This window comes from Haliotis cracherodii, unplaced genomic scaffold (genome assembly GCF_022045235.1).
Source record: "Haliotis cracherodii isolate W230 unplaced genomic scaffold, xgHalCrac1.p SCAF_17, whole genome shotgun sequence".
Lineage (NCBI taxonomy): Eukaryota > Metazoa > Mollusca > Gastropoda > Lepetellida > Haliotidae > Haliotis > Haliotis cracherodii.
Window position 1 is genome coordinate 15,980,032 of NW_027266272.1, and position 144,179 is coordinate 16,124,210.

The 144,179-nt window shown below is 43.0% G+C and overlaps 4 protein-coding genes across 4 annotated transcripts; all 4 read right to left on the bottom strand.

The window, feature by feature from the left end:
* Positions 1-462: 462 nt before the first annotated feature.
* Positions 463-26,639, bottom strand: LOC139464639 (mucin-5AC-like). Its single transcript, XM_071246164.1, is given in 39 exon segments — positions 463-938; positions 1,629-1,680; positions 2,076-2,210; positions 2,387-2,470; positions 2,893-3,137; positions 3,522-3,576; positions 3,738-3,784; positions 3,942-4,157; positions 4,744-4,803; positions 5,111-5,233; positions 5,386-5,536; positions 5,713-5,808; positions 6,462-6,655; positions 7,051-7,341; positions 7,534-7,644; positions 7,987-8,137; positions 8,600-8,907; positions 9,279-9,410; positions 9,551-9,731; positions 10,220-10,383; positions 10,842-10,977; positions 11,423-11,748; positions 11,860-11,937; positions 12,980-14,854; positions 15,033-15,429; positions 15,820-16,055; positions 16,506-16,637; positions 16,913-17,239; positions 17,652-19,022; positions 19,199-19,417; positions 19,772-20,601; positions 21,119-21,269; positions 21,392-21,798; positions 22,010-22,145; positions 22,454-23,271; positions 23,529-23,676; positions 24,109-24,545; positions 24,675-26,126; positions 26,493-26,639. Coding segments are annotated over 39 exon segments (12,756 nt in total). The 5' UTR covers positions 26,630-26,639; the 3' UTR covers positions 463-591.
* A 139-nt stretch (positions 26,640-26,778) lies between these two features.
* On the bottom strand, positions 26,779-29,508 carry LOC139464640 (collagen alpha-1(III) chain-like). Its single transcript, XM_071246165.1, has 2 exons — positions 28,635-29,508; positions 26,779-28,496 (listed from the first exon to the last, which is right to left on the bottom strand). Exons 1-2 carry the CDS (start codon positions 29,506-29,508, stop codon positions 26,779-26,781), a joined length of 2,592 nt encoding a protein of 863 aa, XP_071102266.1.
* A 1,388-nt stretch (positions 29,509-30,896) lies between these two features.
* Positions 30,897-46,789, bottom strand: LOC139464641 (mucin-2-like). Its single transcript, XM_071246166.1, has 23 exons — positions 46,728-46,789; positions 45,895-45,917; positions 44,318-44,402; positions 43,983-44,104; positions 43,078-43,272; positions 42,560-42,601; positions 42,023-42,303; positions 41,372-41,639; positions 40,942-41,072; positions 40,415-40,565; positions 39,706-39,937; positions 39,017-39,362; positions 38,102-38,411; positions 37,754-37,924; positions 37,252-37,489; positions 36,497-36,817; positions 35,713-36,145; positions 34,697-35,090; positions 34,173-34,473; positions 32,970-33,415; positions 32,120-32,836; positions 30,939-31,973; positions 30,897-30,907 (listed from the first exon to the last, which is right to left on the bottom strand). The coding sequence occupies exons 1-23, from the start codon at positions 46,787-46,789 to the stop codon at positions 30,897-30,899; spliced, it is 6,315 nt and encodes a 2,104-aa protein (XP_071102267.1).
* Positions 46,790-59,845: 13,056 nt separating this feature from the next.
* On the bottom strand, positions 59,846-109,284 carry LOC139464918 (mucin-5AC-like). The gene is made up of 67 exons (XM_071246518.1): positions 109,139-109,284; positions 107,098-107,120; positions 105,343-105,427; positions 104,238-104,359; positions 103,880-103,975; positions 103,439-103,633; positions 103,120-103,161; positions 102,589-102,863; positions 101,944-102,211; positions 101,533-101,663; positions 101,008-101,158; positions 100,300-100,531; positions 99,589-99,934; positions 98,084-98,393; positions 97,736-97,906; positions 97,234-97,471; positions 96,430-96,750; positions 95,640-96,072; positions 94,949-95,342; positions 94,432-94,732; positions 93,229-93,674; positions 91,520-93,091; positions 90,126-91,373; positions 89,194-89,580; positions 87,838-89,046; positions 86,749-87,699; positions 86,462-86,612; positions 84,800-86,079; positions 84,281-84,700; positions 84,034-84,175; positions 83,468-83,904; positions 82,879-83,026; positions 81,809-82,626; positions 81,427-81,562; positions 80,830-81,236; positions 80,557-80,707; positions 79,208-80,037; positions 78,619-78,837; positions 76,510-78,381; positions 75,731-76,057; positions 75,330-75,461; positions 74,616-74,851; positions 73,829-74,225; positions 71,280-73,655; positions 71,064-71,141; positions 70,628-70,953; positions 70,030-70,165; positions 69,406-69,569; positions 68,821-69,001; positions 68,549-68,680; positions 67,868-68,175; positions 67,403-67,553; positions 66,890-67,000; positions 66,404-66,694; positions 65,704-65,897; positions 64,921-65,016; positions 64,582-64,732; positions 64,307-64,429; positions 63,942-64,001; positions 63,438-63,653; positions 63,234-63,280; positions 63,018-63,072; positions 62,391-62,635; positions 61,887-61,970; positions 61,581-61,715; positions 61,123-61,174; positions 59,846-60,555 (listed from the first exon to the last, which is right to left on the bottom strand). The coding sequence occupies exons 1-67, from the start codon at positions 109,198-109,200 to the stop codon at positions 60,209-60,211; spliced, it is 24,171 nt and encodes an 8,056-aa protein (XP_071102619.1). The 5' UTR covers positions 109,201-109,284; the 3' UTR covers positions 59,846-60,208.
* Positions 109,285-144,179: the final 34,895 nt, after the last annotated feature.

The window sequence follows — 144,179 nt, forward strand, 5'->3', positions numbered from 1 at the left end:
ATAAAAAATCGCTTCCCCTTTCCCGCGATTTGTGGAGCATTTATTAATTCATTCATATAACATTAAATAAGTTAAAGAACGCCCGTTCTTTTATATGACTATAGTTAATTTGTTAATCTGATTGATGGGTTTTGCAACACATGGCTTTCCAATTCTTTGGGGTTCATAAAACTTGTTTTGAATAGTATGGTTATCCTACGAAAGTACAATAAAGATTTTGTATATTAATATTGCTTTTATTGACTTCCTCACCATGATTTTGCAATAAATAAGTGTATAACATCTTGAAACTAAGTGCACATATCATTAGTAAGACATTCAATTATATTCATTGGTGAAAACATTAACAACTTAATGTGTCAACCTGTGTTGTTCAGGTAAACGGTTCAGAACATTGCACATTCCAGAAAATGTATAACATATATATGTACAGTTTCATTTTGATACGAAAACTTAAACATAAATCATTTTGAGCATTGTAATCACAGGTTCATGAATAAATAGTTTTTTCAATTTATGTCACGTTGTCACACGGGAATGGTAAGGATTGTACCTCACTTTCACAGGCCGGAAGCAGAAGTGGGTTTGAGATTATGCTCCATTTGAGCATGCGCTGCAGCCACATGTTTCCGGTACGTTGTAGGTCTTAGTGATCTTCCTGCCAGTACCGCAAACAAGCTGGACAGACTTGGCTACCGTCTTGGCTGGCTGGCAACATAGGCATTTGTTGTCGAAGCCGCGCATGAGTGAGGTGTAACTTGAAGTAGAGCCACAATATCCTGCACATTCCTTGAGTTCTGGGATTGGTTCCACGTTAGAGCAAACCTCACCCTTGTCATTGACCTTGAAGAAGCCAATGGATTGCTGGACTTGTCCGAACATCAGTCTGGGAGTGCAACTCTGGCATACCGAGTTGGAGGAGTTGGTTGGCACCATATCTGCAAATATATGAATCAAGTTTGTGATAGGAAGGAGACGTTTCAAACAATCGATAAGCTGCTTGCTGTATTTGTTGTTCAACGCTAAACTCAGCAATATTTCAGGTACATGATGGCGACCTAAATAATCAACACAAGACCAGACAAACCAGTGACTGATATAATGTCCATGGGAAGCAGACAATGGACTTTCGTAACCAAGATATGCTCGAATGTCTCGGAGATACCTGGTTAGATTTTCATGTCCGAGGACAGTTTTTAGATATATTCATACAACTCGACTCTGTAATGTATGTTCTGCCAGTAACACTTGGTCATGGGTTCGAATCCCAGATTTACTTCTTTCAAAATTAATTTTATGATGGTGTTGGTGACATGATATGACACAGTTGAATGTTGTTCAAGCAGATCTTATTGGAACCCATTCACTCACTGTGAGAGAACAAAGTGGTACAATCAAAAAATGCAAATCCTAAGGCTCTTCGAATCTTTTGTAATGATACCATACTAATTTTCTTTATTCTGTGACGTTATCACTGCAGGCTACCACTTGTGAGGATGTCACTTTAGTTCTTTTATGTGTGCTTCATTTAATTTCTCCACTTTCTTTGATTTGTCCTGGTTAATCATCCGGGTTTAATCAGTGCAAGGCCAAGCGCGTGAATGAAAAGGGAATACACAAGCACCCACCTGTAGGCACGCATCTGAGACAACATCCAGTCGAATCGTAGGCCTTTTCGCTCTGCAAACACAGAATACAAAGGACACGGATGAAATACATGGACTTCTACATCTATATATGTATCGAGACTAACTTGAGATCGTAGTGACGCTTGAATACGCGGCAAACGAGCAGATATTGCAATATTTGACCCAATTTCCCATGGCACCATGGATATATGGACATATCTAACAACATAGTGCTTATTTGACAAGGGGAGGTGGGGTAGCCTGCTTGTAAAAGTACTTGCTCGTCATATCGAACACCCGGGTTCGATTCCCACATGAGAACAGTGATGGAGTTGATGCTGTTGTCTATCGCCATAATATGTCTTGAACATTGCCGATGCATCTAAAACTTATAACTCACTGCTTTGGCAGTGCCACTTAATACATCCACTTAGTTCTTATACGTACTCCTGTGCACACGGGCAACTTGTCGATACTTTCACACTGTATTTGGGTCTGCTGGAGGATGAAGTCGCCCGTCATAATGTCCACTGTACACATCTTCTCGAAACACTTCATAGAAGATGGGATCTTCTCCCCTTGCTGTTAAATATAGTAATAAATATGGTAATTAGTTTTCATATATTCGATAGAACATTTTAACTGAAGTAACGTTCGAATATGAGATACATTTTACTGAAACGTTGACACTTAAGTATAAGATTCAAAAGTGTCCTGTTGATTATGTCGATGTATTTCTTTAAGTTGCCTTGACGTACTTTGTAAACTTTGCCGTTGTCAACGCAACCAGTCTTCATACATTCACCACAGCAGGTGCCGTCGGTGGTGCGTCTCTCCTCTCCCTGTGGATGTAAAGGGCGGTGTTAATGCATTGTCACAGTCTGTGTGTAACGACCTTGCGTAATAAGGCAACGACGGATTTGAATAAGCATTTGAATCTTGTATTATGCGTATGTTCAAGTAGGCTACAAGCAGGGCATATGTCCACATTGTACCACGTCATGGCTAACAAGCTATCAGGACACTGCAAACAGACTTATCAAAATCAAATGAAATCTTTAAACGGTGATATCATATTGACTCGATATATCGTTTAAACGGTTCAACGTCATTGTACTGGCCCAAAAAATTACCAACACAATGTCCTTAAATCGAAATCCTACTTTTCACGAAAATACGGACAATTCCATACGTTTTGACGGTCTCTATGACTCCGAGTAAACTTTCACTATAACCGATTGCAAGAACCTGTCAGGGCACTAACCAGTTTGCAAGCAGAACACTGTTGTTCATGGCATGTTGTTTCTGCAGTACCGCTGGTGGTGTTGACACACTGGCAGGTCTTGCACAGGCCATCCGCCCATTGCTGGCCAACAGTGTGGGTCACCTCGACTGGCTTGGGGCGGTCCACCTCCTTACCATTGGTCACAACCTTGGTCATTGAGTATCTGCAGACGGGAATGGTGACGGCCGTGGTCACCACGGGGAAGGGACTCGGAGTGCCGGCAACTGAGGGACAAGAATAATATTTGTAGTATATCCTGAACCTGCTGTTCAAGTACATCAATAGAACCACATAGGTTTGACGCCAGTATGTGAAAATACTTTTCATTTAATAAACAGGGGTGTAAGTATATTATTATCAAGAAAACTAATAATTGATATCATTGGAAATCCCCGAACGTGCAACCCTTTGTTTTTTTTCAAGTCTTAGCATTGAAGTTGTTTTCTCCAGCGAAATACGAAGCACAAACATCTTAATGTTATTAATAAACGATGCATTACAGTTGGGAACATATCCAGTATCAATAGTTGTTTTACTCTCGTTAAAAAATAATACAATAATAAGTATAAACATAATTCTTATTGCTAAGTATTATTAATTCTACCTACCACATGCCTTGGTTGTGCAGTTGCAGCCACCAAAGATGTCCACGACCTGGGATCCCTGAAACAAATCAGTGTCTTTACGTTAGCCATATACACCAGTACCAGGTGAGGTGTTGCATTTACAAGCGCTTATAGCTTTCAGTCGAAGCTTTGTTTTAAACGAAACATACAAAGCATTGTAGGCATTGGTCACAACTCTAAATGGTTGTTTGAACTTACGAAAGCACATGGTGGTTGTGCAGGAACTGGACACTTTGGTGGACACACTGAAACAGAAAAGAAATGACATCACAAACCCTCATCCTTCTTATACGATTGCAAATTACCGTTTTTATACCATTTGGAAATATAATGTGTCCCCGTTGAATTTCTTTTTCTAATTGACTTATCATTCGGAGAGTCCGTCAGGAACAGAAAACTCACCACAAGTGTACTCCGGGCAACACCTCTCGCCGCTGTCGACCATGGTGAGGACCTCAGGCTTCATGCAATCCTTGAAGATGGTTGGGCATTGACGTGGCTCGCAGACAACCAGATACTCCTCACAGCAACTATCTGGGCTCTTGATGACCTTGGCGACCTCACCCTGGTTCAGTGGAGGCTGAACAAGGGGAGAACACTTCACATCGACACAGGCAGCTGAAACAGCAGATTATGTGCCGTGTTTGATTGTGATACGTGAAGACGTTGGGGACAAAATCGTCTCTAGTGGTCATGGTATTGGTAATCATATGATAACCCGAGCAGAAACAGAAAAGAAAATAATCTCAAACCTTAAGCCAAAATAAGACAGTGCGATGACAGTTTGGATAACGAGGGAGATACACCTGGACAAAAAAAACACTTACTAAATAGTTCCGTTTTTTAAGAGTATTCTTTTGGAATCGTATCTGTTTCAAATTCAATGGCAACACACGTATATTATTGTTTACATAATAACATTTGAAATATAAATCGAAATGGGTAATAAAATGATATGCATTATAACTGTTTCAAGGTAATATCTATTTGACAACCCTTTCATAATCTTCCTGTGTTTCTTTCTATCATATGATATGACCATATGGAGTACTTATTGCCCATGAGTTATCGGTGGTATATTGGACATTTATTAACATGACGTGAATGTTGTATGTAGGTATGTCAAACTGATACATAGATCTGGACATAGGAAAGCAAAGTGCGTTACTTTTTTCTATGTGTATATACCAAACATCCGACTTACTTGGAGTAGGCACGTGTGGTGGTAGGTGGACGGTGGTGTTGGGCACAATGCCTGTTGTCACTGTAACATAATGGGTATTTATTTTACACCTTGCTGTCAGATACAGGAATTACTTAAACAGATATATTTGCTATATCAGCTACATGGTTATGATATCACATAGCTCACTGTCGTAGTCACATTTGTCTCAACGAAATAAACGTGGCTTCCAAGAAACTTTATTTTCTAATCAATGTATCAAAATATTTGAACAAGTTGCTTGAAAATGTGAAAAACGTTTGCTGCGGGCGTTTCTTTAAGTGGGGTTCTTTATGTGTACAAAAAATAAAGTTTTACCCACATACATATATAAAGTACGATTACTTACCAATCTTGACAGGTGGGGTGATAATGTCGTTAAAATGACTTGTTGTCAACTTTGGCGCAGCTGTTCCTGGCATTGTTGGTGACGGTGGTGGGGTGCTCGGCAGTGTGAAGATAGGGGTGGACACTAGAACATACAAGACACGTCAGTGAGTAATTCTTGCGGTAATTATTGTTGCTGGAGACACCAACAGGGGAAATTGATGAACATGTTTACCTCAATGTTGTTGTGAAATAACGAGGCAATGCAAAGCTCGAGATCATATTTGGATAACTTACTGCATCCAAACTCATCAGTGGTACAATCAACGACACCATCACATCTGGCAGAGTGAGGGATGCATTGGCCATTTCCACAACGGAAGTCTCCAGTTGCGCATGTCTCACACTCGCACTCGCATGTATCCTTATCCAAAACGGTTGAGAGACCCTGTGAGAAAAAGACGAAATATGTCAGTCATATATATTCAAATCGTGACATCATGGTTTATGGCTTTTTGGATTTATAGTCAGAAACAAGGCTATATATTGTTTTTTTCATTTACGTTTTGTGAAGTTACAATGAAAAATGCTTTATCTTTATAGTTCACAGTAACAGATACTGACCTCTTTGCAGGGTGAGCAGGTCTTGGGCAGACATTTGACCTCCCCATGGACACACTGGCAGGTGTCACAGTTGCTGTTTTGGGTGATTCGACCAGGCTGAATAGAGAAATGTATAATACATTAATAGCGGCCATAAAATGTCCGAATTCCCTGGACTTCCTGATCGGATGGCTTGTCCACATGACGAAAGAGGTTTACCGGCAGGCAGCTGACAAGGTAAGAATAACCTTTTTTGGCCTCCATGCCCTGCTACACATTCAAGCCCTACAGCCAGATATCCAGATAACAGTCATGTCAAATTATCGTCTATTACAATGTAAATCTGATACAATACAACAAGGTTATGCTCAATAATGCTTAACGCTGCAGTATTCCATCTATACCTCGAGGACTGTCAATATTCGAATATACAGGCCGGACACACTAGTTGCTGGATGCAAGGGCAACGATCCACGCCGTCAGGGTACGACAGTTTCATCTAGATCGCATATTGTGACCAACCAATCCAACGTGAAACACACAGAAAAGTTGTGATGCTGAATTTAAATTCCTAATGATTATCTATGTAAATGATTGATTTAATTAATTTAAGTATCCTAAGATGCTAACCGTGGATGGAGTGAGAATAACTACTTTGCTAAACTCTGGCCGTTTCAGTGAATCATCTTCTAACACGCAAAAAATCAAGTTTCATTCCGTTACTAACATTACAAAAAAACGCCTCAACGGAAGAAGTTAGGACTACTTACCAAAACAACTTGACCATCAACCATGCAGGGACACTCGGCCTTCTTGACACACTTGACTCCGTTGCAGTAGTAGCCATTGGAGCATCCTTCCTTGGGACACTGACTCAGGTCCATTCCTGTGTAGCAGGGGATGACGTTGATTGGGGGAGAAACGGATGGGCCGGCGGTGGGTGTGGCGGTAGGAATCTTAGACACTGGAAGAGATGGAATATAGTGAGTTGGGCTAACAATCTTTAATGATATTTTTGTTGTGTCACGATTCGTCTGCTTAATATGGAAGGACAGCCCGAAGTGAGGTAGGGCTTCGGTATTTAAGGCTCTGTGAACCAACCGGTATGGTGCCGACAAACCTAGGATCATAATTTGGCTAATCGAGAATTGAACCCACCATCATATTAATTAATATGTGCCTGAACAATAGGGAAGGAACAATAGTAGGTATATGGATAAGATAGGCCCCTTTCCGAGATATGTCAACAATGTCATTGTGAACTATGGTTACAAATCCATTTTTTTTATCAATCAGTAAATCAGGCTTATTGTCATTTGGCCTTCTGTCCCAATACACAGATAATGGGTCAATACTCACAGCATTCTGGGGTCTGTTTCAGACAGCCAAGTCTGACTTCATAATTAAAGCACATTGGTTCCTTCTGGTGAGCGTTGTTACAGATGAGACCTTCCCACAGATTACAGGTAACCTTCTGACCCGTCTCGCCGGAAGCGGTGTGGTCGGGTGTGGCGGTTCGGCACTCGATGCTCATTGGCTGCTGACATGTTAATGATGCCTTCTTCACCTCCTCGATTGGCTCGCGGTCGCCATTGGATGTAAGCGTCACGTGGCCAATATCGATCCATTTGTCCCAGGTAACACATCCGGCTAAAGAAAGATGACGATATTTAATAAGTGAGTGAGTAACGTTTTGTGGCGCTTTTAGCCATATTACAACTATACATTGGTGGCATCAAGACGTTGGCTGTACACATTTTGTTCATGACGAGAGTTCAACCCAAGTTTCTTTGGCATATCACACGAACGCTTTAACAACGAGGCTACCTCACCCATGCCTACCTGGAAGGAAGGGTGGGACTGTTTGGACTTGTGGAGGTACAGCGGTGGAAGAACTGCCCGGCAGGGGAGAGGCGGTTGGTTTGAGGGGGTTCACTGGTGTAGGCGACATGGCTAGTAAAATAAATTCATGGTTATAGGCAACTGAAGACAAAACTATTATGTTCGTGAAACACCCCTTGATCGAAGGTGAAAACAGCTGAAGGACCTTCTTTACATTCTTCTTCTATGTGTCTATTTGAACGCATATTTGACCAAATATTACAGTCCGATAATGATCAAACCAAGAGTCGTTTTGGAATGAACCTGTCATTCGACTCCACGACAAGCGGATGAAATCAGCTAAGGGACGCAACTCTGCACTCGAGGATGGTGGCAATTCACAACACTGGAGCACCAGTGCCTCCTCTACATAACAGAAGTGCTCGGCAGCACATACTTCTTTCCATCACTTACTTGGGTAGCTCTCGAAGCATCCATGGATCTCGAACCTCAGGGCGATCATGCCGCTCCATGTCTGAGGGCTAATCCTGATATAGCGGGCTCTGATTGGCGTCATGAAGGTGTTGGTCACGGGAGTCAGGTTGTCGAAGTTGCCGGAGAACATCTGTCAATGAAAAATAAACTGAGTATTTGTGTAGAATCCACACCACTTTTTTGCATTTTTAATAATTATTGTCTTTTTGAAGATTTGCTAGTTGTTGGCGACTGATATACATTTATAGTGATTAAGCTCTCATTATATATAATCTCAATGCTAGTTAAAAAAATAAAAGAAATACAATCGAAAATATGCTCTTTAATAGCGCATGGGCTGTTAAAATGGTTAACAATGAAATATCTTATTGTCCGATGGGAACAGTAAAATGAGTGGACTATTTCTTTTTTACTTGATGAAATACACCAATACATTGTTCGCGTAATCATATCCGTCATTTAATATCCACATATGACTTTCATAGTATTATATAAACATAACCATATTCTTGAAAGCTTAGGATGAAAACCTTACTGAATTATTGTAGCCTTATTCCACCACAAAGTAGTAACCTGGTCCCCATTTACGCACCATATCCTCTCCCTTGGTCTCTCTGTAGGCATTCCAGTTGGCACCGTCGTAGGAGTAGAACACCTTGTAGGAGGTCACGTAGCTGGGCGCCGTCGGGCGGCCCTGAGTGGTGACCCCGGTAATGATCCTGGGAGCAAGGAAGTCGACCTGGATGTACTGGTTCTTGTTCTCAGTGGCGGCCAACCAGGCACTGTTTCCTCCAAGACGTGCACTGATGGCGGAGTGAAGGCCGTCGCGGTAGGAGGAGGCGGAGATCATGTCGTTGCGGATGATGCCGTTTGCCATACCCATTTCTTCTCTGCATCCAGCTGCACATACGGAGAGAATGGGTTATAGGATGATGTCTTGTTATGTCTCGATGTGATGGTTTCAATCGGGATTGCGGGAAGGAGATACCACATTTGCGTTGTTGAAGGACAAAGTTGTGTGTTCATAATATTAGTGAGTTAGTGAGTGAGAGAGTTGGTCTTAACGCCGCTTGGAACTTTATTCCAGTTATATCAAGGTGGGTCAGCTTCAGGTGGGAGGAAATCCCGAAGTGATGCTGGTATTAGACGTTTACCACTTTGGTAAAACTCCCAATCATAGGTTTCCGGCGTGCCCAAGGACACAACTCACCTCAGACGACTGGACCACCCGTGGCCCCAATAAAATTAGTCAAGGTATAGAATTGACTTACCTGGTATGTTTGGTGTTGGGCTTGCTGTCAGTTGAACTCCCGGACTTGCTGTTGGGGTTCCACTTATGGCTTGACCTGGGCTTGCAGTTGGGAGGCCACTTCCGGTTTGACCTGGGCTAGCTGTTGGTACGCCTATGAATGGTAAGTGCTTCTTTTGTTTATCAGGTCACATATATAACACGTAATCGTAACATCTGAAACTCATATTGGCAATGGTGCTGTTTCATTTTTTAGAGAGAAGTATTTGTCACCACCGGTAAGGTGTAACTTACCGGAGCAGTCGCAGTGGTATCTGACTCTGTAATCACTGCAGGGGATGGGGGCGTTGTCTCCGTCTTTACAGACGAGACCCTTTTCAACTGTACACTGCACAATCTCTCCAGTACTGTAGGATGGAATCTCATCAACAGTCTCACATTCCACCTTGTCGACCTTACCACTGGGACAGAATTCCTGGAATACAAGGCAGCAAATACATTATACACCCTCCCAAATACATTATACACCCTCCCAAATACATTGTACACCCTCCCAAATACATTATACACCCTCACAAATACTTCATGTGTCCTCCTAAATACGTCATGCAGTCTCCCTGTTTCTAGGTTTGTCAGCACCATACCCGTGCTTGGGGATTTTGCCTCGGCCCCTTCCCAATCTAATATAAGAAGCTGACACGCCGTGATATAACTGAAACACTCTTCAAAGCAACGTTAAACTCAACCCACTCACCCACTGACTCATCAAGGACCTATTTCAAACACATCATGTACCCCTCTCATAAACCCCATTTAACCTCTCAATTGCGTCATGTACCCTGTCAAATACAAAATACCCAACCCCCTCAAATACACCATTTAATTTCTCAATTATGTCACGTGCTCTGTCAAATACACCAGGCGATACATTGGAATGGACTGACCAATATCGCCCATACTCACAGTGAGCTGCTGATCGGTCATGAACTCATGTTGTCCATCTGTGGCCCTGTTGGTGTTGACCCAGGCTGACCAGGTGCTTGTCACACAGGACTGTTGGGGCGCACCAGTAGGACTTACTGAAGGACCAGCAGAGGGCACCAGGGTAGGAAGTACTTCCTCGGGAGCTACAAGGAACAGGGTTCATAGCAACTGAGATTGCAGATGGTGTCTTTATGTCTTGCATACTCAGATATACAGTGTGTCACTACATATTGAGTGAAACAAGGCATGAGTGTCCCAATTGCTTTCCTTAGTCAACAAAGATCATTGGTTCGAAAATAAGTTTTATCCAGAATATATTCCTTGACATGTCAACACCATGCCCGTGCCCATGTAAACACACAAATACCCGCATTAACATCAGCTTTTCCTCCAATATTTAACATCAACGATAAGGTATGAATGAAACGATTTTCATAGTGATGCAAAATCCCAACTAACGATTACAGGCAAAAAATGCGATGGAATTGTATAATTTGAATAGTACGTTTCATTATTGTGCTTAACTCGTTTATTATATAAAGGAAGAATGCTTGTAACTACGCTGCTTTACTGCCATTATAAAGTACCCTATATAGCTTACCCCTGCAGCCAATGATGCTGAATCTGAGAGCGATTGCACCTTCCCATACAACTGGCTGGATTCTGATGTACCTAGCAACAATTGGTTTCAACACTGTTCTCACTGCACTGTCGCCATCAAAGTTTCCGTTGAAGATCTGGCGAGATAACCAATGAATTGATACACCTATGGGTACACATGCCACAAATATCTATATTATTAGCCACATGTCATACATATTGACATTACATTGTACAACTGTTCAATAAGAAAGGAAAAAAAGTCAAACATTTTTTTAAACATTAATGTCACACATATTGAAACAGATTTGCACAGAGTATTGTTTATGTTATCTTGATATTTTTCTTAATCAGACTGTGTTGTACATCAGTGCATGTAGAGTCGTTAATAACTTACGTGCCTTTTTGCATGATGTTTTAACGGAAACTCCTGTGGGTGCCAGAAATTGCAAAGGCAGCGTAAAGAGTTAACTAAACCAGTACACGCCAAATTCAATTCCCTTGGTGATTGCTCGTTGCAGGACACAAACGTGAGTTTTAAGATTATCTAGTAGCATACACACAGAGTCGTAAGAACAGTACCTTAGGAGAGCCAGCAGACTTTTCATAGTATTGGAAGGTCTTGCCATCGATAGAGTAAGCGATCATGAATGCCTTCACCCATTGGGATGATCCTTCCCGTCCTTTGGTGATAATAGCATTGATATATTCAGGGTGGTCAAATCTGGCCTCAATCCATTGTCCTTTGTCCATTATCTTGGGCATCCAAGCTCCGATGTTGACTTTATCGGAAACTGCATCAATATTAGATCTTTGTGGTCCTGCATACTCAGAGAGGCTGGAGGATGCGCTAAGATGATTGTCCGGAACTTCAAGCGCAGCAGTGTTGGTCATTGGATTAGGGCAGACTGAAGGAGAGAAACAGTTTTATTCAAAGTATGAAACACGTGCTGAGATGTGTGGCAGACATGAAAGATGAGTTATTTATACAATGCAGATATTTAAAAAAAAATACTTACTAAGCACAGGTGTTGTGGTTTGGCCAACAACTGCTGTTGTCTGCATGCCTGGGGCTACACTGGATGATGATCCAAACACTGGAAGATGTGGAAGCAATATGTAGCTTTAATACTGAGCCTAGAGTTTAGTGGGATAAAACTAAATCTCGATGAAAAGTAGACGTATAATCAATTATCATATAATGGGTAGGTTTCTCGGCAGGATAAAGCCAACAGACAAAAACGATATCCGTTGGGGTCATATGCGGATAGAGATGCAAATATCAAAGGTCAAGTAGGGACTACTTTCAGTGTTTATAAACAAACATGGCGTCGCACTTGTCATTTGGCGATCGAGTCAGAATCAACCATCGTGAATCTGGATAAACTACAGGGATAATTGATACAATTATTAAAAAAAAAAGTCTTATATACTGAAAGTCAGTGTCGAACTGCGACGTAACTAAGGCATTTTATAAGTTTGGGCAACTTTGGAGATATAAATTTCGAAACAATTTTGCGAGGGCACTAGGCCTAGCCAAGCGGGATCAGAAGCCATATCTGTGCTTGTAGACCTCTGCGGCTTGAAACCTTTTCCACAAATAAAAATAGTTGGGTTTAGGCGAAATATGTATGAATTGTTACCTTGTTTCGTTTTGGCGCTGTGTATACATCTGACTACACTTCTTAACGTTATGACAGAACAGGCCGACTGTGAACAATCACTGGCCGTGATGTCTCATAGACTAGGGTTAGAGTAGCTTCCCTTTGACAAAGGGCAGTTACTCTAGCGGACAGACCGATGGATTGTCGCGAAAGGCAATTAAAAACAACTGTTGTTTAGCGTATATGTTGCTTCGCCACTGTATAAGAAACAGATTTCAGTTTGAACTATATTGACTACTGTCACTGTCCGACTGACACATCACCTACCCTGTGACGTAATAAATATTAATGCGCGCATTCCAGGAAAACTCGCAATGTTTCGGTAATGTTTGTGAGTGAGGGGAAGCGATTTTCAAGCACAGAATTAAAGAATGACATTATATGATAAAGAGGTTATCACGCTTGTAACACACTCGCGTGATAACCTCTATTTATATACATAACACCATGAAGAAGAGACGGTGATTACTTATACCTGGACTGGCTGTTGGGAGACCACTCTGTCCTGCACTTGGACTGGCTGTTGGAACACCGCTCTTTCCTGTTACACCTGGACTGGCTGTTGGCTGACCACTCTGCCCTGCACTTGGACTGGCTGTTGGAACACCGCTCTGTCCTGTTACACCTGGACTAGCGGTTGGCTGACCACTCTGTCCTGCACTTGGACTGGCTGTTGGCTGACCACTTTCCCCTAAGCCTGGAGTAGCTGTTGGCTGACCACTCTGTCCTGCACTTGGACTGGCTGTTGGTTGACCGCTTTTTCGTGTTACACCTGGACTAGCTGTGGGAAGTCCACTCTGTCCTGCACTTGGACTGGCAGTTGGTTGACCGCTCTTTCCTGTAACACCTGGACTAGCTGTGGGAAGACCACTCTGTCCTGCACTTGGACTGGCTGTTGGAACACCACTCTTTCCTGTTCCACCTGGACTGGCTGTTGGCTGACCACTCTGCCCTGCACTTGGACTGGCTGTTGGAACACCGCTCTGTCCTGTTACACCTGGACTAGCGGTTGGCTGACCACTCTGTCCTGCACTTGGACTGGCTGTTGGCTGACCACTTTCCCCTAAGCCTGGAGTAGCTGTTGGCTGACCACTCTGTCCTGCACTTGGACTGGCTGTTGGTTGACCGCTTTTTCGTGTTACACCTGGACTAGCTGTGGGAAGACCACTCTGTCCTGCACTTGGACTGGCAGTTGGTTGACCGCTCTTTCCTGTAACACCTGGACTAGCTGTGGGAAGACCACTCTGTCCTACACTAGGACTGGCTGTTGGGAGGCCGCTCTTTGCTGCACTAGGGCTGACTGATGGTTGTCCAAGAATACTTGGTGTACCCGTGGGGAGACCTGTCTGTCCTACTACTGGGCTGGCAGTTGGAAGGCCACTCTGTCCTACGGTCGGACTGGCTGTTGGTACTTTAGAACAATCAACACCCTTTGGCTCACACAACACTCTTACTTCATAATCAAAACATGTGCCTCCTACCATCTGCTTATTGTTACTGCACATTAGACCGCTGTATTTCATATCGCATGTTACACCAACCTGGCCAGATTCCGAGACGGATTTATGTGTCTTGCTGTCTCTGCATTCTAAAGCTGTGATATCTTCAGTGTGGCAAAATTGGAACTGTTGTCTGAGATTAGCAAGCAATTCCATTTCACCAGTATTGTCAGGTGTGTTACTATTCATCCACTTTGTCCATCCACAGACAGTTGGCACCGCCGTTGGAAGACCAGTCTGTCCTATACCTGGGGTGATAGTGGGAAGACCGCTCTGTCCTGTGCTTGGACTGGCAGTTGGTTGACCGCTCGTTCCTGTAACACCTGGACCGGCTGTTGGAAAACCACTCTGTCCTGCACTTGGACTGGCTGTTGGTTGACCGCTCTTTCCTGTAACACCTGGGCTGGCTGTTGGTTGACCACTCTGTCCTGCACTTGGACTGGCTGTTGGTTGACCGCTCTTTCGTGTAACACCTGGGCTGGCTGTTGGTTGACCACTCTGTCCTGCACTTGGACTGGCTGTTGGTTGACCGCTCTTTCCTGTAACACCTGGACCGGCTGTTGGAAGACCACTCTGTCCTGCACTTGGACTGGCTGTTGGTTGACCGCTCTTTCCTGTAACACCTGGGCTGGCTGTTGGTTGACCACTCTGTCCTGCACTTGGACTGGCTGTTGGTTGACCACTCTTTCCTGTAACACCTGGACTGGCTGTTGGAAGACCACTCTGTCCTGCACTTGGACTGGCTGTTGGTTGGCCGGTTTGTCCACTTGGGGAGGCAGTTGGTTGACCCGATTGTCCGCTTGGGGAGGCAGTTGGGAGTCCTGATGGTCTAGTTGATGGAGATACGGTTGCTGAAATCACAAATTAATGTTATTAGGAGTCATAACGTCTTACTCATTTCATTATCTGTATGTTACCAATCAAGTATTCAACATGTATTAGAATACATAACCACGAACACCATTGACAATCATCAGAAAAATAAATTGGTCAAAAATGAAAAGTGATAACTGTCAAATATGGACTCACATGCACATGGACAATAGAAGCGGACCTCGTAGTCCCCACATTTGCCACTGTTCTCCCAGTTGTAGCAGGTGAAACCAGTTGTGAGGTCACAGGATACCTTCTGTCCAAACTCCATTGCTGTAGTCTTAGTGGATACTTCACGGCATTCAATGCTCAGTGGATGAGCACAGAAGAAGTTTGTGGTTCTCAGTTTCAGAATCGATTCTATATCACCATCGCCAGTTGTTGGCTTGTCAACGTTGATCCAGTTGGTCCAATGACATTCTGGTTGAATGGTTGGCTGAACAGACGGCCCTGCTGTAGGGACGCAGCTTTCATCCTTTGTGCAGGCTTCAGCATTGTTGAAGCAGTGGCACATTGAACACTCATCAAGTGGGTTCTTGTAGAACTCGAAGGGCTGAACAACAAATATACTTAGATGTTTTAAGTATGCATAGCGGTATTTTGGGAGCCACATGCTTCAATTGTTAATGAACTGGCCATTTGATATTCTTTTGTTGGTGTGGGGGCAAAGAGAGGCTGGGATTTTATCGAAATGAAAATTAGAACTAGTATTTTAGAAGCTTACATGTAATGTTGTTCTTAATTTGGCCTTATTTTACACATGACAAATTTTACAACGTGTCTTCATGAAGAATAACATCATAAATCTTTTTGTCTCTGTTTGGATAATGTTATGCTGTTTCGAGTCAAGACACTCTTCCTTACAACTGCCTCATTGACTTTTTTAAAGGTGACAAAAACGCACGATGACTCAAATCACGCATATCAGAGAATGGAATCCTACCTTAGCAATTGTACCATCTGGTTTCTTGCATGGGCAGAGCTCTGCCTTCAGACATTGGCCATTGTAATTGAGTCTCTCGCCATCAGCACATTTAGGAACGGTGATTGTCTCATCTTTGCAGCCTGGGACACATTGTTGAGGATTTGTGCCGTCACAGATATCCCCAGACACAGCGTTGCAGAGTTGGTCACACGTGTGAGCACAGGCATTCCACATCTCTCCAGGAGGACACACAGCTGGGAAGACAAATTATTCCACATTCAACTGAATACTCCCCTCCACTGTCATTCGAGCAGGATCAGAGTTCCGTAAAAGCATACTGGGGATTTGCATGGTGAATAAATTAATGGATATATGAAAAAGGGCCATCTGCCAAGTATCAGTAAGGACAATCTTCAGGTTGGGGATCATTCATGGATCATATAGGGTTATATTCCCAATACTGAAAGGTCACAGGTCCATTGGACAAATACCGTATTACAATTTATATGAGGAGATTACTATGATTACTTTCTAATTGACATGGCATGATAAATAAACATTGATGAGTCATGTAATATGCGATCTACAAACTATATTGCCTCCCCAAAGACTCTATGTAAATTATTTGCGACCATTTAAATGTAGGTTTACATAGGAGGCGATATTTTGCGCCCAGCAGCCGCTTCCTCTGTGAATCAACGTACCAGTCGTCGTTCTCTCCAGGGGAGCAACGGTCGTGGGTATGTATGAACTGCCTGTGACATGAGTTGACACGTGGACCACGCCTGTAGTGTGGATGTGGGGAGCACCTGTTGGACCTGCAGTTGGTATTGGACCTGGAGAACGGAACAGTTAATACTGAAAAATTGGATCATGATATCACAATAATATGCTTGCTTACAATACTAGCATGTGGGTTGGTGTGATTTTCGTCATAGGCGATCTAAGATTTAGACCCATAAAGAAACATATAACAGTTATAACAGAATATATAACGTCAAAGCCAGTGAATAACCAGTAAAAATTACATGAATGGGTCACTGAAAATCAGTGATGTGCAACTTGAGTTTTGGAAGAAATGAAGGAAATTTGACTCCTTGTGTATAAGTACCCTTGCATGTGTCTTCCCAACAGAGAACCCTAACTTCATAGTCGTAACACTTGGAAGACAGCTGCTCGTTGTTGTAGCAACGGAGACCATTGTCCACATCACAGGTGACTCTGCTCTGACCAGCCGCACTGGACATCGTGTTTGTGCCAGCAATTCTGCACTCGATCTGCTTCATGTTCTTGCAGACGCCATGCTTAGTCTTGATGGAGTCAATGGTTTCCATGTCACCATTGCCTGAGTCTGGAGTGTCAATGTTGATCCACGGAGACCAGTCACATCGGATAGCAAGCATCTTGTTGGGTGGTGTTAATGTCACCTGCGGAGTTCCTGGAAAGAAAATAATGGAATAAAGCTCATAGGCATTTAAATTGACATATAAATGTTGTTGCCAACTGTAATGAGCGAGTGAGTGAGTGAGTGAGTGAGTGAGTGTTTTGAGGAGATTTGAAATTGTATATTATGGCGTGTCAGCCTAATGTGAGAGGAAAAACACCGAACTGATGAATGCATCAGACGTTTACCACTTCGGTGAAACCCACGGGTATGGTGCTGACAAACATGGAAACAGAATCCAGTCGAATCGGATTAGAACCCACGATCATAGCTTTCTGGCGTGCCCAAGGGACACACCTCTGTACAGCGAATTGCAGCGTCTTAGACGACTGGAGCTCTCCCGTGCCCCACTGTCATATGTGTAATTAATATATGTTATTGTTAGATCACAATTCAGATTACTCACCACTACAGTCGCAGAAATAGCGGACCTTGTAGTCGGAGCATGGCACTGGGGCATTGTCTGCGTTGTTGCAAGTGAGGCCATTCTTCAGGTCGCAAGTTAAAAGTTCTCCAGAGCTGTAGGATGGGATATCGTTGGTATAACATTCAATCTTGGTAATCTGGCCTCCCTTACAGAATGAAGACAACTCATCAGGAGTCATGAATTCATGGTCTCCATTTCCTGACTCTGGCAAGTCTCTGTTCACCCAGTTGGAGAAATGACTTTGGGAACAAGATGTGACAGTGGGGACTGCTGTTGGTTGACGACTCAATCCGGCACTTGGACTGGCTGTTGGAGCACCGCTCTTTCCTGTAACGCCTGGGCTGGCTGTGGGAAGACCACTTTGTCCTGCACTTGGACTTGCTGTTGGAACACCGCTCTTTCCTGTAACACCGGGGCTGGCTGTTGGAAGACCACTCTGTTCTGCACTTGGACTGGCTGTTGGAACACCGCTCTTTCCTGTAACACCTGGACTGGCTGTGGGAAGACCACTCTGTCCTACTATGGGGCTGGCTGTTGGTGTACCTGCTGTACCTGTAGGGGGTGAAGCAGTTGGTGCACATTGGCAGTAGTACATGATCTTGTAGTCACTACATGGCATTGGGAAGTTGTCTTCATTTCTACAGATGACACCTTGGTTTTTGTCGCAGGTCATAATTTCACCACTACTGTAGGACGGGATATCATCAACAGTTTCACATTTGACTTCCGTAATTTTTCCTCCTGGACATAATTTGGTTAACTCATCAGATGTCATTGATTCATAATCGCCATCCCCAACATTTGGATTATCTCTGTTGATCCACGAAGACCACCTGCTGTTGGTACACTGATTTTCACTGGCAGTTGGTGTACCACTTCCTTCAATTCCGGGGCTGGCAGTTGGTGTACCACTTCCTCCAATTCCGGGACTGGCAGTTGGTGTACCACTTCCTCCAATTCCAGGGCTGGCAGTTGGTGTGCCACTTCCTCCGATTCCTGGAGCTCCGGTGGTTACTGGTGTCGTACAGTCACAGAAGTATCGGATCTTGTAATCACTGCAAGGCATTGGGAAATTATCAGCATTGTTGCAAGTGGATCCACCTGCCATTGTACACTGCATTACTTCACCGCTGCTGTAGTATTCGATACCATCGACTGTCATGCACTCAATCTTGGTGAGTGTTCCTCCAGAGCAGTATTGTTTCTGCAGCTCTGGCGTGATCTTCTCGTAGTCTCCTCCACCAACACCAGGTTTGTCCTGATTGATCCAAGAACTCCACTGACTAGTTGTACAGGTGGCCGCGGAAGGAACCTCTGTGCCAGATGTTGGAGGTTTGGCTGTTGGTGTACCTTAACAGAAGATGACATATAATCAACAGACTGCCTTACTTTACAATCGTTTTCATTGGTTAGGATCTATGCTGATTATATATCCATGTTATATCCCATAAAGATTTACAATCACATTTCAATGATTGAGTGATACAGAAATGAATATGAACAACTGGAAGAAACAGTTTCCTTACTCTCACACTTGCACTTGAATCTAAGTTTGTAGTCATGACACTTCATTGGTGTGTTGTCACTGTGCTTGCAGGATAGTCCAGTTTGAGCATCACATTTGACAATATCACCACTGAGATAGTAAGCCGTGTTGTCCGAAACTGTGTCACACTCGACCTCTCCTACAGAACCACCAGCGCAGTGTCTGTCAAGGTCTTCTTTCGTCACCTTTTCAGTCTCACCTGAAACAATTATATAATTCACATGAAAGAAGTAGCACCGCCTGGTGGTTAAAACATTGTCACACGGATTCGATAACAAACTTGTACAATTGATGAAGCACATTTCTTGTTTGCCTGGTGATGTGGTTGGAGTATATAAAAGCAATTTAAAACGCTCACACTCCTAAAGCAATTATAAGTAGCTCGTGATTCTTTTGGGACAATAGCTGGAAAATGTCAACTCTGTACCTAGCGAAGTAAGACTCGGTCAAATATCGATTATGTGAATACTAATGTTAAATACTGAATACCCCAAGGTCCATTGCATAGACTCTTTTGCCTCACGAATGACTGATATGAACAGTGTATACTCACCGACAGCATCAGGTTCGTGTCTGTTGATCCAGTCGGACCACTTGTTGTCACATGTCTTGGGGACAGCAGTGGGGATGCTAGGATTTGCTGATGGGGCTGCTGTGGGCTTGCTGCATTCATCACAGAAGACTCGAATTTCATAGTCGGAGCAAGTTTTGCCTCCTTTCTGGTCGGTGTTCATACAGACAAGGGATTTGGTGTCAAGGTTACACATGACTCCTGTTTCTCCAGTCTGGTCAAACGGTATTTTGGCAGCAGCTGTTCTGCATTCCATTTTCTTGACGTACTTGGTGTCACAGATCTTCACTACGGTCATCATGTCCCAGAACGACTCATACTCGCCGTTGGTATCTGGAGTGTTGGAGTTGACCCAGGGTGTCCAGTACATGCAGGAGGAGGTAGATGGGGCGGTCGTGAAAACAGGTCCGACTGTGGGACCAGCTGTTGGAATAGCTGTTGGAATAGCTGTTGGGACTGTCAGTCCAGTTGGTACGGATGGGGTGGGAGAAGGAAGCTGGCATCCGTAGACATTGAACCTCATTCCGATAGCTTCATGCCATTCTACTGGTCTGATTCTTATGAAACGTGCATTGATTTCAGCGAAGACGTTCATGAGTGGGGTGTTCCGATCAAAGTTACCCTCGAATACACGTGGAACTGTGTCTGTTGGAGCAGGGTAGATTGCGTTGAACGTACGCCCATCGTTGCTGTAGTAGACCTCGTACTTGGTCACCCAAGTTGCACCATCAGATCGTCCTTGAGTAGAAACCCCCGCTATTGCATAGCTTGCACCGAAGTCAACCTCGATCCATTGTTTTGTATCTGTGTATCTGCATTTACACAATCATAATATATCAGGCACATTCTGTTAGTTTTGATCTATCCAGGAGGGGCCTATGAAGTCGAGTCATTACATTAGTAGTATATATAGCATTATGCGTATACAAGGTTATATGGAATAACAGTTGCAGTTTAGACGTTGACAACTTTGCAGGACCTTTGGAAATGCAACACATGTATCATCCCATTTTGAATATGTACTGTTTATAAGTTGAAATGTTTGAACCGAACATAACAAAAATGACAGTGGGCAGTAAATTCAAAGTAATGCACATGCTGATACCGTTTGAGAAGCATGTCTAATTCATTTCTTTATTAGGGTGGTGGTAAAGCTTATCAGTCAAAGCATTCGCTTGTCACGATGAAGGAACGGGTTTGATTCCCCACATGGGTACAAGATGTGAAGCCCATTTCTGATGTAACCAGCCGTCATATTGTTGGAATATTCTAACAGCGACGACACAAAAACACACTCTCTCATTCTTTTATTTATGTTATTAGACTCACTTTGGAATCCATCCTCCCGAATAAGATCCATCCTTCTGAGTATAGGGCCGTGCGCGCTCGGCACCGGTGAACTCGTTGAGGGAGGAAGACGCTGTGAGTTGTCTGTCACCAATGAGACCGGGGTTTTGGATTCCCATGGGAACATCACATTCTGAAAACATAAACACCTTGCATGAAGATATCTGAACTAACTCTTATAACTGCCATAGATCGGAAATAAGAGACTTCAACATCAGTGATTTCCCATGATGTATATAACATGTCCTGACTTACTAAGGAAGGGTCCTGGCGTAGACTGTCCACTAGGAGGTGAGGCTGTTGGAACACCAGGAACAGGTGTTTGTGGCTTGGGCTCTGGTGGTGTGCATCCAAGGATATTGAATCGCATGGCAATGCCATCCTTTGACCACTCCACTGGAACGATGCGGACATACTGTGCAGTGATGTCACGGTTGAAGAGGTTCCTAATGGGTGTGCTTTTATCCATATTACCTTCAAAGATGGCTGGTGTTGACTCTCCAGGGATAGTTGTGTATGGGAAAAAGTCGTTGCCGTTAAATCCAAGGAAGACATTGTATTTCGTAACCCATTTAGGAGCTTCGGGACTACCTTGTGTCATCACTCCAGAGATAAGAGTTGGTTTCAGGAAATTCACTTGAAGCCATTGCTTTTCATTTGATCTAAAGAAAAGAGTTCTTGTTACAATAAACACACACGCTTACTTAATCACATGTTCTAATTACAAGTTGAAGTGGGTTCAATCTATGGTTGATTTATAGATAAAAACGAGGTAGAAACATCTGATAAAATTGACTCAATAATCTAAAAACAAACAAGAGTTATTACACATGGGATTACAGTATGCATAAAAGTATGTGCATCAATACTCACGATGGACTCCATGCTCCCTTGGTGTTGTATAAACGTCCTACTGATGCAGAATGTTTGGCATCAAGAGATGATGAAGATGTGAGCTGGCTGTTGCTGACAAAGTAGGAGTTTTCGATACCCATTGGGATGAGACACACTGAAAAGATTATTTGAATTTGTTCATCATAGAATGAAGAGGGGGTAAATATAAAACGTCAATGTCAAATAAGACTCATTCTCCCTTATCTGCCGAAACCGACTCCAAAAGGTGTTTGCAAAAAAGTGTAAGAGTCCTGTCCTACAGGTAACCCCCCACCACTCACACAAAGTAACCCAGATTTACACAGCAAGAGTTGCAGAGATGTAACTAAGAGTTACATTTAAACCACATTTATAAGAGGCTCTTAACTCTTTCTCCCTTCACAAATGGTAAGAAGATATGCAGGATACATTATAACAACCTACCTGATTGTGTCGTGACTTCAGGGACTGGGCTGGCTGTTGGCAAAAGACTCTGTTCAATGCCCGGGCTAGCTGTTGGCTGACTATTTTGCCCAGGAACTGGACTGGCTGTTGGGGCAAGGCACTCACAGAAGTAGCGGATCTTGTAGTCACTGCATGGTATGGGCATGTTGTCAGCATTATTGCAAGTTGACCCGGTTGTCAGTAAGCACTTCATGACTTCTCCACTGCTGAAATATTCAATATCATCTACTGTTTGACAGTCAATCTTTGTGAGTTTCCCACCAGAGCAGTACTGTTGTTGCTGTTCTGGTGTGATCTTCTCAAAGTCTCCTTTACCAGTATCAGGCGTGTCCTTGTTGATCCAGGGGGTCCAGTGGCTGGTTTTGCAGGATGCTGTGGGGGGACTTGCTGTTGGTACACCGCTCTGTCCACCGAGTGGTGGACTAGCTGTTGGAGTTCCTGGTCCAGCTGTCGTTGGTATTAATGGATTAGCTGGGGATGGATTGCAGCCGAGGATGTTGAACCTGAGGGATGTCACTCCATGAGACGTCACTGGAACAATACGGACGAAACGTGCAATGATATCTCTGTTGAAAAGGACAGGAACTGGAGTTTTGGAGTCAGAGTTGCCATTGAAAACCTTGGCGGGCTTGCCTCCAGTGCCAGTGTAGTCAGTGAAAGTTTTGCCATCGAAGCTGTATCTGACTGTGTAGGTCTCAACCCAACCGTTGTCCTTTCCAGATCCCTGGGTTATGACGCCAGAGATAGTTTTGGGCTCCAGAAAATCTACCTGAATCCAAGGTGTCTTATCTGTGGGTCTGTAACCAAAATTGTACACGCATGAATGTGGATTTTTAAATGAGTAAATTGTCTGAAAATACCTTCATACATACATCTGCTGGTGTGTACTGTTTTACAAACATAGTGTTACTTTACTTAAACAGCAATCCACATTTTAGGTAACGGTTATTAAAGTTTTCTACTCAAATCAACACCGTTATACATTGACTTGAAGGGACTGATTGTTTGTATCAATCCACTTCAGCAAATGATGGCACAGACAATGTTGACTTACGCTGGGACCCAGGATCCAGCAAATTCATCCGTTCCTTGGTTGATTCGTGCATAGATTGAACCATGTGCCTTGTCCTTCTCTGATGAAGCAGTCAACTCACTTTCACCAACAATCCTGTAGTTTTCCACTCCCATTGGAATAGTGCAGACTAGAAAACATCAATATTATTTTTCTATCGAAGGTGGAGGCAGAAATGATAAATACAATAATACTAATCTTCTAGGTTATGGTCGTTAGGAATACAATTCAATGCTTTTGTCAAATCTGGAGTTTGTCTTGCTACTGATATCTTTGCATTACTAATACTTCAAAAGTTCTCAAAAGTATTACTGCGGCATTCGACAACATTCATCCACACATTGACACCACATAGTTTATCACCCCTTTTACATATACATATCTTTTGAAAATGATTCTCTTGTATTAAGTATGGTTTTAGGAATAATCTGTTCTGGAGGTTAAATCATTTGTCATACGTCTCTGAAGATGTGCAGTCATATTTTTGATGTGATTACAATGCTGACGTTATATGAGTGATTTCTTGAAGTACAGATACTTAATTGGTGTGTGAGGCACTCACCGGGTTCCAGCGTTGACACCGGTGATGGCTCGGGCATGGTAACTCCAGTTGTCACAGTGAACTCAGGGGCAACTGTTGGCTTGGCCGTAGGAGTCGCTGTGGGTGTAATGCTTGGCTTGTAGCAGCCAAGCATGTTGAAACGCATTCCAATGCCAGCTGGGGACCAGGCGACGGGAGTGATCTTGATGTATTGAACAGTCACCTGCTGAGGGAAGATGTTCTTCATGATGGTGTTCCGGTCACTGTTGCCAGTAAAGATCATACTCTTCCCTGTCGCCGAGTCTTTAACAGGAATGAAGGTGAAGCCGTCAGTACTGTATGACACGATGAATTGTGTAACCCATTTGTCACTGATGGGGCTTCCTTGTGTCAAGATACCATTGATGACCTGTGGCTTCAGAAAATTCACCATTATCCACTGGTCACCGTTGTTGACTCTGTTCAAATGCAAATTGTTTGATATGAGAAATTCTCTCAAGCTTAAACTCTTCTCAGAGATTATGTCTGATAAAATCCAAGGATGATTATTAACTACAACTATGATATTTGATACAATATCTACTAACTTGGGTGACCATGCTCCAAATTCGTTGAAGAGACGTCCAGCAGGAGCAGTGAATCTGTTGCCACTAAATCCTGATGCTGTGATCTGAGTGTCCTTGACAGTTAATGCGTTGTCTATTCCCATTGGTTGACTGCACACGACACCTGTGAATGAAATGTATTTCAGTAACAAAACAAGTATATAGCACAAGATAATGACATATTTGACATTCATATGCTTTTACATATGAGTAGATATCAGATACTAACTGGACGACACTCCTGGTGGGACTGCAGTTGGGCTTCCAGAGACACCTGGTGGGACGGCAGTTGGGCTTCCAGAGACACCTGGTGGGACGGCAGTTGGGCTTCCAGAGACACCTGGTGGGACAGCAGTTGGGCTTCCAGAGATTCCAGTCTTGGGTGAAGCAGTTGGGCTTCCAGAGACACCTGGTGGGACAGCAGTTGGGCTTCCAGAGACACCTGGTGGGACGGCAGTTGGGCTTCCGGAGAATCCAGTCTTGGGTGAAGCAGTTGGGCTTCCAGAGACACCTGGTGGGACAGCAGTTAGGCTTCCAGAGACACCTGGTGGGATGGCAGTTGGGCTACCGGAGACACCTGGTGGGACGGCGGTTGGGCTTCCGGAGATTCCAGTCTTGGGTGAAGCAGTTGGGCTTCCAGAGACACCTGGTGGGATGGCAGTTGGGCTTCCGGAGATTCCAGTCTTGGGTGATGCAGTTGGGCTTCCAGAGACACCTGGTGGGACGGCAGTTGGGCTTCCAGAGACACCTGGTGGGATGGCAGTTGGGCTTCCAGAGACACCTGGTGGGACGGCAGTTGGGCTTCCAGAGATTCCAGTCTTGGGTGAAGGAGTTGGGTTTCCAGAGACACCTGGTGGGATGGCAGTTGGGCTTCCAGAGACACCTGGTGGGACGGCAGTTGGGCTACCAGAGACACCTGGTGGGACGGCAGTTGGGCTACCAGAGACCCCTGGTGGGACGGCAGTTGGGCTACCAGAGACCCCTGGTGGGACGGCAGTTGGGCTACCAGAGACACCTTGTGGAACCGCAGTTGGGCTACCAGAGACACCTGGTGGGACAGCAGTTGGACTTCCAGAGACACCTGGTGGGGCAATAGTGGCTGGTCCACTTGTGAGCCCTGAGCATGACAGAATATCAAAACGGAGAGCAATCATGCCATTCCATTCCTGGGGCTGGATTCTAACATATCTGGCAATTATTTCCCTGTCAAACAAACCTCTGACCTGAGTATTTCTGTCTGAATTGCCATTGAATACAACTGTGGCCGTTTCCCCACTCCTGGTGTAAGGAGTAAAGTCAATTCCATCTATACTGGTAAGGACAGTGTATTTTGTGACCCAGTGATCCATGGATGGTCGTCCCTGTGTTACCACTCCAGTGATGAACTCAGGATGTTTGAGGTCAACTTGTAACCATTGCTCTTTGTCGTTCATTCTGAAACAAAGGATGATAAAAATAAGACCCTTTCCTTGTGATCAAGCGATCAGCAACTGCCATAAATTCCATCATCACGTACGAAAATGTATGGCAATCGTTCGTTTGAAACGCCCTACCCCCGGAACAAGCTCAGCATTCACATTAGATCACAGAAACAGTTACGTCGTCCCTGCTCAACGTCGTCAAGACCAGCCTTGATGTTTGATAAACTGACATTTTTCACGGACTAAATATCTGTATGTATAAGACACATAGAGGTAAAGGAATATTAACGTCCGCGATAAGCAACCATAAAACTAAACGTAAACTATAACCATGAAGACTTGCCCACAATAATAAAACTATAGTTTCTTTGACATATACCTTGGCATCCATGCTCCTGCAAGGTTTCCTTCTTTGGCTGTATCCAAACGTCCCCTATCTGCCTCAAAACTGTAGTCGAAAGATGTTGAAGAAGAAAACTGGTCCCTTCCGAAAAGATCACGATTTCCAGTGCCCATTGGGATGTCACACACTGTAGAGAAACATTACATGGTATTTAACATTTTAAGAGGTTAAAAGTTTAAAAGTTAGTTTTGCAAAGCAACGAATTATGTTGACCAAATGCAAAGATGTTGATATTGAGTTATTCACTTTGCCAAATTTTACTCTAACCTTTCTTTGTGATGGTAATTGTGTTTTCAGAAGTAGTGTATATAGCTGTTGTCTTGGTAACAGGCAGATATGACGGGGAAGCTGTTGGGACCACAGTGTGTGGCTTGGCACTTGGGGAATTGTTGATAGCATGGTCTGGTCCAGGCGTTGGCTGACCACTGACTCCACCACTAGGAGATGCTGTAGGCAGACCACTCTGTCCTGCACTTGGACTGGCTGTTGGAACACCGCTCTTTCCTGTAACACCTGGACTAGCTGTGGGAAGACCACTCTGTCCTGCACTTGGGCTGGCTGTTGGTTGACCGCTCTTTCCTGTAACACCTGGTGGGCCGGCTGTTGGCTGACCACTTTCCCCTATACCTGGAGTAGCTGTTGGTTGACCAGTCTGTCCTGCACTTGGACTGGCTGTTGGTTGACCGCTTTTTCCTGTAACACCTGGTGGGCCGGCTGTTGGCTGACCACTTTCCCCTATACCTGGAGTAGCTGTTGGTTGACCAGTCTGCCCTGCGCTTGGACTGGCTGTTGGTTGACCGCTCTTTCCTGTAACACCTGGTGGGCCGGCTGTTGGCTGATCACTTTCCCCTATACCAGGAGTAGCTGTTGGTTGACCAGTCTGCCCTGCGCTTGGACTGGCTGTTGGTTGACCGCTCTTTCCTGTAATACCTGGTGGGCCGGCTGTTGGCTGACCACTTTCCCCTATACCTGGAGTAGCTGTTGGTTGACCACTCTGTCCTGCACTTGGACTGGCTGTTGGTTGATCGCTCTTTCCTGTAACACCTGGTGGGCCGGCTGTTGGATGACCACTTTCCCCTATACCAGGAGTAGCTGTTGGTTGACCAGTCTGTCCTGCGCTTGGACTGGCTGTTGGTTGACCGCTCTTTCCTGTAACACCTGGTGGGCCGGCTGTTGGCTTACCATTTTCCCCTATACCTGGAGTAGCTGTTGGTTGACCACTCTGTCCTGCACTTGGACTGGCTGTTGGTTGACCGCTCTTTCGTGTAACACCTGGTGGGCCGGCTGTTGGCTGACCACTTTCCCCTATACCAGGAGTAGCTGTTGGCTGACCACTCTGTCCTGCACTTGGACTGGCTGTTGGAACACCGCTCTTTCCAGTAACACCTGGACTAGCTGTTGGAAGACCACTCTGTCCTGCACTTGGGCTGGCTGTTGGTTGTCCGCTCTTTCCTGTCACACCTGGTGGGCCGGCTGTTGGCTGACCACTTTCCCCTATACCTGGAGTAGCTGTTGGTTGACCAGTCTGTCCTGCACTTGGGCTGGCTGTTGGTTGACCGTTCTTTCCTGTAACACCTGGTGGGCCGGCTGTTGGCTGACCACTTTCCCCTATACCAGGAGTAGCTGTTGGCTGACCACTCTGTCCTGCACTTGGACTGGCTGTTGGAACACCGCTCTTTCCAGTAACACCTGGACTAGCTGTTGGAAGACCACTCTGTCCTGCACTTGGGCTGGCTGTTGGTTGACTGCTCTTTCCTGTAACACCTGGTGGGCCGGCTGTTGGCTGACCACTCTCCCCTATACCTGGAGTAGCTGTTGGAAGACCACTCTGTCCTGCACTTGGACTGGCTGTTGGAACACCGCTCTTTCCTGTAACACCTGGTGGGCCGGCTGTTGGTTGACCACTTTGTCCTGGAAGTCCTGGGGAAGTAGTTGGAAGACCACTTGGAGCTGCGCTTGGGGCGGCAGTTGGTACAAGTGCTGCACAAGATACATATGTTAGATTAAGATATCACATATATCTGTCAAGTACATTCTCGAGAGATCTGTTGTTAATAAGAGACACGACTGAATGTAAGTACAGAGATATTTTCAATGTTGCAAACAACTGATGCTTACCACAGACTTGACAGAAGTATCTAATTTGGTAGTCTTGGCAGTTTAGCGGTGCATTTTCGGCGTTGAGACACGTGAATCCCTTCTTTAGATCACATTGTGTGACCTCTCCAGTGGAGAATGAATAGGCTTGTGTGCCAAGTCCGAAACATTGGATGTCGGTAATCTCTCCACCAGAGCAGAATGCAAATTTATTGTTCAAATCCTCGTGTGAAACATGCTCATGGTCCCCTCCACCTGTTGAAGGCTTGTCACGGTTGAACCACTGAGACCAATATGATGCACAAGTTGTTACTACTTGAGGTTGGGCAGTTGGCTTATAACTCTGTCCTGCACTTGGACTGGCCGTGGGAAGACCGCTGAATCCTGTTACACCTGGGCTGGCTGTTGGTTGACCACCCTGCCCTGCACTTGGACTGGCTGTTGGTTGACCGCTCTGTCCTGTAACACCTGGGCTGGCTGTTGGAAGACCACTCTGCCCTGCATTTGGACTGGCTGTGGGAAGACCGCTCATTTCTGTTACGCCTGGGCTGGCTGTTGGTTGACCACTCTTTCCAAGAACTGGACTGGCTGTTGGCTGACCACTTTGTCCTGGAAGTCCTGGACTAGACGTGGGCACACCACTCTGTCCGGCACTTGGGCTGGCTGTGGGAAGACCGCTCATTCCTGTGACACCTGGGCTGGCTGTTGGCTGACCACTCTGCCCTGCACTTGGACTAGCTGTGGGAAGACCGCTCTGCCCTGCACTTGGACTGGCGGTGGGAAGACCGCTCATTCCTGTTACACCTGGGCTGGCTGTTGGCTGACCACCTGGCCCTGTTGGTGGCTGTGCTGATGGGCTACCACTCTGTCCTGGTATAGGACTTGCAGTTGGCATTCCGCTATGGTCAATGCTTGGTGGAGCAGATGTAATCTGAACTACTGGGCTGACACTCGGTTTAGCTGATGGAATAAGAGATGGTGTCACTTCATTGGAGCCAGTGTATACAGCATATGTAGTGACCACGGGGTTGTAGGGTGTGGCTGAAACATTGAAACATACTCAGCATTACATTACGAGCATTAAGATAAACAACATTATCTTGACTTTCAAAGAAGATACGATGCTGAATAGGTTAATACCGGTTAACGAAAACGTTAACAGTATTTCACAAAACACAGATATCTTACATTGAGCACAGTCACAGAAGAATCGGACTGCATAATCCAGACACTGGCCATTGGACTGTTTGCTGTTGAAGCAGAGGAGACCAGCCTGTTTGTCACATGTTACCTGCTGCCCTGTCATTTCATGACCTATGTTGGTTCCAGCAACAACACACTCTATAGAGATGATATTGCTCTCGTCACAGAACTTGTTTGACTTTCTCAGCTTGTCAATGGTCTCCAGGTCTCCCCCATCTGAATCTCCAGGGCGTGCCTCATTCATCATGGATGTCCAGCCATGGTTGCAGACAATGGTCTCTGGCTGCCCACTGATTCCTGCTACTGGGGATACGGAGGGGCGTGCAGTTGGAGTAACCAAAGGCACTTCACCTGGAGTTGTCTCTTCTCCACCTGCAGATAGATATGTTAAGTGGGTAAGCCTATGTTGTTTTACGCCGTACTCAGCAACATTCCAGCTATATCTGGATCTGGCAAGTCATTCACATAAAGCATAAGCAACAATTCACGAAGTCAGCCAAGGTAAAGAGTGACTTGCAACAAGATGGCATTATAATCATCGATGTTCATAGCGTGTTAATAAATCACATGCCGAATTTATCAAATAAAGATGCACATCTACTTTGTTATAATGTAGTCACCATGTGTTTATATCTCTATGAATATTGTAAGCATTCATGAGAATTGATACATTATTCATATACATATATCATGATCAATAAAGATTATACTTACAGAAACAATAGAATCGAACTTCATAATCTGCACATTGTTGATTTTCTCCGTTGATACATTCAAGCCCGGTGCTATCACAGTTAACCTGCTGTCCAGTAGATCTATAGTCAGCTTTAGTTTCGGCAACTCTACATTCAGCTGAAAGAACCTTCATGCATGTTTTTGGATACCCCGCAATTCCATTGACAGTTTCAACGTCGCCATTGCCAACTGTAGGTTTATCAGAGTTGATCCATCCTGTCCACCCCTCTTTACAAATCTGCAGAGAGGCAGTTGGGGTGCCTCCTTGTATACCGGATGGACTGGCTGTGGGAAGACCATTCTGTCCTGCACTCGGGCTGGCTGTTGGTTGACCGCTCTTTCCTGTTACACCTGGACTAGCTGTTGGAAGACCACTCTGTCCTGCACTTGGACTGGCTGTTGGTTGGCCGCTCTTTCCTGTAAGACCTGGACTGGCTGTGGGAAGACCACTCTGTCCTGCACTTGGGCTGGCTGTTGGTTGACCGCTCTTTCCTGTAACACCTGGACTAGCTGTGGGAAGACCACTTTGTCCTGCACTTGGACTGGCTGTTGGTTGGCCGCTCTTTCCGCCTGTAACACCTGGACTGGCTGTTGGTTGACCACTCTTTCCTGTTACACCTGGACTAGCTGTAGGAAGACCACTCTGCCCTGCACTTGGGCTGGCTGTTGGTTGACCGCTCTTTCCGGTAACACCTGGACTAGCTGTGGGAAGACCACTTTGTCCTGCACTTGGGCTGGCTGTTGGTTGACCACTTTGTCCTGTAACACCTGGACTGACTGTTGGAAGACCACTGTGTCCTGCACTTGGGCTGGCTGTTGGTTGACTGCTCTTTCCGCCTGTAACACCTGGACTGGCTGTTGGAAGACCACTCTGTCCTGTAACACCTGGAATGGCTGTTGGCTGACCACTCTGTCCTGCACTTGGGCTGGCTGTGGGCTGACCACTTTGTCTTGGAAGACCTGGACTGGCAGTTGGGAAACCTGTTTCACTCTTAGGAGGTTCAGCGGTAGGTGTTCCCTCTGGGGCAACAGTGGACGGACAAGCATCTGTACAGTATACCCTCACTTCATAATCCAAACATTTCTTTCCATTAGGTTGCATGGAATCTACACATACAAGACCTCTGTTCAAGTTGCAGGAAACACCCATTCCTCCAGATTTTTCATATGATATTTCCTTTGGATTTTCAGATGTGGGTTTCACTCTACATTGTATGGCTACTGGCTGGGCACAGAATGGATATTTCAGGCGTAGGCTGCTCATTGTTTCAAAGTCACCATCAGTCCCTGGTTTCTTCTCAAAGGAATTCATCCACTGTGTCCACATACACGACGGAATCGACTCAAAAGGCTGTCCAGGTTTAGGAGTTGTATACCCTGGGGCAAGTGTTGGCTTAGCGGTTGGTACTGCAGTTGGATTTTCTGAAACAGGATTGAAACTTTGAGTTGCTTAAATAAGATTTGTGACGTGTAAATTTAACATTGTAACTACCTCAGTCCATTATATAAGATTAGGAACGATATCAATATATACGCTTTATCTAGATAATGGTTCAATTGACACTTACGGCCACATTCACAGAAAAGGCTGATTTCATAGTCATCACATATGCCTGCAGCTTGCTTGGTGTTAACACATGAGAAGCCCTGTTTGATGTTGCATTCTGTTCCTACATCAGCTGTCATGTGGTACATTTGGCCGCTAGTGGCACTCCTGCACTGTACACTGGATGGTTGAGAACAGAAGCTGTAGTAATATCTCAGTGCATCAAGGTCTTCATGATCACCCTCTCCTTCAAATTCAAAGCTGTGGCTGATGGTAGGTCGATCAATGTTCATCCAGGATGACCAGCCTTCAGTACAACTGTAAGGAGCTTTTGTCATTACACTGCTGGTGGGAAGACCGCTCTGCCCTACACTCGGACTCGCCGTTGGTTGACCACTCTGTCCTGCACTTGGACTTGCTGTTGGCTTACCACTTTGTCCCTGAAGGCCTGGGCTATACGTGGGGACACCACTCTGACCGGCACTTGGACTTGCAGTGGGAAGACTACTCTCGCCTGGGAGTCCTGGGGTAGCTGTTGGAAGACCGCTCGTTCTTGTTACACCTGGGCTGGCTGTTGGTTGACCACTCTGTCCTGCACTTGGACTTGCCGTTGGCAGACCACTCTGTCCTGGACGTCCTGGGCTAGACGTGGGTACACCACTCTGACCGGCGCTTGGACTGGCTGTTGGCAAACCACTTTGTCCAGGAAGTCCTGGACTGGCGGATGGCGCTGCTGAACCTGAAAATATTTTGGACTTATTACCTTCTAATCACAATTTAAAAACAGTTGCCCGCACATGTATATAAGAACGCTCATAGAAACGGCTAATTTACAAAAACCATTATCAGACAGCTTAGAAGTGATTACTTACAGTCACAGTAATATCGAACTTCAAAGTCGAGGCAGAGTCCGCTGGGCTGGTCTTTATGGTAGCATGTAAGTCCCTCTCGCAGATTGCATGTGACCTTCTGGCCAGACATTTCGGCTTTGGTGTTCTGGCCAACGACGCGACATTCAATGGCACTCATCATAGAATGGTCACAGAAGGAATATGACTTCCTAAGACCAGTGATTGTCTCAATGTCTCCGATATTGGCTGGTGTAGGCACAGAGGAACTCATCCAGGAGGTCCAACCAGTACTCAGACAGGCAGGGGGTATTGCAGTAGTTGCATAGGGTGTTGCGGTTTCGGAGGAAACTGTGTGTATAGTTGGGGAGACTGTTGGTTGAGCCGTAGGTATGGCAGAAGGGGTAGAGACAAATGGTGTACTTTCCGTGCAGTAACCCATTCTCTTCAGTTCCCCATTGGTACAAGTACTGTGGAATACAAACCAAACTGTTAGATGTCATTGTATACTAAATACATGTCTATAACTTAGTAATGTATGTGTATGCATGTGTGTGTGTGTATGCATGTGTAATCTTTCTTGAGTGTGATTGGCAGCTTTGAACAATACTTCCATTACACTACATCTTTTCAGCTTAATGAGAGGGGTACCTGAAGTGATGCAGGTATAATATGTTTTATCACTTTGCTGTAACATATCATGACAGGTATGGTGTTTAAATCGGGTTGAATCTAGGATTCTATCCACAAAACATTGTAGGATCATGGCACGCTTGGGACAAAACTTGTATCATTTAATTGCAACTCTTTAACAATCCCCAGTGTCCCCTTTAATTATAAGTAACCTGTAAACAGCGACTGCATAATTCAAAATAAGATGAGATCAGAAGCTGGGTATGAAACTTCCCTTTTAGTGTATTGGCTTTATGATGTCCATTAAAACCATTTCACATTCAGATTCAAAATAAATCATTAACGCTTTAAGAGCCTTGTATGTTTCCTATATAACTTAAAATATAACATAATTTATTAATATTCGTAAATGAGCTGTTGGTTACATTATTTTCCGATGATGTGTGGATTGTAGATATATAGCTCATGCTTTAAATGTCCTGTGGGCTTTAGGAACGCCGATTAAATGTGTATGTTTTCTGTCATCAGGCTCTTTCAGTTGTAGCGCTATCCTCGTAGTGTGTAAAAAACAGAGGAAGAGAACTGCTCGCTTACCAGATCTCACATTCAGATCTACAAATGGTCTCATCGGTGATCCTGTCTCCCTCTATATATGCTCTTCCGTTAAGGACACAGGCTGTGGTGTTACAGAAAGGCTCTGGGATGCACTTCATTGGTGAGACGTTATTGTCGTACACCTGTCCAGGGAGGCAAGCCTGGGCATCACAACCCTCGAAACACAGGTCCTGCTTGCAGTCCCGTGTCAGTTGGTCATACACAAGACGGTTGTCGCAAGTCTTCTTTGGGCAGGTAGAAATGCAGGGGTTGTAGGTGAAGCAGTCGGTGCATTCAATGGCTGGAAGAGGAGCAAAATGAAATATAGTGAATGAGTTTTATTGCAGCACTATTCCCACAATATCTCGGCGAGGGACAACATAAATGTTGTACACAGTTGAAACTTGGTTTTCACAGGTGACCAATATTCGTAATTACTGTAGCCCCCTGATGTCATGTCCCTGAATGACCTAAGCGGGTAGATGAGGTTTATTTTGCGGTAGAGATAACCATCAAATACATACCACAAAGTTCATTGCTCCTCCATCTGATGGGCACTCCTTTGACAGCGCATTCATGGGCATAAGCGGCAATGGCAGTACAGAGACATTCACAGTCGCCTCCTAGGTCACAAGCACAGGCATCAAATATGCATTTGTCCATGTAAGCCTGGTAGGCTACGACATGGTGACAGGGCTCAAACAGGTCAGACTGAATGATGCCACATTTCATCTGAGCCCACGGTTTGCGGTGAGGAGCTGCCTCACAAGTGTCAGTGATGACAGTTGAGGGTGCGCAGTAGTCATGGACCTTCCAGGAGTCACCAAAAGTTGTGGCCTTGACGGCGGGAGGACCTCCTTGGGGCATTTGGAAGTCATCCTTTTGATCTCCATTGAAGTTACCACATAGGCCAACAACCTGGCAAAATGAAACGAATTCGTGAGTTGGGTTATATATTGGATCAGGTGTATCACGGCTTGTCAGCTTAATGTAGAGGAAAGGTCATAGACGATTCCAATGAGTAAAACCAGGCACAGGTATGATGCCGACAAATTGAGAATGATAATCGGGGAAGATCTTGAATCATCGGATTCTTGAAGGATCATGGTCGAATTGCGATGCCTCGGACAACTTGGCACCCTGTGTCCCTAAATGTTATCTTAAACATGACGTTAGCTTACAATTGATAAAATACACATTTACATTTTGTGAGAGTAATACCATGGACTACGTTTGGTTAGAAGTTACATATTATTAAGTATTCTGAAATGTTATTCTGAAGAGTCCTGTCACTTTATACAAGTGATGCTGTCTAATATTATACAACTATGTCAGTGTTAAATCGAATATTGAACAGCACAGTGCATGATGCATCTAACAACAAGAATATGCCATGACCATGTGGATGTGTCCATATGGCCAACAAAGTTGATCAATATCAATAAGTATAACACATCAACGCATTCAATTGGTCTTAAAAGCCAAAATCAGTCAAACGCAGTGATGATACCAAGTGTTAGCAAAATAAATCTGCATTTACCTTATTCCTGTGTGGTGTGCTGAGCCTGATGTAAAGGGTTGTTCCTTTGTCCCACTGCATGGCGATTCCTAATGTGGTGTTAATGTAGATAAAGTTGCCAACGTCCTTGATGTCGAAAGGTGTCCCCGGCTCGGTCGTGACTGGTTTACCACGAACAAGATCAAGGCGGTAGAAATTAGCAGAGCCAGGCTCGCCCACAGAAAACTCTATTGCTTTGGTGCAAGTTACACCACTGGTGCCACAAGGGATGTTCTCAGTGGTGATCAGGAACTTGACGCCATTGGTATCTGTAGATTTGGCAAGGACATAGTCGCAGTTACCTTGGAACTCAAATGGCTTCCCGTCAAAGGTCCTGTAATGGGAGTCACCGTATGTGCTGCAGATGGCGGGACAGTCCTTCGTCTCACATTCCCACTTGCGACTCTTGCATGTACTGAGAACAGACAGCATAGTGCAAAAGCCTCAATATTTTTTCTTTAACATAAAGAACCGATTTATTTAAACAGCATCTGAAGTAGATATCCCATATTAAGAATACAAACATTATTTCATTCATACATGATTTCACATTAATGCCATTTGAATAATGTTCTCTTACATAAGAGTCTTGATTGGATGACAATATTGCTCAGTCTTCCCACCCAAAATTCCCAATGTTAATGGTAACATTCATTTATTGTTGGAACTCAATGTTCATTTGTACATTATAATGTTTTATTGAAGGCATTAGAAGCAAATATAATTAACTTATATAACAAATCTGATGATGGTGAAATGTACCAACCATTCATTACAGTCCATTACGATCTTATCGTCCTCGAAGTAAGCCTTCCCTCCATGGTGACATGGGCACTGGTGGGACTCCACGCATCGGTCACCCTCCTTTACAAACCCTGTTTTACATACACAGCCAGGCTCACAGTTGCTCGTGGTGCACGTGGGTGGGTCGTGCACGTTGTCGCATGTGACGGGGCATGCAGAGACGCAGGTTGTGTACTCTTTGTTCTCCTCACAGAGAGACTGGATAGGCTTTGTGGTGGGCAGGGGTGTGGATCCGTCTTTGCCGTGAAGGTTCTGACAGTGCCATTTGGCGCCAACGCATTCACTGTAAATAGCCATGTTTTATGTTAGAAGCAATAAACTTCGGGAAAGTCCATGTAGTTATGGCGAAGCCCCGAGTTTGATTCAGCACGTGTGTGCAAATTGTGATGCCAAGTTTCGGTGTCTCCGCCATGATCTTTGCTTGAATATTGTTAAAAGCGACATGAAACCTTACCCTCACTCGCCAATTGAGAAAAACGCAAAAAGTTAATTAAGTTAGAATTAAAATGTACAATTATATCCATCACCGTATATCATTCAGTTGGATATGCATAAATAAAGGTTAGACACACTGGTCTGTTGTATATATACAAAAAAAAAATCCTCTTTATGATAATTTGCTAATTCAGTACCACTGTGTGCCTGTTATAGAGGTGCAGGTTCCAGTTTACAGTGCCTGCACTCTTGATATTGGGTTAATGCGGAATGAATGTTTACCAGAGTTCGTCTCCCTTGATGGTGGTGTATCCAGCAGCATATTCCCTCTCGTCAAAAATGCAAGGACACTGTGTAATGCTGACACACTCGCCATCGTTGTTCAGTGACTCGCCTGCGGGACAGTTGCATCCTTCCACGCATCTCTCCTGACAGGCCTCGTTCTCGGCAATGTTTCGGCAGGTTCTGGCGCAGGGGCTGCCACAGACTTGATACTCCTGACCGCCGGTACACACCAGTGCTGGTGATTATTGAGCACAGATATTGAGTACTGGACCATTGGTGGTGTACATTGAAACATTGGTAGGGCACATTGCGACATTGCTTAAGAACATGGAAACATTATGAGTAAACATTGAGACATTGAGAGTAGACAATAAAACCCAAAATCGAAACACTGCAAATGAACGTTGGAATATTGACATATTCGACAAGGTGATTTCTGAGTCTGGATGGAATAAGGAGGAGGCTGGCAACAAAGGTGTTGTACTATGTCTCAACTCACCACACTCGGTAATTTCAGAACGCCAGTTGATCTTGATGCCCTTAGAAGCACAGGTGTCGGCGTATTCGCCGAAGTTGGGGCACATGCAGTCTTTGAGGTTATCGGTGCAAGCACATGTGTCATACAAACAATCCTCATAGAACTGGTCGACATCCACAACATCATGACATTCTGGAAGATGAACGAAACATATTGTATGAAGGCCACCGACCTGTCTGGCAATCACTTTAAAGGTGTTACCGAACATGTTCACCCTTAAATTTCACTGCCACACTGACCCTGAAAGTATGATATGAACCTTTGAAGATCATTGACAAACTGACTCTTGAATATCATTACTATACTGACCCTTGAAAGTGTCACTCTTAAGCTTCTGGCATTCAGTCACAGCCTTGGCTTTCCTCTGGGCGTTCAGGTCACAGGGGTGGGCCTGGGGGGTCGTAGGCATGTCACGACACGTGGCCTCAGTCTTCCAGCGGTTACCAAAGGCGTTGACATTGGTCTCTATGTCACCTTCCTTTGTGAGGAAGTCATTGTTCTGGTTGCCGTCAAAGTAGCCGCAGAGACCCTTGGTCTTCTTCATGAAGGATGGAGGGGCGGTGATGTAGGCACGAGTACGGCCGTCCCAGAGGATCTTGATGCCATTGTCCATCTCAGCCTAGAAATAAAGTTCTTTAGGGTTTCTCCAACTTGGATGGTTGTAATGCGTTTTCTCACTTATTTATCAGATTTACAAGCCTATGAGGTTGGTGTATCATAGAATTATTCGAATATCCTTATTAGGTGATATATTTCAGTTTAGATATGGATGTGATGGACACCCTTGTCAGAAACATGACAAATATCACTTGATTTATTTTGTCATCAGGTTTTCTGTAGCCTACGACTGACATTGTACAGTTCAAGAGCCTAGCCTAGTGGTAAAAACGTTCGCTCGTCACGCTGAAGGCCCAGGTTCGATTCCCAACATGGGTACAATGTGTGAATCCCATTTCTGATGTCCTTCGCCGTGATATTGATGGAATATTGCTAAAAGCGGCGTGAAACCATACTCACTCACTCCGGAGAAATTGAAAAAACGTTTCATGATGATCCCAATTAACTCAAGTGGCAGTGACTGAAATATTTATTATATGTTGGCATTGATTACCTCTTAAATTTGTGTTGGTAACTAATCAGTAATGCGCCCCAAAATTCCTCAAAACATTAAACAATCCACAGCGAAGTATCGTGCCAAAGATGAGACACCAATGTTAGACTCACCTGCATGAAGAGAGAAGAGACCATAAAGATCTTGATTCCCTCAGCCTTGTATGGAAGTTTGGTGATTTCCTTCCCATTCACAAAGAGCTGGTGGTTGTGGTCAAGCTTGATGTTCATTCCGTTGACATCAAGGGTGACAGATTTCGTGCATGATGCCTCGCCATGTCCACATTTAATGTTGTCAACGATGATGTCGAAGTTTGGGTCGTAGATGAGGTAGTAGCTGCAGGTACCCATGAAGTTGTAGCGGAAACCATCGAACGTCATGTAGTGAGGATCTCCAGTGGCGGAACAGGTAGCTTCACATTTCTTGGAAGTGCAGTTCCACTTGCCACCATAGCATGTGCTGAAGTAAACGATGAGGTGTGTGAGTTTGTTGTGAACACCGTTTTGAACAGTATACAGTGAAGGCATACAATGAATCAGTCCCTTTAAGTATAACCATCAAAAACCAATGAAAATAAATGTGGCGAGTTGGCATTTCAAACTAAGAAATCAGATAATGGTTTAGCTAACTATGCCTGTATGTGACGGTTGCATCCTAGGTATATGGTCTTATGGTGGAATAATCAAAATCATAAAAGAACTGTTCATAAATGACAAACGAGTGAGACCACTAAACCTCCTGGCTAGCAAATCAACTCGCATTCAATTTCATCATGTACACTTATTTGTGAGATGTACTGTACCATGTGTTGCAGTCCCTGGGGATGGTGGCTCCATGGTTGAACTCATGACCATTGCTCTCACAGGGGCAGGTGTCGGCAGGGATGCACTCGCCGTTGTGGAGGACGGTACTGTCGGGACAGAAGCAGCCGTCAACACATGCGTCTTCATTGCAGGTGGCACTGGTGTCCTGACACCTCTTCTGACAGGGGCTACCACATTCCTTGAACATCAGGTTTCGCTGACACACCACAGCTGTTTGCAGGAAAGACGCATATTTGGAAACAAAGTCTCAAACGTACTTGTGAACGTGAAGGCTGACTCTGTACCTCTGATATAATGCTGATTAATGTCAAAGAACTTTTTATCAATGTTGACCAGGGAAACTTGTTAGGACGTAAGCGAATCTGTAGCATTAACACGGTACAAATACCAAATTTCATATCAGCATTATTTATCGATTTACTTGCAACCGAATTTCATTCTCAACTTCCTTGGGATTTTACAAACTTATAGGACTTGACTAAGTTCACATTTCCATCTCATGCTACCCATTCGATGTTGGAAGAACAGAAGCATACACTGAACAAAGTAATTTCTGAGACACCACATACAACATGTGTTTAAGTGTGGGAGAGGACTGGAGCCCGACTTGTGTGCTGTACCCCGGACCACATGCCGCAACACAAAGTTAGAAGAGTTATCTCCCTTACACCATTATGCACTACTCACGGCATCTGTCTGGCTTTCTCCAGGAGAGTTTGACCTTCTTTGACATGCATTCCCTTGAGTAGGCCTCGAAGGTGTTGCACATGCAGCTGTTGGCGTCACCATTGCAGCAGTCGGTCTTGCAAGCCTCGATGTAGGGGTTCACATCCACAAGCTGAAGAACAAACATTTATATGAAAATAACAATTTGAGACGAAGTGATGCAGGCCTTAGGCGCTTACCAAGGTGCTGACTTACCCAGAAGAACACTCAGAGGGAATCCTAGTGAATCCTGGGACTACTAAACCACCCGTGACCCACAAAGAGATGGATTCTGGCTGAAATACGTGTACAAGTGTACTTAATGCATATCAATGGCGTGATAGACACTTCTCGCAGCATGGCCGCAATACTTGCACAAGTGCAACATATCTATGGAGAGATGGACAGCATCTGTGTATGGATAGTTCCCGCAGCATGGCTGCAATACTTGTTAAAGTGTACTCTATCTATCGAGGGATGGGCTGCATTTAAAGATGGACAATACTCACAGCATGGCAGGCAGCGAAGGAACCATCTGTCAGCAGCTGCTGGCAGATAGAGGATGCCTTGAGGGCCTTCTGGCTGTTTTGGGGGGTGTCCATCTTGCACACGCCATGTTGGGAGACGTCGGGACATGAGGCTGCAACACGAAGTAAAGGAGTGAGCGGGCTTGGTTCCACATTGAGTCACCATCTTGTTTTATTACTGTTTAAATACTTATACAAAATAACTTCAAACGTTTCAATTTCAATTTTATGTAGCTCTTCAACAGTGTATGATGAATATTTTGCCTTTCTGCTCAATATTTATAAAGATACACCAAAACCATCCTCTCGTAAAGGTTAACTGAGCAGCTTTGATGCATCTAACAAGAGTATCTGGCCAGCTTTAATGCATCTCGTAATGAGTATTTGGCCTATTTTGATGCATCTCACTTACATCCATCAAGAAGTTCCTTCTTCCAGCTTGTGGCGAAACTAGCAGCAGATGTGACAACTTTGCCGGCGTCTGTCTCGAAGTCGTTGTTGGGGTCACCGTCGTAACGGCCACACAGACCACACGTCTTGCCCTTCAGATCATCCGCTACCTGAACGAAGATGGACTCCTTCCCGTCCCATTTGACCTTGAAGCCAAGTCCACTTTTGATGGTGATATATGAGCCGACCAGTTCATACACAACGCCGTCATGTGCGCCGGGGACGTTCACCTGTCGAGATACATGCATCTATAATGACAGGTGCTACCGGTAGAACAGGATATGCTTATCCATTTCGCGAACACCTGGAGTCATCACTGATCCATTAAGTGGTCCAGTAGTATATTTTGCATCACAGTTTTGTTTTGAGTTTACAGATTTGCTCGGTGGATTCGCCTGACTGCCACTACACGTTGGGCTATCAATCGCCAAGGAGATTTGCCATAACTAGTAAATGCATAGCTTACCCAATCACCTAGGCGTTTACAATGACTATCAGTAGAACTGACTGTTTCAGTGACCACGAAGGTTTCTGTGATTTGTGATAGATTGAACTCCCCAAAAGCTGTACAAGAATGAACGTGTTTTACACAAGAGATACACAATACACTCACAGGGGCATCATTCCACGTGACCTCGGGTCCATCAGCACCTAGGCCTTGACGCAAGCTGATTTTCGTTGCACCCATATAGATGTCAAGTTCCCTCTTGCAGTGTTTTCCGACCGTGCAGTTCCCGTCGTTGATGACGTGGATGTCAAAGGTGTTGAAGGCACAGTCCTTAGCGAGGAGGTAGTGGCAGTTGCCCTGGAATGTGTACATCTTGTTGTCGAATGTCCTGTAGTGATCCTGGCCCCATGCAACGCAGGTGGCGTCACCGTTGATCTCGGGGTGGACTGTAACATGAAGTGAATAAGTGAATGCTTTTATACACCACAGTCAGCAATATCCCAAAAATATAATCCATCGCCGGATAACCCATTGACTAAAAGCATGGCCACCAATCCCGTTTAGTCTCCCCTAACGACAAGCGTACAATGTAAGCTCCTGGGGATCCGTTCTAGCCCGCAATTTGATCAAACTTGCCATTCAGATACATGACAGCAGCACCGAACCCTTCTTACTAACATTTAACTATCAGTGTGTACTTACTTAAGCTGCCAGTTGGCTGGACAGATGGGGCAACAACTTGTTCTGAAATGCAAACGCACATATTTCATTTGTTTGTGGGGCCGTCGGGTAGCCTAGTGGTTAAAGCGGTCGCTCGTCACGCCGAAGACCCGGGTTCGATTACCGACATGGGTACAATGTGTGAAGCCTGTTTCTGGTGTCCCCCGCCGTGATATTGCTCATACTCACTCATTCACTCATTTGTTTGTTTGTTAACTTTGTAAAGACGGCCTGTACATAATCGTGTCTGGATTCGATGATCCAGTGATTAATATTAAGAGCAATGATACATGCCGTCGGGGTACGTTGACACACAATGAACCCATTCACCAGACCTAGATGGGGCCCAATTCTAACCCTGTGATAACAGTGAGTTGGACTTAGCCCCACTACAGAGTATTGTATCCATGAATAAGTTTTTGATCGCTCTTTAGTTTAGCTCCAGCTGGCAATAACCACTCACTATCACATGTGCTCTACACTGCAACATCACTACCCACCCTGCACACAGTCTGGGATGCTCTCCTTCGGGGGACTCCATGTGCCATCAGCAGTGCACCTGTACTCGGCGGCAGGGGGCGTCTTGAACTTGAAGGTGGGTGCACATCCCACAGTGCAGACAGTAGCGGTACTGTCAGCCTTGCACTGGATGCTGCCGAACATGGGACCAGCGGGCTTCACGCAGAGACTAGCATCTGAAGGAACGCATTAGTCCGTCGACGTTAACTTAAAGGAGTTGTAAATAATTGTCTTTTCCTCTTTATAACTCTCGTCTGGCGTAAGACTAACAATTACTGATCTTCCAATGTAATTACTATAAACTGATACAATTTTACAATTGCTAAGTCTTCCCGTCCATCAGAACATTGTAGGGATATGCCTTATTATTATGTTGTATTTTTAGTTTAGAACAGATGAATGATAGATATAGTAACTTACGGTGTTGGCAGTGTGTTCCTCGCCATCCGTCTATGCATGCGCACTTATTAGGTTCCTTGCACGATCCACCGTTCAGACACCCCGGTGAGCACACAGCTGTAATGGAACCTTCACATGTAAACTGTTTCTTTTTTAGGCCACAACCAATTGATTTTTTGGGGCTGGAGATACATCTATTCAGAAAACTGATTTCTTTGTCATGGCAAAACCAATGTCAAAGAAAATCTTCACACTAAATCATTTCAGAATCAAGGCCGTCGGTATACGATGGACGTAGTCAAGTCACCGAGCCTGACCAGAAGATCCAATTGTGTCAGAGTTTACCACATAGGTTACTGGGATCAAAGCCTAACCCGTGTCTCCACTAGGCTGATCAGAATGAGCGTATGATCTACGGTTCTAACGTTTAATCAGTCTCTTTTCGACATTCTATCGATTATGGTTTTCTAAGGGCCATGATACTCACGCTGACACTCGGGGACATCCTTCCCGTCAAACCAGTTTCCGTCAAAGTTGTCACATGACCTTTCTACAGAAGCCTCGTTCGTCTTGAACTGGAATCCTGTGTTGCAGGTAGCAGTGCAGACACTGTGGAAATCAACACTGTGGTTTAGCATCGCTTTGAAGCCTCTTACCTAAAGCTTTTCGCCGAAACATCGTATCAAGCATAAACACTATTGGATAACTGGTTAGTTATTATCACCTGCTTCCGTCACTGGCTGAAAGTAATTAATAAACACATGCTTGTGATATAGTCGGAATCGTACAATCTACTTTTCTCAATCTAGGACCTCTACTTACAAGTCAAATCCATCGGGGCTGCTGGCACAGTTGATCTTTCCGTTATTGGGGGCAGGTATAGGTTGACAGGCAGAGTTACCTACCGCTGCAATAGACGAGAATGGAACATACAAAACAGTTACACGTGTAGAGGTTACGGTTGTTCTTGGTCCCACCGTTACATCATAAGTAAGGGCATGTTTTGTTTGATAGGCATTACTTAGAAGTTGACGAATGACAAAGTAGACACAATTTATGGATAACAACTTCTAAGATACCTTAAAGGTGACATTTAGGTATATGTCCTTTTACCGTCAGTCTTGCTTGAAACGTCGCCTTTACAGTATTAAAGAATTGTTTTCCATAAATTGTGTCTACTTTGTAAGTGCATTTTGTTTTACACCGCAACAATCCACGCCGTCGGGTATTGACAACGCCATGTAGTCTTGATCGTCAGACAACCTCTACTGTTTGCATATTCGTCATTACAAATAGAAGTTAACATCTTTTTATTTCACATAGTTAAACTTGCCCTGGACGCAATCTATTAACTGTACTGTTTCCTTTTATTATGCATTGCTGAGTCATCGACGTTTCCTAAATAAGTATGTAAATACGCACATAGAAAGATATAATCTTACGCAACAAATCGGGGCTTGCTCTGTAAAGTGGTGAAAGGTTTCATAGCTAACAATTCTCAGTTTGTTTTCTGTGCCACACGCAATGGTATGTTCGCCCTGCTTGGTCACAAAACGTCAAAACATGTCGAAGTACATTACAGAATGCCTTATGATTCATTGACCAGTGAAAATATGTAAGATTATATATAGCGGAATAAAAACTATGTTATTTTAGAATATTTTCCACTTCACAATCAATTTTTTCTGCCGAGTGCCTTCAGCCTGTGAGCTTATATCAAACAGTATTTTTACATCCTATTTGCGTTTACCTGAAATATTGAAAGTAATGTCAATGTCACCACATGTGGATATATTATACACTTCTAAAAAAAGACGTTACATTGTAAATATATGAAAGAAAGTTCTTTAACTTCTTTTGAGTATTATAGTTTGGATATGTGTCAGAATAGAACAGCCATACACTCCTCTACTTAAAAAGATGATGACATGTTGATGGTCTTTTATCATATGTTTTTTAGCCGCTTTTGGCAATATTTCAGCAATATCACAGCAGGGGGACACCAGAAATGGGCTTCACACATTATACCCATGTAAGGAATCGAATTCGGGTTTTCAGCATGACGAGCGAACGCCTTAATCACCAGGCTACCCCACATCCCCTTAACGCCACTGTGAACAATATTTATTTTACATCACAGCACATTAACTTGATTTGGGAGGAAGATCCGAAGTGATGCGAGTCTTAGACTTTTAGCACTTGTGTGGCACCCACGGGTTTGATGGTGGCAAATCTAGAAATATTATCAGAGTGAAAGGTGGATTCGAACCCACGATCATAGGTTTCTGTCACGTCAGCGGTACATAAGTCTTCACACAGATTTGCGGCGTCTTAGACGTCTAGGCCATCCGTGCCACCGATAAATACATAATTAATGTGTATACAATATTACAACTTACCTTGACGCTTGACTCTGGCAGCTCTGTAAACAGGTTAAAAAAAACTTGATAGAGATTGTCATGAGTGTTCAAACATTAACAGTAGGAAAAAAAGGCTTACTGGTAAGTCATGAAACCTTAAGATCAACCCCATGGGATTTCTTTTTCGGGAAGGTTGTTATTCATTTATTAGTGGTTGCAAATTCATTTCTTACCCAAGTCTTCATTGAACTAATTTATTTCATACAAAATTACAGCCACAGATAACGTTTTGCAATCTGTTGCAGGAATGAGTGACATAGAAATAAGAAATAAGTGTGAAATAGACACACTTAAATTTGACAACGGTTCTTTCCATTTCCAATTACATAATTAAACTCGATAACTTTCTTTTGTCCCTCATTTTACAATTACTTTATGCATAAATTGATACCTGAAGCCCATACTGAACCCAGACTTCAGAGAAATAATAAAAACCAATTTTTTACATGTGCATCTTTGATAAAGTATTCTATGCCCAAAGCAATTCTTGACTGAATATGACTTAGAAAAATAACAATTTCCATAAATTAACTGTCGCGTATTGAAAGTCATGTGATAAACTTCTTTAATGCATGAAGCGAGGAACGTTTGGGATGACTAAATAGAAGTGATAAAACCCTCTCTGTAGCCAAAAGAAATCTCTGCTAAAAGGTACAAATTACAACATATATTCACAGAAAATACATAAATCTTTATCAATGCACTGTGACACATGTGAATTTATTTTGTCAAAGTAAATAGCAAGAAAAAAATGATATTTACAAAGAAATACAATCCTCAAAATCTTTGATGACATAAGAATATGAACTTACTCGATGGCCGAGAAAAGCAGAACGCCAAGGTACAGGGTCTTGAGAGAGGCACCTGGTGCCATTTCAATAGGCGCACAATTACAGCTGCAAAATTCCCTTGGCTGTGTCCCCGTTGATGTCGAAACTTTGAGAGGCCTGCGTAAAACTTGAGACAATTTGCGCCCTGGCGCTTGTGAAGCGACCTTTAGAATACTCAAACTTTTATACAGTAAGTACTTGCACGGAGTGACCAATCGCCGATCAGCTGTCTGGCGTCATGAAGCATTGCTACGTTTCCAAGTAAAGACTCCAGATAACATTTTAGTCTGCGAGGTAAAATCTTTTGAAATGAGTGTACAAGCAAAAAGTACATTTAATATTGACTGTCAGTTCTTATTCTAATTTTGATAAATATGACTATGGATAATAAGTTTTTGTCGATTTTCATTCATTTTATTAATGATTTTATGTATACTTTTCTGTTGATATGTGCTTGCTCCAGCAGTTTGTTATCTACAATATTAACTTTATTGAGATAACATTATGTCAAAAATAGGAGGGCATTCATAATTCCTTATCAATATTTTGCACACAGTAATCAGAAAATATGCTTGGTCATATCATGGAAGAACAGTGTAATTTGATTTGACGTCTATTTTGAACACTGTGTCATTCAAACTTGGTGCAGGGTTTATGTCACACAAGAAAGACGATATGATATACGAATGAATAAGCGAGGAAGGTAGAATGTGTTCACTAAGTTAAACAACTGACCAGAAAATGATAGCATTTTTTAATAGTACTGACAGGACGTTATGATAGAGGTGTTGACACCTTGTTCCTGATACAATATGTAGCATGTGTAATTCATTGTTAAACAATGATAGTAACTGTATTACATTGTTTCTGATGAGATTCAGTAGAAGTTCATTGCATAGTATTCGGACAATGATTAGTTGTCAGGAATGTAGTAAGCAGGGGTGGGTGTGGGTGGGGTGAGTTATTATATTTAGATGCTCGAATTGTCTGTAACCTTCTGGAATAGCATTGGTGGATAATGTTAAAGAATAGTTTGTTCAAGTGATACTGCTGGAAGCTAGTTAGAGTAAATAAGTGGAGCGGGCACGTCTATGTCATATCTCACATCTCATCTGACATTACTTCATTTATATTGGACATTGAAAATGTTTTGTCACTATATTCAAATGAACCAAATCGATTTGTCTGGTGGTGGACATTTAGTCCCTGGGACACATCACTAGCTTGGTAGCATTTAGAAAACAAATATTGAACGAACAAAACAGAAACTGTTAGGGCCGAGAGAGTAAAACTGCCCCCCACCATGCTGCAGATGGTTTGGATTGCAGTCCTCGGTTGGTCCTTCAGGACGTCATGAAATTGACATATGTTCAACATGAAGGCAACTTCTGTTTAGAAACGAAGATTCATTTACAAACGTCATTAAAAATGTTCAGTAAAATTGGAGGACATTTTTCTTTCAAACCCATCTCCATGCAATATTTCTTTATGTTGCACAAAAACTAGCAAAATATATAACTGATCTTGAATTCAAATCTAACTTAACAGCTAAAACATACTGCACAAAACCTTTGAAGACCTACCATGTCAAACTCAAAACGTCATATATGGCATTTAATGTGCCCTTTGTGGATGGATTGATTTATGTTGGAGAGACACAACAAAAAAATATCGACACGAGTCAGCCAGTATAGATCGGGCATGAACAGAAATGTTTCCAATTGTGTCTTCTAACATTTCAATTCGGATATTGGAGAAAATGTAACATTCCTCTAATACCCTTAAATGCAGTCTACCTTATAACATGTCCACAGAAAATAATTGGATTCGACCGTTGGGTACAGCAATGCCATATGTATGACAAAATAAAAGACGTTGGCAGTCTTTCAACCAACAAACTATTAATGTCATCGTACTGATCCGGCATCCCAAAGACGTCGATGCAGCCATGGTCACAAGAAAGGACGAAGGCCAAATGATGCCATTCATTTGGAAGATTTGTTGCCCCCCGTTCAGGAACCATTGGGACTGCACAAAGTAAGAACAAGACTATACTTTGTGTCACTGTTTGTTTGTGTCTTGTTTAATGCTGCACTCAGCAATATTCCAGCTATTTGACGGCGGTCTGGAAATGATTGAATCTGGACCAGACAATCCAGTGAATGACATCATGGGCATCCCTACATTAATTGTTTGATCAAAGAACCGGGTATAAGTGACATATCGATAATGTAACACCAAATCCCTGTCTCAAAGAATAACCATAATCCTTAATACAATCAAATAAGGAGTTTCTTTATATTCACAGAAAGTATTTGAGACAAAGGATTTGCTTGACTTTTTACAGTCTCAAAAAAGAACCAACTTCCATCCCACATGACAAACTTTAGGAAAATACTTCATTCCTTGATCCATGGGGCTTTTCTTACAAAACGTGGTGAACACAGATACAGTCACGTATCTTTATTCACAGGTTCAGGACAATTTGTGAAAAATGAAAGCATATGCAATCTGAACTTTACTGAGAAATCAATATGTGAAATGCTCGACTTCCTGATTGATAACATCTACATAAAATTAGAGTGTAAGACATTCAGGCAAAAAGTAATCATCCCCATGGGCACAAATTGTGCTCCTCTTCTTGCGGATCTGTTTGTTTTTGCATATGCTGTTCGGGTTGGCAAAGTCAAAACGAGGTAATTTGGCCAAGAAGTTTAATTTTAGGTATATTGATGATCTGATATCGTTCAATAATAATCAAATAGCCAATTCCCTTCCATTGATTTACCCACCTGAACAGAAGGTAAAGGAGACCTGTGAGACCGCCTCATCTGTTTCGTATTTAGATCTATACATAAAGATTCAGAGTAACAAAACACTTTCCACAAGACTGTTTGACAAGAGGGATGACTTCAACTTTCCAATAGTCGACTTTCAAAACCAGCTTTTGTGTAAAGATCACATTACACTCTGAATTCCTAGTCGAGGCCTATCTCGGAAGCTTGAAAACTGTTGCCGTGAGGTGATTATTAATCTTGTCATTGTCATTTCCAATGCTCTCGCTTTTTATTATGCCCCCCTGTTTTTTTTATAGAAAACATGTTTCCTTGTGAAAGTTAACTTGAATAAAACATTAATAATCTTCAATGAAGATCTTGATTTTGGAATTTGTTTCTTGGTCTATTTCCTCTTTTAAATATGATACAGATATTATCAGCTCAATATATCATCACCACGAATCCTTCTCCCAAGGAGAATGATGATTGTATCACATACGAAGTGATACTTGTACAAATATTTGCCCCCCTGTCAAAAAACTACGGCCTTGGTGTGTCATCATACCCCAAAGGCATGAACAAACCAAAATGCTTAAAGTTATCTGACTGAAAGATATTAACTGGCACTTTATAGTGGTCCCACTGCATTTTCAGTCAGCCTTGCATTGTCCTTCACTGGTTGAAGCTGCTGGGTATGAATAGTATTTCTGAGGCTACACATTTAGTGAAGGGTTTACCATATTTTTTGCTCCAAATTGCCAATCTGGTTGGGCCAAAATATAAATGAAATTTTGACAGTAACCACAGTATAAATACACACTGGCCAATAAAAGGTTCAGGCGTTATTGTAAATCTCTTGTGAAAGTTAACTTGAATAAAACATTAATAATCTTCAATGAAGATCTTGATTTTGGAATTTGTTTCTTGGTCAATTTCCTCTTTTAAGTATGCGACAGATATTATCAGCTCAATATATCATCACTACGAATCCTTCTCCCAAGGAGAATGATGATTGTATCACATACGAAGTGATACTTGTACAAATATTTGCCCCCCTGTCAAAAAACTACGGCCTTGGTGTGTCATCATACCCCAACGGCATGAACAAACCAAAATGCTTAAAGTTATCTGACAGAAAGATATTTACTGGCACTTCATAGTGGTCCCACTGCATTTTCAGTCAGCCTTGCATTGTCCTTCACTGGTTGACATGGATTGTTCGTGACATGTGTTCCACAGATCCTGATTCAAGCAGAAGACTGGGGCAGATGGACTGTGTCAGTGTCCACTACCTCGGTGCCGAGGCAACTGCTGATGGTTATAATATGGTATGAAGTTGACTGTGCAGATTTGCATATATTGAATCCCAGTTTCATGAGACAACATTAAGAGGCCTTTTTTATTGGTGTCATGAATATATAGACCCTCTCAAAGTGTTTGCTTGAATTTGACCATTAACACTGTGGCTTTCCCAGCCACATAGTGACAACAGAGATTAGTGACTAGGATCCTGGGCAATTCCCTGATAATTATTGATAAGGAGAGACTGAAAGTCAAGCTCACTGTGTCGTTTCGGTTAAGTTAAGTTTTAGTCGCACATTTTAAAACCGCACCTTTCCCAGTGTTTGTTGTTTCTAACCCTAACACTAACCTTTACCAGTGTTTGTTTCCAGGCCTCTCTTTCAGAGTAAGCTGGAAGTTTTGAGTAAAGTTGGGCTCAGACCCAGACACTAAACAGAGGAAGGTGAGTTCACCACTTATTCATCACCCAGGGGGGCATGGGTGGGCTAAAGTGTCGTAATCTACTTTGCAGAGGTGATCCCTCAGACGTGCCAGAAACATTTGATCGGGGTTCTATATCCACCATGATTAAGTTTCTCAGCACTGTTCAAACCCATGCTCGCGAATAAGCGTTAACTGTTTAAGGCTTGCATTATTTCGGGCTTTCCTCCCACATCAAGGTGACACGGCTCAAAGTAATTGAAATACTGTGCACATTGTTGTTAAACCAAACTCATTCTCAATTACTGAATACCAAGCTGTTTTAACTCATCTTGACATGGGTCTTCGTAAGTCGTATGTCCGTCAGCCCGCCCGTTCGCCCTTCACTTCGCTGTCAATTTGTTGCTTGATCTATTGAGCAATGAGCTTCCAATTCATTATACTCAGACGCAGTGATTGTTTCATTCAAGTTTGAAGTCGTTTGTACATTGAAGACCCCAGGTCCACCTTTCCCCCTCTCATCCTTTGCATTTTCAGCTGAGTTAGATGATGTGATCAAGAGATGTTGTGTCAGGCGAGCCAGGCTTCTTGTTTCTCCTGTCTGAGATGGACGTCTCAGTTGCTCGCGAACCTATTCCTTGTTACAACTTTCTGTGATGGAGATGGTTGATCGCAGTAGCTGCTGGGTATGAATAGTATTTCTGAGGCTACACATTTAGTGTAGGGTTTACCATATTTTTTGCTCCAATTTGCCAATCTGGTTGGGCCAAAATATAAATGAAATTTTGACAGTAACCACAGTATAAATACACACTGGACAAAAAAAAGTTCAGGCGTTTTAGTAAATCTCTCAGTGAGCTATCATATCAAGATAAGAAGGAATACATATACAAGATGTTGGGGTAACTATATTTACTATTTGTTTGAAGATTCTTCTTCTTTACTAAGTCCTGATAAATACATGTGATGCATATCATATTTTCTGTAGGATCCTAGATCTAAGGGCGGTATAGACTATTTTGAGGATTGTGTTTTTAGGAAGGAGAGGTGAAAGGTTATAAGGCTGACGAATTCGAAGAGCCCACTGAACCGTCAATGTCCATCTCTTCTGCCAAACAGCGATCCAGACCAGGTTGAAAACCATAATTTGGATGTTAATAGATATATTAGCAAGTAAGTTCACGTGTTATTGTAGTTCTGATTTGTGTCTCTATTCAGAAATATTTGTATGGGCATGGGTTGTCCAGTGTCTCAGGAACTGCATTTTGCTGTGCAAAGTTGCCTCTCTTGGGCGTGCCAGAAACCTTAGATCGTGGGTTTCAATCCCAGATTTGCTCTGATTATAATTCTTGGTTTGTCTGCACCATACACATAAATGACCATGATCATTGTTGGTTTTCCTCCCACATCAAGCTGACACACTCTTATACTACTGAAATGCATGTACTTTTCAAAGTGGTACTAATCCACCCACTCAGTCACTACTTTATTTTTTCTGGTACAATCTAAGACCTGCATCACTTCTGGCTTTCGTAACACATGAAGCTGTCACGCTATGATCATGCTGAAATACTGTTGAAAGCCGCGTTAAGCCGAATTCAATCTCACCAAGGAAATGTTGGGTATAGTATACTTTGAGAAGGGGGAGGTAATCCCCTGTTTTCCCTCTCTCTCGCTCTTCAGTGAAGACAGGTTTTGACAGGACGCCAAGATCCAGGACGAAGACTTTGATTCGGATAACTTCTTTGACACCCTGACCAGTGAAGACATGCTGGCTCTCACAGACGACGTCAACTGGGATGAGGAGATTCACGAGCCTGATCTCAAAAAGAAAACAACTCTGTTATGATGATGTTATATGACAGTGTATTTTATTGTAAACAATGATTGTAACTATATTGCATTATTTCTCTTGAGATTCAGTAGAAGTTCATTGCATCGTATTTGGACGCTGATAAGTTGTCAGGAATGTGATATTATTTAATGTAAGCATTGGTGAGGGGGTTATTATATCTAGATGCACGAATTATCTGTAAACTTCCGGAATAGCATGGATGGCTGTCAAGTGTTATAAAAAACATTGGGAATATTCTGTTATGTTCTTCTGACACTGGACTGTGCTAGCACTGTGCGGAAAGTTCTGCAAGCTGGTTATAGTTACACTATATAAGTGGAGCGGGCTCGTGCCTGTCTCATCTCACATTTCATCTTATATAACATCAAGACCAGCTTTTTGTGTGAAGATCACTTTTCATCCTGGTGTTCAGCCGAGAGACCTATCTCGGAAGCTGAGCTACTTTCGTCGTGAAGTAATTCTTTTTCTTGTCTTGGTCATTTCTACTGCTCTCATATTGTACACTGCCATTGAATGCTATAGAACCACTCAAAGATGTACTGCCATTGTAATTGCTGTAATTTGTGTTGATTTGTAAACCTAGTTATTTTTGTAATACAATTGTTGATTATATGCCATTTGTTGGTTGTTTGTTGGTTTCACACTAAATATTTTATGCACAGATTCATGGGGAAGCATATTGTTTCAATTTGTGAATCGACACGTAATACTGAATATCCATTTGGGGTTGTTTCTCTTGGCATATCTCTGGTGTCCATCTATGCTCGAATAGCCGAGGATAATAAGTCATCCTCGGACGAGTAGGAATAAATGGATAACTGAGGTCAGTAAGGTGTCCCCAGGTTCATGTTACATATTAACCTATCGTTTAAACACTGTCAGAGGTTAACTGAGGTCACTTTGGTTCCCCGCCAGGTCCGGTTCTACTTCAGAACACTTTCTCATGGAATGTGATGTAATATAGATAGATTACATGTATATTAGTTAGTAAATGTTATGACAAACCATTTGTATGTATAATTATGTACATGTAACAGGGATGCAGGTGTAACAAGGACATGTTGTAATTATAGAATATTTGGTATATTCAAGCGCTATCTTTCCCTCTGAAAATCTGTGCAATTCGATCAAGCAAATACAACCGTGATATGTACTAGTGGAATCGTATCTGTTTCTTTTGAACAAACATTCTTGAAACATTGACCGAAAACATTTATTTGGTAATATATGTTAAATAATTGGACCTTACCTTTCTGTAGTCCTTTAACATACAAGACTCTGTCGTGACCATACTATTTGTACTGTTCGAAATTCGAAGTCACTAATACATAGATAGTGCTGAGGAAAAATAATAATCAAATGAAGGTAGTTCTCATTGACTAGTAACATTTGACTGCTATAATTTTGAAGCAGTTTTGAATGCTTCAATTTTGCGATGAGTTGAAACCGAATAAAACTGAATGAAAATGTAAACGTAGTCATGGTGAACACTTTTGTTTCGATCTAGCAGGACTTGCTTCAAACTCACAATCAAGCACTGATTGACCAGGTCCCTGCATACTCACACCATCAACAACTGATTGGTCAGGCCCAATAATGGTCACACAGTCAAGCAGTGATTACCAGTGATTACAAAATACCAGGAGATTTTTAATACCATATTTGTTGCTTTTTTTCCATAAAATCCTTGATACATGCATTTTCCCCGGTGCATGGGATATTGGAATGATAACGTCTTTATACATATCAGGAAATGTCTGTCAACCAAACAATTACAGAGGTATATCTGTTCTAAATGTCATGGGAAAACTATTTGCATTTATTGTTGAAAAACGACTTAGAATTTGGCTTGAAATATGATATCTGAAGCTCAAGCAGGGTTTCGCTCTGGGTATTCTAGTTGACAATATCTTTGTTCTACAGTCACTTTGCTCAAAATATTTATGTAAACCTAGAGGTCGTTTTTGTTGTGGCTTTGTTGATTTCCACAAAGCTTTCGACTACGTTGATAGAAACAAATCCTGCTGTACCTGTGGGTCACTAAAGGATGTCGGGAAAACTGTCAATAGTTCTTAAGGATATGTTTTCCTTGGTCAAAGCATGTATTAAAACTCGGATATAACTCCTTGTTTTACTACTTCCAGTGGTTTTCGTCAAGGTTGCATCTTGAGCCTAGTCTCATTTATTTTTTTTATAAACGAACTTGTTTCTGAACTTCACAAAGAACGTCATCATGGTGTGTTTGTGACACAAGATATTATTGATTATTATGTATTGCTGTTCGCGGATGATGTTGCTCTGGTGTCCTAATATCTTGTATGCTTGCAGAAACAGCTTAATGTATTGCAGTCCTTTTGTATTAAGTGTGGAAGTAAGCCTTGAGAAAACCAATGTTATTGTTTTTAGAAATGGTGGAATTGTATCGAAGCATGAATATTGGGTATATGGTGATAAACATTTAAAAGTTGCAAGTTATTATACATATTTAGGACTATTAATATCCTCAAGATTAAATTAGTCCAAGGCTTGTGAGACCTTAGCGCTACAGGCATCTTAGGTAATGTTTTCTGTTTATAAATTATTCAAGGAAAACAAATATATCTCATTTTCAACAGCAAATTCAACATTTGATGGTTAAATTCTATCCATTTTGTTGTAAATATGGGGCATTAAATTTTTGAAGCCATTGAGAAAGTTCACACTTTGTATTTTAAGCAGTTTTTATGCATTGTTAAATATGCTTCAAATAGGGCAGTACTTGGTAAAACTGGTCGCTGCAGTATATGTACATAGCCAGCGGCGTGTTGTTAAATATTGGAAAAAAAGAATTAAAAAAGGAAGCTCACAGGTACCCATTTCAATGTTTCAAAATGCTAAAGCAATTAGATGGTGAAGGGAAAACGAATGGGGTGCCTGGTGTAAGATGCATATTATTTAATACTGGATTTTCCTTTGTGTGGACGAGTTTCATGTTCTTGTTATATGTGAGAAATATAAAACGTTGAGATTAAAGTTTCTACCTAATTTAGATATTACACATAAAGACAAGCAATTGATGATCAATTTGTTCAATTCGACCAATGAAGAAGTTATCAAATCTTTAGCAATGTATTTGAAACATGTAGTTAGACTCAGCTGAATATATTATACTATGTTCAAGATCACGTTGATTTTTATATATCTGTTAAAACTGAACTGTACTGTGGGCCATATGGCCTTGCATACTGAATAAACTGTCTGTCTGTCTGTCTGTCTGTCTGTCTGTCTGACACAATCAAACACTGATTGACCTCGTCCAGGATTGTCTCACCACCAATGTGCTCACACCATCAACCACAGCTTTGTCTGGTCAAGAGTTGCTGCACCAAAGTTAACACTTAGTTCCAGATAAAGTGGTCATCATCTTGACAACCATTGTTATCACAGGGAGGAAAACAAATTAAAGAAAATACATACGTCTTATAATTATTCAATATTATCAGCGTTTATGAGACATAAGTAACAATGATATATTTTGGATTACACTTTCTCAGTAAAGTACAAATTCTAGTACTATTTTGGGCCGAGTCCCAAGCGGGATTCGAACCCGTACTCACAGAGTGAGGCACCTTATCGCCAATAAACCAAGTCCCGGATCTCACCCACCAAGTCACAATAATGGAAGACCAACAATTGGTAGTCAAGATCACATACTTTGAGCATCCCTCTGATAGTGTATCCCATGCCCGAAATCTTTGAATACACAATGCCTTCTAGTAAAACCAGTTGTCGGACTTTAATTTTTGTGGCCGATTAATGGGACTCAACCAAAAAGTGCCCGAATTTTTACTTCACTTCAAAGCGTAATCCAAAATAATACTATGGCTGCATTTCTAAAATGCATTTCGAAATCAAAGACATAAGTAGTATGTTACTTAATGTGTCTGCCGATATTTACATATGCTGCAATCATAGGCGGCACATTATCCGTGTCACTGTGTCATTATCACTGCAGGACATTGCGTTATCCAATTACCCAGACATAATGAGACAATTATAAACTGCTGGCATGATGATTTTCAGTGCGGGGTATAACAATCTTTTATCACGCACCAGCGATTATAAAACACGTAAATTAAGCCGACTCCGACATGTTTCTATCTCAACACACAGGTTCCAACCTCTTGGCGATTCCGGGTCAGAACTGACCTCCAGCGGCTGTGTTTGTTGTACGACTAAATGAATCGGGTGGTCAGACTCTTTTTCTTGACAAGGTCGAGTTTCATTCCCGTAGGGAACCCTGGAAAGCGGAAAGGTATGCTTGTTGAGTGAGGCGAATAAGTGAATCGGATGGTCACGGTTGGTGACTTGGTTGATTGTTTTAATTGTTTTAAACGTCAGCAAAATGATACATTGGTGTGTAGTTTTTCTTCATTAGCGTTAATAGCATGTTTTAAAAAGTGGGCGTGTCTTGATCCGCGTATGTTGTGTGTGCTTTATGGACTTTAACGCCGAACGCGAGACCTTGTTTAATTCGGTAGGAACAAGAGCACATGAGCTATCAAACAATTATCTACTTGTACATACACCTGATAATTATTTGCTATTGATACGCGACATTTAGTCATGTGGTATCCACACAAATTGCAATATCATGCTTTGTAGGACAAGTAATTATCTTAGCAGTAATGGATACAATTATGTTTCTTGTGAACTGTACTTTTTTTTCAACAGAACTTAATAACTCGGAATCACAAGCATACATACACAAGTAATAACAGAACTAACAATTTATGAAAAAGAGAGTGCTGAATTGCAGTAACACAGCACAAGGATATATTCAGTATGAGGCCATACGGAACCGGTGACCGTGAAGGTGCAAGTTAAAGCTGGTCTTCAGCAACTTGGTAACAGGATTGGGTGGTCAGGCTCGCTGACTTTGTTGATGCATCGCAACTCTGTTGCCTGCCTGACTCTCTTGATGTCTGACTGTCTCTGGTCAGTCTTCTGCCGTTAGTTTGTCTCGTCGTCTGTCGTATCTCTGCCTGTCATCTGGTTATCTCAATGGTCGTGTATCTGTGTCGTCTGCCTGACTCTCGCTCTGGTCGTATGCCTGTGTCCAATCGTCTGTCTGTCGCTCTGGTCGTATATTTGTCTCTCGTCTGTCTGTCTGTTAGTCGCCATAAGTCTGTCTAGTGTTCTGTTCATATCTCTGGTCACATTTGAAACAAACTTGTTCCGAAAAAAATATTTTTTGCAAATCCATTTTGTTGTCCTGTCACGTGCAGGTTGACTCCTGAGAGTTTCTAGGTCTTCGGCCCTTCCCTACACTGAATCACATGTAAAACGTGGTATCTCCTAACACAAGTGATTTTGTTTGAATTATGCCTCTGTTCACCAAGCAGTGACTGGGTAACCTGTAGTAGGAGACGGTGATGTGAATGTTAACATTTAAGCGCAGTCTGCATGGGTTGAATACTCCCAAGGGAGTCCAAAATTTACAATCGAGTAGACAATGATCCAACAATCGGGGAATTAATAATACCTATCATGTTGTGAGCGCATTTAAGCAGTTATGAACTGAAAAGTGCGATACACAAATTCATATTCTACCATGGATTTGGAAATTACTCGAATCTGATTGGTCAACCACAGGCTATAAAATCACAATAAACCCCCTCTGATTGAAACAGCTGGTTTGACGGCTGCATCAACGCGGAAGCTAATATTCCTAGAAGAGTACTTTTTTCAATCACTGTCAGTAGGCGTATTCAAATAATTAAACCCACAATTACAGGGTGCGTTTACTGCAAAATTCAAAGGATGTGTGGCAATATATTTCGTGTAGAAAACACGATAAAAATCAACAAAAAGAATGTGTTTTAAGTTTTGGGGACAACAGAGAACTTGGAATTTGGCACTTTTCTATGTACGACTGTGACGTCATATCTTTGCATCACAATGAGCGATATGACGTCATAATGGTGACGCGCGTTGTAGAACGAAGCTTTGCAAAGCTTGCTTCAGGGGTGCCCACCTCATGTTAGCTTTCCAAGTTGCCATGCTTACATGCTGTCAATGCCTGTCATATGTTCGAGTGAAGTATTACGGTGTAAACAAACTGCCTGAGCATATAAAGCCCATATTTTGTTTAAAGGCTGTTGTTATTGAATCCTTAATTCAAATCCACAACCCACTCAAAACACTGGACTCAACCCATGCCGATTCACTCAATACTTTTGCTAGCACTAAAAAGTCCGTGTTTTTTTTAGCCATGGTAGAATGGATACTAACAGTTTTAGCGCGGTTAAATCTATAGGTGACCTACATGTAGCTGTACATTGAAAACACAGTATGTCTATCTCCTAAATATGTTATGATGTATATTTTAGGACGGGTGTTTCGGGTGTTGAGCCATCCAACTATCCACATTATGCATCCTTGATTTCTGCTGTTGTATAGTTGTGACTAAAATCCCGTACACCTGATCCCCAAAAAATTCTTTAGTGAACTGGGGTGGTTGTTAACTATTTAATATAAAACAATCACTTCCCCTTTGTCGCGATTTGTGGAGCATCTATTACTTCATTGATATAACATTAAATAAGTTAAAGAACGCCCCTTTTTTTCATATGACTATAGTTAATTTGTTAATCTGATTGGTGGGCTTTGCAACACATGGCCTTCCAATTCTGGGTGTTCATAAAACTTGTTTTCAATGGTATGGTTATCCTACGAAAGTACAATAAAGATTTTGTATATTAATATTGCTTTTATTGACTTCCTCACCATGATTTTGCAATAAATAAGTGTATAACATCTTGAAACAAAGTGCACATATCATTAGTAAGACATTCAATTATATTCATTGGTGAACACATTAACAACTTGTATTTTCTTTTGTCCAGGTAAACGGTTCAGAACATTGCACATTCCAGAAAATGTATAACATATATATGTACAGTTTCATTTTGGGACTAAAACTTAAACATAAATCATTTTGAGCATTGTAATCACAGGTTCATGAATAAATAGTTTTTGCATTTATGTCATGTTGTCACACGGGAATGGTGAGGATTGCACCTCTTTTGTGTCACTTTCACAGGCCTTAAGCGGAAGTGGGTTTGGTATTATGCTCCATTTGAGCATGCGCTGCAGCCACATGTTTCCGGTACGTTGTAGGTCTTAGTGATCTTCCTGCCAGTACCGCAAACAAGCTGGACAGACTTGGCTACCGTCTTGGCTGGCTGGCAACATAGGCATTTGTTGTCGAAGCCGCGCATGAGTGAGGTGTAACTTGAAGTAGAGCCACAATATCCTGCACATTCCTTGAGTTCTGGGATTGGTTCCACGTTAGAGCAAACCTCACCCTTGTCATTGACCTTGAAGAAGCCAATGGATTGCTGGACTTGTCCGAACATCAGTCTGGGAGTGCAACTCTGGCATACCGAGTTGGAGGAGTTGGTTGGCACCATATCTGCAAATACATGAATCAAGTTTGTGATAGGAAGGAGACGTTTCAAACAATCGATAAGCTGCTTGCTGTATTTGTTGTTCAACGCTAAACTCAGCAATATTTCAGGTACATGATGGCGACCTAAATAATCAACACAAGACCAGACAAACCAGTGACTGATATTATGTCCATTGGAAGCAGACCATGGACTTTCGTAACCAAGATATGCTCGAATGTCTCGGATACACCTGGTTTCATTTTCATGTCCGAGGACAGTTTTTAGATATATTCATACAACTCGACTCTGTAATGTATGTTCTGCCAGTGACACTTGGTCATGGTTTCGAATCACAGATTTACTACTTTGAAGATTCATTTTATGATGGTGTTGGTGACATGATGTGACACAGTTGAATGTTGTTCAAGCAGATCCTATTGGAACCCATTCACTCACTGTGAGAGAACAAAGTGGTACAATCAAACAATGCAAATCCTAACGCTCTTCGAATCTTTTGTAATGATACCATGCTAATCCAGGCATGACCCATCGTTGCAATTACTACATGTATGGCATTATCAAGCACCCACCTGTAGGCACGCATCTGAGACAACATCCAGTAGAATCGTAGGCCTTTTCGCTCTGCAAACACAGAATACAAAGGACACGGATTAAATACATGGATTTCTACATCTATATACTTCATTCTATATATCGAAACTAACTTGAGATCGTAGTGACGCTTGAATACGTGGGACACGAATAGATATTGCAATATTTGACTCAATTTCCCATGGCACCAGGGATATATGGACATATCTAATAACATAGTGCTTATTTTACAAGGGGGAGGTTGGGTAGCTTGCTTGTAAAAGTACTTGATCGTCATATCGAACACCCGGGTTCGATTCCCACATGAGAACAGTGATGGAGTTGATGCTGGTGTCTATCGCCATAATATGTCTTGAACATTGCCGATGCATCCAAAACTTATAACTCACTGCTTTGGCAGTGCCACTTAATACATCCACTTAGTTCTTATACGTACTCCTGTGCACACGGGCAACTTGTCGATACTTTCACACTGTATTTGGGTCTGCTGGAGGATGAAGTCGCCCGTCATAATGTCCACTGTACACATCTTCTCGAAACACTTCATAGAAGATGGGATCTTCTCCCCTTGCTGTTAAATATAGTAATAAATATGGAAATTAGTTTTCATATATTCTATAGAACATTTTAACTGCGTTCGGATATGAGATACATTTTATTGAAACGTTTACACTTAAGTACAAGATTCAAAAGTGTCCTGTTGATTATGTCCGATGTATTTTTTTAAGTTGCCTTGACGTACTTTGTAAACTTTGCCACTGTCAACGCAACCAGTCTTCATACATTCACCACAGCAGGTGCCGTCGGTGGTGCGTCTCTCCTCTCCCTGTGGATGTAAAGGGCGGTGTTAATGCATTGTCGCAGTCTGTGTGTCACGAGCTTGCGTAATAAGGCAACGACGAATTTGAATAAACATTTGAATCTTATATTAATTAATGTTCAAGTAGGCTACAAGCAGGACATATGTCCACATTGTACCACGTCATGGCTAACAAGCTATCAGGACACTGCAAACAGACTAATCAAAATCAAATGAAATCTTTAAACGGTGATATCCTATTAACTCGATATATCGTTTAAACGGTTTAACGTCATTGTACTGGCCCAAAAATTACCAACACAATGTCCTAAAATCGAAATTCCACTTGTCACGAAAATACGGACAAGTCGATACGTTTTGACGGTCCCTATGACTTCGAGTAAACTTTCACTATAACCAATTGCAAGAACTTGTCAGGACACTAACCAGTTTGCAAGCAGGACACTGTTGTTCATGGCATGTTGTTTCTGCAGTACCGCTGGTGGTGTTGACACACTGGCAGGTCTTGCACAGGCCATCCGCCCATTGCTGGCCAACAGTGTGGGTCACCTCGACTGGCCTGGGGCGGTCCACCTCCTTACCATTGGTCACAACCTTGGTCATTGAGTATCTGCAGACGGGGATGGTGACAGCCGTGGTCACCACGGGGATGGGACTCGGAGTGCCGGCAACTGAGGGACAAGAATAATATTTGTAGTATATCCTGAACCTGCTGTTCAAGTACATCAATAGAACCACATAGGTTTGACGCCAGTATGTGAAAATACTTTTTATTTAATAAACAGGAATGTAAGTATATTATTGTCAAGAAAACTAATAATTGATGTCATTGGAAATCCCCGAACGTGCAACCCTTTGTTTTTTTCAAGTCAAAGCATTGAAGTTGTTTTTTCCTGCGAAATACGAAGCATAAACATCGTGATGTTATTAATAAACGATGCATTACAGTTGGGAACATATTCAGTATCAATGGTGTTTTACTCTCGTTAAAAAATGATACAATAATAAGTATAAACATAATTCTGATTGCTAAGTATTATTAATTTTACCTACCACATGCCTTGGTTGTGCAGTTGCAGCCACCAAAGATGTCCACGACCTGGGATCCCTGAAACAAATCAGTGTCATAACGTTAGCCATATAGACCAATACCAGGTGAGGTGTTGCATTTACAAGCGCTTATAGCTTTCAGCCGAAGCTTTGTTTTAAATGAAACATACAAAGCATTGCAGGCATTGGTCACAACTCTAAATGGTTGTTTGAACTTACGAAAGCACATGGTGGTTGTGCAGGAACTGGACACTTTGGTGGACACACTGAAACAGAAAAGAAATGACATCACAAACCCTCATCCTTCTTATACGATTGCAAATTACCGTTTTTATACCATTTGGAAATATAATGTGTCCCCGTTGAATTTCTTTTTCTAACTGACTTATCATTCGGAGAGTCCGTCAGGAACAGAAAACTCACCACAAGTGTACTCCGGGCAACACCTCTCGCCGCTGTCGACCATGGTGAGGACCTCGGGCTTCATGCAATCCTTGGAGATGGTTGGGCATTGACGTGGCTCGCAGACAACCAGATACTCCTCACAGCAACCATCCGGGCTCTTGATGACCTTGGCGACCTCACCCTGGTTCAGTGGAGGCTGAACAAGGGGAGAACACTTGACATCGACACAGGCAGCTGAAACAGCAGATTATGTGCCGTCGTCTCTAGTGGTCATGGTATTGGTAATCATGTGATAACCCGAGAAGATTAGTGAGAGCAGATACAGAAAATAAAATAATCTCAAACCTTAAGCCAAATGAGGAAAGTGCGATAACAGTTTGGAAAACAAGGGAGATACACCTGGACAAAAACACCACTTACTAAATAGTTTCGTTTTTTAAGAGTATTCTTTTGGAATCGTATCTGTTTCAAATTCAATGGCAACACACGTATATTATTGTTTATATCAACCATCCGACTTACTTGGAGTAGGCACGTGTGGTGGTAGGTGGACGGTGGTGTTGGGCACAATGCCTGTTGTCACTGTAACATTATGGGTATTTATTTTACACCTTGCTGGCAGATACAGGAATTACTTAAACAGATATATTTGCTATATCAGCTACATGGTAATGATATCACATAGCTCACTGTCATAGTCACATTTGTCTCAACGAAATAAACGTGGCTTCCAAGAAACTATATTTTCTAATCAAAGTATCAAAATATTTGAACAAGTTGCTTGAAAATGTGAAAAACGTTTGCTGCGGGCGTTTCTTTAAGTGGGGTTCTTTATGAGTACAAAATAAAGTTTTACTCACACACATATATAAAGTACGATTACTTACCAATCTTGACAGATGGGGTGATAATGTCGTTGAAATGACTTGTTGTCAACTTTGGCGCAGCTGTTCCTGGCATTGTTGGTGACGGTGGTGGGGTGCTCGGCAGTGTGAAGATAGGGGTGGACACTAGAACATACAAGACACGTCAGTGAGAAATTCTTGCGATAATTATTGTTGCTGGAGACACCAACAGGGGAAATTGATGAACATGTTTTCCTCAATGTTGTTGTGAAATAACGAGGCAATGCAAAGCTCGAGATAATATTTGGATAACTTACTGCATTCGAACTCATCAGTGGTACAATCAGCGACACCATCACATCTGGCAGAATGAGGGATGCATTGGCCATTTCCACAACGGAAGTCTCCAATTGCGCATGTCTCACACTCGCACTCGCATGTATCCTTATCCAAAACGGTTGAGAGACCCTGTGAGAAAAAATACGAAATATTTCAGTCATATATGTTCAGACCGTGACATCAAGGTTTAAAACTTTTTGGATATATAGTCATAAACAAGGATATATATTATTATGCCTTAACGTTATGCGAAGTTGTGATGAAAACGATTGAAAAGAAAGCATTAATCTTTATAGTTCCCAGTTACAGATACTGACCTCTTTGCAGGGTGAGCAGGTCTTGGGCAGGCATTTAACCTCTCCATGGACACACTGGCAGGTGTCACAGTTGCTGTTTTGGGAGATTTGACCAGGCTGGACAAAGAAATGAATAATGCATATATAGCGGCCATAAAATGTCCGTGTTCCTTGATGGGAATCGAACCACGGACCTCCTGATCGAAGGTCGGATGGCTTGTCCACATGACCAAAGAGGTTTATTGTCAGCAAGCCAGGGTAAAGATTTCATGCCTCCACGACCTGCTACATATTCTCAAGCCCTACAGCCATACACCCAGAAAACAGCCATGTCCATTATCGTCTATGACAATGTCAGTCTGATAAAATATAACAAGGTGGTGATGCTGAATAATGCTTTAGGCCATAGTATTCCATCTAAACCACGAGGATCGTAAATATTCGAATATATAGACCAGATACACTAGTTGCTGAATTCACGGGCAACGATCCACGCCGTCTGGCATACGATGCAACAGTCTCATCTCGGTCTCATATTGTGACCAACCAGTCCTCTGTTTAGTTCATTTGCCACGGACTCCCAATGGGAAACACACAGAAAGGTTGTGATGATAAATTTAAATTTTAAATCATGATCTATGTATGTGATTGATTTAATCATGTCGTTTAAGTGTCCTAAGATGCTGGCTGTGGATGGAGTGGAAGTAGAAATTTACTCCCTTGCCAAAGTCCGCTTCAGTGAATCATCTTTTATCCAGTTTCATTTCAAAACATGCCTCAACGGAAGCAGTTAGGGATACTTACCAGGACAACTTGACCATCAATCATGCACGGACACTCGGCCTTCTTGACACACTGGACTCCGTCACAGTAGTAGCCGTTGGAGCATCCCTCCTTGGGGCACTGACTCAGGTCCATTCCTGTGTAGCAGGGGATGACGTTGATGGGGGGAGAAACGGATGGGCCGGCGGTGGGTGTGGCGGTGGGAATCTTAGACACTGGAAGAGATGGAATATAGTGAGTTGGGTTCACAATCAATGGTATTTCAGTTGTGTCACGGTGTGTCTGCTTAATGTGGAAGGTCAAGTGAGGTAGGGCTTCGGTATTTACGGCTCTGTGAAGCCAAGGGTATGATGCCGACAAACCACAGGAACTCGTTTTTGGTCAGTAAATAAATATATATACCCCCTATATGTCTCTACTTACATATAGGGGGTATATATATTTATTTACTGACGAATAACGAGTTCCTGTGCGACAAACCAAGGGACATAATTTGGCGAATCGAGAATTGAACCCACCATCATATAGAAGGAAGTTAATTAATATGTGCCTGAACAATAGGGAAAGAACAATAGTAGGTCGATGGATAAGATAGGCCCCTTTCCGAGTTATGTCATCAATGTCTTGGTGAACAGTGGTTACAAATCCAGTTTTTTCATCAATCAGAAAACATTCTTATTGTCATAAGACCCAAATAAATAGATCATTGGTCAATACTCACAGCATTCTGGGGTCTGTTTCAGACAGCCAAGTCTGACTTCATAGTTAAAGCACATAGGTTCCTTCTGGTCAGCGTTGTTACAGACGAGACCTTCCCACAGATTACAGGTAACCTTCTGCCCCGTCTCTCCGGAAGCGGTGTGGTCGGGTGTGGCGGTTCGGCACTCGATGCTCATGGGCTGCTGACATGTTAATGATGCCTTCTTCACCTCCTCGATTGGCTCGCGGTCGCCATTAGATGTAAGCGTTACGTGGCCAAGATCGATCCATTTGTCCCAGGTAACACATCCGGCTTAAGAAAGATGACGATATTTAATAAGTGAGTGAGTATGGTTTGTGGCGCTTTTAGCCATATTTCAACTATACATTGGTGGCATCAAGACGTTGGCTGTACACATTTTGCTCATGACTGGAGTTCAACCCAAGTTTTTTTTGGCATATCACACGAACGCTTTAATTACCGCGAGGCTACTACACCGATGCTTACCTGGAAGGAAGGGTGTGACTGTTTGGACTTGTGGGGGTACAGCGGTGGAGGAACTGCCCGGCAGGGGAGAGGCGGTTGGTTTGAGGGGGTTCACTGGTGTAGGCGACATGGCTAGTAAAATAAATTCATGGTTATAGACAACTGAAGACAAAACTATTATGTTCGTGACACACCTCTTGATCGAAGGTGAAAACAGCTGAAGGACCTTCTTTACATTCTTCTTCTATTTGTCTATTTGAACGCATATTTGACCAAATATTACAGTACGATAATGATCATTTTGTTACAGAGAATAACGTTAACCTTTAAAAAACCTATGATTCCAACTGTAACACGTTGGTAATGGTGTTTACAAACCAAGAGTCGTATTCGGAATGAACCTGCCATTCGACTCCACGGCCAGCGGATCAAATCAGCTAAGGGACGCAACTCTGCACTAGAGGATGGCGGCGCCTCAGAACACTGGAGCACCAGTGCCTTCTCTACATAACAGAAGTGCTCTGCAGCACTTACTTGGGTAGCTCTCGAAGCATCCATGGATCTCGAACCTCAGGGCGATCATGCCGCTCCATGTCTGAGGGCTAATCCTGATATAGCGGGCTCGGATTGGCGTCATGAAGGTGTTGGTCACGGGAGTCAGGTTGTCGAAGTTGCCGGAGAACATCTGACAATGAAAAATAAACTGAGTATTTGTGTACACTCAACACCACTATTTGGCATTTTTAATAATTATTGTCTTTTCGAAGATTTGCTTGTTGTTGGCGACTAATATACATTAATAGTGAATAAGCTCTCATTATATATATCCGATGAGAACACTATAATGAGTGGACTATGTCATCCACGGTATTGACATCCATAGTATTATATAAACATAGCCGCCTGAATCAAATTCTTGGAAACTTAGGATGAAAATCTAAATAAATTATTGTAGCCTTATTCCACCACAAAGCAGTAACCTGATCCCCATTTACGCACCATATCCTCTCCCTTGGTCTCTCTGTAGGCATTCCAGTTGGCACCGTCGTAGGAGTAGAACACCTTGTAGGAGGTCACGTAGCTGGGCGCCGTCGGGCGGCCCTGAGTGGTGACCCCGGTAATGATCCTGGGAGCAAGGAAGTCGACCTGGATGTACTGGTTCTTGTTCTCAGTGGCGGCCAACCAGGCACTGTTTCCTCCAAGACGTGCACTGATGGCGGAGTGAAGGCCGTCGCGGTAGGAGGAGGCGGAGATCATGTCGTTGCGGATGTTGCCGTTTGCCATACCCATTTCTTCTCTGCATCCAGCTGCACATACGGAGAGAATGGGTTATAGCATGATGTCTTGTTATGTCTCGGTGTGATGGTTTCAATTGGGACTGCGGGAAGGAGATACCACATTTGCGTTGTTGAAGGACAAAGTTGTGTGTTCATAATATTAGTGAGTTAGTGAGTGAGGGAGTTCGGCTTAACGCCGCTTGCAACTTTCTTCCAGTTATATCAAGGTGGGTCAGCATCAGTTGGGAGGAAATCCCGAAGTGATGCTGGTATTAGACGTTTACCACTTTGGTAAAACTCCCAGTCATAGGTTTCCGGCGTGCCTAAGGACACAACTCACCTCAGACGACTGGACCACCCGTGGCCCCAATAAAATTAGTCAAGGTATATAGAATTGACTTACCTGGTATGTTTGGTGTTGGGCTTGCTGTCAGTTGAACTCCGGGACTTGCTGTTGGGGTTCCACTTACGGCTTGTCCTGGGCTTGCAGTTGGGAGGCCACTTCCGGTTGGACCTGGGCTAGCTGTTGGTACGCCTATGAATGGTAATTGTTTCTTTTGTTTATCAGGTCACGTATATAACACGTAATCGTAACATCTAAAACTCATATTGGCAATGGTGCTGTTTTATTTTTTAGAGAGAAGTATTTGTCACCACCGGTAAGGTGTAACGTACCAGAGCAGTCGCAGTGGTATCTGACTCTGTAATCACTGCAGGGGATGGGGGCGTTGTCTCCGTCTTTACAGACGAGGCCCTTTTCAACTGTACACTGCACAATCTCTCCAGTACTGTAGGATGGAATCTCATCAACAGTCTCACATTCCACCTTGTCGACCTTACCACCGGGACAGAATTCCTGGAATACAAGGCAGCAAATACATTATACACCCTCCCAAATCCATTATACACCCTCTTTAATACATTATACACCCTTCCAAATACTTCATGTATCCTCCTGAATAAGTCATGCAGCCTCCCAGTTTCTAGGTTTGTCAGCACCATACCCGTGCTTGGGGATTTTGCCTCGGCCCCTTCCTAATCTAATATAACATGAAGCTGACACGCCGTGATATAACTGAAACACTCTTCAAAGCAACGTTAAACTCACCCCACTCACCCACTGACTCATCAAGGACCCATTTCAAACACATCATGTACCCCTTTCATAAACCCCATTTAACCTCTCAATTACGTCACATACCCTGTCAAATACACCAGGAGATACATTGGAATGGACTGACCAATATCGCCCATACTCACAGTGAGCTGCTGATCGGTCATGAACTCATGTTGTCCATCTGTGGCCCTGTTGGTGTTGACCCAGGCTGACCAGGTGCTTGTCACACAGGACTGTTGGGGCGCAGCAGTAGGATTTACTGAAGGACCAGCAGAGGGCACCAGGGTAGGAAGTACTTCCTCGGGAGCTACAAGGAATAGGGTTCATTGCAACTGAGATTGCAGATGGTGTCTTGATGTCTTGCATACTCAGATATACAGTGTGTCATTACATATTGAGAGAAACAAGGCATGAGTGTCCCAATTCCTTTCCTTAGTCAAACAGGATCATTGGTTCGAAAATAAGTTTTATCCAGAATATATTCCTTGGCATGTCAGCACCATGTCCGTGCCCATGTAAACACACAAATACCCGCATTAACATCAGCTTTTCCTCCAATATTTAACATCAACGATAAGGTATGAATGAAATGATTTTCATAGCGATGCAAAATCCCAACTAACGATTACAGGGAAATAAAATGCGATGGAAACGTATAATTTGAATAGTACGTTCCATTATTGTGCTTAACTCGTTTATTATATAAAGGAAGAATGCTTGTAACTAGGCTGCTTTACTGCCATTATAAAGTACCCTATATAGCTTACCCCTGCAGCCAATGATGCTGAATCTGAGAGCGATTGCACCTTCCCATACAACTGGCTGGATTCTGATGTACCTAGCAACAATTGGTGTCAACACTGTTCTCACTGCACTGTCGCCATCAAAGTTTCCGTTGAAGATCTGGCGAGATAACCAATGAATTGATACACCTATGGGTACACATGCCACAAATATCTATATTATTAGCCACATATCATGCATATTGACATTACATTGTACAACTGTTCAATAAGAAAGGAAAAAAAGTCAAACATTAATGTCACATATATTAAAACAGATTTGCACAGAGTACTGTTTATGTTATCTTGATATTTTTGTTAATCAGACTGTGTTGTACATCAGTGCATATAGAGTCGTTTATAACTTACGTGCCTTTTTGCATGATGTTTTAACGGAAACTCCTGTGGGTGCCAGAAATTGCAAAGGCAGCGTAAAGAGTTAATTAAACCAGTACACACCAAATTCAATTCCCTCGGTGACTGCTCGTTGCACTACATAAATGTGAGTTTTAAGATTATCTTAATACTTACGTAGAAGTAGCATACATACAAAGTATTGGTGGCTGAGTCGTAAGAACAGTACCTTAGGAGAGCCAGCAGTTTTTTCATAGTATTGGAAGGTCTTGCCATCGATTGAGTAAGCGATCATGAATGCCTTCACCCATTGGGATGATCCTTCCCGTCCTTTGGTGATAATAGCATTGATATATTCAGGGTGGTCAAATCTGGCTTCAATCCATTGTCCTTTGTCCATTGTCTTGGGCATCCAAGCTCCGATGTTGACTTTATCGGAAACTGCATCAATATTAGATCTCTGTGGTCCTGCATACTCAGAGAGGCTGGAGGATGCGCTAAGATGATTGTCCGGAACTTCAAGCGCAGCAGTGTTGGTCATTGGATTAGGGCACACTGAAGGAGAGAAATAGTTTTATTCAAAGTATAAAACACGTGCTGAGATGTGTGGCAGACATGAAAGATGTGTTATTTATACAATGCAGATATTTTCAAAATATACTTACTAAGCACAGGTGTTGTGGTTTGGCCAACAACTGCTGTTGTCTGCATGCCTGGGGCTACACTGGATGATGATCCAAACACTGGAAGATGTGGAAGCAATATGTAGCTTTAATACTGAGCCTAGAATTTAGTGGGATACAACTAAATCTCGATGAAAAGTAGACGTATAATCAATTATATACATAACACCATGAAGAAGAGACGATGATTACTTATACCTGGACTGGCTGTTGGGAGACCACTCTGTCCTGCACTTGGACTGGCTGTTGGAACACCGCTCTTTCCTGTTACACCTGGAGTAACGGTTGGCTGACCACTCTGTCCTGCAACTGGACTGGCTGTTGGAACACTGCTCTTTCCTGTTACAACTGGACTAGCGGTTGGCTGACCACTCTGTCCTGCACTTGGACTGGCTGTTGGTTGACCGCTCTTTCGTGTAACACCTGGTGGGCCGGCTGTTGGCTGACCACCTTCCCCTATACCTGGAGTAGCTGTTGGAAGACCACTCTGTCCTGCACTTGGACTGGCTGTTGGTTGACCGCTCTTTCCTGTAACACCTGGTGGGCCGGCTGTTGGCTGACCACTTTCCCCTAAGCCTGGAGTAGCTGTTGGCTGACCACCTTCCCCTATACCTGGAGTAGCTGTTGGAAGACCACTCTGTCCTGCACTTGGGCTGGCTGTTGGTTGACCGCTCTTTCCTGTAACACCTGGTGGGCCGGCTGTTGGCTGACCACTTTCCCCTAAGCCTGGAGTAGCTGTTGGCTGACCACTCTGTCCTGCAATTGGACTGACTGTTGGAACACCGCTCTTTCCTGTTACACCTGGACTAACGGTTGGCTGACCACTCTGTCCTGCAACTGGACTGACTGTTGGAACACCGCTCTTTCCTGTTACACCTGGACTAACGGTTGGCTGACCACTCTGTCCTGCAACTGGACTGACTGTTGGAACACCGCTCTTTCCTGTTACACCTGGACTAGCGGTTGGCTGACCACTCTGTCCTGCACTTGGACTGGCTGTTGGAGCACTGCTCTTTCCTGTTACACCTGGACTGGCTGTTGGAAGTCCGCTCTGTCCTGCACTAGGACTGGCTGTTGGGAGGCCGCTCTGTCCTGCACTCGGACTGGCTGTTGGGAGGCCGCTCTGTGCTGCACTAGGGCTGACTGATGGTTGTCCAAGAATACTTGGTGTACCCGTGGGGAGACCAGTCTGTCCTACTACTGGGCTGGCAGTTGGAAGGCCACTCTGTCCTACGGTCGGACTGGCTGTTGGTACTTTAGAACAATCAACACCCTTTGGCTCACACAACACCCTTACTTCATAATCAAAACATGTGCCTCCTACCATCTGCTTATTGTTACTGCACATTAGACCGCTGTATTTCATATCGCATGTTACACCAACCTGGCCAGATTCCGAGACGGATTTATGTGTCTTGCTGTCTCTGCATTCTAAAGCTGTGATATCTTCAGTGTGGCAAAATTGGAACTGTTGTCTGAGATTTGCAAGCAATTCCATTTCACCAGTATTGTCAGGTGTGTTACTATTCATCCACTTTGTCCATCCACAGACAGTTGGCACCGCAGTTGGAAGACCAGTCTGTCCTATACCTGGGGTGATAGTGGGAAGACCGCTTTGTCCTGCACTTGGACTGGCTGTTGGTACAACACTCTGTCCTGTAACACCTTGGCTGGCTGTGGGGAGACCACTCTGTCCTGCACTTGGACTGGCTGTTGGTTGACCGCTCTTTCCTGTAACACCTGGAGTAGCTGTGGGAAGACCACTCTGCCCTGCACTTGGGCTGGCTGTTGGGAGGCCACTTGGTCCAATGCTTGGCTGTGCAGTAGGTAAAGTGGAACAGTCGCAGAACACTCTCATTTCGTAGTCAAGACACTTTCCATCAATTTGTTTCAGATTGTTACACCGGAGACCACGTATTGCATCACACGTGACCGACTGACCAGCCGCAGATGCCATCTGTTTGGTACCTGCTACTCTGCATTCAACCCGCTTCATCATATCGTGACTGCAGACGGTGGTTTTGGTCATGAGAGAAGCAATTGATTCGATATCACCTTCGAATGGCTTATTGGGAACAATAACATCGGGATGATCAGAGTTAGTCCACGCCGACCATCCACAGAATGGAGGTGAAACTGTTGGTTGACCAGATTGTCCGCTTGGGGAGGCAGTTGGCTGGCCGGTTTGTCCGCTTGGGGAGGCAGTTGGTTGACCAGATTGTCCGCTTGGGGAGGCAGTTGGCCGGCCGGTTTGTCCGCTTGGGGAGGCAGTTGGTTGACCCGATTGTCCGCTTGGGGAGGCAGTTGGCTGGCCGGTTTGTCCGCTTGGGGAGGCAGTTGGTTGACCTGATTGTCCGCTTGGGGAGGCAGTTGGGAGTCCAGATTGTCCGCTTGGGGAGGCAGTTGGTTGACCAGATTGTCCGCTTGGGGATGCAGTTGGCTGGCCGGTTTTTCCGCTTGGGGAGGCAGTTGGTTGACCATATTGTCCGCTTGGGGAGGCAGTTGGGAGTCCAGATTGTCCGCTTGGGGAGGCAGTTGGGAGTCCTGATGGTCTAGTTGATGGAGATACGGTTGCTGAAATCACAAATTAATGTTATTAAGAGTCATAACATCTTCCTCGTTTCATTATCTGTATGTTACCAATCAAGTATTCAACATATATTAGAATACATAACCACGAACATCATTGACAACCATTAGAAAAATAAATGAAAATGAAAAGTGATAACTGTCAAATATGGACTCACATGCACATGGGCAATAGAAGCGGACCTCGTAGTCCCCGCATTTGCCATTGTTCTCCCAGTTGTAGCAGGTGAAACCAGTTGTGAGGTCACAGGATACCTTCTGTCCATACTCCATTGCTGTAGTCTTAGTGTATACTTCACGGCATTCAATGCTCAGTGGATGAGCACAGAAGGAGTTGGTGGTTCTCAGTTTCAGAATCGATTCTATATCACCATCGCCAGTTGTTGGCTTGTCAACGTTGATCCAGTTGGTCCAATGACATTCTGGTTGAATGGTTGGCTGAACAGACGGTCCTGCTGTAGGGACGCAGCTTTCATCCTTTGTGCAGGCTTCAGCATTGTTGAAGCAGTGGCACATTGAACACTCATCAAGTGGGTTCTTGTAGAACTCGAAGGGCTGAACAACAAATATACTTAGATGTTTTAAGTATGCATAGCGATATTTTTGGAGCCACATGCTTCAATTGTTAATGAAGTGGCCATTTGATATTCTTTTGTTGGTGTGGGGGCAAAGAGAGGGTCGGATTTTATCGAAATTGAAATTAGAACTAGTCTTTTAAAAGCTTACATGTAATGTTGTTTTTAATTTGGCCTTATTTTACACATGACAAATTTTACAACGTGTCTTCATGAAGAATAACATCATAAATCTTGTTGTTTCTGTTTGGATAATGTTGTGCTGTTTCGAGTCAAGACACTCTTCCTTACAACTGCCTCATTGACTTTTTTAAAGGTGACAAAAACGCACGATGACTCAAATCACGCATATCAGAGAATGGAATCCTACCTTAGCAATTGTACCATCTGGTTTCTTGCATGGGCAGAGCTCTGCTTTCAGACATTGGCCATTGTAATTGAGTCTCTCGCCATCAGCACATTTAGGAACGGTGATTGTCTCATCTTTGCAGCCTGGGACACATTGTTGAGGGTTTGTGCCGTCACAGATATCCCCAGACACAGCGTTGCAGAGTTGGTCACAGGTGTGAGCACAGGCATTCCACATCTCTCCAGGAGGACACACAGCTGGGAAGACAAATTATTCCACATTCAACTGAATACTCCCCTCCACTGTCATTCCAGAAGGATCAGATTTCCGTAAAAGCATACTGGGGATTTGCATGGTGAATAAATTAATGGATATTTGAAAAAGGGCCATCTGCCAAGTATCAGTAAGGACAATCCTCAGGTTGGGGATCATTCATGAATCATATAGGGTTATATTCTCAATACTGAAAGGCCACAGGTCCATTGGACAATTACCGTATTACAATTCATATGAGGAGATTACTCAGATTATTTTCTAAGGTACTTTCTAACATGGCATGATAAATAAACATTGATAAGTCATGTAATATGTGATCTACAATTTAGATAAAAAAGAGCCAAGCTATATTGCCTCCCCAAGGACTCTATGTAAATTATTTGCGACCATTTAAATGTAGGTTTACATAGGAGGCGATATTTTGCGCCCAGCAGCAGCTTCCTCTGTGAATCAACATACCAGTCGTCGTTCTCTCCAGGGGAGCAACGGTCGTGGGTATGTATGAACTGCCTGTGACATGAGTTGACACGTGGACCACGCCTGTAGTGTGGATGTGGGGAGCACCTGTTGGACCTGCAGTTGGTATTGGACCTGGAGATTGGAACAGTTAATACTGAAAAAACGGATCATGATATCACAATAATATGCTTGCTTACAATTGTAGCATGTGGGTTGGTGTGATTTTCGTCATAGGCGATCTAAGATTTAGACCCATAGAGAAACATATAACAGTTATAACAGAATATATAACGTCAAAGCCAGAGAATAACCAGTAATAATTACATGAATGGGTCACTGAAAATCAGTGATGTGCAACGGGAGTTTTGGAAGAAATAAAGGAAATCCTTGTGTATATGTACCCTTGCATGTGTCTTCCCAACAGAGAACCCTAACTTCATAGTCGTAACACTTGGAAGACAGCTGCTCGTTGTTGTAGCAACGAAGACCATTGTCCACATCACAGGTGACTCTGCTCTGACCAGCCGCACTGGACATCGTGTTTGTGCCAGCAATTCTGCACTCGATCTGCTTCATGTTCTTGCAGACGCCATGCTTAGTCTTGATGGAGTCAATGGTTTCCATGTCACCATGGCCTGAGTCTGGAGTGTCAATGTTGATCCACGGAGACCAGTCACATCGGATAGCAAGCATCTTGTTGGGTGGTGTTAATGTCACCTGCGGAGTTCCTGGAAAGAAAATAATGGAATAAAGCTCATAGGCATTTACATTGACATATAAATGTTGTTGCCAACTGTAATGAGTGAGTGAGTGAGTGAGTGAGTGAGTGAGTGAGTGAGTGAGTGAGTGAGTGAGTGAGTGAGTGAGTGTTTTGAGGAGATTTGAAAATGTATATTATGGCGTGTCAGCCTAATGTGAGAGGAAAAACACTGAACTGATGAATGCATCAGACGTTTACCACTTCGGTGAAACCCACGGGTATGGTGCTGACAAACATGGAAACAGAATCCGGTCGAATCGGATTAGAACCCACGAATAAGCTTTCTGGCGTGCCCAAGGGACACACCTCTGTACAGCGAATTGCAGCGTCTTAGACGACTGCAGCTCTCCCGTGCCCCCTGCCACTGTAATATGTGTAATTAATATATGTTATTGTTAGATCACAGTTCAGATTACTCACCACTACAGTCGCAGAAATAGCGGACCTTGTAGTCGGAGCATGGCACTGGGGCATTGTCTGCGTTGTTGCAAGTGAGGCCATTCTTCAGGTCGCAAGTTAAAAGTTCTCCAGAGCTATAGGATGGGATATCGTTGGTATAACATTCAATCTTGGTAATCTGGCCTCCCTTACAGAATGAAGACAACTCATCAGGAGTCATGAATTCATGGTCTCCATTTCCTGACTCTGGCAAGTCTCTGTTCACCCAGTTGGAGAAATGACTTTGGGAACAAGATGTGACAGTGGGGACTGCTGTTGGTTGACGACTCAATCCGGCACTTGGACTGGCTGTTGGAGCACTGCTCTCTCCTGTAACGCCTGGGCTGGCTGTGGGAAGACCACTTTGTCCCGCACTTGGACTTGCTGTTGGACCTGCGCTCTTTCCTGTAACACCTGGGCTGGCTGTGGGAAGACCACTCTGTCCTACGATGGGACTGGCTGTTGGTGTACCTGCTGTACCTGTAGGGGGTGAAGCAGTTGGTGCACATTGGCAGTAGTACATGATCTTGTAGTCACTACATGGCATTGGGAAGTTGTCTTCATTTCTACAGATGACACCTTGGTTTTTGTCGCAGGTCATAATTTCACCACTACTGTAGGACGGGATATCATCAACAGTTTCACATTTGACTTCCGTAATTGTTCCTCCTGGACATAATTTGGTTAACTCATCAGATGTCATTGATTCATAATCGCCATCCCCAACATTTGGATTATCTCTGTTGATCCACGAAGACCACCTGCTGTTGGTACACTGATTTTCACTGGCAGTTGGTGTACCACTTCCTTCAATTCCGGGGCTGGCAGTTGGTGTACCACTTCCTCCAATTCCGGGACTGGCAGTTGGTGTACCACTTCCTCCAATTCCGGGGCTGGCAGTTGGTGTGCCGCTTCCTCCAATTCCGGGGCTGGCAGTTGGTGTGACGCTTCCTCCAATTCCGGGGCTGGCAGTTGGTGTGCCGCTTCCACTAATTCCGGGGCTGGCAGTTGGTTTACCACTTCCTCCAATTCCGGGGCTGGCAGTTGGTGTGCCGCTTCCTCCAATTCCGGGGCTGGCAGTTGGTTTACCACTTCCTCCAATTCCGGGACTGGCAGTTGGTGTACCACTTCCTCCAATTCCAGGGCTGGCAGTTGGTGTGCCGCTTCCTCCAATTCCGGGGCTGGCAGTTGGTGCGCCACTTCCTCCAATTCCGGGGCTGGCAGTTGGTGTGCCGCTTCCTCCAATTCCGGGGCTGGCAGTTGGTGCGCCACTTCCTCCAATTCCAGGGCTGGCAGTTGGTGTACCACTTCCTCCAATTCCAGGGCTGGCAGTTGGTGTGCCGCTTCCTCCAATTCCAGGACTGGCAGTTGGTGTACCACTTCCTCCAATTCCGGGACTGGCAGTTGGTGTGCCGCTTCCTCCAATTCCGGGGCTGGCAGTTGGTTTGCCGCTTCCTCCAATTCCGGGGCTGGCAGTTGGTGTGCCACTTCCTCCGATTCCTGGAGCTCCGGTGGTTACTGGTGTCGTACAGTCACAGAAGTATCGGATCTTGTAATCACTGCAAGGCATTGGGAAATTATCAGCATTGTTGCAAGTAGATCCACCTGCCATTGTACACTGCATTACTTCACCGCTGCTGTAGTATTCGATACCATCGACTGTCATGCACTCAATCTTGGTGAGTGTTCCTCCAGAGCAGTATTGTTTCTGCAGCTCTGGTGTGATCTTCTCGTAGTCTCCTCCACCAACGCCTGGTTTGTCCTGGTTGATCCAAGAACTCCATTGACTAGTTGTACAGGTGGCCGCGGAAGGAACCTCTGTGCCAGATGTTGGAGGTTTGGCTGTTGGTTTACCTTAACAGAAGATGAGACATAATCAACAGACTGCCTTACTTTACATCGTTTTCATTGGTTTAGATCTATGCTGATTATATATCCATGTTATATCCCATACAGATTTACAATCACATGTCAATGCTTGAGTGATACAGAAATGAATATGAACAAAATGCCTTATCAGATAAAAACCCGATGGCTATATGACAAAAACATAAAATTGATGAAAGAAACTGAAAGAAACAGTTTGCTTACTCTCACACTTGCACTTGAATCTAAGTTTGTAGTCATGACACTTCATTGGTGTGTTGTCACTGTGCTTGCAGGATAGTCCAGTTTGAGCATCACATTTGACAATATCACCACTGAGATAGTAAGCCATGTTGTCCGAAACTGTGTCGCACTCGACCTCTCCTACAGAGCCACCAGCGCAGTGTCGGTCAAGGTCTTCTTTCGTCACCTTTTCGGTCTCACCTGAAACAATTATATAATTCACATGAAAGAAGTAGCACCGCCAGTGGTTAAAACGTTGGCTCATCACACCAAGCACACGGATTCGATAACGAACTTGTACAAATGATGAAGCACATTTCTTGTTTGCATGGTGATGTGGTTGGAGTATATATAAAAACAATTTAAAACGCTCACAGTCCTAAAGCAATTATAAGTAGCTCGTGATTCTTTTGGGACAATAGCTGGAAAATGTCAACTCTGTACCTAGCGAAGTAAGACTCAGTCAAATATCTATTATGTGAATAGCAAATGTTAAATACTGAATACCCCAAGGTCCATTGCATAGACTCTTTTGCCTCACGAATGACTGATATGAACAGTGTATACTCACCGACAGCATCAGGTTCGTGTCTGTTGATCCAGTCGGACCACTTGTTGTCACATGTCTTGGGGACAGCAGTGGGGATGTTAGGATTTGCTGATGGGGCTGCTGTGGGCTTGCTGCATTCATCACAGAAGACTCTTATTTCATAGTCGGAGCAAGTTTTGCCTCCTTTCTGGTCGGTGTTCATACAGACAAGGGATTTGGTGTCAAGGTTACACATGACTCCTGTTTCTCCAGTCTGGTCAAACGGTATTTTGGCAGCAGCTGTTCTGCATTCCATTTTCTTGACGTACTTGGTGTCACATATCTTCACTACGGTCATCATGTCCCAGAACGACTCATACTCGCCGTTGGTATCTGGAGTGTTGGAGTTGACCCAGGGTGTCCAGTACATGCAGGAGGAGGTAGATGGGGCGGTCGTGAAAACAGGTCCGACTGTGGGACCAGCTGTTGGAATAGCTGTTGGAATAGCTGTTGGGACTGTCAGTCCAGTTGGTACGGATGGGGTGGCAGAAGGAAGCTGGCATCCGTAGACATTGAACCTCATTCCGATACCTTCATGCCATTCTACTGGTCTGATTCTTATGAAACGTGCATTGATTTCAGCGAAGACGTTCATGAGTGGGGTGTTCCGATCAAAGTTACCCTCGAATACACGTGGAACTGTGTCTGTTGGAGCAGGGTAGATTGCGTTGAACGTACGCCCATCGTTGCTGTAGTAGACCTCGTACTTGGTCACCCAAGTTGCACCATCAGATCGTCCTTGAGTAGAAACCCCCGCTATTGCATAGCTTGCACCGAAGTCAACCTCGATCCATTGTTTGGCATCTGTGTATCTGCATATACACAATCATAATATATCAGGCACATTCTGTTAGTTTTGATCTATCCAGGAGGGGCCTATGAAGTCGAGTCATTACATTAGTAGTATATATATAGCATTATGCGTATATAAGGTTATATGGAATAACAGTTGCAGTTTAGACGTTGACAACTCTGCGTGACCTTTGGAAATGCAACACATGTATCATCCCATTTTGAATATGTACTGTTTATAAGTTGAAATGTTTGAACCGAACATAACAGAAATGACAGTGGGCAGTAAATACAAAGTATTGCACATGCTGATACCGTTTGAGAAGCATGTCTAACTCATTTCTTTGTTAGGGTGGTGGTATAGCTAATTAGTCAAAGCATTCGCTTGTCACGATGAAGGAACGGGTTTGATTCCCCACATGGGTTCAAGATGTGATGCCCATTTCTGATGTAACCAGCCGTCATATTGTTGGAATATTCTAACAGCGACGACACAAAAACACACTCTCTCATTCTTTTATTTATGTTATTAGACTCACTTTGGAATCCATCCTCCCGAATAAGATCCATCCTTCTGAGTATAGGGCCGTGCACGCTCGGCACCGGTGAACTCGTTGAGGGAGGAAGATGCTGTGAGTTGTCTGTCACCAATGAGACCGGGGTTTTGGATTCCCATGGGAACATCACATTCTGAAAACATAAACACCTTGCATGAAGATATCTGAACTAACTCTTATAACTGCCATAGATCGGAAATAAGAGACTTCAACATCAGTGATTTCCCATGATGTGTATAACATGTCCTGACTTACTAAGGAAGGGTCCTGGCGTAGACTGTCCACTAGGAGGTGAGGCTGTTGGAACACCAGGAACAGGTGTTTGTGGCTTGGGCTCTGGTGGTGTGCATCCAAGGATATTGAATCGCATGGCAATGCCATCCTTTGACCACTCCACTGGAACGATGCGGACATACTGTGCTGTGATGTCACGGTTGAAGAGGTTCCTAATGGGTGTGCTTTTATCCATGTTACCTTCAAAGATGGCTGGTGTTGACTCTCCAGGGATAGTTGTGTATGGGAAAAAGTCGTTGCCGTTAAATCCAAGGAAGACATTGTATTTCGTAACCCATTTAGGAGCTTCGGGACTACCTTGTGTCATCACTCCAGAGATAAGAGTTGGTTTCAGGAAATTCACTTGAAGCCATTGCTTTTCATTTGATCTAAAGAAAAGAGTTCTTGTTACTTAATCACATATGCTAAATACACAAATGGGTTCAATCTATGGTTGATTTATAGACAAAAACGAGGTAGAAACATCTGATAAAATTGACTCAATAATCTAAAAACAACCAAGAGTTAATTACACATAGGATTACAGTATGCATATAAAGTATGTGCATCAATACTCACGATGGGCTCCATGCTCCCTTGGTGTTGTATAAACGTCCTACTGATGCAGAATGTTTGGCATCAAGAGATGATGAAGATGTGAGCTGGCTGTTGCTGACAAAGTAGGAGTTTTCAATACCCATTGGGATGAGACACACTGAAAAGATTATTTGAATTTGTTTATCATAGAATGAAGTGGGGGACAAAGACTCGAAAGCGAATCCAAAAGGTGTTTGAGTCCTGTCCTACAGGTAGCTCCCCACCACTCAAACAAAGTAACCCAGATTGACACAGAAGAGATGTAACCAAGAGTTACATTTAAACCACATTTATACGAGGCTCTTAACTCTTCCTCCCCACACAAATGGTAAGAAGATATGCAGGATACATTATTACAACCTACCTGATGGTGTCGTGAATTCAGGGACTGGGCTGGCTGTTGGCAAAAGACTCTGTTCAATGCCCGGGCTAGCTGTTGGCTGACTACTTTGCCCAGGAACTGGACTGGCTGTTGGGGCAAGGCACTCACAGAAGTAGCGGATCTTGTAGTCACTGCATGGTATGGGCATGTTGTCAGCATTATTGCAAGTTGACCCGGTTGTCAGTAAGCACTTCATGACTTCTCCACTGCTGAAATATTCAATATCATCTACTGTTTGACAGTCAATCTTTGTGAGTTTCCCACCAGAGCAGTACTGTTGTTGCTGTTCTGGTGTGATCTTCTCATAGTCTCCTTTACCAGTATCAGGCGTGTCCTTGTTGATCCAGGGGGTCCAGTGGCTGGTTTTGCAGGATGATGTAGGAGGACTTGCTGTTGGTACGCCGCTCTGTCCACCGAGTGGTGGACTAGCTGTTGGAGTTCCTGGTCCAGCTGTCGTTGGTATTAATGGATTAGCTGGGGATGGATTGCAGCCGAGGATGTTGAACCTGAGGGATGTCACTCCATGAGACGTCACTGGAACAATACGGACGAAACGTGCAATGATATCTCTGTTGAAAAGGACAGGAACTGGAGTTTTGGAGTCAGAGTTGCCATTGAACACCTTGGCGGGCTTGCCTCCAGTGCCAGTGTAGTCAGTGAAAGTTTTGCCATCGAAGCTGTATCTGACTGTGTAGGTCTCAACCCAACCGTTGTCCTTTCCAGATCCCTGGGTTATGACGCCAGAGATAGTTTTGGGCTCCAGAAAATCTACCTGAATCCAAGGTGTCTTATCTGTGGGTCTGTAACCAAAATTGTACACGCATGAATGTGGATTTTTAAATGAGGAACTTGTCTGAAAATACCTTCATACATAAATCTGCTGGTGTGTGCTGTTTTACAAACATAGTGTTACTTTACTTAAACAACAATCCACATTTTAGGAAACAGTTATTAAAGTTTTCTACTCAAATCAACACCATTATACATTGACTTGAAGGGACTGAGCTATCAATCCACTTCAACAAATGATGGCACAGACAATGTTGACTTACGCTGGGACCCAGGATCCAGCAAATTCATCCGTTCCTTGGTTGATTCGTGCATAGATTGAACCATGTGCCTTGTCCTTCTCTGATGAAGCAGTCAACTGACTTTCACCAACAATCCTGTAGTTTTCCACTCCCATTGGAACAGTGCACACTAGAAAACATCAATATTATTTTTCTATCATAGGTGGAGGCAGAAATGATTGAACAATAATACTAATCTTCTAAGATATTGTCGTCTGGAATACAATCCGATGGTTTTGTCAAATCTGGTCTTCGTCTTGCTACTGATGTATTTGCTAATATATACTATTAGTATATTACTAATACTTGTTCTCAAAAGTATTACTGCGGCATTCGACAACATTCATCCACACATTGACACACCATAGTTTATGACCCCTTTAACATATACATACCCTTTGAAAATGATACACTTGTATTAAGATTGATTTTTAAGAATAATCTGTTCTGGAGGTTAAATCATTTGTCATACGTCTCTGAAGATGTGCAGTCATATTTTTTATCACAATGCTAACGTGATATGAGAGATTTCTTGAAGTACAGATACTTAATTGGTGTGTGAAGCACTCACCGGGTTCCAGCGTTGACACTGGTGATGGCTCGGGCATGGTAACTCCAGTTGTCACAGTGAACTCAGGGGCAACTGTTGGCTTGGCCGTAGGAGTCGCTGTTGGTGTAATGCTTGGCTTGTAGCAGCCAAGCATGTTGAAACGCATTCCAATGCCAGCTGGGGACCAGGCGACGGGAGTGATCTTGATGTATTGAACAGTCACCTGCTGAGGGAAGATGTTCTTCATGATGGTGTTCCGGTCGCTGTTGCCAGTAAAGATCATACTCTTCCCTGTCGCAGAGTCTTTAATAGGAATGAAGGTGAAGCCGTCAGTACTGTATGACACGATGAATTGTGTAACCCATTTGTCACTGATGGGGCTTCCTTGTGTCAAGATACCATTGATGACCTGTGGCTTCAGAAAATTCACCATTATCCACTGGTCACCGTTGTTGACTCTGTTCAAATGCAAATAATTTGATATGAGAAATTCTCTCAAGCTTAACCTCTTCTCAAAGATTATGTCTGATAAAATCCAAGGATGATTATTAACTACAACTATGATATTTGATACAATATCTACTAACTTGGGTGACCATGCTCCAAATTCGTTGAAGAGACGTCCAGCAGGAGCAGTGAATCTGTTGCCACTAAATCCTGATGCTGTGATCTGAGTGTCCTTGACAGTTAATGCGTTGTCTATTCCCATTGGTTGACTGCACACGACACCTGTGAATGAAATGTATTTCAGTAACAAAACAAGTATATAGCACAGGATAATGACATATTTGACATTCATATGCTTTTACACAAGAGTAGATATCAGATACTAACCGGACGACACTCCTGGTGGGACTGCAGTTGGGCTTCCAGAGACACCTGGTGGGATGGCAGATGGGCTTCCAGAGATTCCAGTCTTGGGTGAAGCAGTTGGGCTTCCAGAGACACCTGGTGGGACGGCAGTTGGGCTTCCAGAGACACCTGGTGGGACGGCAGTTGGGCTTCCAGAGACCCCTGGTGGGACGGCAGTTGGGCTTCCAGAGACACCTGGTGGGATGGCAGTTGGGCTTCCGGAGATTCCAGTCTTCGGTGAAGCAGTTGGGCTTCCAGAGACACCTGGTGGGATGGCAGTTGGGCTTCCGGAGATTCCAGTCTTCGGTGAAGCAGTTGGGCTTCCAGAGACACCTGGTGGGACGGCAGTTGGGCTTCCGGAGATTCCAGTCTTGGGTGAAGCAGTTGGGCTTCCAGAGACACCTGGTGGGACGGCAGTTGGGCTTCCAGAGACACCTGGTGGGACGGCAGTTGGGCTTCCAGAGACACCTGGTGGGACGGCAGTTGGGCTTCCAGAGACACCTGGTGGGACGGCAGTTGGGCTTCCGGAGATTCCAGTCTTGGGTGAAGCAGTTGGGCTTCCAGAGACACCTGGTGGGACGGCAGTTGGGCTTCCAGAGACACCTGGTGGGACGGCAGTTGGGCTTCCAGAGACACCTGGTGGGATGGCAGTTGGGCTACCGGAGACACCTGGTGGGACGGCAGTTGGGCTTCCAGAGACACCTGGTGGGACGGCAGTTGGGCTTCCAGAGACACCTGTTGGGACGGCAGTTGGGCTACCGGAGACACCTGGTGGGACGGCAGTTGGGCTACCGGTGACACCTGGTGGTACGGCAGTTGGACTTCCAGAAACACCTGGTGGGACGGCGGTAGGGCTACCGGAGACACCTGGTGGGAAGGCAGTTGGGCTACCGGAGACCCCTGGTGGGACGGCAGTTGGACTTCCGGAAACACCTGGTGGGACGGCGGTTGGGCTTCCGGAGATTCCAGTCTTGGGAGTTGGAATTCCAGAGATTCCAGCCTTGGGTGAAGGAGTTGGACTTCCAGAGACACCTGGTGGGACGGCAGTTGGGCTACCAGAGACCCCTGGTGGGACGGCAGTTGGACTTCCAGAGACACCTGGTGGGACGGCAGTTGGGCTTCCAGAGATTCCAGTCTTGGGAGTTGGAATTCCAGAGATTCCAGCCTTGGGTGAAGGAGTTGGGCTTCCAGAGACACCTGGTGGGAAGGCAGTTGGGCTACCGGAGACCCCTGGTGGGACGGCAGTTGGGCTTCCAGAGATTCCAGTCTTGGGAGTTGGAATTCCAGAGATTCCAGCCTTGGGTGAAGGAGTTGGGCTTCCAGAGACACCTGGTGGGAAGGCAGTTGGGCTACCAGAGACCCCTGGTGGGACGGCAGTTGGGCTACCAGAGACACCTGGTGGGACGGCAGTTGGACTTCCAGAGACACTTGGTGGGGCAATAGTGGCTGGTCCACTTGTGAGCCCTGAGCATGACAGAATATCAAAACGGAGAGCAATCATGCCATTCCATTCCTGGGGCTGGATTCTAACATATCTGGCAATTATTTCCCTGTCAAACAAACCTCTGACCTGAGTATTTCTGTCTGAATTGCCATTGAATACAACTGTGGCCGTTTCCCCACTCCTGGTGTAAGGAGTAAAGTCAATTCCATCTATACTGGTAAGGACAGTGTATTTTGTGACCCAGTGATCCATGGATGGTCGTCCCTGTGTTACCACTCCAGTGATGAACTCAGGATGTTTGAGGTCAACTTGTATCCATTGCTCTTTGTCGTTCATTCTGAAACAGAGGGTGATAAAAATAAGACCCTTTCCTTGTGTCCTTGTGATCAACCGATCAGCAACTGCCACAAATTCCACCATCACGTACGAAAATGTATGGCAATCGTTCGTACCCCTGGAACAAGCTCAGTCTTCACATTAGATCACAGAAACAGTTACGTCGTCCCTCATCAACGTCGTCAAGACCAGCCTTGATGTTTGATAAACTGACATTTTTCACAAACTACATATCTGTATGTATGTATTGTGAGTATAAGACACATAGAGATAAAGGAATATTAACGTCCACGATAAACAACATACAAACATAAATCTAAACGAAAACTATAACCATGAAGACTTGCCCACAATAATAAAACTATAGTGTCTTTGACATATACCTTGGCACCCATGCTCCTGCAAGGTTTCCTTCTTTGGCTGTATCCAAACGTCCCCTATCTGCCTCAAAACTGTAGTCGAAAGATGTTGAAGAAGAAAACTGGTCCCTTCCGAAAAGATCACGATTTCCAGTGCCCATTGGGATGTCACACACTGTAGAGAAACATTACATGGTATTCAACGTTTAAGTAGTTAAAAGTTTAAAAGTATTGCAAAGCAACGAATTAAGTTGACCAAAATGCAAGGATGTTGATACTGAGTTATTCACTGTGCCAAATTTTACTCTAACCTTTCTTTGTGATTGTAATTGTGTTTCCAGAAGTAGTGTATATAGCTGTTGTCTTAGTAACAGGCAGATATGACGGGGAAGCTGTTGGGACCACAGTGTGTTGCTTGGTACTTGGGGAATTGTTGATAGCATGGTCTGGTCCAGGCGTTGGCTGACCACTGACTCCACCACTAGGAGATGCTGTAGGCAGACCACTCTGTCCTGCACTTGGACTGGCTGTTGGAACACCGCTCTTTCCTGTTGCACCTGGACTAGCCGTGGGAAGACCACTCTGTCCTGCACTTGGACTGGCTGTTGGTTGACTGCTCTTTCCTGTAACACCTGGTGGGCCGGCTGTTGGCTGACCACTTTCCCCTATACCTGGGGTAGCTGTTGGTTGACCACTCTGTCCTGCACTTGGACTGGCTGTTGGTTGACCGCTCTTTCGTGTAACACCTGGTGGGCCGGCTGTTGGCTGACCACCTTCCCCTATACCTGGAGTAGCTGTTGGAAGACCACTCTGTCCTGCACTTGGGCTGGCTGTTGGTTGACCGCTCTTTCCTGTAACACCTGGTGGGCCGGCTGTTGGCTGACCACTTTCCCCTATACCTGGAGTAGCTGTTGGTTGACCAGTCTGTCCTGCACTTGGACTGGCTGTTGGTTGACCGCTCTTTCCTGTAACACCTGGTGGGCCGGCTGTTGGCTGACCACTTTCCCCTATACCTGGAGTAGCTGTTGGAAGACCAGTCTGTCCTGCACTTGGACTGGCTGTTGGAACACCGCTCTTTCCTGTAACACCTGGTGGGCCGGCTGTTGGAAGACCACTCTGTCCCGTACTTGGGCTGGCTGTTGGTTGACCACTCTGCCCAGTTACTGGGCTGGCTGTTGGTTGACCACTTTGTCCTGGAAGGCCTGGGGAAGTAGTTGGAAGACCACTTGGAGCTGCGCTTGGGGCGGCAGTTGGTACAAGTGCTGCACAAAATACATATGTTAGATTAAGATATCACATATATCTGTCAATTACATTCTCGAGATATCTGTTGTTAATAAGAGACACGACTGAATGTAAGTACAGAGATATTTTCAATGTTGGAAACAACTGATGCTTACCACAGACTTGACAGAAGTATCTAATTTGGTAGTCTTGGCAGTTTAGTGGTGCATTTTCGGCGTTGAGGCACGTGAATCCCTTCTTCAGATCACATTGTGTGACCTCTCCAGTGGAGAATGAATAGGCTTGTGTGCCAAGTCCGAAACATTGGATGTCGGTAATCTCCCCACCAGAGCAGAATGCAAATGTATTGTTCAAATCCTCGTGTGAAACATGCTCATGGTCCCCTCCACCTGTTGAAGGCTTGTCACGGTTGAACCACTGAGACCAATATGATGCACAAGTTGTTACTACTTGAGGTTGGGCAGTTGGCTTATAACTCTGTCCTGCACTTGGACTGGCCGTGGGAAGACCGCTGAATCCTGTTACACCTGGGCTGGCTGTTGGTTGACCACCCTGCCCTGCACTTGGACTGGCTGTTGGTTGACCGCTCTGTCCTGTAACACCTGGGCTGGCAGTTGGAAGACCACTCTGCCCGGCACCTGGGCTGGCTGTTGGTTGACCACTTTTTCCAGGAATTGGGCTGGCTGTTGGCTGACCACTTTTTCCTGGAATACCTGGGCTAGACGTGGGAACACCACTCTGTCCTGCACTTGGACTGGCTGTGGGAAGACCGCTCATTCCTGTTACACCTGGGCTGGCTGTGGGCTGACCACTCTGTCCTGCACTTGGGCTGGCTGTGGGCTGACCACTTTGTCCTGTAACACCTGGACTGACTGTTGGAAGACCACTCTGTCCTGCACTTGGGCTGGCTGTTGGTTGACCGCTCTTTCCGCCTGTAACACCTGGACTGGCTGTGGGAAGACCACTTTGTCCTACACTTGGACTGGCTGTTGGAAGACCACTCTTTCCAGGAATTGGGCTGCCTGTAGGCTGACCACTTTGTCCTGGAATACCTGGGCTAGACGTGGGCACACCACTCTGACCTGCACTTGGACTGGCTGTGGGAAGACCGCTCATTCCTGTGACAACTGGGCTGGCTGTTGGCTGACCACCTGGCCCTGTTGGTGGCTGTGCTGATGGGCTACCACTCTGTCCTGGTATAGGACTTGCAGTTGGCATTCCGCTATGGTCAATGCTTGGTGGAGCAGATGTAATCTGAACTACTGGGCTGACACTCGGTTTAGCTGATGGAATAAGAGATGGTGTCACCTCATTGGAGCCAGTGTATACAGCATATGTAGTGACCACGGGGTTGTAGGGTGTGGCTGAAACATTAAAACATACTCAGCATTACATTACGAGCATTAAGATAAACAACATTATCTTGACTTTCAAAGAAGATACGATGCTGAATAGGTTAATACCGGTTAACTAAAACGTTAACAGCATTTCACAAAACACAGATATCTTACATTGAGCACAGTCACAGAAGAATCGGACTGCATAATCCAGACACTGGCCATTGGACTGTTTGCTGTTGAAGCAGAGGAGACCAGCCTGTTTGTCACATGTTACCTGCTGCCCTGTCATTTCATGACCTGTATTGGTTCCAGCAACAACACACTCTATAGAGATGATATTGCTCTCATCACAGAACTTGTTTGACTTTCTCAGCTTGTCAATGGTCTCCAGGTCTCCCCCATCTGAATCTCCAGGGCGTGCCTCATTCATCATGGATGTCCAGCCATGGTTGCAGACAATGGTCTCTGGCTGTCCACTGATTCCTGCTACTGGGGATACGGAGGGGCGTGCAGTTGGAGTAACCAAAGGCACTTCACCTGGAGTTGTCTCTTCTCCACCTGCAGATAGATATGTTAAGTGTGAAGTCTATGTTGTTTTACGCCGTACTCAGCAACATTCCAGCTATATCTGGATCTGGCAAGTCATTGACATAAAGCATAATCAACAATTCACGAAGTCAGCCAAGGTTAAGAGAGACTTGCAACAAGATGGCATTATAGAGTGAGTGGGTGAGTTTAACGTTGTTTTTAACAGTATTCCAGTCATATCATGACGTTCCTATTATAGACTCTTACGACAAGCAATGGTTACTGTGGACGGAATCTGTTCGCAGTTCCAACCGGTTGTAGACATTATCAGTTGAAATTAATGTATAACGTATGCGTAGCATGAATATGATATATGATTAGCATGAATGACCATAATCCTCGATGTTCATAGCGTGTTAATAAATCACATGCCGAATTTATCAAATAAAGTTGCACATCTTCTTTGTTATAATGTAGTCACTATGTGTTTATACCTCTATGAATATTGTAAGCATTCGTGCGAATTGATACACTATTCATATACATATATCATGGTCAATAAAGATTATACTTACAGAAACAATAGAATCGAACTTCATAATCTGCACATTGTTGATTTTCTCCGTTGATACATTCAAGCCCGGTGCTATCACAGTTAACCTGCTGTCCAGTAGATCTATAGTCAGCTTTAGTTTCGGCAACTCTACATTCAGCTGAAAGAACCTTCATGCATGTTTTTGGATACCCCGCAATTCCACTGACAGTTTCAACATCGCCATTGCCAACTGTAGGTTTATCAGAGTTGATCCATCCTGTCCACCCCTCTTTACAAATCTGCAGAGAGGCAGTTGGGGTGCCTCCTTGTATACCGGATGGACTGGCTGTGGGGAGACCACCCTGTCCTGCATTTGGGCTGGCTGTTGGTTGCCCACTTTGTCCTGTAACACCTGGACTGACTGTTGGAAGACCACTCTGTCCTGCACTTGGGCTGGCTGTTGGTTGACCGCTCTTTCCTGTAACACCTGGACTGGCTGTTGGAAGACCACCCTGTCCTGCACTTGGGCTGGCTGTGGGAAGACCACTCTGTCCTGCACTTGGACTTGCTGTTGGAGGACCACTTTGTCCTGTAACACCTGGACTGACTGTTGGAAGACCACTCTGTCCTGCACTTGGGCTGGCTGTTGGTTGACCGCTCTTTCCGCCTGTAACACCTGGACTGGCTGTGGGAAGACCACTTTGTCCTACACTTGGACTGGCTGTTGGAAGACCACTCTTTCCTGTAACACCTGGACTGGCTGTTGGCTGACCACTCTGTCCAGCACTTGGGCTGGCTGTGGGCTGACCGCTTTGTCTTGGAAGACCTGGACTGGCTGTTGGGAACCCTGTTTCACTCTTAGGAGGTTCAGCGGTAGGTGTTCCCTCTGGGGCAACAGTGGACGGACAAGCATCTGTACAGTATACCCTCACTTCATAATCCAAACATTTCTTTCCATTAGGTTGCATGGAATCTACACATACAAGACCTCTGTTCAAGTTGCAGGAAACACCCATTCCTCCAGATTTTTCATATGATATTTCCTTTGGATTTTCAGATGTGGGTTTCACTCTACATTGTATGGCTACTGGCTGGGCACAGAATGGATATTTCAGGCGTAGGCTGCTCATTGTTTCAAAGTCACCATCAGTCCCTGGTTTCTTCTCAAAGGAATTCATCCACTGTGTCCACATACACGACGGAATCGACTCAAAAGGCTGTCCAGGTTTAGGAGTTGTATACCCTGGGGCGAGTGTTGGCTTAGCGGTTGGTACTGCAGTTGGATTTTCTGAAACAGGATTGAAACTTTGAGTTGCTTAAATAAGATTTGTGACGTGTAAATCAAACATTGTAACTACCTCAGTCCATTATATAAGATTAGGAATGATATCAATAGATGCACTTTATCTAGATAATGGTTCAATTGACACTTACGGCCACAGTCACAGAAAACGCTGATTTCATAGTCATCACATATGCCTGCAGCTTGTTTGTTGTTAGCACATGAGAAGCCCTGCTTGATGTTGCATTCTGTTCCTACATCAGCTGTCATGTGGTACATTTGGCCGGTAGTGGCGCTCCTGCACTGTACACTGGATGGTTGAGAACAGAAGCTGTAGTAATATCTAAGTGCATCAAGGTCTTCATGATCCCCCTCTCCTTCAAATTCAAAGCTGTGGCTGATGGTAGGTCGATCAATGTTCATCCAGGATGACCAGCCTTCAGTACAACTGTAAGGAACTTTTGTCATTACACTGCTGGTGGGAAGACCGCTCTGCCCTACATTCGGACTCGCCGTTGGTTGACCACTCTGTCCTGCACTTGGAGTAGCTGTTGGCTTACCACTTTGTCCTGGAAGTACTGGGCTGGACGTGGGTACACCACTCTGACCGGCGCTTGGACTGGCTGTTGGCAGACCACTCTGTCCTGCACTTGGGCTGGCTGTTGGCAGACCACTTTGTCCTGGAAGTACTGGGCTGGACGTGGGTACACCACTCTGACCGGCGCTTGGACTTGCTGTGGGAAGACCACTCTGGCCTGGAAGTCCTGGTGTAGCTGTTGGCAGACCACTCTGTCCTGCACTTGGGCTGGCTGTTGGCTGACCACTTTGCCCTTGAAGTCCTGGGCTGGACGTGGGTACACCACTCTCTCCAGGAATTGGACTTGCTGTTGGCAGACCACTTTGTCCTGGAAGTACTGGGCTGGACGTGGGTACACCACTCTGACCGGCGCTTGGACTTGCTGTGGGAAGACCACTCTGGCCTGGAAGTCCTGGTGTAGCTGTTGGCAGACCACTCTGTCCTGCACTTGGGCTGGCTGTTGGCTGACCACTTTGCCCTTGAAGTCCTGGGCTGGACGTGGGTACACCACTCTCTCCAGGAATTGGACTTGCTGTTGGCAGACCACTTTGTCCTGGAAGTACTGGGCTGGACGTGGGTACACCACTCTGACCGGCGCTTGGACTTGCTGTGGGAAGACCACTCTGGCCTGGAAGTCCTGGCGTAGCTGTTGGTAGACCACTCTGTCCTGCACTTGGGCTGGCTGTTGGCTGACCACTTTGCCCTTGAAGTCCTGGGCTGGACGTGGGTACACCACTCTGACCGGCGCTTGGACTGGCTGTTGGCAGACCACTCTGTCCTGCACTTGGGCTGGCCGTTGGCTGACCACTTTGTCCTGGAAGTCCTGGGCTCGACGTGGGTACACCACTCTGACCGGCGCTTGGACTGGCTGTTGGCAGACCACTCTGTCCTGCACTTGGGCTGGCTGTTGGCTGACCACTTTGTCCTGGAAGTCCTGGGCTAGACGTGGGTACACCACTCTGACCGGCGCTTGGACTGGCTGTTGGCAGACCACTCTGTCCTGCACTTGGGCTGGCTGTTGGCTGACCACTTTGTCCTGGAAGTCCTGGGCTAGACGTGGGTACACCACTCTGTCCTGCACTTGGAGTAGCTGTAGGCTTACCACTTTGTCCTGGAAGCACTGGACTGGCAGATGGCGCTGCTGAACCTGAAATTATTTTGGACTTATTACCTTCTAACCACAATTTAAAAACAATATTATAATATATATATTATGTATATAAGAACGCTCACAGAAACGGCTAATTAAAAAAAATGTATGACAGCTTAGAAGTGATTACTTACAGTCACAGTAATATCGAACTTCAAAGTCGAGGCAGAGTCCACTGGGCTGGTCTTTATGGTAGCATTTAAGTCCCTCTCGCAGATTGCATGTGACCTTCTGGCCAGACATTTCGGCTTTGGTGTTCTGGCCAACAACGCGACAGTCAATGGCACTCATCATAGAATGGTCACAGAAGGAATATGACTTCCTGAGACCACTGATGGTCTCAATGTCTCCGATATTGGCTGGTGTAGGCACAGAGGAACTCATCCAGGAGGTCCAACCAGTACTCAGACAGGCAGGGGGTATTGCTGTAGTTGCATAGGGCGTTGCGGTTTCTGAGGAAACTGTGTGTATAGTTGGGGAAACTGTTGGTTGAGCCGTAGGTATGGCAGAAGGGGTTGAGACAAATGGTGTACTTCCCGTGCAGTAGCCCATTCTCTTCAGTTCCCCATTGGTACAAGTACTGTGGAATACAAACCAAACAGTTAGATGTCATTGTATACTAAATACATGTTTATAACTTAGTAATGTATGTGTATGGGTGTGTGTGTATGCTTGTGTAATCTTTCTTGAGTGTGATGGACGCAGCTTTGAACAATACTTCCATTACACTACATCTTTTCAGCTTAATGAAAGGGGTACCTGAAGTGATGCAGGTATGATATGTTTTATCACTTTGCTGTAACATATCATGACAGGTATGGTGTTTAAATCAGGGTGAATCTGGGATTCTATCCATACTACATTGTAGGATCAAAGCACGCCTGGGACAAAACTTGTATCATTTAATTGCAACTCTTTAACAATCCCCAGTGCCCCCTTTACTTATAAGTAACCCGTCAACAGCGACAGCATATATCAAAATAAGACGAGATCAGAAGTTGGGTATGAAACTTCCCTTTTAGTGTATTGGCTTTATGATGTCCATTAAAACCATTTCACATTCAGATTCAAAATAAATCATTAACGCTTTAAGAGCCTTGTATGTGTCCTATATAACTTAAAATATATCATAATTTATCAATATTCATAAATGAGCTGTTGGTTACATTATTGTCCGATGATGTGTGGATTGTGGATATATAGCCCATGCTTTAAATGTCATGTGGGCTTTAGGAACGCCGATTAAATGTGTATCTTTTCTGTCATAAGGCTCTTTCAGTTGTAGCGCTTTCCTCGTAGTGTGTAAAAGACCCAGGGGAAGAGAACTGCTCGCTCACCAGATCTCACACTCAGATCTACAAATGGTCTCATCGGTGATCCTCTCTCCCTGTCTGTACGCTCTTCCGTTAAGAACACAGGCTGTGGTGTTACAGAAAGGCTCTGGGATGCACTTCATTGGTGAGACGTTACTGTCGTACACCTGTCCTGGGAGGCAGGCCTGGGCATCACAACCCTCGAAACACAGGTCCTGCTTGCAGTCCCGTGTCAGTTGGTCATACACAAGTCGGTTGTCGCAAGTCTTCTTTGGGCAGGTAGAAATGCAGGGGTTGTAGGTGAAGCAGTCGGTGCATTCAATGGCTGGAAGAGGAGCAGAATGAAATATAGTGAGTGAGTTTCATAGCAGCACTATTCCCATCATATCTCGGCGAGGGACAACATAAATGTTGTACACAGTTGAAACTTGGTTTTCACAGGTGACCAATACTACTGTGGCCCCCTGATGTCATGTCCCTGAATGACCTAAGCGGGTAGATGAGGTTTATTTTGCGGTAGAGATAACCATCAAATACATACCACAAAGTTCATTGCTCCTCCATCTGATGGGCACTCCTTTGACAGCGCATTCATGGGCATAAGCGGCAATAGCAGTACAGAGACATTCACAGTCGCCTCCTAGGTCACAAGCACAGGCATCAAATATGCATTTGTCCATGTAAGCCTGGTAGGCTACGACATGGTGACAGGGCTCAAACAGGTCAGACTGCATGATGCCACATTTCTTCTGGGCCCACGGTTTGCGGTGAGGAGCTGCCTCACAAGTGTCAGTGATGACAGTTGAGGGTGCGCAGTAGTCATGGACCTTCCAGGAGTCGCCAAAAGTTGTGGCCTTGACGGCGGGAGGACCTCCTTGGGGCATTTGGAAGTCATCCTTTTGATCTCCATTGAAGTTACCACATAGACCAACAACCTGGCAAGATGAAACGAGTTCGTGAGTTAGGTTATATATTAGGTCAGGTGTATCACGGCTCGTCAGCTATGATGCTGACAAACTGAGAATGGAACAGCACAGTGCAACTAACAACAAGCATATGCCATGACATTTGGATGTGTTCATATGGCCAACAACGTTTATCAATATCAATAAGTATAATACATCAACGCATTCAATTGGTCTTAAAAGGCAAAAATAACCTTGAAAACCATAGGAATAGATCAATGAAACTCAGTGACGATACCAAGTGTTAGCCAATAAACCTGCATTTACCTTATTCCTGTGTGGTGTGCTGAGCCTGATGTAAAGGGTTGTTCCTTTGTCCCACTGCATGGAGATTCCAAATGTGGTGTTAATGTAGATAAAGTTGCCAACGTCCTTGATGTCGAAAGGTGACCCCGGCTCGGTCGTGACTGGTTTACCACGAACAAGATCAAGGCGGTAGAAGTCAGCAGAGCCAGGCTCGCCCACAGAAAACTCTATTGCTTTGGTGCAAGTTACACCACTGGTGCCACAAGGGATGTTCTCGGTGGTGATCAGAAACTTGACGCCATTGGTATCTGTAGATTTGGCAAGGACATAGTCGCAGTTACCTTGGAACTCAAATGGCTTCCCGTCAAAGGTCCTGTAATGGGAGTCACCGTATGTGCTGCAGATGGCGGGACAGTCCTTCGTCTCACATTCCCACTTGCGACTCTTGCATGTGCTGAGAACAGACAGCATAGTGCAAAAGCCTCAATATTATTTCTTTAACATAAAGAACCGATTTACTAAAACAGCATCTGAAGTAGATATCCCATATCAAGAATACAAACATTATTTCATTCATACATGATTTCACATTAATGCCATTTGAATAATTTAATTTTTCTCTTACATAAGAGTCTTGATTGGATGACAATATTGCTCAGTCTTCCAACACAAAATTCCAAATGTTAATGGTAACATTGATTTATTGTTGGAACTCAATGTTCATTTGTACATGTTTATGTTTTATTGAAGGCATTAGAAGCAAATATGATTATCTTATATAACAAATCTGATGATGGTGAAATGTACCAACCATTCATTACAGTCCATTACGATCTTATCGTTCTCGAAGTAAGCCTTCCCTCCATGGTGACATGGGCACTGGTGGGACTCCACACATCGGTCACCCTCCTTTACAAACCCTGGTTTACATACACAGCCAGGCTCACAGTTGCTCGTGGTGCACGTGGGTGGGTCGTGCACGTTGTCGCATGTGACGGGGCATGCAGAGACGCAGGTTGTGTACTCTTTGTTCTCCTCACAGAGAGACTGGATAGGCTTTGTGGTTGGCAGGGGTGTGGATCCGTCTTTGCCGTGAAGGTTCTGACAGTGCCATTTGGCGCCAACGCATTCACTGTAAATAGCCATGTTTTATGTTAGAGGCAATAAACTTCGGGAAAGTCCATGTAGTTATGGCGGAGCCCCCAGTTTGATTCAGCACGTGTGTGCAATTTGTGATGCCAAGTTTCGGTGTCCCCGCCACGATCTTTGCTTGAATATTGTTAAAAGCGACATGAAACCTTACCCTCCCTTGCCCATTGAGAAGAGTCGTACACAAAACGCAAAAGGTTAATTAAGTTAGAATTAAAATGTACAATTCTTTCCATCACCGTATATCATTCAGTCGGATATGCATAAATAAAGGTTAGACACACTGGTCTGTTGTATATATACAAAAAAAATCATCTACATGAAAATTTGCTAATTCAGTACCACTGTGTGCCTGTTATAGAGACGCATTTTGCAATGTAGTATTGACACACAGGAAAGAGCTCATCAGGTGCAGTTTACAGTGCCTGCACTCTTGATATTGGGTTAATGCGGAATGAATGTTTACCAGAGTTCGTCTCCCTTGATGGTGGTGTATCCAGCAGCATATTCCCTCTCGTCAAAAATGCAAGGACACTGTGTAATGCTGACACACTCGCCATCGTTGTTCAGCGACTCGCCTGCGGGACAGTTGCATCCTTCCACGCATCTCTCCTGACAAGCCTCGTTCTCGGCAATGTTTCGGCAGGTTCTGGCGCAGGGGCTGCCACAGACTTGATACTCCTGACCGCCGGTACACACCAGTGCTGGTGATTATTGAGCACATATTGTGAGTACTGGACCATTGGTGGTGTACATTGAAACATTGGTAGTGCACATTGCGACATTGCTTAAGAACATGGAAACATTATGAGTAAACATTGAGGCATTGAGAGTAGACAATTAAACAAAAAATCTAAACACTGCAAATGAACGTTGGAATATTGACATTCACGACAAGGTGATTTCTGAGTCTGGATGGAATAAGGAGGAGGCTTGCAGCAAAGATGTTGTACTATGTCTCAACTCACCACACTCAGTAATTTCAGAACGCCAGTTGATCTTGATGCCCTTAGAAGCACAGGTGTCGGCGTATTCGCCGAAGTTGGGGCACATGCAGTCTTTGAGGTTATCGGTGCAAGCACATGTGTCATACAAACAATCGTCATAGAACTGGTCGACATCCACAACATCATGACATTCTGGAAGATGAACGAAACATATTGTATGAAAGCCACCGACCTGTCTGGCAATCACTTTAAAGGTGTTACCGAACATGTTCACCCTTAAATTTCACTGCCACACTGACCCTGAAAGTATGATATGAACCTTTGAATATCATTGACAAACTGACTCTTGAATATCATTACTATACTGACCCTTGAACGTGTCACTCTTAAGCTTCTGGCATTCAGTCACAGCCTTGGCTTTCCTCTGAGCGTTCAGGTCACAGGGGTGGGCCTGGGGGGTCGTAGGCATGTCACGACACGTGGCCTCAGTCTTCCAGCGGTTACCAAAGGCGTTGACATTGGTCTCTATGTCGCCTTCCTTTGTGAGGAAGTCATTGTTCTGGTTGCCGTCAAAGTAGCCGCAGAGACCCTTGGTCTTCTTCATGAAGGATGGAGGGGCGGTGATGTAGGCACGAGTACGGCCGTCCCAGAGTATCTTGATGCCATTGTCAAGCTCAGCCTAGAAATAAAGATCAACTACGGTTTCTCCAATACGTTTTTTCACTTATTTATTAGATTTACGAGCCTATGAGGTTGGTGTGTCATAGAATTATTTGAATATCCTTATTAGGCGATATATTACCGTTTAGATATGGATGTGATGGACAACCTCGTCAGACCCATGTCAAATATCACTTGATTTATTTTATCATGAGGTTTTCTGTAGCCTACGACTGACATTGTACAGTTCAAGAGAAATGAGGGGCGGTCGGGTAGCCTAGTGGTAAAAGCGTTCGCTCATCATGCTGAAGACAAGGGTTCGATTCCCAACATGGGTACAATGTGTGAATCCCATTATTGATTGAATATTGCTAACAGCAGCGTAAAACCACTCACTCACTCCAGAGAAATTGAAAAAGCATCATGGTCCCTATTGACTCAATCTCATTAAAATCAGACCTAAGTTTTCGCTGCCGCTAAACAAAGATCTAAGAACATCATATTACGTGCCACGTCAGAACGACCTTTCACGAACTTTGACCGACCACTGAAATGTCTAACAAGAAGTCGACATCAGCCAATTAGAAAGTAGCTTTCTCGAGCTTTACGGCACTCGTTTTAACCTGGCGACTTGTATTTTAGACTACGCTTGAAAAATAAGTTGACACAGTTCTCGATTAAACTTTTGAAAACTGAACAAACGAACATTCCGGAAAGTCTAATATATGGTTGAGATTGTATAGAAGTGCTTCCCACGTACTGTGCAACGCCTCCTCCGTTCAAATGATAATCCCACGGAAGCAAGAGATAGACGATAATTTTGACGGAACCAGTCGTACGGGCCGTAACTGTCGTTCGGAATACCACATGTTAACGTTTTCGAGGTTGCATGATTAGAAACCACATTCCGACTGTCACTTTCATGATCTGGTAAGCGAGGCTTTGATTCGTCGGATGAAAGGTCGTTCTGACGTGACCCGTAATGGCATGTCCTCAGATCTTTGTTTAGCGGCAGTGAGAACTTAGGTCTGATTTTAATGAGATTGCTATTGACTTAAGTGGCAGTGACTGAAATATTTATTATATGTAGGCATTGATTACCTCTTAAATATGTGTTGGTAACTAATCAGTGATGCGCCCCAAAATTCATCAAAACATTTAACAATCCACAGCGAAGTATCGTGCCAAAGATGAGACGCCAATGTTCGACTCACCTGCATGAAGAGAGAAGACACCATAAAGATCTTGATTCCCTGAGCCTTGTATGGAAGTTTGGTGATTTCCTTCCCATTCACAAAGAGCTGGTGGTTGTGGTCAAGCTTGATGTTCATTCCGTTGACATCAAGGGTGACAGATTTCGTGCATGATGCCTCGCCGTGTCCACATTTAATGTTGTCAACGATGATGTCGAAGTTTGGGTCGTAGATGAGGTAGTAGCTGCAGGTACCCATGAAGTTGTAGCGGAAACCATCGAACGTCATGTAGTGAGGATCTCCAGTGGCAGAACAGGTAGCTTCACATTTCTTGGAAGTACAGTTCCACTTGCCACCATAGCATGTGCTGAAGTAAACGATGAGGTATGTGAGTTTGTTGTGAACCCCGTTTTGAACAGTATACAGTGAAGGCATACAATGAATCAGACAATAAACGTTTGCCACTTTGTGGACCCCTTAAGTATAACCATCAAGAACCAATGAAAATAAATGTGGCGAGTTGGCATTTCAAACTAAGAAATCAGATAATGGTTAGGCAACTGTGCCTATATGGGACAGTTTCATCCTTGGTATATGTTTTTTTGGTGGAATAATCAATCATAAAAGAACTGTTCATAAATGACAAACGAGTGAGACCACTAAACCTCCTGGCTAGCAAATCAACTCGCATTCAATTTCATCATGTACACTTATTTGTGAGATGTACTGTACCATGTGTTGCAGTCCCTGGGGATGGTGGCTCCATGGTTGAACTCATGACCATTGTTCTCACAGGGGCAGGTGTCGGCAGGGATGCACTCGCCGTTGTGGAGGACGGTACTGTCGGGACAGAAGCAGCCGTCAACACATGCGTCTTCATTGCAGGTGGCACTGGTGTCCTGACACCTCTTCTGACAGGGGCTACCACATTCCTTGAAGATCAGGTTTCGCTGACACACCACAGCTATTTGAAGGAAAGACGCATATTTGGAAACACAATCTCAAACGTACTTGTGAAAGTGAAGGCTGACTCTGTACCTCTGATATAATGCTGATTAATGTCAAAGACCTTTTAACAATGTTGACCAGGGAAACTTGTTAGGACGTAAGCGAATCTGTAGCATTAACACGGTACAAATACCAAATTTCATATCAGCATTATTTATCGATTTACTTGCAACCGAATTTCATTCTCAACTCCCTTGGGATTTTACAAACTTATAGGACTTGACTAAGTTCACATTTCCATCTCATGCTACCCATTCAATGTTGGAAGAACAGAAGCATACACTGAACAAAGTAATTCCTGAAACACCACATATAACATGAGTTTAAGTGTGGAAGAGGACTGGAGCCCAACTTGCGTGCTGTAACCAGGACCACATGCCGCAACACAAAGTTAGAAGAGTTATCTCCCTTACACCATTATGCACTACTCACGGCATCTGTCTGGCTTTCTCCAGGAGAGTTTGACCTTCTTTGACATGCATTCCCTTGAGTAGGCCTCGAAGGTGTTGCACATGCAGCTGTTGGCGTCACCATTGCAACAGTCGGTCTTGCAAGCCTCGATGTAGGGGTTCACATCCACAACCTAAAGAACAAAGATATATATGAAAATAACAATTTGAGACGAAGTGATGCAGGCCTAATGCGCTTACCAAGGTGTTGACTTACCCAGAAGAACACTCAGAGGGAATCCTAGTGAATCCTGGGACTACTAAACCACCCGTGACCCACAAAGAGATGGATTCTGGCTGAAATACATGTACAAGTGTACTTAATGCATGTCAATGATAGACACTTCTCGCAGCATGGCTGCAATACTTGCACAAGTATAACATATCTATGGAGATGGTATGGACAGCATCTGTGTATGTATAGTACCCGCAACATGGCTGCAGTACTTGTAAAAGTGTACTTTATCTATGGAGGGGTTGGCAGCATGTAAAGATGGACAATACTCACAGCATGGCAGGCGGCGAAGGAGCCATCTGTCATCAGCTGCTGGCAGATAGAGGATGCCTTGAGGGCCTTCTGGCTGTTTTGGGGAGTGTCCATCTTGCACACGCCGTGCTGGGAGACGTCGGGGCATGAGGCTGCAACGGTTGCAAGAAAACACCAAGTTAATGAGTGAGCGGGCTTGGTTCTACATTGTGTCACCATCTTGTTTCATTACTGTTTAAATACTTATACAAAATAACCTCAAACGTTTCAAGTTCAATTTTATGTAGCTCTTCAACAGGTTTTGAAGAATATTTTGCCTTTCTGCTCAACATTTATAGATATCACCAAAACCATCCTCTCGTAAAGGGTATCTGGCCAGCTTTAATGCATCTCGTAATGAGTATTTGGCCAATTTTGATTGATCTCACTTACATCCATCAAGAAGTTCCTTCTTCCAGCTTGTGGCGAAACTAGCAGCAGATGTGACAACTTTGCCGGCGTCTGTCTCGAAGTCGTTGTTGGGGTCACCATCGTAACGGCCACACAGACCACACGTCTTGCCCTTCAGATCATCCGCTACCTGAACGAAGATGGACTCCTTCCCGTCCCATTTGACCTTGAAGCCAAGTCCACTTTTGATGGTGATATAGGAGCCGACCAGTTCATACACAACACCGTCATGTGCGCCGGGGACTTTCACCTGTCGAGATACATGCATCTATATAATGACGGGTGCTACCGGTAGAACAGAATATGCTTATCCATTTCGCAAATATCTGGGGTCATCACTGATCCATTAAGTGGTCCTGTAGTACATTTTTCATCACAGTTTTGTTTTGAATTTACAAATTTGTTTGGTGGATTCGCCTGACTGGCACTACACGTTGGGCTATCAATCGCCAAGAGATTTGCCATAACTGGTAAATGCATAGCTTACCAAATCACCTAGGTGTTTACAATGACTATCAGTAGAACTGGCTTTTTCAATGACCATGAAGGTTACTGTGATAGATTGAACTCCCCAAAAGCTGTACAAGAATGAACGTGTTTTACACAAGAGATACACAATACACTCACAGGGGCATCATTCCACGTGACCTCGGGTCCATCAGCACCTTGACGCAAACTGATTTTCGTTGCACCCATATAGATGTCAAGTTCCCTCTTGCATTGTTTTCCGACCGTGCAGTTCCCGTCGTTGATGACGTGGATGTCAAAGGTGTTGAAGGCACAGTCCTTAGCGAGGAGGTAGTGGCAGTTGCCCTGGAATGTGTACATCTTGTTGTCGAATGTCCTGTAGTGATCCTGGCCCCATGCAACGCAGGTGGCGTCACCGTTGATCTCGGGGTGGACTGTAACATGAAGTGAGTAAGTGAATGCTTTTTATACCCTTAGTCAGCAATATCCCAAAAACATAATCCTCACCGGATAACCCAGTGACTAGAAGCATGGCCACCAATCCCGTTTCGTCTCCTCTAACGACAAGCGTACAATGTAAGCTTCTGGGGATCTGTTCTAGCCCGAAATTTGATAAAACTTGCCATTACAGATATATGACAGCAGCACTGAACCCTTCTTATTAACATTTAACTGTCAGTGTGTACTTACTTAAGCTGCCAGTTGGCTGGACAGATGGGGCAACAACTTGTTCTGAAAGGCAAACGCACATATTTCATTTGTTTTTTGTTGACTTTTTGACGACGGCCTGTACATAATCGTGTCTGGATTCGATGATCCAGTGATTAATATTATGAGCAATGATCCAGATGGGGCCCATTTCTAACTCTGTGATAACAGTCAATTGGACTTAGCCCCGCTGCAGAGTATTGCATCCATGAATAAGTTTTTGATCGCTCTTTAGTTTAGCTCCAGCTGAAAATAACCACTCACTATCACATGTGCTCTACACTGCAACATCACTACCCACCTTGCACACAATCTGGGATGCTCTCCTTCGGGGGACTCCATGTGCCATCAGCAGTGCACCTGTACTCGGCGGCAGGGGGCGTCTTGAACTTGAAGGTGGGTGCACATCCCACAGTGCAGACAGTAGCGGTACTGTCGGCCTTGCACTGGATGCTGCCGAACATGGGACCAGCGGGCTTCACGCAGAGACTGGCATCTGAAGGAACGCATTAGTCCCACGATGTTAACTTGGAGGAGTTGTAAATTATTGTCTTTACCGCCATTTATAACTCTTATCTGGCATTAGACCAACAATTAATGAACTTCAAATATAATTACTATAAACTGATACAATTTTACAATTGTTAAGTCCTCCCCGTCCAGCAGAACATTGTAGGGATATGCCTTATAATTATATTGTATTTTAATTTAGAACAAATGGAAGATAGTTATAGTAACTTACGGTGCTGGCAGTGTGTGCCTCGCCATCCGTCTATGCATGCGCACTTATTAGGTTCCTTGCACGATCCACCGTTCAGACACCCCGGTGAGCACACAGCTGTAATGGAATGAAAGACTTCACATAACTTTATTACAGAATCAACGCCGTCGGTATACGATGAACGTCAAGTCACCGTGCCTGACCAGAAGATCCAATTCTGTCAGAGTTATATACGAAAAATATAGATCACTGGAATCTAGTCTAACCCGTGTCTTCACGAGGCTGATCAGAAAGAGCGTATGTTCTACGGTTCTAACGTTTAATCAGTCTCCTTTCGACATTCTGTCGATTATGGTTTTCTAAGGGCCATGATACTCACGCTGACACTCGGGGACATCCTTCCCGTCAAACCAGTTTCCGTCGAAGTTGTCACATGATCTTTCTACAGAAGCCTCGTTTGTCTTGAACTGGAATCCTGTGTTGCAGGTAGCAGTGCAGACACTGTGGAAATCAACACTGTGGTTTAGCATCGCTTTAAAGCCTCTTACCTAAAGCCTTTCTCCAAAACATCCTATCAAAGGTCAAGGATAAACACTATCTGATTACTGGTTAGTTATTATCACCTGGTACCGTCACTGGTTGAAAGTAATTGATAAGCACATGCTTATGATATAGTCGGACTCGTACAATGGACTCTGCTTTCAGTGGAGATTTCTTATGATTATTGAAGAGTTTTCGTCTCTTTTATTTTTGAACAGATAAATCATATTTCCATTTCTCATTAATAGGAGTGAGTTCGTTAGTTTTAAAGCCGCTTTTAACATTATTCCAGTTATAACACGGCGTGTCAGCTTAATGTGGGAGGCAAGCCCGAAATGATGCAGGTCTCAGACGTTTACCACTTCGGTGAAACCCACGAGCACGTATATGGTGCTGACAAACCTAGAAACATAATCGGGGCGAACCGTCATTAATAGGAGTTGAGTAATCTCCATTATCTCAGGGCTGATGCAGGCCATCATTTACAGGCGACTCGTCAGTCATAAAAGCATGATGGTAGTCTATCAGCTACGACATTATCTTCACTAGTTCACAAGACAGTCGTCAGAGAGTGACTCGATCATGAAGGTACAACTACCATCGTGGTCAATTGGATAGAGCGTCTGCCTGTAAATCGGAAGGTCGGTGGTTCAATCCCGACTTTGTCATACTAAAAGACGTGAAAAGATGGTAGTTGTTTGTCGCTCAGATTACGGGTATACAACAACGACAGCTCGGTCCGGAGTAATTTTTTTTATACATTTTGATTTTTTCATCCTTAGTACATACTCATGAAACTAGCATTTTCAATTTTGTAAATACCTTTGTCCGAGTCTGGTCACAGCGACCGAGAGTGTATGGACAAATGGATTTCCAAATTAAAATGGGATGTGTTGGTTACATTAGCGCCATTGTGTGCATCCCAGCCTAGGACCTCTACTTACAAGTCAAATCCATCGGGGCTGCTGGCACAGTTGATCTTTCCGTTGTTGGGGGCAGGTAAAGGTTGACAGGCAGAGTTACCTACCGCTGAAATAGACGAGACAGGAACATACAAAACTGTTACACGTGTAGAGGTTACGATTGTTCGTGACACGGTGCGCCGTGTCACACACCGTCCCACTGTAACATAGTAAGTAACTACATGTTGTTTTACACCGCAACAACAGTCACACATTTTAGTTACCTCATGAGGAAAGAGACATGTTTCTTTTCTGTAATCCAAAGGGTGTCAGTTGTATGTAAGGCAATATAGCCATTTATTTGTTCGACCAATACGAAAGTGTTTATGAATCTAAAACGTAACATTTACAGCTTAAACTATTACATGTTTACTCGTGCATGTAAGTATTCCCCTCCGTCTTGTTGGTTGAGGAAACCTGTCTTGACAACGCCATGTACTGGATCTTCAGACTACCTATGACCGCCTCTGTGGTAGAGCGTCCATCCGGAGAGCAGAATGTCCGGGGTTCGATCACCGGCCGCGTCATACCACAAGACCCTTACCCTGCCTGCTGGGCTCAGAGTCAGTAAACTATGTCTGAGTTGGGTATTCATGTTTAACTGCGACCTCTTATCTTAGGCGGCTAGCACATTAAAATCGACATTAGTATCGGACTAGTACAAGCAGCGAAACACACACCCACACACGTCTATGCACGCCGCTGAATAAGTGCAATGATCTTGGACGCGACGTTCACCTAACTTCCGACTACCAATACTGTGTGCATATTAGTCATAATAGACATATTAGTCATGTGTGCATAACAGAAGTTAACATCTTTTTATTTCACATACTTAAACCTGTCCTAGAACCAATCCATTAACGGTACTGTTCCCTTGTATGTCAAAGTGCATTGATTAGTCATTTCCTAAATCAGTATGTAAATGCGCACATGGTAATATTTACATTTAACGCCGCACATGCTCTATGAAGTGGTGAAAGATTGCATAGCAAACAATTCTCAGTTTGTTTTCTGTGCCACACGAAATGGTATGTTCGCCCTGCTTGGTCACAAAACGTCAAAACATGTCGAAGTGTATTACAAAGAGGCGACTAACGGGATCGGGTGGTCAGGCTCGCTGACTTGGTTGATGCATGTCATCGATCCCAATTTGGATCGATGCTCATGATGTTAATCACTGGATTGTCTGGTCCAGATTCGATTATTTACAGACCGCCGTCATATAGCTGGAATATTGCTGAGTGCGGCGTTAAAAAACAAAGCAAACAACCAAAACAAATGGCCGCTTTGAATAATATTTCAGTTACATCACGGCATATAAACTTGATGTGGGAGGAGTGAGTGAGTGAGTAAGTATGGTTTTACGCCGCTTTTAGCAATATTCCAGCAATATCACGGCGGGGGAAACCAGAAATGGGCTTCACACATTGTACCCATGTCGGGAATCGAACCCGGGTCTTCGGCGTGACGAGCGAACGCTTTAACCACAAGGCTACCCGACCGCCCCGATTTGGGAGGAAGATCTGAAGTGATGCAGGTCTTAGAGGTTTCCCACTTGTGTGGAAACCCACGGATTTGATGGTGACAAACCTGGAAATAGTATCAGAGTGAAAGGTGGATTCGAACCCACGATCATAATTTCCTGTCACGTCAACGGCACGTAACTCTTCACACAGATTTGCGGCGTCTCACCGACAAATGCATAATTCAGGTGTATACAATATTACAACTTACCTTGACGCTTGACTCTGGCGGCTCTGTAAACAGGTTGAAAAAACTTGATAAAGATTGTCTTGAGTGTTCAAACATTATCAGTAGGAAAGAAAAAGCTTGCTGATAAGTCATAAAACTTCAGGATCAACCCTGCGGGATTTCATTTTCGGGAAGGGTGTTATCATTAAAAGCAACTGTTTATCTGCATTTATGAAACTATGTTTCTGATGGAGTTCTCCACAGGCATCGCTGCAGTGTATGCAGTATTGACACATTAGCCACTTAAACACCCTCACACATTGCTTGTAAAATGCATAAACGATTCACGCAATCTCATTTAACCTTTTCAAATTCCAATTTACTCTTTAGTGGCTATTCATTAACCACAGCAAACATGGTGTCTGACTTGAAACACACGATAAAACAACCATGTGATTCGCAAACTCCCAAACAAATTCACTGCAGCTTAAGGCAAGTTTACACCAACAGGACAATCATCCAAATGCGTAATAAAATCTAGGATACCTTTGTGAGTAAAAACAGGTTATCTGAAAAGAGCGACTGAAAGTTACTTCCTTCCATGACAACAGTTTGGAGATAAAGAAATAGTAATAATTATATTTTTGGTATTTTGTTTTACGATAAGTCTTTTGTTGTGAGGCTAAAATCAACATTTCAAGATGGAATTGTCTTGTCAACAGTTGAAGTCAGTTGTGGTATATTACTTGTGATGAAAGTACGAGTCATATTTAATACCATAAGACAACAGAAAGTGGTCCGACGCGACAGTCGTCCGCATGTAAACTGCATATAATGACATGGCCACCCTCCAACCACCACCCTCCCCCTGCGCTTGGCTTATCACACGCAGTGAGTGCCTGATTGAACTAACTACAGATAATTGACGGTTTCGCGCATACCTTACAATGCACAGAGAGATGGCAATAGGGATTGCTTGGCTTCTTGGATACTTGAAAATCCTATTCACCATTTTATCCAATCAAGAGCATTTCACAGAGATAAAAGGTATTCTATATTTTTTTAAATACAATTGAAAAGAAAAACGAGAATTGAAACGTATTCCTTATCTATAATCCAAACAAAAACGTTCAAAATCTAATCCAGAAAAACTCCATTTTGACTATCGTATAATTGTTTGTATGAAATCCATAATGAAAACAGACGCTTCATTCTTCGTAAACCGTAAAACATTTACACTTGCGTACTACTTTATATGTAAAATTTAAATATTTTCGCATTGTAACCAGTAACAAGTAATTTGTCATTTGTTATGTCGAGATCTTTTTCAGTAACGGGTATACTTAAATTATGCGATTGAGGCTAATATCAATTCAAAATAAATTTCAATTAATCTCGCAAATTAATGTTTGCTGCACATACATTTTTTATTTTTATGAAAATACGAAAGATTATGTTAACAAATTGAAGTTTATAATGATGATTTAAGTCTCTCATACTTCCGCACACAGCACAACATTATCACTGATCCTTACATTATAGCTAGAAAACTAGAAACCAGACTAAAACCGAAACTTGAAATTATAGTTCTGCAGGTACATTTTTCTCACGTAATAAAGCATTATTTTACTTTTTATGACCGTGGATTTAAAGAATTCCATAGCTTATCAAACTTTCATTGTGATATACATTTCGATAACTTGATTAATCAACATTTTGTATACCGTACCATGTCGAAGCCTGACGTCAAAAGAGAAATATTCTATTTCATGTCAGTTTTTGATAAAATCAGTTAATCCATAGCCAAAGAACATTTTTGAGAGAATATGGTTCATGAAAATAGCAGTTTCTAAAACGTAGCTGACGCTTATTGAACTTGGTGTTATATATTTCTTTGATAAATGGCATGAAGCGAGAAACGTGTGGGAGGACTTAAGTACAACATATATTCTGAAAAAATACATAAACCTGTATCAAATAGCGGATACAAATATGAAAGTGTTTTCTGAAGTAAATAGCAAGAAATATGTTGTTTATAAAATATAACCTCCCAATCTTTGATGACATAATAATATGAACTTACTGGATGGCCGAGAAAAGCAGAACGCCAAGACACAGGGTCTTGAGAGAGGCACCTGGTGCCATTTCCAAAAGCTCACTGTTTCAGCTGCGAAATTCCTTTGGCTGTGTCTCTGTTGATGTCGAACTATGAAAGACCTGCCTAAAACGTGAGACAATTTGCGCCCAAGCGCGTGTGGAGTTACCTTTAGAATACTCAAACTTATATACAGTAAGTACTGGCATGGAACGACCAATCAGCGATCAGCTGTCTGGCGTCATGCGGCATTGCTCAGTTTCCAAGTAAAGCCTCCAGATAACATTTTAGTCTACGAGGTAAAACCTTTTGAAAATAGTTTACAATTAAAAAGTACATTTATTATTGACCGTCAGTTCTAATTTTAATTTTGATAAATATAACTATTGATTATAAGTTTTTGTCGATTTGCGTAAATAAGGATTTCACGTATACTTTTCGGTTGATATGTGCTTGCTTCAGCAGTTTGTTATCTACAATATTAACTTAATTTAGATAACATTATATCAGCCCTGGGAGGCATTCATACTTTCTTATCAATATTTTGCACACAATAATCAAATGACAGATGAAGTATGACTTTGTGAAGTGAAGACGTTTTATTTAAGATAAATCAATCGTCTCCTTAAATCCCTTACATTAATAAACATACACATGAGATAAGATAGAATGTGAATGTATGCATTTGTCAATTAAAATGTTATCTGCTAATATTTCATTAACTGGTCTTCATGGCCTCTTAATATTGTACGTAGTTTCATGTCATATGTTGTCCTTCTGTCCGCACTGTGGGTAACGGGCTGTGTTGACTATATGATTATTAATCTGTTAGTGCACTGCCTGACTTCTGTCCAGCGGGACATACCCGGACATTTCGTAGACAAGACCGACCACACGACAGCCTCACACCTACACAGTACAATTGGGTACACTTTGGGGTGAATTTCTGAACGTTCAAGAAGAACCGTTCTTAATTTCAACGTCTTGGTGTACTTGGTTCATGGAATCAACCCAATGTAAATTATTATCATTATAATAAATTAGACAAAAACACATACCCGGACATTTCGTAGACAAGACCGACCACACGACAGCCTCACACCTACACAGTACAATTGGGTACACTTTGGGGTGAATTTCTGAACTTTCAAGAAGAACCGTTCTTAATTTCAACGTCTTGGTGTACTTGGTTCACGGAATCACCCCAATGTAAATTATTATAATTTTAATAAATAAGACAAAAACATTTCCATAATCATAAGAAATATCTGCGCAATCCGTCGAATTAGAAACGACAGAAGACAGAGATTTTTAAAATAAATATGTTTCTTGTTTTTTCGACAGTAAATACTATTTTTCTAATACGTATTTTGTCTTGTCTGTACCCTGTAGGAATTCCAGGTTAGAATTGGTCCTCAGGAACATCTGTGAGGTGGTGAGGTGAAATGGGGTTTAACGTCGCGAGCAAGATTATCGCACTTATATAGCGACGCGCGCGCGCGCGTGTGTTTGTGTGTGTGTGTGTGTGTGTGTGTGTGTGTGTGTGGCTGCTTGTATTTGTCCGGACTAATGCTGACTAAGTTCCAGCCCATTAAAATACCACGCCACAGTTTGAACATGAATACCCCACAGGGTAACAACAGGTACCATATTTAACGTCTTTTGATAGGACGCGGCCGGGGATCGATCCCGGAAATTTCGCTCTACCACTAAACCACGGAGGCTATCCAGGAACATCTGCGGGTGGTAATTAGCGCCTTAATGGATAGGGTGGTCAGGCTCGGTGACTTGGCTGCTTGTGTGTTAATGAACCTTGACGGCGTTGGGCATTGCTAATAATATTAATCACTTGTTTGTCTGATCCAGACTCGACGTATAAGAACATCATCTATATATAAGATTAATCGGGTTGTTTTACGTTTAGGCACTCTTTATTTCTGTTGACGGTGGCATCCAACCACTGACATAAACCCATAAAAAGAAACATCGTCTTAGCACTGTGTTTGTGTTATGTTAGGTGAGGTGATCGTAGAATAAAATATGTTACTAGTATATATTACTATATTCTCGCGGGGCAGTCGGGTAGCCAAGTGGTCAAAGCGTTCGCCCGTCACGCCGACATGGGTACAATGTGTGAAGCCCATTTCTAGTGTCCCCCGCCGTGATATTGCTGGAATAATGCTAATAGCGGCGTAAACCCATACTCACTCACTATATTCTCTTGTCCATTTAATACATATACATGTACATGTCTGTTCGTGCATGAGCTGCGTAGCCTCAAGATTGACGTTTTCTAATAGTAACACGTAAGGATGGAGTGAGTGAGTTGGGTTTAACGCCGCTTTTAAAAGTATTCCAGTTATATCACGGCATATAATGTGGGAGGAAAGCCCGAAGTGATGCAGGTCTCAGACGTTTACCACTTCGGTGAAACCCACGAACACGGGTATGGTGCTGACAAACCTAGAAACATAATCGGTGGGAACGGGAATTCGAACCCGCAATCATAGGTTTCTGGCGTGCCGAAGGGACGCAACTCTGCACAGCGAATCGCGGCGCCTTAGACGACTGGGCCACCCGTGCGCCCTGTAATCACGGATGTCACCAACATGGCACAACGGCATGACTGTGGGCTTTCGTGAACATCAAGCTGACACGCCGTGTTATAACAAAGTACTTCTCACTCACTCACCCATCCAGTCTCCTGTTGAATCCTCATAACTCAGACCAACGTGGGTTCATATGATACAATTAGAGAACAAACGTCATAGGTAAAACATCACATAAACCAGTTGCATCTGTGACGTGCACCACCTGGTCAGATCGTGTATGATGAAACTCTGCACCTATGGAGCGAACGTCTACCGCATACAGTTCAATTTTGTTTATTGTGTTTTTCGATATGTTTCTGTTGAAGGACGTTTCCTGAGACCTTTACCTCGATATACCTCGTTCAATCATATATAAAATCATTATGTCGAAATCGGGTATCTCGAAGTTCAGTCTCGGTCAATCTATCAATACCTTTTTTGAAAATAAGAAATCTCACTATTGGCTTGAAAAACAAAGAAGGAATGCGTTGAATACATTGTTGTCATCAGAGTATCGAATAAAACAACAAATGGTTACGCAGAAACTGTAACAATGTAACGTACTTTAAAGGAAAACATCGAGAGATACCCGAAGTCTGGAAGACCTAATGTAACACGTGATCTCAATATGTCACAGTGGAAGTCCCGTTCTCCACATGACACTAGTGTTATGAACACCAGTTAAGATTCTGTTTAGAAAACACGTGTTCCATCAATAACGAAAAAATGCTTGCTTCATTTTGTTATTATTAACCATTTGCATTGACCACTGAATGATTACTTTAAACGCGCTTTTGAAAACAACTTATCTGCATATATCTGCAGTATAGAATCGGTAAGTATATCTTTACGCCGCTTTTAGCAATATTCGAACAAGATCACGGAGGGGGACATCAGAAATAGTACCCACGTTAGGATTCGAACCCTGGCCTTCGGCGTTACGACCGTACGCTTTAACTACTAGACTATCACATCGCCGTACTGTTTACGCTATCTATGTGGTCATATGCGTGAGATATATTCATAGTTTGTGAATACTACAGCAACCTCTAAAGACACTTGGGGCAGTCGGGTAGCCAAGTGGTTAAAGCGTTCGCTCGTCACGCCGAAGACCCGGGTTCGATTCCCGACATGCGTACAATGTGTGAAGCCGTGATATTCCTGGAATATTGCTAAAAGCGGCGTTAAACCATACTCACTCACTCACTCTAAAGACACTGTCAAACTCCGTAAATACTTCCTTATGATGCAGGTAACAATGTATTTTTATATGATATATTAATTATGTACTTAAGCATGTTCATTTTGTTTTTTTCAAACATAATGATTCTGTAATTAGTGTTGGGCGTGCCTGCTTTATGTAACGTGAATGTACATTCCTAAAAGAAGGATTAATTAGGCCAGTGTTAATGTATCGGCGTCAATATAATGTCGATAGTTAATTCACATCGATAATATCCTGAACTATAGAGAGTTTCGATAGAGGTTACTAAATCATTACAGCCACCAGCAAATACGTAGTATTCGTTCAAACCGAAAGTATTAATAACAGACAAATATTTAGAGTTACCTACTCTTTATACAGTTAATTGCGGTTAAAACGAACTCAAAAGGGACACTAATTTTAGTTCGTAATAACCGTAGTTCGTTATAAGCATGTATACAGCAAATGGCCTGGTCTAAGAAATAAGTTCGTTATATCGGTCAGTTCGTTATAAGCGTGTTCGTTATAAACGTAGTTTACTGTACATAGACTCCTAAACAATACACTGACTCTAGGAAACAGCGGACCTGTTAGGATATGTTAGTCAAAACAAGAGAACTATGTATTGTTTGAGAGTAAAGTGAGTGTGTGAGTGAGTTTGGTTTAACGCCGCTTTGAACATTATTCCAAGTATATCACGGCGGGAGGAAAGCCCGAAGTGATGCAGGTCTCAGACGTTTACCACTTCGGTTAAACTCACGAGCACGGGTATGATGCTAACAAACCTAGATCTGTTTGTTTGTTTGTTGTTAAACGCCACACTCAGCAATATTCGGTCTGTAAATAATCGAGTCTGGACCAGACAATCCAGTGATTTACATTTACATCGCCGGTTCTGGCGTTTTGTACGACAAAAAACTCGGATTAAGCAGAAAAGCGAAAAGAGAAAGTTTTGTCTGTAAATTTCTATTTATAATATTGTTACGTGTTCACATGGACTCGCACGTAGCAAGAAATACAGTGTGCACTTAATTCCCGACCTTTCTTTGTTCTATCGCTCCAAGAAATGTATGTCAACGAAGGCGAAAAATACAATTTCATCCATTTTAAAAAAAAAAAAATCTTTTATCAAAATGTTGTTTGCAGGTTACCCTACGGCCCACCTCCATGCAATCAATTCATCACGCGCGACTATTCACAATACCATTGCCAAAGCTAATATACCATTGCACTCAATCGTTAAACACAATAAGCCATTCCAGTTGCAGCCGTTTAAAAAAAAGTAATATATAAAAGCAATTTGATTTCAATCATTCTAACAAGACTCCGACATAACAAAAGGTCTGCTTCACCTCGACAAGGAGAGCTTTGCAAATACAGACTCTCAGCGCCATGTTGTACCCCTGACGATTGAGAGTCGTTCGCACCCACAGTCAAATATAGTTGACATTGTGATTTATGGCTGGACGTAGCCAGATGAAAGGTCCGGCCACGGCGGGAAAGTTCAGGTGAGTTTGGATCCATTGTTTACTGTGCGGAGCCCCCGTCAGTTAATAAGTATTTGATAATGAAGAAGGCTTAGCGAGGGAGTCCTTGTGGTACAAACAGCACTGAAATTTTCCTTTTGGAGTTGCATTAGCGACAAAAATTATATCCGATGACATTCCCTATTTTGCCTTGTACTCCCATGAACAATTGACTTGCCCTTGCATGTGTTTGTGACGAGTGACACCGGTGGAGCAGAATAGGCTCAATTTCTCGCAAATACCTGGTATCACCACTGTAACAATCTAGTGAGTCATAAACACATGCATAAGATATAGTAGGAAACATACAATGGACTCGGATCTTAGTAGACATTTCTTATGATTTTGGAAAGATGAAATAATGCGAGCACTGTTTGGCATCACAGACAAACAAAACAGTAGGTAAATATGGTGAGATATAATACAGTGAAATACACTCTTCTTTCCCTTGTTTTCTGATACATCGGATTTAGTGAATGCAGAGTTGGTGTTTTTTCAAGGTGGTCCGACGGACAGTGGTCTTCATGGCTTAGGACGTTGCTCATTCTTTCAGTCACTGGTTTACCTGATTTTGACTCGGTTATTTTGCCGAATATTGCTGATTACCGCGTTAAACAACATTTAGTTACTTTGATATAAACATGAGCTTGATGTTTGTATGAAAACTGGGATTAGAACCGACAATCACAGACCCCTGGCACGTCTAAGGGACGCAACTCTGCATAGCGATTCGCACCGCCTGAGATGAGTGGGTCACTATTCCCCATTTTAATGACCTTATACGGCACGAATTAACCTTTAGGGACGTATTGTGCTTCCGAATCTCTCAGGACCTCGTAGCGCTTGGACGTTCTGGAGCTCTATCATTAACATAACTTCATACCATTGGAAATGTGATTTGATCCGTAATTAGCCAACAGCATGTATTGGCCAGCGCTTAATGGCCGCCGGGAAAACCCTTTAGTCTAGACATGTTGCTATCCGGCACTTCCAGAAATAACAACACTAATAGTCGTGTAACAATTGTAAACACTTACTCTATGAATACATTTACATATGAAAATGTGAACCCAAAATGGTCTGCTTTTATTATCCCCTGTCCAAAAACATATCATACAGCAAAACCTCGATAATCCGCACCAATTATCTGTTCGCTTCTCTTTTAAAGTTGTCACCTTTGTTATCTTATTACTTTTGTTGTTCTTAAAGATAAATATATATGTTCTCTGCTTCATAGCATTTATTCATCTGATGAAGGAGCAAATATATACTCCGAAACGTTGTGTTCCTGATAATAAAGAAGTTGACATCCTTCACCTTCCATATGTGTATCACTTCTAAATGCCATTCAGAGACTTATTAATCCGGACAATCCAAGTGTAATCTTCGGATTAGTTAATTTGTGGATTAACGTGTCATGAGTACGTATCTCTCTAGATATCATGCCTTAAGTTTTGGTAATTTTAATATGCCCAAAATATTTTTGTCAACATTGGGTTTTCGTCGCCTTCTGGATCTAAAATAAGAAGGCTTACAGAAGATGTCCTTCGCGAGCACCTGGCTTCATCACCAGTTGATAAACACATGATCATGATCTTATATTGTACAATGGACTCCTTTTAGCGGAGAATTCTTATGATTTCGATAAGGGCTTTGTCGCTTTTTATTCTATGCTGTGAGGGGCGGTCGGGTAGCCTCGTGGTTAAAGCGTTCGCTTGTCACGCCGAAGACCCGGGTTCGATTCCCGACATGGGTACAATGTGTGAAGCCCATTACTGGTGTCCCCCGCCGTGATATTCCTGGAATATTGCTAAAAGCGGCGTAAAACCATACTCACTCACTCACTATGCTGTGCGTAATATACACAACTGAAACCATTGAAAACTTTATTTATGATATACCCACTTCAATTATCTCTAGTTAACTACATACATGTAGTTATCACAACATAATTTTTATCAGTTTTGTAGGAAATATATGTATCATACATACAAAACATTTTTGCATCTATCATTTGCATATAGTAGGTGCAAAAAATGGTTTTGATTTGAGTTTCTGACCAATGCCAATTGTTATTAATAAATTCTTATTAATAATATCATGTTATATACATCTATATCAACAGAAAACACTAAATCACGGGCTCATGGGCGCGCAGTGTGTTAGATAAGTCAGTTGGGATAAGTCTTGACCTATTTTTTTGTTAACTTATTACAGAAAGCAAGATCAAGCAAAATCAATACATTGCGAAGTTATAGGATACATTTCGTTAACTCATCTACCTTAACAAAAAAACCATTTTACACTTCATTTTGCATGTTTTACCTTATTTTTAATCATTCAAAACATAAAGCGCAAAAGAATTCATGTTTTTTCTTTACAACTCGTGTCTCGTTTGCAAGTATAGCTAAGTCGTAAGTATCCAATTGATATACTTGAAGATACAGGTTCGTGGTGTTTCTCAATATCCTCAAGCCGTCATATTAAACAATTCCTTCAGCGCATTACCCCCTGCCTGTTTGACTATCCTCTTATTTACACGAATGGATCTTCATAGCAGTTGCTGAGACGATCACCTCGCCTACAAGCATCCAGCCATTCAGAACGAAGGATATGTAAGCTCTTATTATTTCTAAATGCGTCAAAAGCTGTTTGAATCCCCCAAAGTGAATATTAATTGGCACTCAAGTGTTCGCATTCCTTCGTTATCATACACTTTGACGCATTAAGAGGAATATCTGTATGATATTTTGACAATAAAGTATACAATGTTTTTGCACTCACAGATGACCGAGCGTGAAACATAGTCACTCTTCTGTTTGGCTAACGGGCCATAGGGTAGCCTTATGGTGAAAGTGTTCGCTCGTCAAGCTGAAAGCCCGGGTTCGATTCCCATTCACGCTGGTTTGCTTGCGTGTAGTTCGACGATGGTATTAATGTGAACACAAAATGGTTATTATTTTGTGGATTGTCTTTTCTTGTTCTTAAGTCGAATTTATTTTTTGTTTAACTGTAATTATTATGATTGATTTCTTGCTGAATACATGTACTGCTATAAATAAGCACAAACTATTCGACCGCAAATCGTTTATCGTTAGTGAGTGAATGAGTAATGTTTTACGCCTTTTAAGGAATATTCCAGTAATATCACTGCGGGGGACACCAGAAATGGGTTTTACATATTGTATGTGGGAAAACGAACCCTCGTCTTCGGCGTGATGAGCGAACGCTTTAACCACTCGGCCACCCTACCACCCCTGTGTAGTAAGATTAATATCGGTAAGTAGTAAAATATAAATATAAATAAAAATCAACTGGACTAATTACAAAATAGAGGTAGTACGGACTATTTGTCCCGTGTTCATTACATTTTTACAGTCAGCAATTATTTCGCCCGGGACAGCTAATCCTTATATTAATTCCCAGTTGGGAAGTTATTCTATATATTACCCGTACATATTGTTTTTTTAAGATAGGATAGCACAATGTTTGTTTCCTAGTTGAGACACTCTAAATCTATTGTTGGGACGACGTGTGTGACGTCATCAACAATGACGTCATCTTGCGACATTTCATTGATATAAAGTCACGTTGCAAATGGCCGCTTGTCGAGCAATGAAATTAACAAGACGATTGGCTTGAACAAGTCAATACAACCAGCATAAAACTATTGTAATGCTTCTCCAGAATTACTGGAACTAATTTCACCAATATCAATGGTCGTTCCTTCCTACCGGTCTAAGGCGTTTACCACTTCGGTGAAACCCAAGAGCACGGGTATGGTGCTGACAAACCTAGAAACATAATTGGGGCGAACCGGGATTCGAGCCCAAATTCATAGTTTTCTGGTGTGTCCAAGGGACGCAACTCTGCACAGCAAATCACAGCGCCTTAGACGACCGGGCCACCCGTGCCTCCTTTTTATTGTAGACATGTGAATGACATTTCTAAATTTGAAGCATCAGTCAGAAACATTTATGCCTGATGCAGTTTCCTTGTCTGACTTGTACCATGTGTCTACGTGGTTTTTTTAGGTGAATAATTGTCTTGCCTTTGCATGTGTTTGTGACCGGTCCCACCTTTTCCCGAACATCTGGTATCATCATTATTTGATAAAAAGCGGAAAAAGCCATTTCCACAATCAAAAGAAATCGCTACTGGAAGAAGAGTCTATTGTACTATTCCGAGTGTCGCCATTATATACAAATGTCTTGGAACATTTTTGTGGCTTGCATAAAGGAGTAACGTAATATATAGCAGCTGGGTGACATTTGCAAACAACTGTCACCAGCCACCAGCCACATTACGTAGTGTTCTCCTGTATGTAGCGGCACTAATGAATATAATAATATAATATATAACATTTCCATTAATATACATACATTCTATATAAATTATCTGTTATTCTATTCCTTGTAATAAAAGATCGTTGTCGGTACGCAATTTTTAAAAAGACCCACATCATGTTTTTTGTTCTTTAAAATGTTTTCTAAGTAAACCTTTATGACTGCAGTGTCAGGAAGCTTATCTCGTCTTTAAACCTATTGCAACCTTTGCCACAGTTATATCGATTGAATGCACAATTCGTTTTTGTTTGTTAACGTAAGTTTGCATTCAGCAGAACAAAAATATGCTTTTTTGCACTTTCGTTATTTAATTTCGCCGGATTCTTTAAACAACTTAAGAAACGTCTCGTCTTAGAATATTGATAAACACAATTATGAAAATTATTTCATATAAATGGTGACATGAAAACATGCAAAAACTTCATGTTTCAAAATGAATCGTAAATTGTTTTATGTTATTATTATTAAGATTACATTTTTCAAATATTATACATATTTCCTTAAGTGACGGAAAACAACACCCCTCTTCCTTGAATTCTGAGCACGTGAATGCCGCTGGGGTTTGACGTCACCCATGAAGTAGTCCCGCCCCACAGATAACAGCTCATGTCTGGGGTGACAGAGTGGAGGAGTGCCTCTTGTCATGGTATCTCTGTGTTACATACAGGCATGAAGTCCCTCCCTAATCATTAACATCGTCAGTGGAGGTCTGACCCCACCGCGTTCGTGTGACCGATGTCAAGAAAGCCCTCTTTTACTAGCACAATACAACTGCCTTGCACCTTGGAGTCTCTGTTATTGCAATGTCAAGCTATTGTTTTTGATTCATGAAGGAGTCAAGGTTTGAGAATTTGTTTACAAAAGTAAATGCAATGGAATCCCACAAATTCGAACTCAATTAATTCTTTTAAGCCGAAGAAAGAAAATAAATCCTTATCGGCACTATTAACACACAAAAATATGCTCGTCTCGATATATATAGTTATTCTTCTTTATTACCGGCTTTTAGTTGAAGCCGCTTTCGATTCGATTTTCGATTGTTCAAGTGAGTGAAAGTTTAACATCATATCGACAATATTTCAGCCATATCATGGCGACAATTGTTCAAGGTGACCAGGACGTACTGTCGAAGACAATATTGTCAAGTTATTAATAATCAAATTCTAAAATTAATTAAAACAATTTCTGTAATGCGGTGGTTAATTATTCGTAGTGAGCGAGTGAGTGAGTGGATGTGATAACGTGGGTGAGTGAGTGAGTGAGTGGGTGAGTGAGTGAGTGAGTGAGTGAGTGGACGTGAGTGAATGAGTGAGGTATGGTGATGTCAAACCTAGAAACATGACCAGGGCAAATTTGGTATTCGACCCAAAATCATAGGTTCTGCTACACCAAAATAACACCATTCTACACAGCGACTTAAATGAGTGTACCCACCACGACCCCTCTATTAGAGTTAATAGGACAAAGGAGGCGTAGATCAATACTACACACGGGTTGACGCAGATGGCATACGTGGTGGATTGAGACAGGAGACTGAAGGACTATAGTCTGCAATTCCTTGCAAGCATGCATGACAATGCATTAAATCATATAATTTGACCCGAACGTTACATGACACAGGAGAAGACTTGAGATTACTGGATTGCAGTTTTGCCAATAATCTAACCATGTTAAAGGATAACACAAGTAATACGTGCAGAACGAAACATGCAATGGGCATACATGGATAAAAATTTAATGTTGAAGTGGGTTTACCTCAGTGAAATGTGAGTCAAATGGCATGTCAAGGTCGACCAAAATAACTGTTTAAAGACCGTGCGCAAATGTGATATTTATTTCGTAAAACTAATGGTTTGTTATGTTTAATATAACACTGTAGGTAGTTCTTCATTTAGTTTACACCCTTCACCCCGAAACGGGAATTCCCCAGCTAAACCGATATATAGCGTTTGGTTTTCCAGGTATAATGATTTCGAGGTGCGATAAGGGAACGCCAGGTAGAATCCGGGTCCCCCGTGCACTCTGCTTGAGACAACAGGTATCAACTGAACAGGTTCCGTGACTTGATTGCGAGTACGCGGCGTTGAACACGAAACAAACAAAGCAATCGTACCCCATTATCGTGCTCATTGTATCATTCACTCATTTGCCTGGTCAAGAGTCGACTGTTTACAGGCTGTCTTGACATAGCATGGATATTGCTGACAGCGGCGTTAAACAAACAAGCAAATAACAATGTGTATTTCATTCAGCCACACCTTTAGTGACTGTGCGCAAAGGAAATGATATCTTGTGACTAAACACTGTTTGAGGTATAGTATGCCATCGAGCGTGTGCACGCGTGGCTCAGTCGTCTAAGGCGTGTAAGGGCCCCAGTTGATCTATAGGGAATCTCACCCTCGTGTCTTTTGATATCAAATATATCAACACGAGTTGATAAAAGTGGGAAAACTCCGAGGCTTGCCGAGGATTTTTTCCCACTTTTATCAACGAGTATTGATATATTTGATATCAAAAGACACGAGGGTGAGATTTTATTTATCATTCAACATCATTCTTCCAACTTTTTCAGTTTGTAGAAAGTAATAAGCAGTGTCTTAAGTGTAAAAAGTACTGCTAACAGCTTCAGTAGCAGAGCCATTAGTGATGTCATTTGATTGTGACGCCATGGTAACCAATTACGTCACAATGGTCTGCAAAGCATTGTGATGCAATTTCATTGCAGCGATATCTACATTACAGATATTGCTTGATCTCACCCAAGCGATATCTCCTGTGGGAGCCAGTTTTGGATGATAAATGACAAACCTGACTATGGTGGTGTTTTATGCAGACGTGGTCAACAGTCAAGTCGTTTTACTGGGTTCAACTGGGTACAGTGAAATGACCGTTCCAGATGTCACTCCCCTTGCCTCCGTGGAGATTCCGGGAATTGTCCCCACTAATCTTATTAGCCTTAAAAGGCAACTTAATGCATCTGGTGGTCAAACTCAGTGACTTGACTGAGGACCCATGAAGATTCCGGGGTAGAATAGGTCTTCAACAATCCATGCTTGTCGTAAAATAGGAATATTGCTGAGTGCGGCGTTAAACAACAAACCAACGAACCAATCACACTGACATTCTTTGACCACACACTCTCTGTACACCGACATTCTATGACCAAACGATTCGTGAAGGTCCGGGCTAGAATAGTCTTCAGCAACCCATGCTTGCCATAAAAGGCGACTATGCTTGTCGTAATAGGCGATTAACGGGATCGGGTGGTCAGGCTCGCTGACTTGGCTGATGCATGTCATCGATCCCAATTTGGATCGATGCTCATAATACTAATCACTGGATTGTCTGGCTCAGACTCGATTATTTACAGACCGCCGTCATATAGCTGGAATATTGCTGAGTGCGGCGTTAAACAACAAACCAACCAACGACTTGACTGAGTGCAGGTCATCGTTCCCCGACGGCGTGGATCGATGCTTATAATATTAATCACAGGATTGTCTCGCCGACGCTTGATTAATCCTGACCGCTCTCATATAGCTGCAATACTGCTCAACACAGACAACAAAAAAGCAAGTCTTGCCGCCCCCTGCTGTAAAATGGTTAGGATTTTGCTAAAACGGCATAAAATTATCTTCACTAAATAAAGCGACATAAAACATTCCACAATCACAGGAACTCTCGTTTGGATGTTATGAAAACACGTTAAAGTGAATACCTTTGTTGTTCAGTAGAAGTTTACCAATGAGATTTTATCAAATATATTTTTTGTATCATTATTCATTGTGTCATTTTCGTATGTTGTATTGCATATGACTATTTCATTTATGACATACATGTTCTGTCATCGTTTGTCTCATTGATCGTTGACTAAATAATCAAGATGAATCTGCGCTGGTTAAATGAGAAAACATATCGCAAAACTATCGGATTTGTCAGTTTTGTTTGTTAAACAACAGATTTAACTAATATACAGAATAATTCTTACGAGTTTACATTATATAAGTATACTTGTTGAGTTGTTTACTTCCTTTCATAACATCCTAATAGCAAAGTTGTACCATGATGACATAAGCTGCATTCATTCTATTACAAGGGCACGGGTGGCCCAGGCGCCACGATTCGCTGTGCAGAGTTTCGTCCCTTGGGCGCGCCAGAAACCTATGATTGTGGGTTCGAATCCCGGTTCGCCCCGAGTATGCTTCTAGGTTTGTCAGCATCATACCCGTGCTCGTGGGTTTCACCGAAGTGGTAAACGTCTGAGACCTGCATCGCTTCGGGTAGCGCACATGTCACAAATCAGGTGAAATCAAGCAACGTCAGTCGCAGGGGGTCCTTGGATGGGTGACGTCGTGTGCATCTGTTCACTCAGCAATGAATGGGTACCCTGTAGGATAAACTGGCAATATGGTTGTTAACCTTCGAGCGCCTAACAGGCAGCTTGGGTTGTATACTCCCCAGGGAGCTGAGAATGATTGTTGAGTGCACACTGATCCAGTGACTGGGGTAATAATAGCGCTTTGAGCATGCAACTGAGTGGTGTGGAAATATGTGCAATATGAATGGCCTATTGTTTTCAATATTATTATCATAATGCAGAAAACTACGTTTATAACGAACACGCTTATGCCGAACTGACGGATATAACAAATCATTATTTTGGTCGCGTCCGTTCGCTGTATTTATGTTGTAATTATGATTTTGACGAACTACGGTTATAACTAAAATTAGTGGTCCCTTTGAACTCGTTATAACCGTTGTTTACTGTACTTCGGAACGTGGGAGGAAAGTACAAGATAGCGTTGGTCTTTACCACTCTGAAAAAGACCCTAGCCATAATCATTAGAAATATCTGCTAAATAGCATAGTCCATTGTATGATTCCGACTGTCTCAAAAGCATGTATTCATGAATCACTATTAAATAGTGATGATACCAAGTGTTTCCAAAAGGAACGCTTGGTGAATGGGCTTGGGGGTCGAGTTGAAACTGTTGCACAAAATGCGTAAAATGTAGTGTTTAAAACGTATACCCGAAAGCCTTTAAAAAATCCTAAGGTAAAATTGAGGGAATGATAGCCTAGTTGTTACAGTGGTTAGATTCCCCACAGGCCCTCATCGTGATATTGCCGATCGCTAAAAGCGGTTTAAACGAAGCCTCACTCACTCCTTGTGTATTGATATTTAGCTTGTTTCAATAAATAAAAGCGATACAAACCTTTCGTTAGTCATAAGATATATCTGCCCGAAGCAGAGTCTGTCTGTCTGTCTGTCTGTCTGTCTGTCTGTCTGTCTGTCTGTTTGTTGTTTAACGCCGCACTCAGTAATATTCCAGCTATATGACGGCGGTCTGTACATAATCGAGTCTGGACCAAACAATCCAGTGATTCACATCATGAGCATCGATCCACGCAATTGGGATCGATGACATGCATCAACCAAGTCAGCGAGCCTGACCATCCGATCCCGTTAGTCGCAGAGTCGATTGAAGGATTCTGACTATATCATGGGCATGTGTTTATGAACACTATCTGATAGTGATGATACCAGGTGTTCATGAAAAGGTGTACATATCATGCCTCACCTTTGGTACCCATCACAAACACATGCAAAGGCAAGTCAATTGTTCAGCTGAAAAACACAGGAACATATGGTACAAGTCAAAATAGGGAATTGCCTGCGCACACATTATTTTTGTCACTGATCAGTCACATTTGGAAATGTCCCCCAAATGTCTACCATAACACTGTCTGAAATCTTTACTGAGGTGTGCTTACAATAAAAGCGAAAAAGCCCTTGTCATAATCATAAGAAATATCTATTAAAAGCAGATTAGAGTCAGTTGTACGATTCCGACGGTATCAGATGCATGTGTTTTGAATCACTATCAAACAGTGATAGGTTAACATGATGATCATGTGTTTATGAATCACTATCGAATACTGATGCTACCAGGTATTCACAAAAAGGTGAACATATCCTAGCCCGACGTTGCACCCGTCACAAACACTAGGCAAAGGCGAGTCAATTGTTTACATGAAAAGACACGGGAACATACTTTAAGTAAAAATAGGAATTGCATGAGTCATATTTTTTTCACTGATGCGTCAAATTTTGCAAATGTCCCCCACCTGTCTATTGTAAACCCAAAAGTTTGGAAGCTTTACAAAGGCCTTGAATGTTGTAACCTTGATATAACAAGTTTTGAGTAAGAGTCGTATGACGCTCTTTGAAATCGTGGTAGGAAGAGCATGCTCGACTGTACCTCAGACGTGAAATGTAAAAATGACGGGCTGGAGTTGCAGGAATATTTCTCGACATAAAAGGAAAGTTGACTGCAGGAAAGTTGAAGTGATCCCTCTTGTCATACAGTCTTGTGGGAAGTGTTTTATTCAGTCTTTTTTTCAAAAAGGGAATGTAACCCTGGCCTACTGCATATCTACCTTACGTAATGGCTATGTGTCGTGAATGAAATCAATTGCATACACAGTCGGCGTCGCTATTAATTGGTACATGTCTAACTACATCGTGCTGTGCCCAGGTGTCTAATTAATGATTTCTCAAGATTTGACCTACTTAGGTGTTACCCATGGAGTGTCCCTGTATCCCAATCAGATACAGAAATCAGATATGTGCGCAATTGCACGTTTAACCATTGACATTTAATCTTGAACATAGATATTACGTGTCAAATTGGGTCGGGTCGATACAAATACGGCCAAGAATAATGTCAATCAGAAAGTTCTGATATATCCTCCAAATTAAGTAAAGGTAAAAATAACTCTTGCTACCATTCTGAAATATTCCAATGAGTAAAAACAAAGCTACGAAAAGTTCTGAGAATAACTACCATGGACTGCGTTATTGGAGTTGGTTGATATTCATTTTTCTACAATACCTTCTGAGATCCACACCTCTGTTAACGCTGGGGGAGTGCCTGCATCCTTACTGCGGCAGTCGGTTCCTCCTGGTGCATTACAAGAGGGTGGGGGTGGGTAGGGTCACGGGGGGCCTAGTCGTGTAAGGCACCCGCAATTCGCTGTGCAGAGTTGCGTCCCTTAGACATGCCAGAAACCTATGATTGTGGTTTCAAATCAATAATGTTTCTAGGTTTGTCAGCACCATACCCGTGCTCGTGGGTTTCACCAAAGTGGTAAACGTCGTAGACCTGCATCACATAGGGCCTTTCTCCCACATTAAGCTGACTTGCCGCGATATAACTGGAATACTCTTGAAAGCGGCGTTGAACCCAACTCACTCTCAACCCCTTTACAAAGGTCTTAACAACACGAAAAGGCGTCATCAGCATTTGCATAATGCTTGTGAGATAGTTCTTTCTTCATGTTTGGGAAGAGGTGGATATCTGATGGTGCCAGTTCTGGTGAATACGGAGAATATTAAATGAATTGTCCACCGATCCGATGCCTTTGGTTATAAAAGGCAAAATAGTGGTGAAAATTACATTAATGGATCACTGAAAATCAGTGAGGACACCAGGTTTTCCTTGAAAAGGGTAGGCTTGTCCTGCTATACCGGTAGCACCCGTCACTCACACAATTTGCATAAAAAGTGTTTTTTCTATTGTTGCCTGACGCCGTACCCAAGTAATCCTGCCATGCAACAGCGGACTGTAAACAAACCAGACAATTAAGTAATGGACTACAAATTCCAGTGACACTAAGCGCATTTACTGATTTTGTGAACTGAAAGCGATATGTTAATTTTTAATATCGTCAGCAGTTTACAAGTGCAGAGTCTCTGTTGCTTTTAAGGAAACAAAGAAATATGTTCGCTTTGCAACATATTGGGGGGCAGTTTTAATGTCTCGGCCCTAAAAATACTTTTGTAGTGGACTTCTCATTGATAAATTATTATCACCTGTACAGTGATATAAATACATTCACGATGACACAAGGATGCAACAGTTTGCATTTGTTAACTTGTTCTGAACGTGTTTGTGTTTCAATGTACCATGTCATGCTTGTGTGGTTAAAGGCGCTGCAATTTGAAGTGTAGAGTTGTGTCCCTTATACGTGCCTGGACCCAGTGATCGCTGTGTGAGATAACAGATTCGGTTGAAGATGTTGTAGAACGTCATGCGTCTCTTGTTCAAAGGTTGTTTGATCAGGGTTACATCATTCACGGCCTTAGTAAAATATTCCAAAAATCGGAATGTTGGGGACATTTCCAAATTTGACGTTTCAGTGAAGAATGATGTCTGATGCACTATACTGACTTACACTATTTCCAGGTGAACAGTTGACATGCCTTTGTCTTGTGTTTGCAACGGGTGCAACGGTGGGCCAGGATACACTAACCCTTAAAAAGAACACCTGATATTCACTATTTAATGTGTTCATGAAACACATGCTCATGATATAGTCGGAATCATACAATGGACTCTCATATGATAATGGAAGGGGCTTGGTCGCTTTTATTGTAAAAGTTGTGGGTTTCTCTTAAGTCAAGTCAAGACATACATTACTGTTGACGCCCCTCCCACATTCAAGTGAAATCCCTGGTATAACTGAAGTATTGTGAAGTAGTTTTAAACCCGTACATTGGTGTGTGATACATTTCCGGGCAAAAGAAAATATCATAAAATGATTGTTTGATGGTTGCTAAAATAAAACAAACAAAAAATGGTCATTTGTTGGCGATGTCTTTCATGATTGTATTATGAACCATCAGTTTACAGTCTTTCGGCGTCTGTGTTTAACCTTGTAACGTTTGATAACTTTTGTAGTGTTTTGGTCAAATCCAATTTTCCAGTGTATGCTTCTTTTGCCCGACAGTTTATAAATGAATCATGTCTATATCATGAGAGTAGCACTTGTTGTTTTTTTTGTTTTACGACGCACTCAGCAATAGTTCTGCTATATGATGGCGGTCTGTAAATAATCGAGTCTGGGCCTGACAATCCAGTGATTGATATCATGAGCACCGATCCACGCAATTGGGATACGATGACATGCATCAACCAAGACAGCGAGCCCGACCATCCGACCACACTGACAAGCATAGTCGCCTATTACGGCAAGCATGGGTTGCTGAAGACCTATTCTACCCCGTATCTTGACCTAGTGAATCTAAATATATTTTGATGGGAAGTAAACACCTTTACAATGATATACTCTTAAAAATGTGTGTGTATTATCTTAAATAGTACTTATTCTGTATATTAGTTTAAATGGATGCAACGAACAAAACAAAACTTACGAATCGGATAGTTTTGCGACATGTTTTCTAATTTAACCAGCGAAGGTTCATCTGGATTATTTAGTCAACGATCAATGAGGTGAGGTGAGGTGAAATGGGATTTAACGTCGCGTCCAAGATTATTGCACTTATATAGCGACGTGCATGTACGTGTGTCTGTTTGTGTGACTGCTTGTATTAGTCCGGACTGATGCCGATTTATAGTGCTAGCTCACTGAGATACAATGCCGCAGTTTAACATGAATACCCCACTCAGACACAGTATACTGAATCCAAGCCGACCAGTCCTTGTTTTAGCCCTTTAATGCCGAGCGCCAGACAGGGTAACAACAAGTACCATATTTTAACGTCTTTTGGTATGACGCGGTCGGGGATCGAACCCCGGGCCTTCCGCTCTCCGGGCGGACGCTCCACGGAGGCGGTCCACGATCAATGAGACAAACGGTGACAGAACATGTATGTCATACATGAAATAGTATTAGGCACTACAACATACGAAATTGACACAACGAATAGTAACAATGAATCAAACATAAATATTTAATAAAACATCTTTCTTGAAGATCATATATCTAGACGTTCTCCTTACCAACAACCGTATTCATTTGGACGAGTTTTTTTCACATCCAATTGTTGCCCAGTGCCACCTCTTTATCCCACACACGTATCCTACTGTTATTACACACATAAATTCTACTTGTCGACAACAATGATTGTTTGATGCACGAGGGGGGAATTAGCCCCCTGTTTATTTCGTGTCTATCACGTGTTAATTTCAACAACCCTGCACCTGTTGCTCTCTGCATGCACCATGTTCTGACATTTTATAAGGACTGCTACTTAGATCGAAATATTTCCCAGCTCAGGATTATTCAAGGAACAAATAAAGTGTTAAAACATCTTTGAGAACAACAGGGGATTTAAGCGTTCTTTTTAAACAGTTAACACCTACCACCAGGAGCGTCAATGGCTAATGTAGATTTGAAACTCACCCATCAACAAATAGTTAGGACGGAGGCCAAGTGTTTTTAAATGTTAACAAGACACATACTGGATATATTGTATGATGATTAAGTAATGTCGGTAATAAGGCCTAAATATAATTAAAGGGATACTTGTCGTAAAATGCCACAATGTAAAATGCCGGGTAACAGAAAGAATACACTTGAAAATTGGAATTGACCGAAAATGTATAATCATTATCAAAACGTTACAAGGCTGAAAACAGTTTCCTACGCTGCAAACGTAAGGTCTTGTATGGGTGTACACGTTCATGTGTGGATATTTTGGTCCCGCGGTTTACATTTGAATCATTATCAGTGTACAGTAATGAGACCAGAGGAGACGGCGCTACCGGTAGTAACATCTTTCCTGCATCAGCAAACAAATAATGTGATCAAATATGGATAACGCCAGCATGTTTCGGAAGCATAGGACAACGGTTTCAGCAGCTGTGGTCAGCGGTTCCTGGAAACGAGCACCTGCACAATCCTCCTTGCTCAAGCTGGGTTATATTACCGACTAAGTCATCAATTACACAATAATTGTTTTGAAACACATAAGTGGCTAATATTAACTACATGTACATAAATGTAACAACGTGTCCCTTAATATAAATGATTTAGCTTTTTAGATCCTTTTCAAATCACTAATGCCTCTAATTTATCATGTCAGTTAAATGATGCAATATAAATATTTGAAATATTCATGTCTTAAACGATGTTGATAATGTATTACAAAATGATTCATCAGAACAATATTTGTCCTGATGATACGGTGCATATTAATCTTCGGGTAACGGAAAACAACAACGTCATCTTTATTTCTTGAATTCAGAGGACGTAAATGTCGCTGGGGTTGACGTCACCCATGAAGTAGTCCCGCCCCACAGATAACAGCTCATGTCTGGGGTGACATAGTGGAGGAGTGCCTCTTGTCATGGTATCTCTGTGTTACATACAGGCATGAAGGCCCTCCCTAATCATTAACATCGTCAGTGGAGGTCTGACCCCACCGCGTTCGTGTGCCCGATGTCATGAAATCCCCCTTTTACATGCAATATACAACACATTTGCGCACTGTTCCGTTCTATAAGCGTGATCAGCTATTGCTGTTGACAAGAAATGAACACATTTGAAAAATATAAATCTCTGAAGACGCACTGATGATACGAAATGTGCAGCGTTGTCTCAGCGTGTACATGCTGCCTGTCAAGTCAATACATGAAACCATGAATGTTCGACGGGGTGGGGTGGCCCTGAGGTTAAAGCGTTCACCTGTCTCACCGAAGGCCTGGGCTCCACTCTCAACATGTGTACAATATAAGATGCTCATGTCTTATGTCCCCCGCGAATGATGGAATATTGATAAAAGCGACGTAAACCCTGACTCAATCACTCACATCAAATTCGTGATGTACGCACAGTCGTGAAGATAAACCGTTATGTATAAATACCGGCTTCAACAGGAAATATGCACAGAACGATAATTTGCATGTATTCAGGTAGCGATATATATTAGTCTAACCGATGAGGGGTGGTGGGATAACCTAGTGGTTCAAGTGTTCGCTTCAAGAATGTCATTAAATAAAACCTTCAAAATATGGAACTGTTTTGTTATGAGGAATGTGAGTCGAAACGGTTCATCAATGTGACGTCATAGCATAGCAACGTTACGTGACATAGCTTTCATCTGTGACGTCGTAAAAACACATTGCGTCTCAATTAATTGGCGGTAACGCATACCAAAGGTAATACCAAAATTACAATTCATCAATTTGTAATTTGTATACGAGAAAGACACACAGCGTCTAACGTTCCTACTTTAATCATCGCGTTTTTACGTGTTTATTATGCGGGGATTTCGGGTGAAAATCGGTCCTCAGCTATGACAGTCGTAAAATGCGACTACGGATGCGTTTCAAAGAGCCAATCGCTTGCAAGCGATGTACAGCGATTCACCTTACAACAGTGCTCTAACGTACAGCCGCTTGCAAGCGAAACAATCGCTGGCTGAGATCGCTTCGTTCTTAAACCAAAATGGCGGCTGACTTTGACAGCGGAACAAGAAATTCTTGCCTGGATCAACGGGGAAATGAGCAAAGGCAGATAACACCCCATCATCTGCAGTCTACTCCACATCTTCAAAGTTATCATAAATTTCATCAGCTCGTCATCTAGCCTTTTCGTTTAGGTTCATTACGTCAAGGCAACCAAGCGGTAGTTGCGCCGCCATTTTGGAAGAGTGCGCAAGCGCTTCTGACTGTTGCAGACCCCGGGGAGAGCGATTAATTTGCCTTCTGTAAGCGATTCAATTCGTGGCTTGCAACGCGTCCCACATCTATCACGTGGTCAGGCTCCCTTGCTTTGGTCACCTTACTCCGACGGCATGGGATGTTTGTCATAACATCATCATCAACAACAACAACAACATCAGGATGAATTATTTATCAGCATTTCGTGCAGAGCGTTAAATCTACCAAGAACACACCCGCATGACGACCCATCGAACGGATATCTATAGAGTATTTATCAAAAATATTCGACCTCGATATATATCATGTGAGCTGAATCATCAAGATTGTATTTGTTGAATGGTGCTTGCCATCGCTATATGTAGGCAAACTAGAGATACACACATATACTCATGGTGTGTAATCCCACACATATGGGGGGCACGGGTGGCCCAGTCGTCTAAGGCGCCGCGATTCGCTGAGTAGAGTTGCGTCCCTTGGGCACGTCAGAAACCTATGATTGTGGGTTTTGAATCCCGGTTCGATTATGTTTCTAGGTTTGTCAGCACCATACACGTGCTCGTGGGTTTCACCGAAGTGGTAAATGTCTGAGACCTGCATCACTTCGGGCTTTCCTCCCACATTATGCTGACATGCCGCGATATAACTGGAATACTGTTAAAAGCGGCGTTAAACCCAAACTCACTCACTCACTCTCACATATGTGACATAACAGTACACCGGGTTTGGCCGATTGCAATCTGTGTATGTTACAGGATATCCCTTGTTGTACGTGCAGAAATGACCATGTAATGGGATATTGGGAGCGTGAGTTGATTCATCTGAACTTCTGAAGAGGTTTAGTTATCTCTCAACGTGGCAAAAAGTATCCAAGTGCCATCTAAGGGTCGACCAAAGAATAACATAGATGAAACGCATGTCTCTATATAAACCAGTCTTCACGTGTGAAGTAAGCTAGATCAAGTACAGATAAATATCCCCTCTGCTTGGCCTTACCCTGCAGACAAACCCCGGAAGATAACGAATGATTAAAGAGGTTTCATTCGAATACCTGCTGCCTTAGTGTTGTACATAGAGCGTCTCCCCGAGAAGATCGGTGGTTCGATCCCCTAGCCGCGTCATACCAAAAGACGTTAAAGGATAAAACTTGTTGTTACCCTGCCTGTCGCTTGAAACATATTTTTCCATGGTAAAAACTTTGACTTAGACTGAAAATGGAGGTTGTGCTCGTTTCCGGAGCAGATCTTGAAAACCGTTCAATATGACGTCACAAAACTTTGCACATAGATAGGTCTGGTGGTGAACTGTGAGCTCGATAGGTCTAGTGCCTTTTGGATGTTTGTCATTTTAAAACAAATATGTTTCTAGTTTCTATGGCAACAAGTTTCATATTACTATGCCAAAAAAGTAGGGAATATTTTGTAACACAACATTGTAACAGTCATGAGGCACGTGACCTCGGACTGCACGTGCAAGGGGTGGTATGCAAGATTTACTATTGTCACTCAGACTCGGTTGTGAGCTGACGCATATTGTTTTCTAGGAACTAAACGCCAAAATACACTATACTAAACACATTTCATCATTAAGGAAACAACAGCATTGCTCATGTGACGTTTTCAACGTGCTGAACCTTACAAGCAATAGACATGTTGCAGGTGGGCACACGCCAGAACCTTGCTGTCCAAACACTGCATGTTTCTTAATCTGTCATCAGGATATAATGCCCGATACCAACAAACACATAACGTTGATGATCGACGTCAAGAGCAATAACTTTAGCCCAGGACAGTTTAGTCAGAACGATTGCATTAAGATATCGGTTGCAGATTGCAATATTGTCCATGGCAGACTACACAGGTCAGTACTGTCAGGACAACATCATTGCACCGCTAGTGCTACCATTTGTTTTATCTTTCGAGATGAGAATTTTCGTGCTCATCGGGCCAGGATTGTGGCCTAACTCATCCAACAGCAAAACACCCCCAAATGTCATGGCCACCCCCAATGAATAATAAATTAAAATGACAAAACCCTTTCCATATCCAATAACCATATCTGCAGAGTCGATAGAACGATTCCGACAATATCATGAACACATGTTTATGAATCACTATCAAATAGAGATGATACCAGGTGTTCGCAAAAAGGTGGCATCCATCACAAACACATACAAAGGCAAGTCAATTGTTCACTTAAAAAACAAAGGGGCACTTGGTAGAAGTCAAAACTGGGAATTGCATCGGACTTCATTTTTGTCACTGATGCGTCAACTTTGGAAAGGTCCTTCTCGTGTCTATATCTACCACTAAATGTTTTGAAAGCTTTACTGAGGCCTTGAATGTTGAACCTTAATCAAACTTCTGAACAAGAGTCGTATGACGCTCTTTGCAATGTAGGTAGAAAGAGCATGCTCAGTTGTATCTTATAAGTTGTGAAATGTAAACACCAAAGGCTGGAGCTGCTGGAATATCTCTCCACATGAAGGGAAAGTTGACAGTTTGAAAGTTGTCATACAGTCTTGTGGAGAGTGTTTTGTCACTCTGAATCTTTATACATGGATCAGGCTGTCTCACTTGTTTCCTTTGTTGCTAGTTCAGATCGGTAAATCAGTGGAAGGGAATTGACTGTTTGATTGTTATTGAACGTTATCAGATCATCGATATATCTGAACCTAAACTTAAACTACTTGTCCAAATTACCTTGTTTTGACTTTGCCAATCCGAGCAGAAATTCCGATTAATATGCACAAAGAAATAGATCCACAAGAAGGGGAGCAAAATTGGTGCCCATGGGGATGCCTACTTCTTGCCTAAATGTCTTACACTAACAGTTTACATACGAGTAGATGTTATCAATGAGGAAGTCCAGCATTTCATATATTATTTTCTCAGTAAACTTCAGATGGCATTTTTACAAATTGTCCTGAACCTCTGAATATAGATTCGTTACTGGAAGTTTTTCCTCAAGTTTGTCATGTGGGATAGTGGTGTACAAATTTGAAAATTAAAATGTTTTGACAGAATGGAACTTGGTTCTTTTCTAAGATTGCAAAAAGTCCAGCAATTCCTTTGATGTTTTGAGAATCAGCATGGTATTAAATCCACTTTCTGTGAATATAGATAAAGTCCTTCCTTGAATGTATAAAGGATTTTGGTAAGCCTTTGAGACAGGGGTTTGGTGGTACATTTGCAAGACCCAGCAATGCCGTTCTCCGATTTTTATGGAGCTTTGGAATCCTGTACAAAAGAGGAATGGACATGTTTTCATGTTTTAGAGTGAAATCAAAGTTGATTGTACTGATACATGGTTTTGGCAGATGTCTTCTTCAATTAACATACTGTCCTCATATAATTATGTCATTACATATCTGGTTTTGCAGCTTTAGATAAAAAATATCTATTCTCTACACAAAATGCCAAGCCCTCAAACAGAATATCAGATGGTCGGTGCCGTACAAAGTTTTACAAGAAATCTGAAAAAAACCCTCTAACATTCAATGAAGTTTCTGCACAAAAACTCCCTTTATTGTTGTACCGTCGATAATATAGACACTTTGGTGTCATGGCGTAGGTTTGATAAATTTTCAGTTCAATTTCTATATTCTCCTGATTGTCGTAATAAACATATATGACTGTTGCGGTCCGGTTTTCGCCATCTCTTAATTCCTTCTTCCGGTTCACGTGACCGGTCCGTAGTTCACCTGTTCACCGGGATCACATGCCTTGTACACATCATTAGTCGGTATTTAAGTGAGCTGCTGGATACTCACGTTTTTTCGCTTGTCCTTGGCCTTATTAGCAATAAAGCTTCGTTGCTACTTTGAGGTTGGTCGTAATTACAACGACTGTATGCTTATTGGCACGGGCGTTTTCATTTTTCGCTGATACAGCGATTGCTTCGATCCTAGGAAACTTGCTTCCCATCACGTTGTAGTTTTGACACTTGAATCTTTGACGTGGATTCAAATTAATAACTGTAGCAGATGTGTTCAGGAAACATATATTTACGTGTCGTTTGCAACAAACGACATCATTTGGTACTATATATCCTCTTTTAAAAAAATAAATCTTTATGAACACAGTACATTTTGAAGATAATGAAGGAGCCAGTAATGTGTTCGGTTTTGGTTTATGATACTTATCTATTTGTTTTAACAACCATTTGTTACAGCCATTTTAAAGATCTTTGTTGATTTCTGTGATGATACGGTGTGGTGGGTAAAGTGGTTAAAGCCTTCGCTCGTCACGCCGAAGGGTCGGGTTTGATTCCCCACAAGGTACAATGTGTTAACCCATTTCTGATGTCCCCCGCCGTGTTATTGTTAGAATATTGCTATATGCGGCGTAAAACCATACTCACACAATCACTGATGATTCTTTAGATTGTATATTTATTCATTTCTATATTCATACATAATCACAGTGAGGTGAGGTGAGGTGAGGTGAGGTGAGGTGAGGTGAGGTGAGGTGATGGGTGGGGTGGGATGGGTTGTTCGGTTGGGTTGGGTGAACTGGTATTTGGTTTTTATTGCAGTTATATAGCGTGTGTGCTTTTCTCTGTGTGTGTGTGTGTGTGTGTGTGTGTGTGTGTGTGTGTGTGTGTATGTGTGCGTGCGTGCGTGCGTATGTGTGTGGCCCCTTCTGATTGTCCGGACTGATGCAAGTTATATAGAGGAAGCTCGCTGTGATAATTTAACATGGATAGCCCACATTACACTGACTCCGAGCCCATCAGTCCTTGTGTTATCCCCTTAACGTCAAGCGCCGATCTTTTAACGACGGGCTTCGAACCATCGACCTTCCTCTCTCCGGGGAGGCGCTGTATCCACGAGGCCAAGGAGGCGGTCGTTTGTTTCTACCGTCTTACATCATCTAATACTTTGTGTGACGTATACATTCAAAAATTGAATAAATAGTCAGCTCTCAAGACAAGCAGAGACCATGGGAACCCGTCCTCCAAGCAAACTCCAGGGATCTTACAAATGGAGAAGGGGCGGTCGGGTAGCCTAGTGGTTAAAGCGTTCGCTCGTCACGCCGAAGACCCGGGTTCGATTCCCGACATGGGTAGAATGTGTGAAGCCAATTGGTGGTGTCCCCCCGCCGTAATATTGCTGGAATATTGCTAAAAGCGGCGTAAAACCATACTCACTCACTCACTCACTCACTCACTCACTCACTACACATGATGATGTTCCACTGACACAATATACACACATTATTATCCGAATAATCGTTTTGCCGTTGTTACACTAACTATGTCTATTATTGTATAATGTGCTTAATGGTTAAGATATTACGTTTCAGTAAATCATGCCAAAATATAATTAATAACATGATGTACTGTTTAACTGCAATTAAGTTTTTTGTGCTGTGAGATCAAACGCACCAATAGCTAGTTATTATGCGATAATGACTGCACTTTCTGAAGCCACATTAACCTGAAGTTATTACATATATATATGTGAGTGGGACGAGTCCGTTTCATTTAAAGTACATGATTGGTAGCGCTAAAAAACCTTACAGGCGCAGAAATTGTTTTCCGCTGCCAACACAACCAATTTTTAGAACGTCAAATGCCATGGCGACAGAATATAACTTTGTGAAGTACTGTGATGTCATTGATATGCGGCGCTCGGGTAGCCTAGTGGTTAAAGCGTTCGCTCCTCACGCAAAAACCCGGGTTCGATTCCCGACATGGGTACAATATGTGAAGCCCATTTCTGGTGTCCTCCGCCCTGATATAGCTGGAATATTGCTAAAAGCGCCGTAAAATTAAACTCACTCACTCCTTGATGTGCAGTTGCTAGAATCATGACTGACTCCAAAGTGACATTAACCCACCATAGCGTAGTTGAGTAGGTTGCATAGTAGTTTTGTTATAAATTTGTATTTTGTCCTAAAGAGTTATAATTTTCTGAATTGTACAATGGATTTCTTGTGGCCATTGAAAGGCTGTTACGAATATGGAAATGCCTTTTGTCGCGTTTAATGACACAGAAACATAAATTAGTTTCAGCAAATCATGTTTTCTGTGCATATTGAAAACTAAAAGGCCGAGATTTCCTCTGACTGATATATGTGCCATATCTATTTCTGATAGGTTATATGTTAAGTTCGGATAACCAATACTTCGCTTACGCTGCGAGCTGCAGTCAGTCGTCGGCGAATGCCAAAGTACCCAAGTGCTTAACTATATTTACCTTAACACTCAAAGTCTACTATGATTATATTCCAATTTATCACTTTGTGTTTTTCAGAAGCAATATATGACCTAAAACAAATTCAACATTAAAATTCAATTTTGCCCCCAAAAATTGTATTTTAAAAGAGATTTCTTGTCTGTATGGAAAGAGTTTTGTCGCTTTCAATTACAAAAATATCCTTAAATATTTTGATTCTTTTTTAATGCAATGAAAGGTCGTTGTTAAAGGGAATGGACATTTGAGGTGTGACTTACTCTTTGTGGATCAGTTCCCGGGGGTATTTACCCATATATCCCATTTACTATGATCTAATCTCACCCACACGCTGTAAGTACCAACACTGTCATTATCAGCTAGTAAGTTTGTGTTTGTTAGCACTGTTTGTTAGCACTGTTTGTTAGCCCTGTTTGTTCCTATCTGTGTGTGTATCCGAGAGTCATCTCCGCGTCTACAAAACAGCCACAAACAGACCTCACTTTATCCCAATCTATTACAGACAACCCTGCGATTGATAAAACCTCCAAACGTTCAGGGGAATTCATAATATTATAATATTACCTCCATTACATATATTATATTTCCGTTACATGTAAAGGCCCGTTAAAATCCGGGGTAGAATAGGTCTTCAGCAACCCATGCTTGCCGTAAAAGGCGACTATGCTTGTTGTGAAAGGCGACTAACGGGATCGGGTGGTCAGGCTCGCTGACTTGGTTGATGCATGTCATCGATCCCAATTGCGTGGATTGATGCTCATGATATTAATCACTGGATTATCTGGTCCAGACTCGATTATTTACAGACCGCCGTCACATAGCTGGAATATTGCTGAGTGCGGCGTTAAACAACAAACCAACCAACCAACTGTAGAAGTGTCCAGGTCTTTCAGGACAACGCTCAGGGACAGACGACCCTCAACATTCACCAGAAACTAACGTGGCCTTGGTGTTATCAGCAATTTGCGTCGGTGGCGAAAGACGTTAACATCAGTGGGACCAGCCACTGACAATGTTGTGAGAATCACAGGATGTTGTGCCATGTTTGCAGCATACGTCAATGTTCTCTTTGCCCAATTGGCTGGGTCAGTTACACGATTAAAAATGCCTAGAATGCAAAATGAAATGCACCCTTTTTCCGAAGACTTGTCGTTGTTTTTTTATCATTCTAAAAAGCTCTTTGTTGGACTTATGTTGATGACGTCACAACGTTGATATGTCTTGAATAAGATAATTCGATCTGGGTTTATCAGCATCGAGGGAAAGATATACAATACTAACCATTCGCCTTAAACCACTACTATAACTACTACTAATGCTGAAGCTACTACTACTACTACTACTACTACTACTACTACTACTACTACTACTACTACTACCTGAACCGTAAATAATCATTATTATCACGATCACGATGCTTGTCGTAAGAGGCAACTAACGGAATCGGCTGCTCAGGCTCCTTGACTTGGTTGATGCATGTCATCGATCCCAATTGCGTGGATCGATGTTCATAATATCAATCACTTGATTGTCTGGTCCAGACACGATTATTTACAGACCGCCGTCATATAGCTGGAATATTGCTGAGTGAAACAGCCAACCAACAACCAACAATTAAGCTACATTAAAGTACTATTATTGCTGACCACAAAAACATAATCGTTGAGACAGAGATGTGGTGGTCCAAGCAAGATATCTTAATTTGTACGTAAATGCCGTCAGTTTGACATTTTGTATTAATGAAACCCATAAACACATACACTTAAATTTAAATGTCAAGGCCAGAGAACAATCAGTCTCGATTATCAGCCGAAGCCAATTCCATCGGTAAAAGGTAAATTAGCGGTGAAAATTATGTGAATTGATCACTGAAAATCAGTGATGACACCAGGTGTTCGCGAAAAGGGTCAACATGTCCTACCCTACCGTTATCATCCGCCGTTCACACAATTTGCATAAAAAAGTAAGTGTATGTTGCCTGACGCAACAAAGTTTTCGCTCAATATATACTTCTTACAGTGAATACTCGACAAGAGAAACACGCCCGGGTCTTCGGCGTGACTAGCGAATGTCTACATTCAAAGATAACATTCCCGGCACAAAGAATTTCTGATTTACACAATATCCAGTCATTTGCAGGGTAGACATGAATACCGTTGTTCTAGCGCGGGTTTAATATATTTCTAACTCTAAACAAATATTCAGAACGATGCGTACCATAGATATGTAGCGATACATTTGCACAGTTTTCAAATCCCATAGGGTCACGGGTTGCCCAGTCGCCTAAGGCGCCGCAATTCGTTGTGCAGAGTTGCGTCCCCTGGGCACGCCAGGTATCTATGATTTTGGGTTCGAATCTCGGTTGACCCGGTTCTAGGTTTGTCAGCACCATACCCGTGCTCGTGGGTTTCACCAAGGGGTACACTCTAAGACCTGCATCACTTCGGTCGTTCCTCCAACATTAAGCTGAAACGCCGTGCTTTAACTGGAATACTGTTCCAGCGGTGTTAAACTCACTAACTAGCTCAACTCAATTTCAATATCAGTAAAAAACTGTCGAATCCCGAAAACTGTTTGATCATTCCTTATCAGTGTAGCCCCAGTAATACAAACACAGCTGTTTGTATTAGGATAAGTCAGGGGTTATATAGTTTCTGCATGTGCTACGGCAATATTTTCCCAGTGCAATAAAAAAGTAACAATATGTACAAGCACGTTATTTTTTAATTGATTTGCATTATAGTTACGAGTTGGCTACCAAGAGATTAACGATCTGTAGCGCAAGGTTTCATGAAAAATTAATCAGGCGAAATGGTTAAACAAAGAATAATTTATAACAGTATTTAGCTGACATGGGGGTCTGTAATACATAGTTGGGTTATAGGAACAAGAACTTGCAATCAACAAGCAGTGTATATGATACCTGTGAAGTGCGACCAATATTGGCATGTTAAGCTGAGTTATAAATCAGTCACAACCGTTAATACCCCGAACTTCAAACGAAATCTACAAATATAAATACACACTGTTTCAAATGTACTTGTAAAAATATCGTTATTTTCATCACATCATCGCTGACATGTTTCCACTGATTGATGATATTTTAAATGGCGTCATCATGACGTCATCGTGACGTCATATCCATGTGCCACACTATACTTTTACGACTACATAACATATTCCTCGAGAAAATATATCCTTTATTCACATAGATATATATATATTTAAAATTAAGTAATGAATTTGATATACGAAATAACAATAAAATCGATGGTTTTATGAAATCGCGGTCAGAAATAGTGAACAAAAATATACAAAAATATAGTTCACGAACACGAATGGCAAGTGTTCGGTGCTTTATACCCCCTCGAAGTGAATAAATACAATATTGTCACAGCGTTGTCACAGAAAAATATACTGTGCAAGCAACGGCGTGGGATTGGTGTTATGACAAGTCCGTGACAAAGTACGTTTTCGCTATCTCAAGTGAGAAGTGTGTTCACGAAATTAAGTGTTTTTGTGTGGAGAGTCCATTTTGATCAAGTCGTTGTTCCTAGTGACTCTTCATAGAGAAGTACGGTAACATACCGCAGTGAGGTGAGGTGAGGTGAAATTGGGTTTAACGTCGCGTCCAAGATTATTGCACTTATATAGCGACGTGCATGCAAGTGTGTGTGTGTGTGGCTGCTTGTACTAGTCCGGACTAGCACACTGAGCTACCATGCCGCAGTTAAACAAGAATAACCCACTAAGACACAGTATACTGACTCCGAGCCGACCAGTCCTTGTTTTATCCCCTTAATTATAATGTCGAGCGCCAGACAGGGTAACAACAAGAACCATCTTTTAACGTCTTTTAGTATGACGCGGCCAGGGATCGAACCCCGGACCTTATGCTCTCCGGGCGGACGCTATACCACTAGACCACGGAAGCGGTCACATACTGCAGTAGTAGCCTTGGCAGTTAGCTCGTATGAGTGAGTGGGTCGGGTTTTACGTCTCATTTGACAATCTTCCAGACAAATCATGACGAGGGACACATGAATTAGGCTTCACACAGCATAACACTGCTAGGAATCGAACCCGGGCCTTCGGCGTGAAAAGCAAACCCAATAGGCTTAACCATAGGAAGCAGTATATGAATTGTTATGTAAACAATATCATACCACCATGTCAAAATGATGATATCTGATTGGTTCACGTGTTTTTGATAAAATACTGTTTGTTTCTGGTTCATCGATCACTTGATTGTCTGGTTTGTTTACAGGCTGACGTTGCATGGTACGTCCGTGCTGCGTCAGGCAAAAATACTTACCTTTTTATGCAAATTGTATGAATGGCAGGTGCTACCGGTAGGCCAGGACATGGTTACCATTTTCGCGAACACCTGGTGTCATCACTGAGTTTCAGTGGTCCATTCATATAATGTCCACAGTTAATTGCCCTTTACGGCGAGTGGAATCTGTTTGGGCAGAAAATCTAGGCTGGTTAATCTCTTGCATTGACAGTGTATATTCAACGCCGCAATATTCCAGCTATATGACAACTCAGGAGACGTGACGCGACGTGATGAGACGTGAAAAGACGGGACGTTACGAAATGGATTGATATGGGACATGGTGTGATCTCATTGATCTAGTGAATAGACTGTGCCCGGAGAGGGAATGTCGTTTGTTCCACTCCTGCCCAGGATATACCAAAATATATTCAATGATGGTACTTGCTGTTACTATGACTTGCGTTCGGCATTAAGGGGCTAAAACAAGGATTGGTCGGTTCGGAGTCGGTATACTGTGTCTGTATGGGGTATTCGTGTTAAATTGCGGCATGGTATCTCAGTGAGTAAGTACTGTTAAACCGACGGTTGGCTGTGCTAGTACAAGCAGCCACACTCATACACACACACGCAACGCACACACGCACGCACACACACGCGTATAAACGTCGCTATATAAGCGCTATAATCTTGGACGCGACGTTAAACCCCAGTTCACCTCCCCTGCCTCTTGGTATCATCATTACATATTTGGTCACTTCTCATGATTCATGACATACCATTGCGCTGTAACGTAACGTGGCGTGATGAGATGCGATGAGGCGTATTGTTGCGTGACGAGACTGGATTATACGAATCACACCTTATGATGTCACGTCTTGTCACGTCGTCCCGCCGCATCACGCATTGTCCCGTTCGTTGTCCCGTAGCAAATAATTTAATGTTATTTAACTTTAAAGTTAAATCCACAATGCGTGTATGAGTACGGTGCAATCGTGACCCCAATAGGTTTAGCACAGATCAGATCGTATTATTCTTTTTTAACCTCAGCGCAGCTAGTTATAAACTTGGGGATATTAAGTCTACCAAAAATCGATGGTCCATCCGCAACAACCGCACGAATCGAAATTCCCCGGGAGATATAGTCACACAGGTTTCATGAGGACAGAAGAGTTTAAATGATTGCTTGTTGGGACGATTTCGTTTATCTCCACCTAAGCAGAAAAGCATAATTTGCTTCAAACGTAATGCAAGCATCTCATTAATTTCAAATGCCAGACTTCGTCTTCTTTCATTGTCGATAATGAGCTTATACCAGAACCTGTCGAATATTTACTACTCTGCTCTGACATGAACTCAAAGAGTAAACGCCAGCCGCAAAAGAGAATTAATATTGGTTGCACGTGTTATAAATTATCCTCATGACAGTGCTTAAAGCTTCCAGCTTTATTAGATGTTTATCACCTCCCCCAAAAGCACGTTAATCGACACAGGCTTATAATGTGACAACAGAAAATAATTTCAATTTTCTTGATTGATTTCATGATAAGAAAATTATACGGCCAACGTGATCTGGTGGTGTACTCTGTGCTCTGTGAAGGGAAGGAAGCATAAATCAAGATAAGCAACGCTTCAGTGTTTAAGGGTAAGCTAAATGAACCTGTAAAGGAAGGACAATGCTTGATTGATCCATGCTTTACGGAATGAATGAACATCTTAGAAATATGTGTTAAGAAATAGATGAAAATGCAGCTGCAATACAAACGCAAATTTTGAGATACAATCGATCATCTTCTTTCTACCAGGAGCTCAAAGAGCGTCATACGACTTTTGTTCAGAAGTTGTTTGATCAACATTCAAGGGCTTAGTAAAGCTTTCAAAAAAGTTGTATGGTAGACATGTGATATAGTGATTCATAAACATATACTCATGATATACTCGGAATGGTACAATCGACTCTGCTTTATGCAGAGATTTCTGTTGGATATGGAAAGGGTTTTGTCGCTTTAATTAAACACTGTAGTCTCTCCATCGTAATATGAATCGAACGCTTTGCCCAAATAGATGTACTGATTCTTGACAGATGGATTTCAAAATCATAAGGAGGGGGATATAGTGGTCCGGTAGTCTTGGGTGCTGTAGTTGGCTTTCCGGAGTTTCTTAGTCTCTTAGTAGTGCTGGAATTCTGTGTTCGTTGGTTCGAATCCCAGAGTTAAACGCTGTTTTGAAGATGATTTTGGTGGGAGCAAAGTCCCAAATGACAACTCGAAGACGTATATATATATATATATATATATATATATATATATATATATATATAATAATAATCATAATCAGTACCAATCTGGTATTCGAATCAAAGATCAGCGGATCCTCGAACGAATGATGGACGCAATTTCACGCAGAATGCTGAGTGA

Bases quoted from the DNA above. Each gene is read 5' to 3' on its own strand.
- LOC139464640 (XM_071246165.1), bottom strand. From the start codon at position 29,508: ATGCCAACTGCAAGTCCTATACCAGGACAGAGTGGTAGCCCATCAGCA. The intron at 28,497-28,634 runs GTAAGCATCAGT...TATCTTGTGCAG, and splicing joins ATACTTCTGTCAAGTCTGTG to CACTTGTACCAACTGCCGCC.
- LOC139464641 (XM_071246166.1), bottom strand. From the start codon at position 46,789: ATGGCACCAGGTGCCTCTCTCAAGACCCTGTACCTTGGCGTTCTGCTT. The intron at 44,105-44,317 runs GTAAGTAGAGGT...TGATTTCCACAG, and splicing joins AGCCCCGATGGATTTGACTT to TGTCTGCACTGCTACCTGCA. The intron at 39,938-40,414 runs GTGAGTAGTGCA...TCCTGCAAACAG, and splicing joins GAGAAAGCCAGACAGATGCC to CTGTGGTGTGTCAGCGAAAC.
- LOC139464918 (XM_071246518.1), bottom strand. From the start codon at position 109,200: ATGGCACCAGGTGCCTCTCTCAAGACCCTGTGTCTTGGCGTTCTGCTT. The intron at 95,343-95,639 runs GTAAATGCAGGT...TCATCTTGCCAG, and splicing joins GCACACCACACAGGAATAAG to GTTGTTGGTCTATGTGGTAA. The intron at 86,080-86,461 runs GTATATGTCAAA...CCTCTGTTTCAG, and splicing joins GCAGGAGCATGGGTGCCAAG to AATGAACGACAAAGAGCAAT.